This window comes from Aulonocara stuartgranti (genome assembly GCF_965226115.1).
Source record: "Aulonocara stuartgranti genome assembly, chromosome: 6".
Classification (NCBI taxonomy): Eukaryota; Metazoa; Chordata; class Actinopteri; order Cichliformes; family Cichlidae; genus Aulonocara; species Aulonocara stuartgranti.
The window spans coordinates 9177043-9282130 of NC_138944.1; the positions used below are offsets into that span (position 1 = coordinate 9177043).

At 39.7% G+C, this 105088-nt stretch overlaps 12 protein-coding genes across 24 annotated transcripts; 7 read left to right on the forward strand and 5 right to left on the reverse strand.

Annotated features, from left to right (window-relative positions):
- The first annotated feature begins 6073 nt into the window (after positions 1-6073).
- Positions 6074-15495, forward strand: pld5 (phospholipase D family member 5). The gene is made up of 10 exons (XM_082535774.1): positions 6074-6419; positions 8661-8797; positions 9114-9297; positions 9487-9595; positions 10098-10225; positions 11262-11459; positions 12064-12215; positions 12441-12606; positions 12728-12818; positions 14438-15495. Exons 1-10 carry the CDS (start codon positions 6387-6389, stop codon positions 14698-14700), a joined length of 1461 nt encoding a protein of 486 aa, XP_082391900.1. The 5' UTR covers positions 6074-6386; the 3' UTR covers positions 14701-15495.
- A 2696-nt stretch (positions 15496-18191) lies between these two features.
- Positions 18192-38793, forward strand: LOC309708033 (girdin-like). Of its 7 annotated transcripts, none has more exons than XM_082535754.1 (30): positions 18192-18221; positions 19291-19397; positions 19478-19569; positions 20794-20899; positions 23209-23278; positions 23587-23645; positions 23731-23814; positions 23966-24106; positions 24268-24446; positions 25325-25406; positions 26112-26270; positions 26439-26585; positions 26732-26876; positions 28413-29060; positions 29154-29359; positions 29456-29650; positions 30321-30451; positions 30558-30699; positions 30776-30949; positions 31236-31397; positions 31537-31814; positions 31971-32114; positions 32227-32413; positions 32607-32752; positions 32940-33032; positions 34879-35090; positions 35751-35831; positions 36396-36632; positions 36813-36878; positions 37125-38792. In XM_082535754.1, exons 2-30 carry the CDS (start codon positions 19335-19337, stop codon positions 38207-38209), a joined length of 5514 nt encoding a protein of 1837 aa, XP_082391880.1. In that variant the 5' UTR covers positions 18192-18221; positions 19291-19334; the 3' UTR covers positions 38210-38792. The 7 variants fall into 7 exon arrangements, with proteins under 7 accessions (XP_082391880.1, XP_082391879.1, XP_082391882.1 ...); XM_082535753.1 differs by lacking the exon at positions 18192-18221 and adding an exon at positions 18236-18467; XM_082535756.1 differs by lacking the exon at positions 18192-18221 and having other exon boundaries at positions 18474-19397; positions 26801-26876; positions 37125-38793.
- A 100-nt stretch (positions 38794-38893) lies between these two features.
- On the forward strand, positions 38894-43308 carry mettl26 (methyltransferase like 26). Its single transcript, XM_082535778.1, has 6 exons — positions 38894-39229; positions 39635-39797; positions 40986-41045; positions 41151-41218; positions 42853-42931; positions 43037-43308. The coding sequence occupies exons 1-6, from the start codon at positions 39036-39038 to the stop codon at positions 43091-43093; spliced, it is 621 nt and encodes a 206-aa protein (XP_082391904.1). The 5' UTR covers positions 38894-39035; the 3' UTR covers positions 43094-43308.
- A 122-nt stretch (positions 43309-43430) lies between these two features.
- On the reverse strand, positions 43431-46838 carry wfikkn1 (WAP, follistatin/kazal, immunoglobulin, kunitz and netrin domain containing 1). Of its 3 annotated transcripts, XM_082535773.1 has the most exons (3): positions 46302-46838; positions 45520-45645; positions 43431-45419 (listed from the first exon to the last, which is right to left on the reverse strand). In XM_082535773.1, exons 1-3 carry the CDS (start codon positions 46302-46304, stop codon positions 43899-43901), a joined length of 1650 nt encoding a protein of 549 aa, XP_082391899.1. In that variant the 5' UTR covers positions 46305-46838; the 3' UTR covers positions 43431-43898. The 3 variants fall into 3 exon arrangements, with proteins under 3 accessions (XP_082391899.1, XP_082391898.1, XP_082391897.1); XM_082535772.1 differs by lacking the exon at positions 46302-46838 and having other exon boundaries at positions 43431-45317; positions 45520-46293; XM_082535771.1 differs by lacking the exon at positions 46302-46838 and having other exon boundaries at positions 45520-46293.
- Positions 46839-47048: 210 nt separating this feature from the next.
- LOC309708045 (ras-related protein Rab-40C-like) lies at positions 47049-53866 on the reverse strand. Its single transcript, XM_082535777.1, has 6 exons — positions 52876-53866; positions 52714-52774; positions 51355-51415; positions 51164-51241; positions 49938-50160; positions 47049-49037 (listed from the first exon to the last, which is right to left on the reverse strand). Exons 1-6 carry the CDS (start codon positions 53027-53029, stop codon positions 48736-48738), a joined length of 879 nt encoding a protein of 292 aa, XP_082391903.1. The 5' UTR covers positions 53030-53866; the 3' UTR covers positions 47049-48735.
- Positions 53867-54226: 360 nt separating this feature from the next.
- Positions 54227-56984, forward strand: zp3c (zona pellucida glycoprotein 3c). The gene is made up of 8 exons (XM_082535776.1): positions 54227-54882; positions 54955-55061; positions 55175-55278; positions 55774-55957; positions 56035-56158; positions 56234-56322; positions 56407-56480; positions 56676-56984. The coding sequence occupies exons 1-8, from the start codon at positions 54331-54333 to the stop codon at positions 56840-56842; spliced, it is 1401 nt and encodes a 466-aa protein (XP_082391902.1). The 5' UTR covers positions 54227-54330; the 3' UTR covers positions 56843-56984.
- Positions 56985-56989: 5 nt separating this feature from the next.
- On the reverse strand, positions 56990-64061 carry LOC309708039 (inositol 1,4,5-trisphosphate receptor-interacting protein). Of its 3 annotated transcripts, XM_082535767.1 has the most exons (4): positions 63883-64061; positions 63603-63645; positions 59173-59346; positions 56990-58895 (listed from the first exon to the last, which is right to left on the reverse strand). In XM_082535767.1, exon 4 carries the CDS (start codon positions 58881-58883, stop codon positions 56994-56996), a length of 1890 nt encoding a protein of 629 aa, XP_082391893.1. In that variant the 5' UTR covers positions 58884-58895; positions 59173-59346; positions 63603-63645; positions 63883-64061; the 3' UTR covers positions 56990-56993. The 3 variants fall into 3 exon arrangements, with proteins under 3 accessions (XP_082391893.1, XP_082391895.1, XP_082391894.1); XM_082535769.1 differs by lacking the exon at positions 63603-63645; XM_082535768.1 differs by lacking the exons at positions 63603-63645; positions 63883-64061 and adding an exon at positions 59525-59640.
- calhm1b (calcium homeostasis modulator 1b) lies at positions 60860-67410 on the forward strand (the record flags this gene model as incomplete). Its single annotated transcript, XM_082535782.1, has 2 exons — positions 60860-61405; positions 66764-67410. 2 exons carry the CDS (start codon positions 60860-60862, stop codon positions 67271-67273), a joined length of 1056 nt encoding a protein of 351 aa, XP_082391908.1. The 3' UTR covers positions 67274-67410.
- Positions 67411-70115: 2705 nt separating this feature from the next.
- On the forward strand, positions 70116-78155 carry LOC309708047 (RING finger protein 122). Its single transcript, XM_082535779.1, has 7 exons — positions 70116-70479; positions 70670-71035; positions 72612-72765; positions 74198-74240; positions 74733-74774; positions 75402-75484; positions 77266-78155. The coding sequence occupies exons 2-7, from the start codon at positions 71011-71013 to the stop codon at positions 77384-77386; spliced, it is 468 nt and encodes a 155-aa protein (XP_082391905.1). The 5' UTR covers positions 70116-70479; positions 70670-71010; the 3' UTR covers positions 77387-78155.
- Positions 78156-78185: 30 nt separating this feature from the next.
- pdcd11 (programmed cell death 11) lies at positions 78186-92596 on the reverse strand. Of its 2 annotated transcripts, none has more exons than XM_082535761.1 (36): positions 92493-92596; positions 92074-92196; positions 91264-91407; positions 90928-91092; positions 90459-90620; positions 90259-90379; positions 89906-90081; positions 89677-89784; positions 89350-89562; positions 89116-89240; positions 88970-89030; positions 88163-88309; positions 87790-88041; positions 87559-87684; positions 87282-87476; positions 86957-87127; positions 86644-86857; positions 86339-86488; positions 85906-86018; positions 85305-85804; positions 85129-85191; positions 84761-84857; positions 84488-84577; positions 84300-84402; positions 83633-83810; positions 82766-82822; positions 82551-82673; positions 82306-82428; positions 81897-82062; positions 81503-81619; positions 81254-81397; positions 80826-81076; positions 79527-79695; positions 79263-79416; positions 78801-78966; positions 78186-78648 (listed from the first exon to the last, which is right to left on the reverse strand). In XM_082535761.1, the coding sequence occupies exons 2-36, from the start codon at positions 92173-92175 to the stop codon at positions 78477-78479; spliced, it is 5418 nt and encodes a 1805-aa protein (XP_082391887.1). In that variant the 5' UTR covers positions 92176-92196; positions 92493-92596; the 3' UTR covers positions 78186-78476. The 2 variants fall into 2 exon arrangements, with proteins under 2 accessions (XP_082391887.1, XP_082391886.1); XM_082535760.1 differs by having other exon boundaries at positions 81254-81400.
- Positions 92597-92680: 84 nt separating this feature from the next.
- Positions 92681-95158, forward strand: atp5md (ATP synthase membrane subunit k). The gene is made up of 4 exons (XM_082535781.1): positions 92681-92804; positions 93988-94092; positions 94233-94326; positions 95040-95158. Exons 2-3 carry the CDS (start codon positions 94006-94008, stop codon positions 94320-94322), a joined length of 177 nt encoding a protein of 58 aa, XP_082391907.1. The 5' UTR covers positions 92681-92804; positions 93988-94005; the 3' UTR covers positions 94323-94326; positions 95040-95158.
- Positions 95159-95160: 2 nt separating this feature from the next.
- taf5 (TAF5 RNA polymerase II, TATA box binding protein (TBP)-associated factor) lies at positions 95161-102555 on the reverse strand. 2 transcript variants are annotated; one of them, XM_082535766.1, is made up of 11 exons: positions 102103-102555; positions 100395-100620; positions 99985-100300; positions 99597-99760; positions 99307-99442; positions 98820-98940; positions 98614-98743; positions 96442-96606; positions 96118-96295; positions 95781-95958; positions 95161-95657 (listed from the first exon to the last, which is right to left on the reverse strand). In XM_082535766.1, the coding sequence occupies exons 1-11, from the start codon at positions 102521-102523 to the stop codon at positions 95443-95445; spliced, it is 2250 nt and encodes a 749-aa protein (XP_082391892.1). In that variant the 5' UTR covers positions 102524-102555; the 3' UTR covers positions 95161-95442. The 2 variants fall into 2 exon arrangements, with proteins under 2 accessions (XP_082391892.1, XP_082391891.1); XM_082535765.1 differs by having other exon boundaries at positions 100395-100623.
- Positions 102556-105088: the final 2533 nt, after the last annotated feature.

Below are 105088 nucleotides of genomic sequence, written 5' to 3' on the forward strand. Positions count from 1 at the left end.
TTTGTCAGCAAACTGGGTGTTCAAATTAACTATAGAGTGGTACAGATGGCAGAAACCGTGCTCAGAGAGATAATTTAGATTATTGTCAATAAAATGTGAATGTAATGGTCATTGATTATCATATGGCTTTTTAATTGGAAGGAAAGGGAATTGTATATTATAATCTCTATTGAAGAACGGTAACAAGAATGATGCTCTGTGCTTGCCCTGCCTTCCCATTAACCAGACATTAACACTAATGGCCAAAATGCTCCACTTCAGAATGCAGCCTCCAAATGTTAGCCTGACATCATGTAAGCCACCTCCTAAAGACTTAGGAAACAGCTTATTTAATATGACTTCACTGGTGCACATTTTCCACACTTTCCAAATTTTCTGGACTTTTGGATCAAATATACTCAAGTACAATGTGTCAGAAAATACCAAAACAATGCTACACTGAATTGATTGCCTACATGCTAGGTTCATCCTGGCTTTAGTCTTTATGCTAACATAAAGTAACTGGCTGCTAACAATATAATCATTACATTAATGTTAAAAATCATCAGTTTGTAAAACAACACATTCAATGCATTTCCAAAATTCTATTGTTTAAAATAATTTCAGCCATCAATCTTTAATCAATGAGGAGACAAATAATGTAAATATCACTGTGGTACTATGAACACAGTGGTCACAGGGTTACTTGTGTTGTGAAGTAGGTCGGGGCAAAGTCAGTTTTTCTTACACCAGCAGCCTTTTTGTATTCACAACATAAACTGTCGTGGCTATAAAAATCTTTGTGTGTGCGGTGTGTGCTCCCCTGGCATATGGTCCTGTATAAAAGGTTTCTTAAGGTGAAGTTAGAGTACTTCAGGACATTCTGTCTCTGCCAGTATCAGTATCCGCATGTGAAGTGCAAATGGCAGAAATTCGATTTCCTACAATTGTGTGTGTGGGAAAGAGAATGTGTACGTGTCTCACAGCGTACTCACACTTTTCTCAATAAGATTAATCTCTTTCTGATGCTTTCTGTCTTGTTCAGTACATCCATGCAGCTGCTCAAATTGCACCTCCGCCCTGTTCACAAGCTTACAGAAGCCCATTTCTGCCCCTCCCATTATGCCTGGGAGACTGTACTACAAACTGTAGCTCAGGCACCACAGAGAGTAAAAGTGGCTGATTCAGCTTCTGAAAGATAGATTGGAGAAGAAAAAAAAAGGAGGACAGGAGTGGCAGCATCTCTGTGTGTGTGTGTGTGTGTGTGTGTGTGTGTGTACTTCAGAGCATCTCTGCACCCCAGCAGACAGCAGCAGAACACAGGTCATCAATGGAACTGTCAGATGATCCAAGGTCAAGGGAGCAAGACGAGGCTCCCCCAACACCTCTGCCCTATGTGTCCCAACTGAAAACCAGCAGTTACAGTGCAATCCAGCAGCATGGCTACTCTGCATCCATCTACCTGCGAAACAGAGAAAAGCTGGAAAGGGTAAGCAACTTCCTTACAAACATCAGTTACTTTTTTAAAAGTGAAGAGGTAAAGTTAAACCTTGATTATTGTAGATGTGTAAAACTAGCTAGAAGAAAAAAGGTGTCAGCAACTGTCAAATATGCAATGAGCCATTCTGTGAGTTTAGAGGAGCGATTCACTCCATCTGCTGGAAATCCATTCACTTTGCATGCTTGTGATGTATCTGCTTTAACACTGGAGTATGCAGCTGAGGTTTGTTGCCTCCAATGAAAATAAATTACAACTTTCTTTCCAGCTGGTTCACACCCAGCAAATCCACATCAACCCAAAAAGGACAAATGCTCAGGTTTACCTACCAGATTTTGCAGATTTCTTAGAGTTTGAGTCCGTTCTCGTCTTTATAAGCATTCGCGTTTACTTAAGTATTTCTTTAAACATTATGCTTTAAAGCTGTGAAACCTGACTGAAACTCTTCATTCCCCTGCAGATGATCTGTTAGCTGTTTTACAATTGTTCGAGAAATTTTTGAGATAAAATGAAAGTTTAAGACAGCTGGTTCAAGTGATGGCTTTTCAAGTAACAGTTTAACTACTGCTAGCTTTAAGGCCAATGGTAGCCGATAAATAGAGATAGGCTGATTATATTTAAGATTGAAGATTGATGATTTGTTCAGAATGATAAAATCACATGATGAGAGATGAGGTGCAAATAAGGAATTATCCAAAAAGGGAAAAGTAAGCTATGCAATGGCTTCTCCCTTTAGAAGTCACCACACCGAATCATCTGCCTCAATCTTACTTCATCTCTAGCATCATCCTTTGTCACACCAGCCCTCTGCATGTCCCCCTTCACTTTCCACGAATCTTCCTCTTTCCCCTGGTAGTTTCATATCAGTGAACTATGCCAGTATATCCGCTATCCTGCACCATGTTCAAACCATCTCAGTCATGCCTCTCTAACTTTAGCTCTAAATCACTTAACTTAAGCTGATAGCTTCTATAGACTAATTTCTAAACCTGTCCATCATGGTCACTGCCTATGAAAATCTTAAAATCTTCACCTATGCTACCTCCTGCTTGGTGGCTGGATAAATATCAATCTGATATGTATCTCTGACCATTTTATGTGTTAGCATTTTTCACAAAAAGGGAAAAATGTCTAATATTTCTAATTCCTTTTAAAGCATTGCACCATTACTCCCAACACAGTTCTGTTGCACAGAATTTTAACTCAGAATCGAATCTTTCCAGACATGATTTAGATCCAGTTAGGCCAATTAGATCTTCGGAAGCCAGTTAATATACTTAAAATATTGAGCAGAATTGATGAAGCTATGCATTTACGGGGTGTCCTTCCAAGAGATTCACTTACTTTCTTTCCTGTTTATAAGCAGCAGAACGGTATAAAGCCATTTTCTCTACATTCCCTTTCCTATTGCTGCAAATTGTCCATCATAGCATAAAAATCCACTTTATCTGCATTTCAGTAACTTAAATGCCCACTGAGATATTGTTGTTACATTTAAGAGAATTGTCAAGAAAAACTAGCTAACCCTGTTCTCATTCTTGTAGTAATAAAGCCAAAATGTGTGCATGGCAAGGTTTTTAAATCATCATAATTACACATACTAATGTGTTAGCACTGTGTGGCTCTTAAATGTGAGACTATTAATTAGTTCTTTGTGTTGGAGGACTCTACTGCACATAAGAAAATGTCCTGTACAGAGAGACAGGAAGGGACGAAGTGTAAAGTTTGCTGTGACCTCTGAAGCCTCCTGCAGAAAGCATTTCTTCAAAAGAGAGCATGTGAAGCATCACCATTATTAATATAATGTATATTCAATAAATTAGTAAACAAAGCTCCATTACTGGTAAATTGTAAACAGTTTTCTGGAATGACTGCTTACCTTGAGATCTTAATAATTTTGTATCAAGCAAATTCTTGGTCATGAAAAAAAAGTTAAACATTAACTGATTGTCTGTCTTTTAACCATGTGGCCTGTTAGCTGAAGAGAACTAGTAAACCCAGTGCTCTGCTGGGGACAGACAATTACTGATAGAGTGAAACAACCTAACAGGATCATTTTTCATTGCTGGATCCCTATCTGCACCCCATCCACACTCCCTTTGGCATGTTGCCTAGTTGTCTCCTGTGGCGCTGTGCCCAGTCAGCTTTCACTCAGCACATCACCCTGACTATGACGTTAGAAAACACCACGTCCTGTGCGCTCATGGAAAACCTGCTGTTGAGCTTTCGGTGTGAAGGTGAAACACCTATACACAGAAGCGTTCTTCACAGGCAATCACAGGGGGGGTGTTTTAACGGGAGGGGAGGTCACCTTAATTAATGTGGAGCTAGTAAAAGGAGACAAGATGTCATATAGAGTAATTATAAATGTAAGCCTCAAAGGACAGTACAGATGGCCTGTTAAAAAGTAATAAAGCATTTTAAATTGAGTTTAAAAAGCAGGTGCTTTAAATGCATCTTGAAACATTTAATTCTAACAGAAAGGACAAAAAATTTGAAGAAATTTAGGATCCATTTCCTGTTTTGTAAAACAGAAGCAATAAAGCTAGCTGAAACATTTACACCTCAAGATACTTTCACCATCATCATTTTTCACACATACCTCTACTGCTATAGAACCCTTATATTTGGATCATTTGCTCATTGTTGCTTGGTAGGTATTCCATGCCTTACTATTCAAAAGTCTATCAGTGAAATGACTGTGCAGTTACTAAATTGTTTATGTCAACAGTTTTCTGTCATGACCGCCAGTGACCAGAGTCTCACTCACTTTGTTGCTGAGCTATAAATTGCCCTTTATAACTCCGTCTGAGCTTGTGATGGTTGGGAACACTGAAAATCCAATTCGGCATGTCACTTTGTTTCTTTCTCAGTTTGAAAGTGTGATTGTATGACCCCATGTGTGCAGCTTTAGGAACATTCACCTCTCATGGGAAGTAACTCAAATAGTTTTGTTGACCCATCCCTTTCTCTCTTTCTCACTCTCTCTCTCTCTCTCTCTCTCTCTCACTCTGTCACCCACACACACACACATACACACACAAATGCAGTTTGACGTGCAGAGGGCACCTGTCCTAGACAGGCAAAGCAGTTTTCCCTGTTACGTTTTTATTCCACTACTACGAGATCTCGTCTTAATGTGTCTTTTTTTTTAGTTAAAATTCAAACTTTGTACTCTGCATGCATTTTGTGTATTAATGTGTTTGAAACTTTGAAGAAAGAATGTATTCATGAGTATTAGTTGTATTAAAAGAGTCACTCCAAAACTCTACAGCACAAATTGCTTGTTTGACGGGTTAATTTGTGATAAAGTCCACAAAGCTATGGAATACTAGCACTGTTGCAATATTTTGCTGCTAGCCTACAGAGTCTGCTGATAAATGTTACTTCAAGCAGTTCTATCTTACTATATCAGTAGCATAATTTACTGACCTGTCTCTGAGAGTCATTCTTATTTGCTCCCAGCCATGCAAATACATCTGTTTTTGCCTAAGAGAGTGAATGTAGCAAAAACCCCTCCAGCCTCTGTGGCATAGCTAAGTGCTAATGCTTTTTTTGTGGCAAGAATGTTACTAACATGCATCTATATAAATGCTGAGTGAGACAACTGCATCTGCTGATTAGCACAGCTGAGGCACACCCTGATGGAAGTTTTATTTTTGCAGGTATTTGTTCATCAATTAAACAATGTTTAAATTGAAAATTGCACCGGATGATGGCTCTGCATAAGATTTCAGGGAGTCGCTAAAGTTACTACAGTTCAGCATGAAGGAGATATGAAATTTAAAGCAAATTTTTTACTGATGAAATTGTTGGTATGTATAACTTAAAATTAGAAAAATCAACACATTTCTTTAAAGTTTACTTAAATGCAGTAGTGCATACAGATTCCTCCTAACATTTTTCGACCTCACACACAGGTCTCATAAACATAACAGAAGCGTACCTGCAGTTTGGAGCATATGTCGTTTTGCTGCCATTAAGCATATATTCATCTGTGAGGAAAGAGTTGTGGGGGGGGAGGAGGAAGGAAAAAGGATTTTACATATTTCATTTTTTTCCCCACTGAGACCCTTCTGTGCAATAATATGAGGAGCTCTTAAAGCTATAGCAGAATTGAAACATGGTTCATTCCACTGGAATAAAGCAAATCTACTGCAGTGATTTAAACAAAGTGGGAATTAAAGAAGATAATTATGCCAACTTCCATTTATATCAATTATTAATGGGAGCTATAGGGCTTTTGTAGATGCCTCAATATTTTCTGAGTGTAACCGTGAATGCTGAGTGTGGGTGTGCATGCGCCTGCATACAGTATGGTGAGCAGGCATGTGCGATCTACTGAGTCCAAAATATTTTGGGGGAGTTTTGCTGCAGCTGTCACATTTACTAATGGCATGTTTCAGCATCGCTCCCTTCTAAGCACAGACCAACTGCTTGCTGCCAGATGAGTTTTATTCACTTGGCAGATAAAGGAGGGAAATACAGCTGGAAAAGGAAGAGAAGAGGGAAAGTGAGGGAGGGGGAGGAGGGTACTGGAGCTCAAAGCTACGGCTCTTTATTGGCCATTTTGAACAAGAGGGGGTTGGTCTTTCATCTTCTCTCTCACCGCTTCGACTGTAAGGCAGACAGTGAACCGCACACACAGTTCACACACAAGTACACACACACACACACACACACACACAATCAGCTGCTAGAAGAACCATGTCAGGACACATAACAAACCAGAAGCTGATGCCCACACAGACAGACCTTTTGGGACACTGAGGTACCTGCAGGATGAAGACAAGGACCAAGAGTGAAGACATCAGATTTGAACAGGCTGAGGGCTGGGTGGAAAAGAGAGGCAAAGATGTGTGACTGAGCTCCTGTTTCCCACCTTGTAGTTTAAAGGAATGCTGCTCTCATGGCAGGACCAACCCCACAGGAGCCATTAAAGGTGATGTTTTTCAGCTCTTTCTATATTTAATAGGCAATGTTAGTCTCCTTTTGGCCATAGGTGGATTGCAATGCATGTTTTTTCTTGGACTTTTTTCTCTAGGTTTCAGTACACCAGTGTTTCACTGCCTGATTGATTAAACTCTTAAATTCCTTATCTTTTTAAACCATATTAAAACTAAAAGCTCATATGTATATCAAAACTTTAGGTTTTCGTCAAAGTGTTTTTTACTATCCAAGATTTTTTTAATATAAATCAGTCTCTCCTTTAGTCTTTAAATAATGCAAAATGGCAAATAACACAGCCATCCTTATAGCTCGGTGCACAGTAGTTGCAGTTGCCACCAAAAAACATCTGATGTAAAATAATTTTGAGAAAGAGACTATTAGCATATAAGAACTGGAAATGTTGCTGTTTTTTTCAACAATTATGTAAGATAAGTTTATTAATTACAAACACTGTTTTAAATGCAGTAGCAAACATTACAAAAGTTAAGAAAATAACTTAATAAATTACAAAAACAATTGCCCAGAACCCAATCAAATGTGTCCAAACTGGAAGTATTCAGAAGTTGTAACCACTCACATAATATTTGCTTGATAAATAATTATTTTATCAATAATTCAAATTATTTAGGGCAGCACGGTGGCTAGCACTGTTGCCTCACAGCAAGAAGGTCCTGAGTTTAATTCCACCATCAGGCCAGCATCTTTCTGTGTGGAGTTTGCATGTTCTCCCCAAGTTGGTGTGGGTTCTTTCCGGGTACTCTGGCATCCTCCCACAGTCCAAAGGCATGCAGTTAGTGGGGTTAGGTTAAATAGAAACACTAAATTGCTCATAGGTCTGAGTGCAGGAGTGAATGTGAGCGTGAATGGTTGTCTGTGTCTATGTGTTAGCCCTGCGAAAGACTGGTGACCAGGGTGTACCCTTCCTCTCACCCTAAGACAGCTGGGATAGGCTCGAGCGCCACCCACGACCCTAAAATAGATAAACAGAAGCGAATGGATGGATCAAATTATTTAGTAGTTATTGGAACAGCTATCTATTCACTCCTTGCCATATTAGGCTATTTTTTCCTGTATATTAGATGTGTTGTTGTCCTTTTACAGCGACATACTGCATCAGTACCTTCTGTAAGTGGCTGACCTATCTCACACTGTCAGTTCTGTTCATTTCCTCCCAGCCATGTGCACATCCACAAGTTAAGCATGGTCCTTGACTCTGCTAAATGTAATGAAGAGCTCAATGGCCTCAGAGGCCAACAGAAGAGTGTATGGCGCACCCAGCTAGCACCTGTCTTTCAGCCTCACTGCCCGAGGCAATATTTGAGTCCACAAACCTCCTGCTGTTCATATTTCTATATTTTGATGCTGAATTGCTTTTTTTTATTTATTTATTTTTTTTTAATAAAAGCTGTAGAATTTTTAGACGGAAATTTTCTTTTTAAGGAAAAACCCCCTGCTTATGCTGCCAAGATAATCAGTGGGATGCAATTCATTTGACTGATAGAACACAACAAAAGAGAATATGTAATGTGATGTTGACAGCTCACCAACTGACAAAACAAAACAAAAACGCCTAAGTGCACTTTTAAAACTGTGAAAATCAAGACTCCTCAGGCTGGATCAGGGCTCCAACATTACAACCTCTGACCTCATACTGACTGTCACTCTACCTATATTACAAACCCTACAGACATACACTGCACACACATACATGCGCACAAATATTGCCTGCAATATTGCTTAACATAAGTGTAACGTTGGCTGCCACCTTGACACAGAGCTCATAAAACCCCTTTTCAGATGGGAATTGCATGGACAACAAAGCAGTCGGTATGACGAGAAGCAAAAACTTGCACTTTCCAATACACCTTATAGACTGGATTTAGTGTGCATCAATTTGCTGTCAGCTGGAGAATGTTCTACTTCACTTGTCCGGCTCTGTAGCATAAAGTGGGATCGTTGAAGCTGGGGGATTTTTTGCTCCAGAGCATTGAAATCTGCAGTATACTGGTTATCAAAGCAAGGTTTCTGCTGTCAAACGAAGGCCATAGTTGTTATTTTGATCGTCATTATTCACATTGCACAAGTGTTTATGTGCCCACAGTGCACAAAAGGGACACACAAAAAAAGCAGAAAAGTTACTGCAGCACTGTTCACAAAAAAAAAACCCCTCCAGAAATAAAACATTGTGTCTGACATTTGTTAGTGTCGTGTGTGTTTCTAATGTATCTTCCAGACCCAGCAGAAGTGCATTGCCATCTTTGCCCTTGTTTGCTGCTTTGCTGTTCTGGTAGCACTGATCTTCTCATCTGTGGACATTTGGGGGGACGATGAAGATGGAATCACCGAGGAAAACTGCAGCAAAGACTGCCAGTAGGATGTTTCGCAAGATTAAAGGAAATTGTGGAGGTTCCATTCATGTAAAGCACAGTGTATTCACAACGACTGTCTCTACTAACTCAACATAGTCTTAATCTGGACTCAATCATTACCAATTCAGAATTACATATTACTATTTCATTATTTAATTCTGGTAGAGATTTCTGATGTGGATCTGTACCTCACTTTTTATTGTTAAAATCTAGACCCATAAAAGGATTTATGTGTAAAGGCTTTGAGCTGCTGGGTTGTTGTGTTGGTGGTGTTCCTCTTTAAAGCTCCAGACACTGAAGGAATCTTTTATTTTCAGCATTGTACTTGTGGAGAACATTCCAGACGACCTCTCTTTCTCCATGGATGGCAGACCCCACCTTCCTGTCTCCGTTGGCTTTCACACACTGTTGGACCAGGCGAAGCACTCAATTGAAGTGGTGTCATCTGCCTGGGACTTAAACTCCTGGGACCTGGAGACAATCCCAAACCCCGCCAAACAGGTACAAAGTCACAGTAACCAGTCCGGTAGAACAATGAGCCAATTGCATTTCCCATTTGATCTGTAAAACCAAATGCAATTTAATAAGGTTATTCCTGCAACGAAATAAGAGCTGCCCTTCTAAAAGAAATGCAGGAACATTGGTCAGTCGCTGCGCTACAGTAACACAGAACATCATTCTCTTCCTCAGGGTCAGCTTTTGTTCCAGAGACTGCTCAGGCTAAAATCTCGTGGGGTTAAGCTGAAGATTGCCAGTAGTCTGACAAACTCGACTGAGCTGAAGGCCTTGGCAGCACACAGTGAGTGGATGTGGCATTTTTATTTCAGAAAGGCAATTTGTTGTGTCACTTTGGCAAACAACAACGAAGATATACATTTACAATTCATCCGACAACCCTATAGAGTTTTATTAACGAGATTCTCATCCTCCAGGATACATTTAGTTGAGTTTCTTAAGCAACCCACTTTAGGACAGCAGAACCACACTGTAGGTATGGCATGAAATATCAATGACCTGCCTCAAGGAAAACAGATGCATTTACAGCATGCAGCAGCACCCAGGAGCTCTACACCATATGCATCTGCCAGACTTCACAATCAAGGCCAAAAAACCTTGAATGGATGAAAATGTACAGTCTGGTTTCCTGTCAAATACTGCCTTTCAGACTGCCTGCGTTGGCCCCTGTTCTTGTCAGACAGTACAAGGCCAACTGTCAGATTTACACAATTTTCTCTTTCTTTTTCTCTTAAACTTTTCATTTTCTCTCTTTTCTGTCTCTTTTGATCCTTCACACGGATTAGATGCAGAGGTTCATTTTGTTAACATGACACTTTTTACCAGAGGCGGACTCCATTCCTCATTCTGGATAGTGGATCGGAAGCACATTTACATCGGGAGCGCTGATATGGACTGGAGGTCACTCTCCAAGGTAAAAGCGCACATCAGCATCTGGTTTGCTGGGTCTTTAAAGAGTAACACATAATGTAAATTAGCCACGCTTTCCTCTTATACTTCTTTATGCAGGTACTGCAGCACTGCCAACAGAAATCAGGAATGATTTAAGGTTGTTGTCTGAGATGGTCAGAAAGACAAGTAGCATTTCACTTTTCATTTAGTATGTAATTCATAATAGAGCAGGAACCAGAATGCATTAGCATACTGTAACCTGAAGTGATTGCCCAGCCCTTTTTGGTGCTTCAGCACTGGTTGGAGGTAGGACTGCTGTATGAGTGTAAGTCACAATGAGCAAGAAGGAATGAAGGAATAGCACACATACACTGGATGTGTGTAGTAAGCACTGCAAGCCAGACACGTATGTCTGAAATTGACCCTCTGTGGTAACAAACTGAAACCTCTGTGTTCCTCCTTCAGGGGCACACGTTAAAAAAGAAACAGACAAAAAACAGAAACACCAAACACAAAAGAAATTTTCTGCCATCTATTTAATGAGCAGACAAGAATGTATTTAGGACATCTGTCTCTTCTTCTTTCATTTTGTTGTTTTTACCCACACTAGCAGCTCTGTGGATTGCAGTGTTAGCCTGCTTGTGCTCCAGTTATTTAAATTCTTTGGTAGGACTGGAATAATATCCAGCTTATTCGCTTTTAGACAGATTCCTTTGAAATGATTATATATCTATGATGACATCCAGCTTATTGTCTTTGTTATTGTCTTGACTTTTCCTCTTTTTCCTCTTTTAGCATCATTTTATCATATATTATTTTTGGCTAAATACCTTTAAATTAGTGATATTCTATAATAGTACCTTTCGCTCTTCATTTTTATCCTATTTAATCTGAAAATTAATAGAAGATCATCAATCCATGAAACGTTACTATTCTCTCTCTGAACTCAGTCCCTTTCTTTAATTCTTTTATACCCTCTATAACGTCTGCAGAGCACACTCAATATTTTAACTTTTCTGCTGCATCACCTCTTCCTACTTCTTTCTCACACACCACAGAGGAAAGAACTGGGGGTGGTGGTGTATAACTGCAGCTGTCTGGCTCTGGACCTCCACCGAGTCTTTTCATTTTACTGGCAGCTCCACGAAAGGGACTACATCCCCTCCATCTGGTCAAAGAGAGTAACTGCTCTCTATGGAAAGAACAATGCCCTGCAGCTACAACTTAACTCCACCCCCGCCACCGCTTATGTGTCTGTGAGTAACAGCTTTCTTATGTTACAGGACTTAGTGCATACATAAATCAATTCTTCACAAAATGCAGTGGTTCATATACTTCTTGAGGCACCAATTTCCTGCCTCGGGGCTTATAGTGAATGTCTTTATAAGAGTGTTATTACATATTAATAACAAATATAAACAGAAAATGATTAATCATCTTATTATCGCACTAAGGAGCAACTTGAGTCTGAATATCTCACTACGTTAATGAATCTTGTTGCTCTCAAAGCGACAAGACATTTATCAGCTACATTTAAAACATTTATCATCTTATAGGAAACTAATGGAGCCATACTGTCAAGGCTGTTGGCAAACCAACCTTGATCTTTTGCCCCACTTATTCTAGTAATGATAAATGGTCGTTGAAATGTGCTTTCTTGTTTTCTTTCCTTTTTCTCTGCAGAAATGTTACATTGAAATGTATATACCTATTTTTATTAGTGGATTGTGTATTCTTTGTTGAATTGAAACACACACATTTTTGAAAGTTATCCTAAACTTTAACCGTGTGTCTCAGTTGTTTCATTTTTGTGATTTTTACATAATTTTGGGGACCAAACATGCCTTGTCCTTTCTGTAGACCTCTCCTGAACTCTTCTGCTCCAAAGATCGCACCCGAGATGTAGATGCCATCTATCAAGTCATTCAGAGTGCAAAGACATTTATCTTCATATCAGTGACAGACTATCTCCCTCTGGTGAAAAGGAGTTTCAGAGGAACCTCAGTCACAAGGTGTGTGCCGGGGCAAGCTTTGACATTTAAATCCTTTTTACAGGAACATTTATGAGGTCATTTTACATTCATACTGTACATGTGTGTCTGTATCAGAGGACACAATTCATGGCAAACTAGAATATACCCAGAATATAGCAACGTGGAATTTTCGAACTCTATGCCCTTCAGTATCTTTAGACTGAAAAGCATTGTCCACAATAATAACACTAGTTGGATTTTTAGGTATTGGTCGTCTATCGATGAAGTCATCAGAGAAGCTGTGGTATTAAGAGGGGTCAAAGTTCGTCTGCTCATAAGCTTCTGGAAGAAAACTCATCCACTCACCTTTAATTTTGTGACCTCCCTCAAGTCACTCTGCGTTCAGCTTTACAATTGTTCCCTGGAAGTGGTAAGCGAATCACTTACACCTGTAGTTTTAACTACTCATGGACAAGTTTTAATTCATACTGCACTTATGAATTATTATTTCTTATTATACATGCTTTTTGTTAAATTGTTGTTTTTTCTAGCGTTTTTTTAGTCACAAGGAGCAGAACGATGACATTCAGCTTGGGCTCAACCACAACAAGTACATGGTGACCGACAATGCAGTCTACATTGGTAGGAAATATAATGTGTGTTTTGGGGTTTTTATTGAGGTGCAGGTTTCAAAGTATCTTAATATAAAGTTTTTGACAACAAAAATATGCATAGACTAACTGGCCACTTCATTAGGTACACATTGCTAGTATGGAGTTGGACCCCTTTTGCCTTCAAAACTACCTTAATTCTTAATGTTAACATTTCCCAAAGGTTTTTGTCCATAATGACATAAAAGCATCAAACAGTTGATGTAGATTTATCAAGCAGCACGTGATAAGAATGTCCTGTTCCACGACTTCCCAAGAGGTGCACTACTTTATTTAGAATAGTGACTGTAAAGGAGATTTGAGAACAGTGAACTCATTGTCATGTTCAAGAAGATTTGAGCTTTGTGACATAGTGAGTGCTGCTGGAAACTGCTTTAAAAGATGGGTACACTGTGGTCATGAAGGGATGAAGAAGGTCAGCAAGCATACTAAGTTAGGGTTGGCATTTAACAGATGTTCAACTGGAAAATGCTATGAGATACATAAGTATGCTGTTACCACTCTCTTTTTGTTTTTATTACTTATAGCCAGGAGGTATCTATTTTATCATAGCTTTATCCAAAGATTGAAATGGGACAATGAGCCTGTTTGTCCAAAGGGAAATAAAAGATCATCTTACATTGCATTTGTTAATTCAATATAAAACAAAACAGTGGGAAATAAATTTTTTGAGGTACAGATTTTTATTGGCTTTTTTAGTAGCTGGGTTTAGTGAGTCATACCACATACCAAAGCAAAATGTATAAAACTTGAACATTTTAACTTGAGCAATAGCTCAAACATTGCTGTATTGGCTTGCTTTATGAGCATATAGACAAGAAAAGACAAAGAGCAAGATGAGAAGAAAATAAAAGACTGTGAGTTTCAGATAAATACTTTAAGTCAGCGGTCCCCAACCCCCGGGGCCTCGGACCGGTACCGGTCTGTGAGTTGTTTGGTACCGGGCCGCGAGAGTTGAGGCTCAGGTGTGAAATGTATAGTTTTCAGGGTTTTTATCGGTTTTCAGCGTTATTTTGTTATCGTCTTTATCGTTTACTCGGTTTTCCTGGGTCTTTTCACGTGTGTTATGAATAAATTTTCTTTTTTTCGGTACCGGTACTAGTTTTATTTTGTTGTATTTATCCGCGACACCTTAAAGGCCGGTCCATGAAAATATTGTCGGGCATAAACCGGTCCGTGGCGCAAAAAAGGTTGGAGACCGCTGCTTTAAGTCAAAGGACAAGTCACAACCACAAAGTGTCTCACATATGGCTAGTTCAATCCTTACAGCTACAGTACATTTTATGGGAAGTCATATCATCACAGAGGTTTGTGAGAAAATTCCAGAAAGTTACTGTGCTTTTCCAAGAAACAGTTCAGGAGAGGATGTTTTGTGAAACAGGGGACATGTCTTTTAACTAAGACTGCTAAACTAAACTAGCACTGCTATATTTGATTCTTACTCGCTCATCCAAAGACACACAAGCACCAAGTGGTATATACATATGCAGACACATATCAAGATTCAAGATACAGTAATGTAAAGCTATTTCTTTTTAAATAATGACTTTTACGGGCGCTATCTGACACTGTTGTCTTTGTCGCTCACAGGGAACCATGACTGGGTTGGCAGTGATTTTGCTATTAATGCAGGAGTTGGATTGGTGGTCAAAATGAACGGCAGTGCTGAAGACAGAGGAGTGACAATCCTGGAACATGTCAAAGCTACTTTTGAAAGGGACTGGAGGTCCCGCTACGCTCAGAGCCGACATGGAGTCAAGGATCAGCAGGGAAAATACAGAAACTTGCAACAGGGAAAAAAATATATGGAAACTAAGGAGGAAAATGAATGGAACTACCCTTTATATTTATAAGCACAAAATGTCTTTTCCCAGTATGTCTTAAAGCCCCATAAGCCTAAATATGCTAGATCTTACAAATATGTACACAAATAAGAATGTAAACCTACTCTATACTGTATGACTTGCCAAAGTATTGCTTTGACTCAGTATTATAATAATATATGTTTAATTGTTGACTGTTATATAAGCATGTAATACTGCATGCATACCAAAAGCAATATCTCAGTATTAACTCAGTATTAACTATATACTAGCACAAGCAATGTGACAAAAACAAATCTCTCTATGTGTAACCCACCAAAACAGTTTACATACATCCACTATTTTTAAGTCCTTCATTGCATTTTATATGTTTTTAAATCTACAGTTTGGCTGCAACTGTAATCAGGTCAGATCCTGAAATGGCACACACCGGCATATGCAGTAGTTTTATTCTGTTCATCATATCTCTTAAATTATTCATCTGTCTTCATAAAACATAGCTTTTTCCTTGTTGGTGTTGTTTTTATTTCAGTCTGCTGGTATGTTTAATGCCCAAAATGTTTCACTATACAAATTTGTATTGCTGACAGAACAAAAGTATTTATAGGTATGTTTTGCCTTATCCTGTCTTTCCATCCAAGCCAGTAATAAGCTGCAAGTTAAATGCTCAAAAGCCTGCAGACAAAAAATAAGCCTTGAATAGTTTTGGTTTAAAAATGCATAATTTAAATAAAGGATTTGAGAGTTCTCAAGTGACTCATCTTACCAGCACTTCACAGTTAATAACTGGAAAAAGACAAATTTACTAACAAATCCAAGTTTGAGATTTGGGTCAGCACCACAACACCCACACTTTTTTAACATGACAGCAGGAGTATTCAGGACTGGGATTGTTTTGCCCTGAGCTGGACCATTGGCGTAACTTTGTGCTGAACAATTAGGGGTCGGGGGGACCTATATCGACTGAGCAAGAGGAATTTCTGTTCTTCAAACACGTGCTCAGGCCTGTGGTTTACATCTTTAACCTCTTAAGACCCGAACTCTTCCACGGCATGCATTTTTAATTTCTCTTTGATATTTGGGAATATTGGGGCCCGATGAATGTAAAAACAAAAAATTACCAGATTTTTTTTTACCTTATTTTTGTTTTTAAGAAAAATAAGAGCCACATATGAGGATATTCGTTTAAAACTTTGATAGAACAGTAGCAGTATAATGTCCTTTTAAGTGGATATCAGGCCCTTGTAGAGCAAAATTGAGTAATTTGGTCTAAATAACCCAAAATGTGATGTCCACATATGTGGACGCCAGGTCCTTGTAGGTTAAGGAGATGCATTCATGCTGCAGCAGGTTAGTAATTCCCAACACACAGCTCAGAGTGGATCTAGTATGCTCATGCTGTATTTTTTTTTCTGGGAGTCCATTTGATCAACCATGTGGGATTTACAGTTATCTTCTACATGACACTGGTTCAGCCCCACAGTCTTTCACTATCTGAAAAAAATTACTCTTTACCCTTTAATGCCACATTTCCTCTAACTGAAGGCCCCATCACAAACAGGAGGATAGTGCTGCCATGCTCACAGACAGAGCTGTGTGTGATAGCCCTGCTAAAGAGATTCTCTAGCTCAAAGGAATTACTTCTACTATATATTAATGAATATATCTAATATCACAATGGGCATCCAGATATAGATATAGATATATTTAAGACTAATGAACATCAAGGATTGGTACAAAGTAATCTTGTCATTGCCCATGATTTTGCTATTTTGAGTTCTTAGTTCGAGTTTGTTTTTTTGTTTTTTTAATTAGAGTTTATTCGTTTCCTCAGTTCTTTCTCTTTGTTTTCCTTTGGTGTCTTTTCCCTTTATTAAATTTACTTTTGTGTCTGAGGTTCCCAGTTTAGTTATTGTTATTTTCTTTCTGAATTACTTTACTCGTTAATTGTCTTCTGTGTCTCATATTCAGTTCCTTCTTCCTCCCCTGTGATTGTGTTGATTCTGTGCACCAGTGTCTCATTTCCTTGATTAACTTTTACTGTGTGAGTATACATAGTGCTGTCTTCTCTTTGTCTGTGCTTGCAGTTTTTGTTTATTCTCCTAGTTTGTTTGCATGTATCACCTCTGCTGTTGGATTTATGAAACTTATTATTTATTGGGCTTTTATCCACCAATAAAGTTGCATTTTGTTTATCCCACCTGTATCCTGAGTCTATATTTGGGTCCTTAACCTAAAAACTGTGACATATCTGACCTCAAGCTTGAACGGAGGCACTTAAAGACTGACAAAGCCAAGCTTGTTCAAACACTGTCAGACAATGCTTGGATAAGACAGGTTATAAGGCTTAATCTATCCGTCCCATTTACTGCTTGTCCAATTCAGGGTCATGGGGTGACTGGAGCCTATCCCAGCTGTCATACGGTGAGAGGCCACATTTGAGCTATGGCCAAATAAAACATCTATCCTCTGAGATCAAGTCAAGGTTTGTGGAAAAAGGAAAATAAGGAAAATATTTTTCAGAATATTTTTGGCCACTCAAGGGTGGACAGACAAACAGCAAACTTACAAGAAAATACCCAAAAAGGAGAGAGAAAAGTGTTACCTGTACACTAAAAACAGAAGTATTTGTTTCTAGGCAATGTATTAAAGGCCAAGTTGTTTTCATTTCTCCTGCTCATTTGAGCCATTTAAAGATTTCGTCCTTAAGCAAACGTCTGAACCCATGGTACTGTGAGTGATGGGAGACAAGAAGAAAAATTCTTCTGTATAAAAATGTATGATAATGTTTATTTGTAAGTAAATGTGGAGGATCATATGTCATATCGAGTAATTAATTTCTGTATCTTTCTGTAGCAACAATTACTAAAGTCAAGAGTGGTGCAGCCCACTCACAAATCAGAAAATTCAGTGGGGCCTTAAATCTTAACTTTAAACAAAATGAAAGTGATGTATTTCCTTGAACATTTTACTCAAAAAAATATAAGCAACACAGGCTGTTGGCTATAAATTGCTAATGCTACCTAGTGTTAAGGCCAATGTATGACCCACTTTCAGTACAAGAGCAAAAAAATTTAGGTCAGATTAATGAGTCGTACCACAAACTAACCTGCTATTACCAATTTGAATTCTGTCTTATAAATCAAACTGTCTAACTGTACATACTCACTTGAGTGAGTAATTTCAACCACAATTTCTCTTATTTCTGCAGCCAATCTGCAGTACCTTTGATGCCTAGCAGGGTGCCTCAACCCACACTTTAGGAACCACCATTCTACTGTTCTAAAGCAGTAATGTAGACTTGTACACATTTACAGTTATTGTTGGAATCATAAATGAACAAAACATATAGAAAGATCAATTGCACAATTGTTCATGATGTTATCTTAAGAGTAATATTGACCAGATATCAATATCATTCAGGGTTATTGTGACACTCTTAATATAAACACAACTTTACGATTTTAAATGTATAAACTGTAATTTGTAGCAATGGGAATTGCATTTACCCATGTGTTCCGCCCGGAGTCTTGAGAGTGTAACACCGGAAGGTGAGAAGTAGACTCATGACTGTTTATTAAGAGTTTAAAATAAGTTTACATCGGACGAGGGAAAGTTCAACCGAGCATCTTGTGGAGTTTATAGAGAGAACAAGATGAAACATAATTTATCTAGAAATTGTGCACAAAAAATGTATAACTTAAACACGAGGTGGTGCTGTTACACCATTATGGTCTTTTGCGTGCCAAAGTTTTGTACTGTGAGTTTATTTTGGATGTATTCTGATGTATTCAGAGGTAAGAACCTCAACGACGTCTCTGATATGTATCTAGATTAGTCTAGCAACCTTTTGAATTCAGATTAACGCTTTTAGTGATTGCTGTGCTTTCTGGGTTGGACTGTGTATTTCTGTATAAAATTACCGGTGGGCTGCATTTTCTTTTTGGGGGAGTAGGGGGATTTAATAGCTCCACTTAGCATCTACGAGCAATGCTAAGTGGCTACAGCTGAAGTGGATGTATCAGCAGCAGCAGCCTTACTTCTGCTGCCCGGTGGAAAAGAGGCTACTGCTGCTGAAAGGAAGGGGTGGGGGCGCTATCACCATGGTAACAGATTAAAGGCAAAGCTATTTCGGCGTTTCTGCTGCAGTAACTTCAGAATATGAACCCAAGGGGATTTTTTTTTTTAGAGTTAAATTATATTAGGGAGGTGATATTTCTATTTGGCTCAAATGCCACTTTTTCAAACTTCTTTGCTCCTTTAAACATCCCTAATACAGCAGTGCCAACTCTTTCAGTGCGACGAGCAGAGAGCAGGAGGGGGGGGGGGGGGAGGAGGAGGATTGACAGCAGATGCCTTTGCAGCAGAGGACCAGAGAGGATGGATGTCCGTGTGTGCTGTTCCGGGACAAAATCCGCACATGTTTAAACGTTCACTTATCGAAAATTAAACCGCGAGATTTTACGAGTTTGTGAGAGAAAGCAAAGACAATTCAAAGCGCAGTGTCAGAGGGAATTCTTCTCTAAAGAAGATGGACGGGACGACCTGAATAGACGATTGGATCACTTCATTTAAAAGATGTATTTCGTGCTATCATATTTTTTTTCTTGATTAAATCAACTTGGATGTTCTATTGAGACCAGTCACTCAAAGCCTAGCTAACGATGGAGAGTGGAGTTTTTCTGCCCTGTCTGGATCAGTTCATGCTGAGCCCACTTGTCACTTGGGTAAGTGATGTACAATGCTCTGGTCTCCTCACAGATACTGTGATATCGACCTCAAATCCCATATTCTCTTTGCTGTTTAGGTGAGGACATTCGTGCCAAATGATGGGGGCATGCACTTGGATTTTTCTGAACTGCTGGATGGAGTCTTTCTAAACGACATAATGACCCAAATGTAAGTAATTTTATCCCAGTTTGAGCCTCCTGTTCATTTATCTGATTTTCAATCTAAGTTGTGTCAAGATAAATTCAGATTTTTGGCTGACTGTGGTCAATAAAGAATCTTTTTTTTTTTGCTGATTTCTGATCCTCTTGCTTCATGGTGTAGCATCCACTGATACTGTATGAAGCATCTGCTAACATTCTTATCCAGGGATCAACAGTACCAGCTTTGTTACTCTGCAGTAATAAAGGGGATCTTTGTAGTCAGCTGCAGACTTCCTCATTACTGACAGGGTTGGGTGTCTGACATAAATGTTAGAATTAGCATAAAAGTTACCCAGAGATGTCAGACAGACCAGACTGAAGGCAAGAGATTAACCAAAACATGAGAGACCTCATCCATACTGGCAAGATGCTACTTAAGAGATTATGATAGTTTTGCCTTATGTTCTGAGGGAATTACCCTCGTCCTTAGCAAACACTACCAAACCAGTGTGTTAAGCCTTCATGTGCAAGTTAAATGACACTTCAAAGATTGATAGATGACTCCTAACTAAAACTGAAGCACTCCAAAGAAAGAGGAAAAAAACTATGATCGAGTGCACTTGTGGATAATGCTCTTTAGCCATTGCAAATCTATAGTATCCATTCACCCCAATTATCTCCCCAGGGTCACAATAACCAGTTCTACATGAAAAAAAAAAGTTGCACTGAAGGGAGGGGAAGAGGCGGGATAATCTCCTGGATTGGGAAGACCCTTTGGGATTAGGGCCTGGTGTTTAGTGCCACTGGGACACAGATGGGAGGGGGAAAGAGTACAGAACAGGACAAACAGCACACAGAGGGAGACTCGGCAGCTCAGCATTATATTTGTGTCTGTTTCAATAATTATGACTGACTCTTTTTACGCTTTGCCTTCTTCTTTTTATCATCGTATATTAAGCGTATATATATGTTTCACTTTCTCAGTAATGAAATCTTACCTCCATAACAACCTATAACAACATCAAGCTTTAGAAACACAACAAAACAAAACTCCAGTTTGTTGGCAGGAAGGAATGATGTCACACAGGCTAAAGTTGGGAATGAATAGGGATCTTGTGAATGTTTCCGAGTCAAGATTTCTATCAGTTGCAGCTTCTTCTTATCCAAACATGTTAATTATGTTTGACTGCTTGCTGGTTGGTTTGAAAATGGCAGTAATGTCAAGTAAAACACTTTTATGTTACATTTTCAGAAATCCTTCAGCTTCATCTCAGGGTGCAAAGAAAATGAGCAAGGATCCAAGTCAGAGGATCCAGAACCTGAACTTTCTCGTGCAGCAGATCAAGACATTTTACCTGGTGAGTTCCCATTTTTTTTTATAGATACAGCAGCAGCTAAGCTTTCAATCTCCCTTAACATCAGATTATAATATAGTCTGGGTTTACTTTAACTTCAACATACTGGATGACTTAGCAGATCAACTAGTTCTTCTTAAGATGCATGGCCTAAATTTCAGTCATGTGAACATCTGTGTAATCGGCACAGGAGCGGCATTAGAGCACAGCCAGAGCCAGAGTAAAGCTGCAGTCAGAGTCACAGACGGAGCTTTAGACTGACGTATAAAGTTGCAAAATTCATGGGCAGACACCAGTGGTGTTAAAATCTTGGATTTTCTGTCTGTGTCAGAGTAATTAAGCACAATTTAACCCTTGAAATCAGTCAGAATCACCAGAGAAGCGATTTCACTGAGAACAGGACAATGAATTGATTATCTTAAGGAAAGGATAATCCACACAAATGAAACCACAGTAGCAGTATTTCTACTGTAGTTGCTTTTTGAAAACATACATGTATGTCTGCTAGTTATGTTGTTAATAGTACCTCTGCACACCAACACAATGCATTTTAAATCAAAGAGTCAACATTCAATGAAGTTCAGACTTTCATCTTTAATTCAAGAAATCAAAAAAATGCATTAATTGTTTAGGAATTATACACAATTTTATACAGATCGTCTATTTTTATACTAATCTTAGAGGCTGAAAAGTAACAGAACAATTGACAAACTCAGTAATGAGGTCCAAAGGGATGTCCATGCAAGTGAAGATAATCTTTAGACTGAAAAACTAGAATCAATCTGTCAGAAACTTTAACAGTGGACAAATTATTCTTTAAAAAGGGTGCATTCCAACACGTTCTCACTCCCAAAGCGTAACATTTTACGCTAGGTGACAAAACGTCGACATGTTACGCCTCGGGAGTGAGAACGGGCTGTGCATTCTGAACTATACCGGGCTATGATCTCTACTCTGATGTAGCTAAATGCTGCAAAATTGATTGAACAGCAATTCACAGCATAAATAGATGGTGACCCAAACACACTGTAAAAGCAAACCAAGAGTTTATCAAGGCAGAGAAGTGGGATATTCTTCAATGGCCAAATCAGTTATCTTATCTCACCTCAGTAGAACAGGCTTTTCAGTAATTGAGGGCATAACTGACGGAGGAGAGAACCAACAGAAGGCAGGCAGGAGGAAAAGTCTGGTAGAGCATCTCAACGGAGGAAACAGCATTTCGTGATCTTCATGGGTTCTAGACTTAAGACTTGCTGTAAATGATTTTTTTTATCCAAATGTTAGAACAATCCTTATTTCTTTAAAATTATGTCAGTTTGTCCACTTACTTTTGAAACTTTGAAAATGAGGAACTATGTATAAAAACGTCTGCAGTTCAGTTAATGCTATACTTACGTTAAACTCATCGAGTTAAAGCTGAAACTCTGCACTCGACTTCTCTATACAGTAACGTTACACAAACAGCTATATTACACAAACTGTGTCACTATCCAAAGACTTCAGGACCTAACTGTACACATTTTAAGTTGTTTGTCCCCAGTGAATGGAAACAGAGACAGTCTGAGATAAACTGCAGCGTGCCATGTTTATTTTTGCATTAAAATTATTATTAGTAAGGCACTGTAGATCTAGGGCATCTAGAAGTGTTGCAGTCTATTTTTGGTTATTTTCATTCTCTAAGATCAGTTAAAAGACTTGACCGCTGCACTGGTTTAACTGGAACTTTCAGCTAAATGTCAGTGTGTGAACATGGTTCAAAGTTACAAGGCTAACATGTTTAGTATGTATGACGCTGTCTACAATTACAACATGAGTATAGCATCTAGCTTGCTGTCATTTAATAATTTGTGCTAAACAAATAGTGCAGCTGCAGCTGTTTGAATTAGTGTATTTTTGTTTGATTTTGACCTAATGGAGCTAAAGCTTACATTAAGGAGATGCAGTGATTCAATATGAAAGAGACAGAATAATAACAAGTGCAGTTCTATAGAGGAGCTTTCGCATAAGGTTCAAAAAGAAAGGATGATGGGAAACTTAGGCAGGGACAAGGCTGCAGCAGTTTTACAGAATTTCACCACGGCACCAGGGAAACTGGCTCTGTCATTTACCCATTCAGAGCACTCACCATTTGTTGGCAGTGTTTCTATACATGTATTTGAGCAGGTCCTATGTGCTGTACATACATACTTCTCCATCTATTCAAACACTTTGGCTAGAATGCAAGAAGTGTTTTGTCCTTGTTTCACTTTAACCCAAATGTGGGGTTTTTCCTCTAACCATCTCTCTTCTCTTTTCTGTCTCTTCTTTTGTAGGATAATCTGAGACAATTAATCATGACTCCTTTGCCAAATGTGTTGCTGCTTGGCAGGACTCCTTACTGTGGTATGCTCTTTAAAACGATTATACATTCCCAATATGCACCGCTTGATTTTCAGTGGTCAGTGATTTCTGAATAGTTAACAATGAAAACCTTTGAGTCTGTAAAATGAAACAGACTCTTTTCAGCTCCTTTAATTCAACTGCACACCGCTATCAGTCTGATAGCCGCACTAACTTCTGATGGCAATGCTTCGGCAAGTGATGACCCAAATACACCAACCAGCGCTGTGTTCAATTTAAATCCGTGACAGCAGTCCTACTTCGATCCAGTGGGTTTGTTTTCCAATAATTCAATTTCTTTACTCTCATAGAACAAAGCCTGGATGAAATGAGGAAACTTTTGCTATTACTATTGGGATGTGCAGTTCAGGTAAATACTGAGTGATTCATATTTTAAAATGGTGTTTATGTTTTACGTTTCTGGGTCAGATTTGTGCATTTTTGCATTTTTACAGTGTGAGAAGAAAGAGGAGTACATTGAGAGAATCCAGACACTTGACTTTGAGACAAAAGCAGCAATAGCTGCTCATATTCAGGAGGTATTTGACTTTATATGACATATGCTTTGAATGCTACAGCGTTTTTTTTTTACAGGTAATCATTTGTTTTTGTGCAGTTGTTTGTGTAGTTGCTGTGTTTTGTATTATTCTTTCCTCAACTACGCTGATTGTCATGTCCCGTGTTTAACAGTTGACTCACAGTCAAGACAATGTGCTGGATCTGCAGTGGTTGGAGTCTAGTGAGCTGCACCCCGATGATATGGAGGCAGCAGTAAGGAACATGACCACACACCTCCGACACCTGCTGGATCAGAGGGATACCCATCTGGAGGTACTTAATTTTCATATTTACAAACAGTATTAGCTACATATTTTTATAGGTACAATGGATATTATTTTATTAAGATGCTTTTCATTTTAGACTGAGCTCAGATACTGTACACTCATCACTAATGTTCAACCTGTAGTATTAATCCTGCTTCCTATTTGCAGACTATAGCAGAGCTAATGCAGGAGAAAGAGGGTGTGGTAAGTTTGCTCAGTAGCCCCTCCAGCCCACAGTCTGCCAGCTACTCTCCTACAATTCAGCAGCAGCAGGTGGGGACCCAGCAACACCTTGCAGTCGAACTGGCTGACTCTAAGGCAAAGATCAGACGACTTAGACAAGAACTGTAAGTATGTGATAGGTGGGAAAAATAATTGTTTTCTTTGTTTGTTGACTAAAATTAGCTTAAAAAGTTAAGATATATTTTACACTAACTGGAGATCAGAACATTTTCATATGAAAGTTACTACATAGATTGGATCAACGTTAAAAAAAGGCAAACTAATACAAAAGAGGTTGTAGTAAGTTGGAATTTTTGTAGAACTTTTCTGCCCAGATTTATTTCATCTTTTGTCCCCTTCATGTCACCAAAATGTTTGCAGAGTAAAGCGTTTTCTTTTCTCCCACATTAAAAGATTATTAGGTTAAGCTTTGTAGAGTTCCTCCTAACGGTGCTGATTGGTAAATGGGTTTCCTCTGTGTAACTGCCAGTAGGGAATAAATAGGAGGCAGAGAGAGAGAGAGATAGTACAGGATAAGAGATGCCCTGCAGAGTTTGGCCCACATTACTGCCTGCTTGGCAGGTTCAATGCCTATGCACTACCACTGACCCATATTTGCTCTGCATATCTGCAGATACTGCACACACGAACACACGCACGCTAAAGCTGATCCAATCAAGATCTCAGTTCCATCATTGCTGTCCATCCCATCAGCTCACATACTGTTCAGAAACACAATGTCACATAAAGCCATGCTCTGATTTTTTTGAATGGCCTTAGACTATTCTTTTTTATATAAGAAAATGAACACACTTTTTTTGTCATCAGCATGTGGGAAGGAAAGAAATGAAGCTTAACAGCTAATGTTTGATCCATTTTGTCAGAATGGCTTATATTTCTGTTATGCTTACTTATTATTTAAACATTTTCAATTCGTGTTTAAAATGTAGCGCATGCTAACCTCCCAACTTTATGTCTCTCTGTGATCCACACATGACACCAGAGAGGAGAAGAGTGAACAAATGCTGGACTGCAGACATGAGTTGGAGAACATGGAGGCTGAGCTGAAGAGAATCCAGCAGGAGGTCTGAAGTCAAAGAACACGTTGAAAAAAGAAAAAAAAAAATCACAGCTAATGGTGACAAACAGTAACCTCCTGACCTCTCTGCAGCTTATGCAGATTATTGAACGCTGTACTTTGCTGCAGCTCTGTGCTTAATAACTACTAACTTAAACCTCTGAACACTGACTCAGATGTACAGCTAAAGCCCCTGTGGATTTGTCTGCTCGGGAAATCTCAATTTGCATTTGTGGCTTAGATGGTCACACTAGTTAACATGGTTCATATATTTATAACAATTAAATATTTAGTGAAAATAAAAGCAGTATTTAATTTCTTACAGCCATTTTTGTCTAGTGGAATGGAAAAAGTTATTATATCACCTTAAATTTTATATTGTTGTGAAACACTTAATCATGATCTTTGTCTCTAAAGGTTCTTTATTAATAACATTTTACTTACTTATATGTGCCTTGGCTTTCCCTGATAAAGTTATCACATGACAACAGATTGGATGTTCACGTCTTACCATAACAAAAAACACACAAATCTTCCATTCGTGTTTCCAACTAAACTAAGTCAGTGTTCTCTGCTGTTTTAGCTATTTGATGTTGAACTGATGTTTGATGATGAACTTTAGAGTTTATGGCGGAAATTTCTGACTATAAAAAGCTGTATCAAGCTTAAGACTTTTTTGTTATAAAACATTCTTTTCTCTTAACTTTACCAGAATTCCCAGTTGCTTCTGGATGCACGCGCAGCCCGCACTTACCGTGATGAACTGGATGCCCTGAGAGAGCGAGCCATCAAGGCGGACAAGCTGGAGAGTGAAGTGGGACGCTACAGGGAGCAACTGCACAAGATGGAGTTCTACAAAGCCAAAGTGGAGGTTGAGGCAGAATAAATACATGTAGAACATACATACATTACAAACATACAATAGACTTTTAATTAACTAGTGTAGTGAAAGATTCAAATAAAGAGAAATATGATGATTGGGTGGGATTCAGTGTGGTTTACTATTTAAGGTGAATTTAAATATTTTTTCATGTTTCAGGAGCTAAAGGAGGATAATAGGGTACTCCAGGAGACTAAAGAGGTTTTGGAAGATCAACTGGAAGGCTGGAGGGCACGCTCAGATAAAATCCACCAGCTGGAGAAACACAATCTGCTGTTGAAGGCCCAGGTCCATGACATGGAACAGGTCAGACATCTCCACAGAGTTTACCAGAAATATCATTTAAAATATCTGGAAGGTTAGATTTCATCTTTAATGTTCATCTAGCTTGTTCACCAGCTGGACAGGTAGCGCTCTTATACCACCGCTTATAGTTTGGGTTTTCACTTAAGGAGAGGGAGGCAGATCGGAGGCGCATTGAGGAATTGCAAACGGACAACTTGGCTTTGTGTTTGGCACAGAGGAGGAGTATGGAGGAGTCCCAGCACCTAGGCTGGGAGTTAGAGCAACTCTCCAAGACCACAGAAAGCTCCCAGGGTAAGAGTGGGTGTAAAGAAGGAATAATGAGAGCTTAGGCTAATCTACAATATATTGCCAAAAGTATTCACTTACCCATCCAAATCACTGAATTCAGGTAGTGTGCAGAGGTGACCAACTTTCTGCAGAGTCAGTCACTACAGACCTCCAAACTTCACGTGGTCTTCAGATTAGCTCAAGAACTGTGTGTAGATAACTTCATGGAATGGGTTTCCATGGTTGAAGAGCTGTATCCAAGCCTTACATCTCCAAGTGCAATGCAAAGCATTGGATACAGCGGTGTAAAGCATGCCCCCACTGGACTCTGGAGTGATGCATCACACTTCCCCATCTGCCAATCCAATGGATAAATCTAGGTTTTATAGTTTTCCAGGAGAATAATAATTTTATGACTATATTATCCCAAGTGTAACGTTTGGTGGAGGATGGATTATGCCATGGGATTGATTTTCAGTTGGGCTCGGCCCTGTCACGGCTGCATAGCCGGTGTGGCTAACCTCTCACCCTGGGTCAACACACCTGAATCACATGATTAGTTTGTTACCAGGCCTCTGGAGAACTTCAGGACATGTTGAGGAGCTAATTTAGCCATTTAAATCAGCTGTGTTGGTTCAAGGACACATCTAAAACCTGCAGGGACACCGGCCCTCGAGGCCTGGAGTTGCCCACCCCTGTCCTAACTAATAATAGCAACACAAGAACTTAACATATTTCCAATATAACATAAGGCACCAATAATACAAAAACAACCTCAAAATGTCAGGCTACAGACCCAGCCCCTGACAGACCCCTTAGTTCCAGTGAAAAGAATGAAGACATTTTGGACAATTTAATGCTCCTAATGTATAGGAATAGTTTGAAGATAGCCCAGTGCATTCAGATGAGCAGTGCACAAAGTCCTAAAAGAAATGGATCAGCAGGTTTGGCCTGAAAGACCTTGACTGGCCTGCACAGAGTCCTGAGACTACAAGCCAGGCATTCTCGTCCAACATCATGTCCAACCTCTGGATGAATGGTCAAAATGTTCCATAAGCACACGCCTAAACCTGGTGGAAAGGCTTCCCAGAAAAATGTGAAGCTGCTATTTCAGGAAAGGATGGGACGACATCATATTAAACTCTGCGAGTTAAGAATGCTGTGTCATTCAAGTTCATATGCGTGACTACTTTTGGCAATATAGTGTACTTTCCAGTGAGAGTAGATAAGGATAAGTTATGTAAAGGTGTGCATGCATTATTGTGCCATCTCTTAAATAAGTTATTTACTTGAAATACTCAACAATCAGGCTTAAGATGTGACTTTTATTGTCTTTGTTAAATGAATCTCTGTTACAAAAAGTGAATCAGAGGCATGTCTGTACATATGAGTGGCGCTTCTACTGATACCAAACTTATTTTTAATGATATTTTTGCAAATAGCAGCATTGCAGAATGTGAAAGTGACCAGTTAATAACATTCCTAGAAAAGTGAGCCATTTTCACTTGTTTCTCTCAAGCGTCTTGCAAACTAACTGTGTGTTTGTGTGTTTGTCAAAAGGCCAGCAGACCCTGAGTGAGGAGGTCAGTGAGAGGGCCTGCAGTCGATTGCTGAAACTGGAGAAAGAGAACAAACATCTCCTGAAGATTATAGAGGAGCTCAGAGCTTCTGTTAATAACATCACACAAACCAAACATAGCCACCTGGCGATGTGTAGTAACAACTGTACCTCATCAACAGACGAGTCCTCTGTGTTGCAGACCTCCTGCTCGAATGCTAAAAATCACTCTAATGGAGTCTCCCTCAGTATTGTAACAGAGTCGATGCTAAATGGGGATTTAAGCTGCCATCAGCAGCTAGACACCGAGGAGTTGGAGCGAGTCCAGAGTGTGAACCATCTCACAGCTAATCCAGAGCGTAATATCCAGGAGAAAGGACAGCTAGAGGATGGAGATAGTGGAGACCATTTCAAAGAAAGGATGTCTGATTTGGAAGTCTTAGAAAACAATCACAATAGGCGCCATTATTTTGTGAGGTCACATGATCACTCGCCTGGCTCAAAGAACAGCAGTCCCCGCCATGAAAGCATCTTCACAGGTCTGCCAACACGCTCCTCCTATGCCAGCAAGCACACACAGCGGCTAGAGGCCAAATGCAGGGCCCTGGACACAATAAATCAGCATCTACAAACTTCACTTGACAACACTGGTAGGTCCCATAGAAAATAAGTAGTGTTTTTGTACTTATATAGCAAAACATTTTCAGATTAATTTATTTCTTCTATCATTCTCCATGTTCAAGACCGAAAGGTTCAGCGTCTAGAGGCAGAGGTTGAGGAGCTGGAAGCAGAGAATCAGAGCCTGCAGGCCTCTTTAGAGGAACTTCGCATCTCTGCACGACGCCTGGAGCAGTTAGAAACAGAGAAGCAGACCCTGGAGCATGAAACAACTGCCCTGGAGAGAGACAAGAGGCAGCTAGAGAAAGAGAATCGACGACTCCGGCAACAGGTGGACAATTTTTTTTTTAAAAATAAAGATATCAGTTTTCTAGCGTTAGATAATGTTTGGAAACCTTATCGACTGTTCTACTTTCCTGTATTTCAGGCTGAAATCCAAGAAGCCAAATTAGACAGCAGTAATGTCTGTATGGCTAGCTTGGAAAGGGAGATGCGTTTTCTTGTAAAGGAAGTGGACGGATTAAGGGAAACTGCTGAGAGGGTGAAAGGCCTGGAGAGAGACAACAGAGAACTGACCAAGCAGGCTGCTATCGACCAGAGAACCCTGGCAACCCTCAGAGAAGTGAGGACTGACTGGATGCATAACATGACCGACAGCGTTTAATACATTTATTAGACTGTCACCCAATCTAAGGTTTATGCCAAAGCTGGCCTAACCGTACTGGTAATTACTAAAATGATTTTATTTTGTGTTTCTGTAATCATTAATACACCAGAAGCACAAGCTTTTTATATCAACATTACATTTTTAACACTAAAATAAAAATATTGTTGTTATTCATGAATTTTCAAATTTACAGTTTTACTAAAAATACTGAAAAAATAGTAAAGAACATCATTATGTTTTGATTAAGATCCCAAATTTTAATTGTTTACTTGCAGTAAAAATTGTCTACTTTGCTGGCTCAAATTTAGGTATAAACATGAATTCATTTTGTTATTTACCTAATAAATAACAATATAATTTTTAGTTTTACACAAGCTTTTGACAGATTTCTAAAATATTCATATTTTCTTTATTTTTTATGAGTGGTGGTCTAATAAATGTGTTAAGCACCTTAACCTTTAGTGGCAGTCTTCATATAACTACTTCAGGCCAACTAAATGACATTGCCGTCCCTTACATAATTTCCTTAGGGATTAATAAAGTATTCTGATTTTGATTCTGATTAAGCAATACTGCTATTATGGAAACCTGTTTGTTTTATTTGAAATGTATTGTCTATCTTTAGGAGCTAGTTAGCGAGAAGCTGAGAACCCAGCAAAGAGACAATGAACTAGAGAGGCTTTCCCATGAGCTGGAAATGAAGGTCCTGAACCAGGAGAGTGCACATCAGGCTGAACAAGAGAGACCAGATAACAGGTCTGTGCATACTCTTTGGAGCTTTCTGTTCCCATCACGTAACTATTTAAGAGAATGTTATAACAAATGCAAAGTTTTATAACGCAAAATAATTTTCTATACACAGCAGGTTCAAAATGCTCGAGTCTGAGCTGGAGACATCTCTGAAAAAGTCTCTGCAGATAAAAGACGACAAGTTGGCTTCTTTGGAGGCCCGTCTGCAGGAATCCTCCTCTCTGAATCAGCAGCTGCGCCAGGAACTAAAGAGTGTAAGGAATAAAGTTAAGCTTCCCAGACCTGTTAGTTTCTCTGGATCCACTTGAACGACTGTCTTCCATCACACAGGTGAAGCTGAGCTATGAAGCCCTGCAACAGAGGCAGGAGGAAGAGAGGACAACATCAAGTTCCACACCTCCAAGAGAAACTGGCAAGGCCATGAGTGAATGGCTACGTGAAAGTCAGGAAGCTACCAAAGAACTGCTAAAGCTAAAAGATCGCCTCATTGAAGTCGAGAGAAATGTAAGTGACATTGTGTGTGTGAGAGAGATTGGGTGAATGAGACTCGTAGTAAAAAGTGCTTTGAGTGCTCAGTTAAAATAGAAAAGTGTCTAAATAAGTAGCAGTCCATTTACATTTCTGTAAACACATAAAGAGGAACATAGAACACATAAAGCTGTACAATATTAAATTATATCATGGGTTCCTGTACACAGAGATTCCCTATTTTTGATAATGGCACACAAATTATGCTAAAGCTAATACCACGCTACAGTTTGTCATAATATCTTCCTGCTCTCTTATGCAGAATGCGACACTGGAGGCAGAACGCCAGGCTTTACAAGCCCAGCTAAAACAGCTGGAAAGTCAGTCTGACAGCCAGCAGGCTCAGGTCCTTGCCCTGCAGCGGCAGGCTGCCTCACTGCAGGAGAACAACACAGCATTGCAGACACACAATGCAACCCTGCAGGTGTCATTACAATACACACTAGTCTCTGTAACAGAATTCACATAAAAGCTTCTGTAATATCCTCTGGTAAGCTTCTGCTCTTGTAAACAGCATACATAAACTATTTATGTTACATTAATTCCTTGGTGTTTTTCTCCAGGTGGAAAAGTCAACACTGAATTCACAGAGCGCCTCCCTTATGGCCCAAAACACTCAGCTGCAGCAGCAGCAGTCTAAGGCAGAAAGTGAACGGGACAGTGCTATACATGAACGTGAAGAGCTGCGTGGTGCTCAAGAGCAGCTGTTACGAGATCATGAGCGCCTGGCAGTCCTGCATGAGCGACAAGCCATGGAGTATGAGGCCCTGATGGGCAAACACGGCTGTCTGAAAAATGCCCACCGCACACTGGAACTGGAGCATCGCACTCTTCAAGACAGGTAGGTCACAAGAGAGCTGTGGACGATGGTAAAAGTTTGCATACAAGTTCATTTAAACCACTTGTCTTAAGGATCATTCATATCTTTAGTCTGAGCATTGCCAGTTAACCTAAACCCAAACATGAACTTCATATTCATGTTTGGATTGTTATTTAGATACAACAGCCTGTTGCAGCAACGTAGCAAATTAGAAGACCTGGAGAAAGCCCTCAAGGAGGAGCAGATGAGGATGGCTTTGGAGAAAGAACAGCACAGGACAACGGCTGCTGAGTGCTGCAGACTCCGTGATGAGAAAGACTGGTGAGAACGTGCATGCACACAAACCTACACACACACACAAACTCCAGAGCATGTATATATATGTGGATATATCAACAAAGGAAATTTTTCTCATGATACATAATTTTTTAAGGCTGAACCAGACATACCGCCAGCTTCTTAACGATAACGAAGCGCTGACATCAGATCACAAGCAGCTCAAGAGCCAGCTGAATGAGGCCAAGCTGGAGCACACGTGGCTAGAGGCAGACTTTTCGAAGCTCAAAAAGGACTATCAGCAGCTCGACATCACGTGCACAAAACTCACAAACCAGTGTGAGGTATGCTTTCAAATCCTGTGAATAATCTGACGGTTGCATTAAAATAACAACTTTCAACCATTTTTTTCAAATGCTTAACCAATTCAGAATTCCAAAGGGGCTGAAACCTATCAACCCTATTTTCACAATTGCATATCAGTGCGACTTTTGATAGATGTTTATTTATAAGCATGCATGTTCATCTGACGCTTAGCTGCTGAGCCAGTTGAAGGGCAACCTCGAGGAAGAGAACCGCCACCTGCTCGCCCAGATTGAGACCCTGATGCTACAGAACCGGACTTTGCTGGAGCAGACTATGGAGAGCAAAGATCTCTTTCATGTTGAAGAACGCCAGTATATGTAAGTGCACAGGACAATAGTAAGTTTACCATGATCAAATCTTCATGCTATAGTATTTTGCTAATGGACTTAACAATGTTTGGTACCTGCAGACAACAAAACATTTCGCTAATTAGGATATCAAAAATGCCCCTTTAGTGAGACCTAAATTCTACTGATGATTAACCTATAATCTCTCTCTTTTCAGTGACAAGCTTAATCATTTGAGGAGGCAGAAAGAGAAGCTGGAGGAAAAGATAATGGACCAATATAAGTTTTATGAGCCCTCGCCTCCTCGCAGGTAAGGGGACACCTTTATTTTCATGTTTATGTTGATGAAACAAGTTTTATAACTTTTTACATAAACTCCAGTTCATAGAGACAGTTATTTGATCAATTAAGGCAATTTCATAGCATGGAACATGATTCATTTGTATGTAGTCATATTTCTGGCATGTGAATGCATAAGGATAAAGAAAAGTGAAATGTTCAGTGCATCATGGCAAGACCCTCAGCAGCCTGAACCTATAGCTGCATAACTCAGGCTAGCTTCAGGCTCACGTGAGTCACTAAGCCTTATACTTATACTAATTAGAGGATCCTCATACCTGAAGGCTCTGCCTCCTGTTCAACTTTTGGAAACCATTGGAACTAGGGCTGCTCAATTAATCGAATTTTAATCACGATTACGATCTGGGCTTTCAACGATCATTAAAAATGACTGAGCCGATTATTAGCCCCTCCCTCATTTATCCGCGACACCTTAAAGGCCGTCTGTGAAAATATTGTCGGGCATAAACCGGTCCGTGGCGCAAAAAAGGGTGGAGACCGCTGATTAAGAGGACCCGAGGGAAGCTCGGAAAGCTAAGCAGAAGTTATTTGGAGAGGAGAGTGACTGCTGTTGGTTGAAAAGAGAGTTAAAAAAAAAAAAAAAACTTCAGTGGTGTTGCACACTATTTTATATTATTTTTTTAAAGTCATTGTTAACCCTTTAAAGCCAGTCAGAGCAGCATGCTCCATTTTGCGTAACTATTTTTAAATTCCTGTAGAACCTGGACCGTGTAAGCTAGCGCAATAATTTGTTTTGCATATGAAACCGGAGGAGTTGTACTTACATCTTATGCCATCAGCTTGTCCTCGGTCACGGTTTCGTTCCACATATAGCTTTGCAAAAATTGCATAAAAAGCGCTTGCAGGAACAAAAACATAATATTCCAGAAACACGCTTTGCCGATCCGATCAGCTGTTCGTAACACTTCCCACAGTAAAATGATGCACCTTCTGTTTTCTTTGCAAATTTGCATCATAGGATTGTTTTTTGTTTTTCCTGCAGTATATAAAAATTGGTGTATCTCCAAAATAAAACTATGAAGACACTCAAAATAAATTTCCTGTGGTGGGAAACTATTTTTTTGCAACTTTATTGTATTTAAAGTTTTGAGGGATAAACCTCTTAAATTTCTCCAAGTAGAAATATATGTAAACAAAACAAAAGCGATTTTCAATTTTTTTGTAGTTTATTGCACTTTTTTGCAATTTATGTAATTACTATGGACTTAATGCATACATATTATTAAAATATGGGCTATAACAGTTGTATTGATGTATAGCAACTTGAAATGCTCCCACAAATGGCACTACAACATGTAAAAATATATATATATATAAGCTCTGGTGGACTTGGTTCTATGGTAGGTCTTAAAGGGTTAAATAAATATCGTCAAATAATCGTGATCTCAATTTCAGTGAAAATAATCGTGATTATCATTTTTGCCATAATCGAGCAGCCCTAATTGGAACTAGAAGTAAGCCTGCACACTGAGAGTGAAGGTCTCTGTTGGGATACATCACACCAGTGTGTGAATGGGTGGATGACTGGATATGTAAAGCGCTTTGGGGTCCTTAGGGACTAGTAAAGCGCTATATAAATACAGGCCATTTACCATTTACCATTTTTACATCTTTAAGATATTCCTGAATGAACTTCAAGTATTGATTGTTTAATCTGATCACAAGAATTTCAAGCTTAATTCGATGGGTAAGTGGTGATGCTTAACCACATCGATGCCCAGTGCATTTTCTGTGCAGACCATCCTCTGTGTTATATTATTTATTTGATTTCCCTTGAATTATCTGCTCTTCCACAGACGTGGGAACTGGATTACTTTGAAGCTGAAGAAGCTGATGAAATCCAATAGCCGCGAGCATGGGCCTGAACGCCCACCCACACCCACACACTCAGGCGTTCCTGAGCCTCAGCTCTCCTGTCACGACAACAGTTCTTTCATCAGCTCAAATGGCTCTGGAGGCTCAGCCTCCACATCAGCATGTGATGTCATCTCACCCCAACGTAACAGCAGTGAGTATTTCCTTCTCAAATTCAAAAGATCATCATCAGAGCTGAAACATGCAGATCATACAGGTGCGTTCATGTAAGATCCAATTCACAGCCACTGTACAGAGATGCATGAGTGAAGTGACGGACAAATCAGGTCCATGTACATCTACGTGTGAAGGACGCTCATCTTCCCAGAATTTGACAAAAAAGCCATTTTCTGCCTTAAGATTTTCCATCAAGGTGCGAAAGCTTAAATAAATATGTGTATTTTAAACTAAACCTGTTTCCACATCATTTATATGTGCATTTTGGTAACTATACATATACCAATGGCAGTGTGTGAACAAACTAGTAATCAGTAACTCAGAAAGAAAACTTACAGAAGCATACTTAGTGTATTAAAAATCAGAGTATGTTGTGTGTGTTTCATGTTCAAAGCATCATTCTTTCCAGTGCATGAGGTGTGTCAAGTTTCTTGAGGAATCCTCAGTATTTCTCCCCTTTGTCTTTCTCTTGTCTTTCTATTTTTATTCACTCCTCCCAACACCCTCGGCTCTCTTTTCCCCTTGTCTTTGCCCTTCCTACTTCTCCCCTCTCTTTCTTTCCCCTTACTCTCTGCTGGCATCCACACCCTCCCTTCTATCTGTTCTGCGTGTCTCCCATGTGGTCACTCTTAAAAAGCCACTCTGAAAATGTTTCCCCGTATGAGGAACCGGCTGAAGGACAGAGACAAAGTCAAGTCCCTGTTTCGGCGTTCCATATGTAAGAAAGACTGTGGTCCGTTGTCTGGCTTCATCTTGCCCTTTTTACTTACTTCAGTAATTCCAACAGCTTTGTGCTTTATGCTTTTTTAATGCTAGCATACCACTAACTCATATCTGATTTGTCATTGTCCCCAAGTTCTAAAATAACTGGGTAATGTGTTAGCAGTGTGGACATCATTGGCAAACTCATTTCACCAGCCTAATTTAAAGTTATTTGTTATGATATTGCATGTTCTTGCAGATACAGGCTGCTGCAGGACTTATTTTCTAACAGAGTGGCTATATTTGGAACAGTGTGGGGTATTTTATTAGAACCACAGAGGTCAAAGAAATGCTGCATTGCAGGAAGAGACTTTTGTGGCAGTAGCTTTGTAATCCCAGGCTGCAGTGAAAGCGAAACAGATTGAGATTATAATGTAAAAGCTCCATCCTTTACATCTGTTTATATAGTGACCACACTACTGGAAAAAAAAACCCTCATAATCTTCACAGCCATTTCATCTTTCTGTTCCTTTACGTCATCCACATCCCACTTCTTCCATTCTTTCATCCAACAATGAAGCCCTGAGCAGCTTAGTCTGTCCCTCGCCCCCATTAGAGGTAAACTGCTTGCCTGACAGCTCAGTACAGCTGGAAGAGTCAGAAGCTGATGTGGAGGAAAGCAGGAAAGACCCACTGACCTCATCATTTACCGACTCCATCTCGTCCATCCTCCCCCTTCCTCATACCACCACTCTGCCATCTGTCCATCTCGACAGCACCACCACTGACATTGTTCCAGATGTTTCTGAGTTGACAGGTAGAGGCATCCATTAACTAGTGTTTGTTTTGTTTTTGTTTTTTCTTTTGTTAATTTTAATTGATTATATAGTAAAATAAAGTGCAGAGTAATTAAATTAAAACACTGTCACGCGCTGTTCTTGCCTAAGCATAGAAAAGTGTCATTCACACAATAATTGTTTTATTCTTTGCCCCACAGATAAGCATTCAAATGACAGCAATTTGCCATCTGGACTTGAGGACAATGATGAGCTGCAAAATCACGGTAAAACCTTTGGGATACTCATTTAGAGGATTCAACAAACATGCAGGAATTAAGACTAAATCCATCAAATCGCAATCATGACCTTGTTTCATATTAATCTCTATGTTGATCCTTAGTGCCAGCAACTGTTAACTGCTGCTCCCTATTGGTCATTTAGCATATCAAGGTGAAAGAGCAGAGAGATGTTTTTTAAAATGATTTTCATATAAATTTTAGCTCTGAAAAAACATTGTAATCTCTTTTCAGGGCTGAATTGCGCTGAGAGCAGGGCCCAAAGTGAGAGCAGTGTTGAGTTCAACCTGAGCCTGGAGAATGAGCCGTGGTCAAATGGAAGCAGCCCTGTCCAGCACCCTCCGTCACGTCGTTCTTCCTCCTCCTCCTACCAACCACCCAGTGATGCCTCAACCCCCCTGCACACAAAGCAGCAGCACAAAGAGAAAGCCTCTACCATGCCCACTGCTAACAGTAAGATTTCAGATATCCAATGTGAACCAAAACAGAGAGATCCTGTTCTGCCTCAGGACTTCTGGCTTAGAAGGGGCACAAAAAGTATTCGAAGAGGGTCAAGGGGGAAGATGACAAGGCGCGCATCAGATTCAGGAGGTACAGGCAAAATCAATCCAGGACTCAATGGGATGAATCCTAAACTGAGCACAAGCAAAGTTGAAACTACCAAAGCCTCTGCTTTTTCACCAATCACAGTGTTGTATGTTCAGGGCAAGTCATCCTCAATGTCTGGCTGCCTCAACTGCTTCTCTTCCCCGATGGGAAAAGAAGGGCGACTTAAAGGGCCGTGGTCTACCAAAAGTCTCCCTCGCGCAAGCAGTGTCATTTCAACAGCAGAGGGCTCGTCCCGACGATCCAGTGTCAGCAGTGACTACAAGGTGATAGTCAAGACTGACCTGGTCCCTGTCCAGGTTTCAGAGTATTCAGAGAGCAATATTAAGGAAGAAGCAGCAAGCCCGAATCAACAACCAGAGCCAGAGATTAAGAACAGTGAGCCTGCGCCCATTCCTCCTGTCAAACCTCCAAGAGACCCAGCAGCTGTGCAGGAGCCACTTTTTGACTCCTCATTCACTTTCAAATCTGTCTTTTCCAATACAATCTTTGGTGATTCTGTGGTTACCACCACAACTAGTCTAGATGGGCTTGACACCAACCGAACCGTCCTCTGTCAAAATTCACCTCTGGATCAAACCTGTTCACGAGAAATCTCAAAATCTGTCGAAAACACACCGCAAACAGTTCTTAATATGGCAGATGAGCAGAGTCAAAATCCAGAGCATGCAGCTGGGCTGGAAGGGAAAGACGAGCAGCTCACAGTTGCATGAAAGCAGCCGTCACTGTCACATCACTGTACAATTAGTCACTCAAATAAAGCAGGTGGCTATGAAGCAATTATTCATCACAGCACACAAGGATTTTAAGCAATCAGTATGTTTGCACTGTATTACACTGGCTACCTAAGTACATAACTCCTATAAAAGTGTGTTCAATAAAAAGACATTCTGATATTTTTTTTACATTGCTTTAGTAATCAACCTGAGCAGCAGATCAAAAGTGTTACAGTATTATTTACACGTTGGTTATTGTTTTGCACAAATGATGTTTAATTTCATTCAGTGATACGTAGATAGATCTCCTGTTTAACCTCTAATTAATTAGATTTATGCGTGTCATTCAGACCTTAGCCATACTTGTAAATATATTCGTGTTTGCCAAAAATATTGTATTCATTTTTGTAACTTCTATTTATGTTCTGTTCCTCATACACGAGTTATAACTTATTATGCACTGCTTTTAGAGTCTCTTTTATTTTGTATTTGAATCTGAGGTGGGAAGTGTTGCTCATATGTAAGACGTGTGTATATCTTCTACTACGTGAACGCTATTTTCCCTTAAATAAAGAAACCTGTGCAAAATGTGAAAAATTTTTGCTCGTCATTCTTTTGTAACCTGGGCCCGCCCCGTGTTCTTATTGGATGGGAGATCAGTCACGTGAGGACATGCGGAACTAGACCATTTTCGGTCGAAAAGCAAAACATTCGGGGGTGGTGAATTGAGTGACTCAGTCTGCTGTAACGTTACGCCGACCTGCTGGAGTGGTTTCATAAACTACGCCGTATAAGTCGACTGTTATACCCGGGGTTTGGCACGATGCTGAGCGCCGCCGCCGCGGAAAGGAACAAGGAGCCCATCCTGGCGGTGCTCCGGGATAGTGTGCACACCGGGAGACCCCTGCTGGCTCTGGAGATCTCCTCCGGTACTGGGCAGCATGTCACACACTTTGCTCAGGCCCTGCCGAATATAACCTGGCAGCCATCTGAGTATGATCGCCAGTCTATAGTCAGGTAAACAAGAGATGTGTGCATGCGTATAAACTATGAAATACAGATAATATACTGGGACATCTGTGCACCTATATTAGCTGTTAATATCCAAGAAACGTTAGTGTTAATATTTATCTCTTATATTTATATCTGTTTTTTATTCATCTATTTATATCTGTGTTTATAATCGTACTTTTTATATACGATTGTTTTGTTGTATGTTGAATGAGAACTCATATTTCTCCTCGGGTCAATAAAGTTTCTCTGATCTGATCTAATGCAGGAAATTATAATTAATTAATTAATTGTGTTTTCACAGCAGTTCTTATCTGATGGAAAGTTTTATGCTTCGTCTTTCTAATACCACTCTACCTGCTCCAGAATGATGGCCTGGAGGGTTCCCATAATGTCTTTTGTTTCCATTAGTATAGAAGCATATAGAGCCCGCTACCGGCTGAACAATGTGAAGCCTGCCATCCACCTGGATGCTTCTCTGCCCTATCAATACTGGGGAGGAATCCAGCCAGAGAGCCTCGACCTGGTGCTCAACATCAACATGATCCATATTTCTCCTTTGGCTTGTACAGAGGTAGGACTGCTGATTCAGTGGTTCTCTCAAACTGTGTGGCATGGAGCCACTACTATAGGCATGGAGGACTAAGGGGAAAATGGAGTGATATGACTTATGAAGAGAAAAAAACAAAACAAAGAAACGTTTGATAATGCCATCTCGTTTTCCACTGATATTCAACTTGAATATTTTATTATTTCTCTTAATTAAAAAAATAGGGGTCTGGGATTTTGATGATTTTTCAGCCTGTTCACCACTTAAGTGAACTGTTGTCTCTGGGTTTATAAGAAAGCACCTTTCAAAATAACAAAAAATGCTAAAACATTAAAACAAACAGTTACTCAAAATCAAGTTAAAAACTATGAGTTTTTAGCTGTTTTTAATAGAGATCCCTGAGTCCACAGATCTCAGGCTCAGAGGGAGAGTTCCAGAGTCACCGTTACAAAAGCTCTGCTTCCTTTAGTTCTCAGCCTTGTATGATGCACATCCAACAGGTCCTGATGACATGACCTTAGGGACCTGCTGTGGTCATATGGATTTATAATTTAATCCTATGGACCTACAAAAGGATCATAAGTTAAAATGTGGTTGATTCCTTTATTATTAGTAGTAGTAGTAATATCGATGTATTTTGTCCTTTTCAAATGCATATATAAACACATTTCTACTAAAGAAAGTCAGCACAATTCCTGAAAGGAGAAGCCTAAATTGCTAACATAGTCAAGACATTTTTCATATTTGCTTAAACTGCCTCTTTGTAACCTTTGTTGAAAAGAGACCCCTGTGACCACGAGTGGTGTAATAGTAACCTAAATGTAGAAGGCTCTCAATCTCATACATACCAGCCGCACAACACATTGACGTTAGCTGTAACTGGCTACTATGAAGTGAGGTTCAGTTATGATTAAAGCTGTAGCAGCAAAACTGTTTTGCTTCATTTTGTGATTGTTTTAGATCAATAATTTGCTATTTCTACTATAAAATTCACCTCGTTTGGCTTGACATTGTACTCATTGGCCCTGATATTTATGGTGCCATAAGTGTAAATAATACCAACTGAAGTATGCTTGCACCACAACTCTTCAGATAATCACTTTAAGCCTGCTTCTGCACAATATCTGCCTCACTTATTTCAATAAAACAGAAACCAAAAACAAAATGTCCTCCTGCCTGCGATGTGGTTCTTAAGATGTTATCTTCTCTTAGGGTTTATTCAGAGGGGCTGGAGTAATGTTGAAATCTCAGGGCCTTCTACTGACTTATGGGGTGAGTAGCAAAACGTTTGGTGTCACAAAACATGACATAGATCACAAGCCATTATCAAGTCTAAACTTAACGTGTAATAGTGACATGTTTTATTGCTTTTCTCAGCCGTATGCAGTGAATGGTCAGATCGTCCCTCAAAGCAATGTGGACTTTGACTACAGCCTACGGCAGAGGTAATGGCATCTGTATTTTCTGGCTCTTTTACAGTTTTGTTTAAGCCAGTCATCTTACGAGGAGGCTTCGGTCGTGGATTGCCTGTCAGAACTACCAGAACATTTCCTGTTGGCCCACGGTTTTTAGCCTGCTGTGAAAAGTAAACCTGAGCAGTGATATTATAGGTCAACAGGAGTAAAGGCTCAGAATTCATGCATCATTTGCGACTCTGTCACTCTTGCTTAAATACACTGCTTTCATCACAGCATCTGAGATAGGGTGTGATAATTGACAGTCAAAAGAATGGTGGACGAGAGAGGATGAGAGTAAAAGGAGATGCAGCTAAATGTTCAGAAATAAGTGTTTGTTGATGGTCTGACTGCTGATACAAGTAGCAGATGAATTCTGAAGCGTACAGGGCTCTACTCGTCTCAGATTCATCCAAGCGATACAAAACTGATTGGACAGCACTTGACAGTGGAAATGGTTAATGAATTAGATCATACTGCGTTAGACGTTAGATTTTTTTTTCAGTGGGCTAGGCCTTCACTTAATCTCAACCCACTTAAGTATGTTTTTCATCTACTGAGGACAACACAGTAAAGTAAAAGTGTGGCAGACGATGTCCAGGGAAGAAACGCAACATTTGACGATTTCTATGGGTTCTTCAGGTTCTTTCATCAAAACAACAAAAACAACACTTAATATAAAACTGTTTAATATGAAGCTTGTCTAATGACTATACATATATATGTGTGTGCGTGTGACCTGCATTTTTGAATTGTGAACCCTTATTGTACTTACTAGTATTGATATTTGTGATATTTAAAAATCAAATGTTAGATGTCATGTTATTAATATGAATAACTCTTCCATTTGCACAGCTTTTGTAGAGATGTGGATCAGAATTTGTCCACCCTCCCACACTCTTATTTTGAATGTAATTCATTTGCCAGATAGAGACCAAATACACTGCTGACAGCACTGCTGTTCTGTTTAAAATAGTGTAGTGAGCCAGTAACATGCTGCAACAGAAAAATAGGATTCTTGTTTCTTGGTAGTAAGGGGTATATCCAGATTGCTTAGGACTCAAAAGTAGAGAAAATATATATTACCGGTATTCTTTTCAGAATTTGCTTTTGTTACAACCATTAACTTGTAACTGATTTATAAATAAGAAGAATAGATTTTTTCTACCTTTTAAGCATAAGCAATCAGGATTTAACACTTATTACACAGGAAGAAACACTGTGTTATATAGCGTAATATCAGTAAAGGGAATTCTTTGGGGGTTTAGTGTCATAGTGAAGATGACAGTGAAAATTTGGCAGCAGCCCTAAATAACACATGGATAGTCTATTGTTTCTGTGTGAGCAAAGTGTCTTGAGAAGGAGTCGGTTTGACGGCCTGAATTATTGTGTCAGTTTGCTCATAGAAGGCTTTACACAGTATATTTAAAATCAACTAAGATCATCATAGTCTTTTGAAAATGTTTTTCCTTAAGCACACAGTAGAATTAATAAACTTGTATAATTTGTGAAGCCAAACTCACAAAATACATGCAAAGAAAAAATTTTGATTGTTTTTGTAATTACATAATAAAGATAAGCAAAAGTGACCAGGGGATTTTAAAAAATGTTGTTTAATTTTGCAGAAACCCAGAATGGGGACTCAGGGATATCTCGCTCCTCAATTCTCTGGCACAAAGCAATGGTTTGTACCTGGAGAGAATAGTAAGTAATGAACCCATTTAAGCAACCAGCATATCTTAAGTCAGCATGCAAAATATGAGAACAGTTTTGTAGTATACTGATTTACTGATGCCATTTTTTTTTCAGGTGGACATGCCAGCAAACAACAAATGTCTTCTTTTCAGGAAGGAAAGTTTGGTGTGAAGCATCCTGATGCAGGATGGTCAAAATGCCTTAACTTGGAGCTCAGATACATTGCCAAATTTTCAAGAGCCGTAAACGGATCATGTTTTCTCCACATTTTAACACATGCTGGTATTAGATTAACTAAGTTAATGTAAACTGTTGTGCTCAAACCTATAACCTATATTCTTATGTATTGCACATGAGTTAAATTAATAAATCTCACAAACACGTTGCCTTTGTGCTATATATTCTTTAAGACAATGGCCTATTCTTTTTTTTTGTTTTGTAAGCGTGAAACTGACTTGGCAGAAGTGCTTTGAAGAGGGAAAAATTAAGAGAATATACTGTACTTTATATGAAATAAAAGACATTTTTTATGAAACAAAGATGGATAAACTAAAGTGAAGAGCAGAAAAAAATAACATTAGCAAAAGTACGGTAATTATAATACAGATGTCTATTTGTTTAGTATTACAAGCTAGGGATGTTTGCAACATGATCAACATGTGTGTCTGTTATCTTGGCTGCTGTTTTCACAATGCAAAGTTCACAAATAAGAAAATAAATCTTAAACCTATTTGAAAACAGCAATTTAGCATTAGTATTAATACAATGGGAATCAACACATCTGGAATGTTATTATATCTGTGTTGGAATAAAAAAAAAACTCTCATACCTACATCAGCATGCAGTATTTAACTTGTTCTACTCTGTTTTGATAAATAGTTATTAAATATCAGCTTTTCTGTTGCAGTTCTGATGCTTGTCTTCATTTCAAACACATACATCACTAAAACCCATCTGTGGACAGAACGAGTCTAAGTCATAGTAAGGTGTCACAGGCCTTTTTACCCAGAGCATCATGCAGCTTTTTCAGCCTGCGTTCATTTATGGCTCTTACATAGCTGTCTGAGTGGATGATAGCCATGCCGTCCTGCACCATACCCATCACCAGCAAAGGGTTTTCCTCAACAGTGATGTTGGGACAGGGACAGCTCCAGTCTATCTTAGCAATAGTCACCTCCAAATGTTTGGTATTGAAGAAAGTCAAGCCCATCTTCTCATCCCTCAAGACTTCTTCCAAGCTAAAACGGGCTAACCCAGAGTCCAGATCCTCAACAAGCTCTGTCAGTCGGCCCACAATAGCAAAGTCACTGCGGCATAAGCTGGGCACCATTTTCCCCTTCACACGACAGGTCTTGCAAGGCTTCCTTTTTGGTTGCGGGCAGTTGGCCTCACACTCCTTTTTGGTGTGGAAGTTGTTAGCATTCCCATGGCAGCCACCATAGACAAAGGCTTGGCACTGTTTTGTTATGGAATTCCAGGACCAGCGTGCCTCCCAAGCTTTACAGGGACCTTGAACAGCAGGCAGAGAGCAGATCCCCATGTCTTCTCTCTGGCAAGAGGCTTTGCACTCCTCATAAGTCTCAAATCGGTTTCGGCTGTCTTCGCATCCACCACTGCTAAACGTCACACAGGAGCCCAGCTTGCTGTCATAATACCAGTCAACATGACGCTCTCCACTGCACACACTCAGGTCGACTTCCGCCAGGCAATCTGCTGGAGAGAAAGGCCGTCCCATGGGCATCTCAGGATCTTCAGAGAAGTCATCATCTGACCGGCGAATAACAGACAGAGGATAGTCTGCGCGAAGAACTCCTGCAGAATTCCGTGCTATACAGGTGTAGATGCCGGTATCCCAAACCTGGGCGTTATAAATTACTAGCTGTCCAATATTGGTTATAACCACATTGCCATACATCTGATCAGGCCTCATGACAAGGCGTTCACGCCGGTCACTTTGCTTTTCCCATGTTACATCTGGTCTAGGGACTCCAATGACATCGCAGTGGAAGTTGACTGTGCCTCCAACATAGATGGACTGGTGGTGAGGGTTGGAGTACAGCGTGGGAGGCATGGGATCCTCCTGGGAGGATGTTGGGGTTGGGTGAACTGTAGTGTCTTGAGGCAGGGGGCTGGTGGGGGGGCCAGCGAGGTAGAATCGACAGGGGACCACAGTTAGAGTCACCCCCCGGATGCAAGCTTCTGCATCCATATAGCAGCGGTTGAAATAGGTGAGGCCATCCGATGCACAGGTGAAGTTGGGTTCCTTCTCACACCGATCCTGGCACTTACAGATGGGCTGTCCATCCCAGATGTCACAGGTTGCTCCCTGCTGGCTGCAGATAAAGCCCTCACAGGTAGCTGTGGAGGCGGAGGTAGCATCACCGTTCCCTTCACCCTGTTCATGTGGCAGAGCAGGGGTGCCATCAGAGAAACGAGCAGCAACACAACTGTTGAAGCCACACACATTGGTGCAGCATTTCTCAAAGTCAGCACAGTCCTGAACGTACAATATAAAAAACAATAAGCATTTTAACATTTAAATGAACAAATCGCAAAATGCTGTGATGAATAAAATTAAAATTCATAGATTAACTCACCTCATCGATGTCGCATTCCCTCTCACATGTGCTTTGTGCATCAACCCAAAGATTAGCGTTCAGCTTGTTTGGACAAAATCCTTCGTGTTCAACTTTGGTTCCTGCCACACTTTCACACAAAGAGACCTCGAGTAAATCGCAAAAAAGGAGAGTCAACAAATATGCACGTGTCCATCGTACTTTGCTTGAGTTTGGTGCACTATGGCAATTTGCACCCTTTATATGGCTATCCGCGAGGAACTGTAGGGGAAAATTACGCATATTTGACCTTTTGTATGAGTAGACCACCAAGTAATTCCATTCCAACTTTGGGTCTTCACAACAGGAATACGATTATTGTCGATTTTCAAATGCGTCCGCCCTTTTTGTGCGTAAACGTGCGCTGAGTCACTTTTCTTTGCGCAGAGAGAAAAGTTGTATTCCCAATGATCAACACGAGTTCCCGTGCGCTGGACATTAAATTACCCAAATGTTTCAAAGTAATAAATAATAGGCTGTGTAAAATATTCGCCTTGGTAATCAAAACTTGTGCAATACTGAGGAAAAATCGACGTGTGTTTTGTCGAGCAGCTAGACAAACGAGCTGAACTGCACAATGAGCGGACAACGCAATATCAGCTTTTCAGCGTGAGAATGGAGGTGGAAAGGGCAGTCCCTCTATCCGCCCCCATGGTCGTCCAGTGTCTCAAACTTTTATGAAGCAGCACTATGCGCTAAGCAACTGGACAAACATTGTAAAAACATCAAAGAAAACGTGTAGTCGTGGTTTCAAGCTGTCTCACCATGCGTGCACAGACATACACATTCCGGTGAGAAATCCAATGTTAAATGTGTCCAGACAGAATTTATAGAGATGGCAATTGTAAAAGAAAAAGGTTAACTTGCTGTTTAATTTCACGAGAGCCGGTGGTTATTGTTCTTCTTCTTTGCTTTTTTGTAAGTTACATTCAGATGTTATACACGTTATATTTAAGCAGGTTCCGTGCACAAATGAAAAGGAGAAAAATGTAATAAGTCGTCGGTGGCGCAAGGCGGAAAGCGTGAAAACCAAACACGGGGCGTGTCGCATCATGTCTCGCAAAACATGTTGTTCACGTCCTCCTTGTCTAGACTTGGGTCAGTTTACTACCATCCCTCATTCACGCGGAGTTCAGAGATGCCACGGTCAGGTGGGAAGACATAAAGCGCCACATTTTCATCTGTGTGCGAATCATCTTTGTCTCGCTCCAGCTCAGGGGCAATGAGAAGCAGCTCCCCTCGTCTTTTCATTGGAAATGACCCTGCAACCTTTGGGTGACATTTGACCGCTGTGCATTCATGCGCTCCTAGCCATGTTAGACCAATATCCAAAGCTGGCCAATACCAAGAGAGCAGCTAATCAATTCAACCCCCCCACGGGATTTAATGCCTCTGACCTGACAAAGAGGACAAAAATACTCCCACAATTCCCACAGTGAACTTGATAAATGTCTGAATGAAAAATTTCCCCCCAATCTAAAGCACACAATAAATGAAAATAGAAATGCAACTTAGTTTTACTCTTTATTTTGACTGTTTTTGATGGAGATAAAATAAGAATTAAGGCTTCATCCCAATACACAGCGCTGATAGCAACAATCATTATCAAACATTTACATATAGTGCTTTAGATGTTCACCCAACAGTTGTTAATCCATTGTTCTGGTCTCAATAAATCACATAGAACAGGAGCCAATAGCAAACATGCACCAATTTTTGTAGGCCCCCCATTAGCCGAATACATGTATTTAACCATGAAAATGCTGAAGTGGGAATTCACCAATGTTCTTTGAACGTGGAACAAAAATAAGAGTACAGATCAAAATTAAAATATTTGTTTAGATTGTTCAATTAATAAAAGAAAATATCAGTAGCCATGGTTAAAATACTTAACATCCTTTCTGAAATCTTTATCCAACCTTACATTGTGCTCGCATTATATCCACAGCACATCTGTAAAGAACGACTGTAAGTTCTTCTAGTATTCACACACATTTAACAATGCTGGGAAACTGCAGAAGTGCAACCAAATGTATGAAACTACTAAAGAATATTCCAACCACCAATTATTACAATCTCAAATATAACCACATGGCCATAGAAATGTAGGTGAATACTGTTTTACATTCAGAAATACATATCATGTATATAAAATATCTGCAAAGCAACCAAATTAAAAGATTCTTCTCACCAACGCCCGTTACAAGTTATGAAATATTAAGAACCAAGACACAAATGTTTAATGTTTTTTAAGATTAAACCCCCAAAATGAGCAAACAATCTGTACATGTTTTTGTACAAGGTTTCCTAATGAGCACAGAGCAATTGTTTAATAAGTTAACAGATTAAAACTGATCACGCTCTGGAAGGTTTAATCCAGTTAAGCAGTGATCCAAGAAAGAAAACAAGCTTTAGAGGTGTAAAATGTCAGAGCAAGTAAACAGTTGTCTGAAAAAATGAGTGATGGAGATACAGGATTATTTCAATGGGCTGAAATTTAAGTCTTGCCAACAAGCCAACTTGGCTTGAATTTTTTCAGACAGTTTTACAGATTAAGTAATGCCTCGACTAACATCATCTCTCAGTTAATAAATCCTAAATTCTCTTTAAGCCCTTGGCTGCTTGTAAAAAGATTTTCTCATGACATTCAATCTTATTTTAAAAACTATGTGAATTTTGAATAAGTTATGACAACTGAGGCTGGAAAAAAATGTCAATGATAGACAACACTGAAGCAGGTCTCCCCAAAACATTCAAAACAAAACAAGCATAAGAAATTCCTTCCCAAGACAATCACCACAGAACAAAACAAGAGCACGTAATGTATTTACAGTTTCAAGTCAGATTTTAAATACCAATAAACCTTAAAAAAGAAGCCCCTCTATTTGTTTGTAGTGTTAACCGGTGAGTTGTAATCCTCGATTCACATGTGTTGGTCCCAGGGGAATCTTATTCTACTTGATCACAGTGAGTTGCTGTAGTAGAGTACAGGTAAACGAACATCCACAAGATGGCACCAGCACGCGGAAAGAGATAACAGAAACCAACCATCCAAGTCAGTTCCCAAAAGGTCAAGGAAAGTTCACAGCTATATCCATTGCTGGCAGGCCTCCGTACTTTTCTCTGGCCTCATGACCTCTTGGAGCAACAACACTTTTAACACTGGCTCTATGGAGGAACCATCAGTCTGCTCTTTCACTATGATATCTTACAGTTTCCTTTAGGGGACAACGACGAGCTCTTTGGAGGACTCTGTGGAGGCCTGAAGGACTTTGAGCGCTTCAGGCTGTTAGCTTTGCTTCCACCACCGCTACCACCTGAGGCGGCACTGTTAGCCACAGAGTAAGAGCGTCCATGCATCATGACTGCATTCATGCCATTGGCCATGGAGAAAGACTTGAGGTGGGACTTGATGGCCACAGGGAGGGGAAGTTTGTCAATGAGGTGCACCGGTGTGCAGGAGACGATAGAACGGCAGCACAGATCTTGCAGACTGAAGACTGTGGAAACACAGGAATATGGATGAGCACGTGTCAGAGATCTGCAGTACTTATTAAGGTTTTTCATTGTATCCATCAAATTTACTAAGCAAGAGAATATTCTGCGTAACAAGAGATAGAATTAAAGATTTTTACTCCTGCAAACTTCAGTGTAAACTGTGAACATACATAAACCAGACAATTCTGAGTAGTTTACCCAGAATTAGTATCTTAACTAAGAATACTTTTAAAATAATAATCTTATATTTTCTCCATTTGCAAAAAAACACACTTGTGTTGTCATGACATTCAAAAAAACAAACAAACAACTACATAAAATTTAATTATGTAAATGAGAGTATATTTAATAAAACAAAAACTGTACAATAGAGAGCGTTTTAAATACAACATAAATAAAAATCTTAGTTTTCTTATCACAGAGCGAGCTTGATTTATGTAGGGGCACAGTAGAGACTACCCCGCAGTAAATGCTATGAAAACTATTGGCAGAAATGCAGACTGCAGATGACAATATAGAGATCACTTCTTAAGTCTTATCTCTTCTGCCTTTGAGGAAAATTAATGGCTACCTAATATTTATTAGGTCCAAGTCCCTACGATAAGCAGAGTTTCACCTTTGATCAAAAAAGTAATCCAGACACAAGTATAAATGCAAACAATGATGATGTCCACTACAGTGTATGATGTTCTGGGATTCAACACAGGATTCAGTACTGAAACTGATTTATTCACATCTGAGTAACAGAAGAAGAAATCTTGCAGCAATGCATCTACATGATCCCCTTTCTGGAAGGATTTGTGTAACTATTACACAAAGAAAAACAAAACAAAATATGTTTTCTCCCAAGTCTGGTTAGAAAAAAATAAATAAATAAAAATATAGTAACGTAACCAGCTCACCTCTATTGGGCCTCCAGAATTTCTCCATCCCATGCCTCATCAGCACGATGCGTGAAAGCTCTGTGAAGGACTCGATGACGTTGAAGTTGCAGAGCGGACTGACCTCGAAGAATGTCATGCTGTTCTTTTCTGCGTAAGCTCGTGCCTGCTCCGTTGGAACCTGCCGCTTGAAAGCCAAGTGAAGCCGGTTTCCCACAAGAATCCGGGGCACACCTGGGGCATGCTGAAGGAAACAATATAATGTCACTGTAAAACTCGACCTGTAATGTGATACATGTGGACCAACATTAATAGTGGGTGCTGCAGTGATAGGCTAACTGTTGCTTGCATGCTTGGATAAAACACTGTCTGGAAGTTCCACAGATTTACAAACCAATGAGACAGATGGTTTGTTACACAGAACCATCGAGGAGACATCCATCTATTGTAAAACCTAAAGACGTTATTATCTAGGTCCTCATAATTAACTCAACTGCCCACATCAACTGTGATTTGGCAACAAGTACATGGTTTTCAACAAGGGTTCTCTCTGGACCACCCTTACAAGGTAATAATTTAAAAATCTACACACAAATTCAAAAGTATTTTCAAACCAGGTTTCTTTTAATTGCTTGAAATGCAAGTCACTTTCTCTCCAGTCCAGTTGAGTTGTGAAATATCGGTCCCATTACCACAGGGTTTTGCTGAAAATCATGTAATGATGTCGTTGCTGTATCATCAGTCAAGTTGGGTTGTGAAACGTCCGCTATATTACCACATGGTTTTGCTGAAATACTGGTTTGTTTAAGCTTGAGCTACATTAAAGTTTTCTTCAATTGAAAAACTTAATAAATAAATACGTTACGCTGTCATACCCGTCATCAATGCAGAGACTGAGATAGATGGCCTTGTCAGTGCTGCTCGTTTTCCTAAAATTCATTTTTAAATTTGCCTCTCTTTTTTTTTTTAAATTACCAATATATGTGAAGTTAATTTTGGCGCCTAGTTGCCTGAGGTTAAGGTTTGTTGCTGGCACTTGCATAACAGACAGTACATAAAGTACACACTATTAAAAGAGGTTGTAACAATTTGCCTACATAACTGAAACTGAAATGTTTATAAACAGCGCTCTGATACACACTCTGTACCAGAGATTAAAAAAAGATTTTCTCACACAGGGGACATCATGCATCTATATGTGCTTCCAGTATTTCTTTGTACTCCAGAGATTAGCTGAAGGAAATTACCTCATCAATTTCTCTGATCCAACGGTCAATGCCATCAAATGACCAGCCATTCGTGATGTCATACACCAGCAGGATGCCCTGTAGAAGAAAAACATTTATTGATTAACATAAATATTGAATTCCACAATAAGGAATATATATATATATATATATATATATATATATATATTTCTAATGGCTTTTCCAGTCACCTGTGCTCCGCGAGAGTAAGACCTGAAGATGGTGCAGAATCTGCCTTGACCTGATGTGTCCCTGTTGAAGAGGCACATAAGCACAAGCTAGAAAAATAGGCCTACTCCAGGTTTGTTCATTTCTACAGCCATTACCAGCTTAAAACACTCTGCAGAACTCTTGAAATGCCTCTTATTTCCAAGAGAGATGGGAAATGGATGCAGTGATTTTTTGTAAAGTGCATACATGGAAATACAGTGTATAATATAATGAGTTTGAAAGTCAACGTTTGGCATAACCACCTTTACTCTTAAACATAGCCTGAACTCTCTTAGGGAGTATTCTTGTAATTCCTTTAGTTCAGGTATAGTTCTCCAGGCTTTTTAGGAACATCCCAAAGCTCGTCTTTGGACGCTGGCTGCCTTTTGTTCATTTCTATGTCAACATGATCCCACACTGGTGATGACAATTTGAACAAAACATCTACATTAATCCCTCCATGAGTCTTGTTGGCATTGATTTTTAGTGCAGTTCTTGTGTAATTTGGCACACACCAGCTTTATCTCCCTGTTTTCCTGACAGCCACTCTTCCACTAAGCCCATTTCAGAAGAGGTTTTGGTGTAAAATAAATGGATCAACTGAAAGGCCAAATGCATATATCATGTGATGTGTCAGGTCTTTGCTTTCTACTTATTTCTTAAAGACATAACTTTCAGATATTGTTCATCAGGTGAAAATACTTTTTAGGCCTGCTACTCCTTGTTTTGTCCTGCACTGGTTTAACTTCCTGAATTTTTTAAAGAAGTACTACACAACATGCTCCGATATGCAAGGTTTTTTCATCTAATCACTTTTGGAACCACCTTGTTGGTGAGAAAAATACTACTGTATGCTTGTCAAAATGTATTCTCTTTGGCATTTTTGGTAGATTACTAAAGAAATTGATTAAATTCTGTGTGTTTTGCAACAGGCTGCTAGTTTTAAAACGTGTTAAAGATACAATTTAAAATCACTTCTTTAGCAAGTTGTCTGTTGTGGAGACAACATTAGTCCAACCATTTAGTTAAAAGTCTTTTTAATGCTTGGATGATTCATAAATCAGTTTTAAATGGCTTGACATACAAAACAACAACAACAACAAACACAAAACAAAACAAAGAACAACATTCCTCTAAAAATGTGCAGGCACAAGGAGTGGAATAAACACGAGTGAAAAAGCAGCCAGTGTTTAAAGAAAACTTTGAAAGACCCTCTGAAAGCCTAGAGAACTACTGCCAGAACTGAGGGGTTGCTCAATAATTTTTCCTCATTAATATTCTTAATATTATATATTTATGTTAAAATAGTAATAATAAAAATAAAGAAATTAAAAACTTACCATAGCTCAAGTTTCACTCTCCTCCCATCCAAAAGAATTGTGGTGGTCTTGTAATCAATTCCTAATATCACACATAATCCAACACAAATCACATTACCGTTGGTCATATTTGGCTTTAAAGTCATCTCAAAATAATAAAGAAAAATCGATATTGATATTTACCACTGCTATACGCATAGGGAGACTCTACTGATCCGTCTTGCAAGCTGTCCAAGATTTCCCCCTTTCCAACATCGCTGTCTCCAACCAATAGAAATTTCAGGAGATAATCGTAGCTCTTGACAGGACTACTCTGAGTCCCCATCATCCCACGCATTGGTTCCGCTTTACAGAGAGCCTTTTAAGCTCACCAGGCATCCACTGGAGAAACCAAGCAGTCCCCGAGTGTGGTACCGAAGGGAAGACGACCGCGGCTGGGCTTAGCTAATGAGTTAGCTTGTGCACTACTTACGATTTAAGTTAACTATTACCTTTTACTTCGCACACACTTTGAAAAATGCAGCTATTTCGTTATTCCACTGAATGCAATGGAAAAACAACCCCGCGATTTAGCACTAGAACCCCAATTTAGTTCCTGTTGATGTAACGTCAATATTAACTGATCTAAACAACCACGGGTGCTAGCTGGCTTGTTAGCTAGCCAGTTAACAAAAACGACAGTAACGCATTCTACTACAAACTACAAGTACAAAATAAAAACGACTCTGTTTTGTCCTACATATAAATGTACTCTAATAAAATCAAAAGGCGATTTCTTCCCTTTGTTTATAAAGAAAATACCTACGAGGAGTATTCCACTTTGAAGCAAAACGTACATCCACAGTGTACTGTACTATGTACTATGTTGGAACTTCCTGGTAAGGAACTGCGTCAGCATCATCAACTGCGTCACATCCTAGCACGATTTAAAGTTATAAAATTACAACAACAACAACAAAAATTATACTTTAAATCACCATTTCCTAAATACGATACGGTTATGAATTATCCAAACATGTGGACTCGTAAAAAGTACGATATGCATCTGTATGAATACTATGAATTAACCGAACATGGGCAACTCCTGCTAAGTTGTAGCCTGTGTTGATTTAGCCAGAAGCTAAATAGAAGCCAGAAGTTAAATGAACACCGTTTCCCTGTATGTAACAATTTGGTTGTGGGTATAATTTAGCTTTCAATTTGGGGAACCACCAACAGACCAACATTAAAAACATAATAAAGAAAAATGGTGTCAAACTGTCAACCAGAAAGAAAATGTGAGAAATGTAATTGAATGTGTCGCTTTATTTTGACCATGTTTAAATAATAATAAAAAAGAAATAAACAAAAAACACAAGCAAACAAAACAAACCATATGAAAAAAATTATCATCATAAAAAACATCAAAAAGGATTAGGAAGAAGCATAATTTAACACCACCCACTTTCCACTAAAAAAAGCTGATTATTGCTGGCCACCACTCATTGGTTGGCACTGATTGTCATTTCTAGCAGGTGTGTGAATTCTTTCTGAACTGAAGAATACAAAAGCTGGCTGAAACACTGCTTTATTAGTTGAAGGACCAGCAGTGTGAGGCAGCCACTGGAATTTAAAATTGTAATAGTAATAGTAATAGTAATGGGGCTGATGCAGGCTGGGTTTTTATTTCTGCTGTTTTGGTCTGCCTGTTTTCAGTTTATAGATAAAGCTGAGTATGGTGTGTTTGGGCAAGATCCTGAATTAGACCAGGAAAAAATGGAGACAGTGGCAGATGAAGATGAAACGGAAGATTCTGCACCTCAACTCAAGAGGAGTGCATCACATGGAGATCTTTCAACACCTGAAGCAATGAAGTTACCCAAGTATCTCAATGTCCCAGCCTCCTATGACCAAAAGCAGCTTTTCAAGCCAGAAAGAGGAGTCAGGCCCCTTCCTGAATGGGCCAGGAAAATATTGCTTGCTAGTGCTCCTGCTGCTCCTGTAACTGGAGGAGCAGAAATGGGCAGAGACAATGTGGTTGAAATTTTGTGCCATGTGGATAAAATGTACGTAAGAATCAGGAAAAGGGTCTTCAAATCCAGAGATGCATACAAATATTTGAAACTAGGTACATGCCCCGTTAACCAAGAAAATGAGCACTATTACTACTTTCTCTACTCTTTTGTAACTGGCTGTGGATTCAAGAAAGAGGTTGGTGAATGTCCTAATGTATTTGTTTCATATTTTACTGTGACAAACCAAATGGAAATGTTTATGTTCCAGAGTCATGCAGATTACTTGTCCATCAGCAATGTTCTCCGCTTCAGACAAACCACTCCAGTTTTAAGGGAAATGCCATTTGAAATTCCTCTGCAGTGTCGGTTTCCCAGGTAAGACTTTTTTTTTTTTTTGTAAAAAAAAAAAAAAGATTGAAAGCCTTTCAATCAGCCAAGTGTCCTTAATTTTAAAATTGTCTCCAATTAATTCATTTTAACTATTGCAGGTTCTTTCACTCATACAAAGTTGGCTTCCACCCCAAACTGCGAGGAGGAACAGTTTTCAGAGCACTGAAACAAAAAAGAATGTTCAGCCTCACCCTTGTAGATGGTAAACATTCTAGACTAAATTTCATTGCTGTCCAAAATTTGAATTCTTCAAATGGTAGGCCTTAAGTATGTTTTAAAGTAAAGACTTTCAAATATGGCTGGTAATATTAAACTCCCAAAGTCTTCTATCAAAGTGGAAAGTAGCATCCAAACCTTTTTAATTCTAGGTATGAATGAGGAAATAGAAATTTGACAAACCTTTCTGTGCAAGGACTTTTTTAAAAAAAATTTTATAGAAAGTACACCACAGACAAGCTTAAGTTCAAGCAAATGTTTATTTCATATACCATAACAGCTGCCTGTCTTTTATTTTGGCATGCAAATGTACACTATGGAGCTACAACAGCATCCATACTGGTGAAAGCTTAGGGAAGGATAAAATGTTCCACAAACATTTTTCAGAACTCATCACAATGCACTCAGTTAGCCAAACATATGCAGCAGCCTGATTTATTTTTGCCTTTTATTGTGCTTTGCCACTTTCACCCTACTAAAGCGTCTGGAAATAATGTCACTGGGACCAAAATCTACACCTTGGGACAGTCGATGTACTTTGAGGCCAGTGTACTTTACACCACAGCAAGCTCTAGAAATAAAAGGCTCTACATCAACAAGTGCTTCATGACCCCTTCCAGCAACCCAGACTCAAATCCTAAATATACAGTCGTTGACAACAATGGGTAATAATTTTACAGTATCATAATTAAAACTGGGGTGACTTGCTGCGAGTGGATAAACCTGTGATCTCCAATTCTAGCTGTATGATTGATGGCAAGGTGATGCTACAGTCAAAGTTCCTTACTGGTAGCTCGAAGATGGTGCAGAGATTGACTGTGGGAGCTGTCATCTTCAAGGACTCTGCTTCCATGATCTCATCACAGGTAGCCTCAATAGGTTGTATAGAAATGGATGCCATGAAATGCATTATGTAAACACTAAATGCAATGTCTCTTTAGGAACAGTACTTGCACTGTGAGATCTTTATGGGGTCACCTACTCCAACTCGTAATTCGAAGGCTTGTAACTATGATCCAGTGACTGGAAGGTGAGTTGGCTAAACTGAAATTCTACGAGGTGTTACTTTTGTGCTTGCTATCATCAAATCTTTTGACCCCGCTTTGTGTTTTAGCTGGAAAGAGCTCTACGGGTATGACACTGTGTGCGCTTGTTGTGAATCAACTTGCTCGCCACCACAGCAAAGGGGTAATTTTTAAATTTACATGAGATGCAATAGCTTTTCACTCAGCTAAGCTTAGCTCATTGCAAGTTGAATGAAGTCTTTTTGATGCAAACTGACAACCAGACAGTCTTGCAGAACACTGAAGGCATGAAAGTGGTCTCACATGTGAGCAAATAAAATTTTAAACTTTTTTTTTTTTTTTCTCCCCCCTCCACCAGCTTCTAGGAAGATAATCTCAAGTCACTCTTGGATGGTTGACTTGACCAGTGAAGATGAACATGTAAAGTCTGAGCCCAAGATGAAGTCCCGTGATGCTGGCATGTTCAACTTGGATGACTCAGATACAGAAAAACATAAGGACTTCCTAAACAATTGGGACCAATAATTTAATGTTTAAATGATCAGAATTGTTTTAAAAATAGCGGCTTTATTTCTTGAACTCTGCACAGTATGCCATTTATGAATGTACAACAACTTGTTTACTGTCAATGGTTCAATTGAAAATTAAAACTCTAAATTGCACTGTCGTCAAATGTTCAGTTTGCTCTTTCAGTATATTTTGCGTAATCATCAACCATCATGTATGCGTTTCTAAGCATCTCCTGGAAATGCATCATAGCGTTCCTGTACATGCAGTTATGTACCACAAGAGGATAGAAGAGATTCACTGGCTTTGCTCTGATTAATTCAGCAGGAAGTTCAATAACCTCAGTTAAAGAACTGCCAATGAGAATGTGTTTCAGTACCTTTTTCTCAAGGCTTCTTTCTATAAAGGATAGCAAGTCTCGTAACCTCGAATCAACACAGTTTGCGTTCCAGTGTCTTGGGTCTGTGGTGAGAAGCAGATGCATTAGGGCAGTTTTGAAATGAAAATCTTTCAGCGCACTACTTCCTGTCATTGCAGTCTGCCTCTTGTGAAGGAAACGTGCAATTTCAAGTGCTTGAATATGACAAGCATTTTCAGGCAGGCGTTTCGAGAGATGTTCTAGGAGATGGTCTTCGTAGCTGGTTAAGGATAGTCTCCAGAAAGTATCTGCATCACTTGAGGACCAAGGTGTGATGAAAAAATAAGCATCATCATTAAATGTAACCACGGGATTCATACTAAAGGTGATCTTCTTGCCTGACTTGAACCTGATCACTAGAGCACCAGGAGCATCAATATAGTGAATATTGAGCTCAAACTCATACTTGTGTGAAATCAGTCTCCATGCTTGTTTTATAGTGCTCTGAAACCATCTGGAGACCAGTGATTTTGACAAGAAAGGAGTGTTCTTTGAGCACAGAAAACCATCACAAACCTCAGTAATTTCTGTCCTTACGTTCTCATTGTGGTCAGAATGCAGCAGGCAAACCATATCCTCATCTGCATCAGAGGTCTGACAGGGGCAATCTTGGGTTTTCTTATTTTCCAAAAGTTTTATTTGACCGCACACTGGCATATTTGAAAAATCCCTCCCTTTGTGGTTACAGAGCTGAATGTGAAAACTAAATGGCTTAGGTGGGGTCAAAGGGACAATGATGTTACAGGCACTGAGCATCTGAAAGTCCTCAATCACCATACTGCCATTTTTACCACATATGGTCCTCATAGCATCTAGTAGGTCATTTGCAAATCCTTCCAGAAACTCATCCTTCCTCCACTTCTTTTGAGATGATTCTTGAACGTATTTAGCATAAAAATCGTTAAGTGTGCCGATGTCTGGTAGCTGCACTTCATCAGCAGCGCACGTCACAGGGGAGGCTGCTATTTGTGTCATTTGGGAATTCCTATTCAGGTATTTCCAACAGAAACGGATCATGGAAATCACTGAGAATGTGTTCCAAATGTACCAGAGGTAATCTCTTTCCCATTCTGCAATTGATTTCTCTGAGGTTTCATTTTCTGATGTCTTGACATTTTTAAAAGGTGTGTCTTGTCCTTTGGAACTAGATATTTCCTTCTCAGGTCTTGCATGCTGCCCCTGTGGTTTGCCAGGGTCTCCAAAAGAGCTGTCAGTATGGATATCTTTTCCCTTTAGCTCATTAGCATCTTGTGATGTCTTTAAAGCAGCCTCTGGTTCAGCATTATCATTTTTAGGCACACTTGGATCTGATTTAGCTGTGGATCGGCCCCGTAGTAATTCATGATTGCTGCCATGTCCTTCTGACTCTAAAAGTTTGTCTTTTTCAGTGACGTTTTGATCAGACTTCTGTTCATCATGAAAGTTTCTGTCATGTTCAGTCTCATTTTTGTCTGTGTGTATTTTCTCACTGACAGGTGGCATTTCCTGGTCGAGTTTCTCTTCCTCTCTCAGCAGCTTCTCTTCATGCCTTTGCATGTCCTTGTTGACAATACCGTCCCATTCCTCAACTCCAGGGTCATCCTTTGGACACATTAGGAGACCGAGACCCACCACAAACACTCTCAGCAGAGTTTCTTGCATCGTCAGTATTGTCTATGAGTGAATTAAATGGCAGCATTCAGTCAATTATAAAAGTGCATGTGATTAATTAGTGATTAATAAAACAAAACACGACTGAATCTAAAACCTTGCAATTATCCATTAAAATAATTCAAAAACAATGTTCCTGCTAGCAAATTTTACAGTGATGCAAGAAAACAGAGAACGAAGCAACTTCCTCTCTTTACTTATTTCTTTCTGTTGTTACTTTATATGCTAAATACTAGATTACTTTTTGCACATGACATTAAAAGAGAAGAAGAATACGCACCAGAAAGTATGTTTATCTCAATAATGCAACGCACTGAATAGGTATACAGACGGAACTAAGAGATCAACCTTGCACAGCCGCAGGTTCTGTGATCTCTTCCTATTTTAGATGTAGGTTGCCTTCTGTGACTTATTTCCTGCACACCCTGCCCATGTGCTCTGCTGTGACATTTTCCTGTGCAATAGACAGAAGAAAAGATAGCACAGACTTCCTGTAAATTCAACTGCAATTTCAAAATGTCAGAATTGAGCAATTACTTTGAATCGGTTAGACAGTTTTTACCAGTAAGCAGTATGAGGTTGTTTAGATCATTTCATAGTATACTATGAAATGAACGCATTTAGCCACCTACCTTTGTTCAAATAAAAACAATGGTGTTTTATATGCATGAATAGCAGAGAGTGCCTCTGTCTTTTATCTTCTTGTGGGTTTCTAACTGGTTTGTCAAGCTCTATTACAGTCAGTGGGTCCAGGTGCTCTAAAAGAGTTATGTGAAATAAAGTAATCAATATGTGATAACATTAGTAGTTATATTTTAAAAGTGAAGCCTTCGATTTGATTCTTCTGGTTTTGATTACGCAAGTGAGAACAGGCTGAACCCTCACCTCTTAGACAATTACATTTTCCAGCCAAAGCCACAGATATTTGAATGGGTTGAAAGTGTTTTTGCATGTCTTCGTTGTTACGACTACACATTAACACAACTACACCCTCGAAGTTCGGGTTTCTCGAATAAACCTCACCACACACTGCATGCATATTAGCAAATAAAGGCATTCCCAGAAACGATGGAAACTATATGTTCCCTTTAACAGGTGTACTTTTGAGAATGCGGGGTGAATCAGAATTTGTTTTGGCATCACACTAAAGACAGGTGCCTATGAAGGGAGGGGCATGATGACAGATGATGCTGCTCGCTTTGGACAGAGAGTTCGAGAAGCACCTTTCAGTTGGTCAGGGGTATGATGATTGCTAAGTACAACAGCAAAACTTCTATTATGGACACTGTCCTTATATGGTTTTTTTAAACCTTTGATCTATTCATTGACTCTTGTTTAAAGAGGTAAGTGTATTTTATGTATTTCTTGTATTTATTCCTCTATATTAAACCGATAGCCCAGTCCACATTAAAGCTGTTTTAAAGTAGAAGTCATAGTTTACAGAGATTATAATATCACTATTTAACATGGTGCCTTTAATAAATTATGTTTTATGGCCTAATTAATGAATATGCAGTAAGTTCCAAATGCTTTAAAGATAAGTAATAATCACTTTTAATAAATTTTGACAGTCCAGTGTTGTGATATTTCTCTACCTACTAAGCCTCTAATTCAATAGAAAAAGGAATGCAGAACCAAAAGTCTATTTATCACTTACTTGACTGCTTAATAACACATATAGCATTTGGCCTGATGGTTTATTTTCCCTTAAAATTCAACATTCAAATAGTTGTTTCACAGTATGGCACTCCAAAAGTTGATCTTTGCCATCTTTTATAGATTTCTATATCACATGTAAAATATTTGCAATTATTTTTTAACCTTTAATAAAGACTTTACTAGAACCTATAATCATTTCTCGTAAAAATCTGATTTTATGCCTTTTTTGCCTTATCTTAAACATGTTACTGTCCTTTTTTTAACAGGTTTAAGTATTTGTGAACTAAAGACCCGACACATTTCTCAAGATGGATAAGTTTCGTATGATGTTCCAGTTTCTCCAATCCAACCAGGAGTCTTTTATGAATGGAATCTGTGGTATCATGGCACTAGCTAGTGCTCAAATGTACTCAGCGTTTGAGTTCAGCTGTCCCTGTATGCCAGAGTATAACTACACCTATGGGATCGGACTGCTTCTTATTCCTCCCATATGGTTCTTTTTGTTAGGTTTTGTATTGAACAATAATGTGTCAGTGTTGGCAGAGGAGTGGAAAAGACCCACTGGGAAAAGAATCAAGGATCCAACAATCCTGCGCTACATGTTTTGCTCAATCACACAGAGATCTTTGATTGCCCCTGCAGTGTGGGTGTCTGTCACTCTCATGGATGGGAAGAGCTTCCTCTGCGCTTTCAGCATCAGCTTGGATATTGACAGGTTTGCGAATTCCAGTGTCATTCAAGGAATGTCAGAGACGGAGAAGTTAAAATTCCTGGCACGTATCCCTTGTAAAGACCTGTTTGAGGATAAGGAATTAAGAGAGGCAGCATCGAGATACATCAAGTGTATATCTCAGGTATCCCATTGTTTATTTGCAACCCTGTGTGAGTGGTTTCTAAGTATGACTTTCTGACAAAATCAAGCAAGGTGTGCAATTTCTCTCACCACATTTATGAAAAATATTAATAGTAGCTAAGCTGGTGGCTATATGCCATGATGGTTGTTTGATAAGCCACTTCGATAGCAAACAAAAAACTTAACTTGTATAGCACTTTTCCAAACACATAGTTACAAAGTGTTTACCCGTTTGAAAAAAAAAAAAAAAAGGCAGACACCACATGATCCAACATTCAGGCATTCATTCCAACATACACACTTCCATACAGGCAAATAGATGCAAACTATGGCCCAAATAATGGGAGAAAGATTAGGGAAAGCTACCCTCAATCAAGACTTTTTGGCAGTGGTTGAAAAGAAATCACTGAATCGGCTGAACTCGTAGGCTGACAAAGGCTGTTCCAAGGTTATAAGCTAGATAGACTCTGGTTTTAATGTAAAGCACACGGAACAAATAGGAGACCTTCATCAAATGATTTGAGTGATAAGGTCTCACCAGCTTTGATATACAGTGCAACCATAAAGTATCCTTTACTTGTTCCACAATTTTTTATGGTACAGTCTTATTCCAAAATGGATTAAGTTTATTTTTCTCTTCAATATTCTACACACGATATCCCATAATGACAAAGTGGAAAATTGCTTCAAATGTTTAGCAAATTTATTTAAAAAAACAAAACAAAAAGCATAACATGCACATAAGCATTCGCAGCCTTTCCCATGTCACTCAAAATTCAGCTCAGGTGTATCCTATTTCCACTGATCCTTTGTTAGAAGTTTCTACAAGTTGATTGAAGGCCACCTGTTGTAAATTCAGTTGATTGGACATGAATTGGAAAGGCACACACCTGTTAAGCCAATGAAGAGAAGCCACTGTGGGAGAAATATTGACTTCTCTTCATTGGCTCCCTGTTAAATCCGGAATGAAATTAAAAATCCTTCAACTCACATACAAGGTCTTGATTAATCAGGGCCAATCTCATCTTAAAGATCTCAGAGTACCAAACACCCCCAGTAAAGCACTTTGCTTTCAGACTGCTGGACTACTTTTGTTACGTAGTGTTTTTAAAAGTAGAATGGGAGCCGGAGAATTCAGCTTGGTTCTTCTGTGAAATCAGCTCCCAGTTTGGATTCAGGAGACAGACACCCTCTCTACTTTTAATATTAGGCTTAAAACTACTCTTTTATACAAAGCATATAGTTAGGGTTGGATCAGGTGACCCTGAATCCTCCCTTAGTTATGCTGCAATAGGCCGCGGTTACTGAAGTCATGATGCATTGAGTGTTATTTTATTGTAGGGTCTTTATCTTACAATATAAAAAATGCCTTGTGGTGACTCTCATTGTGATTTGGTGCTATATTAATACCCTCAGAGAGAGGATTCTGTCGAGGTCCAAATGGGCACACTAGATCCCATCATCCATACATTTAAGTAGTTTGGAACCACCAGGACTCTTTGTGGAGATGGCCGCATGGTCAATCTGAGCAATCAAGGTAGAAGGGCCTTAGTCATGGAGGTGACCGAGAACCCAATAGCCATTCCACAGAAATCCAGCCTTGCTCTTTCTCTCGACCCTGACGAGATTAAACAAATATGAAATAAATATTAACTCTTTGGCCTGAATGCCAAGCAATATGTCTGGCAGAAACTGGGCCAATACCATGCCTACGGTGAAGCAAAGGCTGTAAAATCTATGTACATTTTCTATTTTTATGTATTTATTCATTTTGATAAATTCGTAAGAATTTCAAGCTTTTTTTTTTTTACTTAGGAAAACTTATCATTAAGGGGTGGGCAGAATTTTGTGTTGAAAATAAATTTAACGAAATGTGGAAGAAGTAAAAAGCTATAAATACTTTCCTGATGCACTGCATAAGCAGGGGCCTGCTCATGTAGAGCTTTACGTGTTAATAATAGGACTTGCTATGAAGAACTGAGAGATACAAGTGAAAAGTGAGTTAAAATAATCAAGGCGAGAGAAAATTGAAGTGTCGACTAAAAGTTCCAGATAGTTAAGGTCTGACTTTTGAAATAGACTGGACTGGATGAGTTTAGACATTCTTAGAGATTAAGATATTAGACAGCTTAGAGATTCAAACTTTAGATGTTGTTCAAAGATGATACCAAAAGCTTCTTAGAAAATGATCTAATTACCGCCGATGTGGGGCCGATGTGCTGACTGACCTCCTTAGTGAAACTGTCAGGGCCAAATACAAGAATGTTACTTTTAGTAGAATTGAGAAAAAAAGATAACATTAAATATACAAGTGTGAAATAAACAGTGAAAACACTGCATTTAGAGGATACACCAATATATCTTCATCCAAAAAGCATATTAATAGCCAAAATGGGAAACATACACCGATCAACCGTAACATTATGACCAACTAATATTGTGTTGATTCCTCTTTTGCTGGCAAAAAAAAGTCCTGACCTGTGGATACATGGACTCCATTAGACCCCTGAAGTTCTGCTTTGGTATATGGCACCAAGATGTTAGCAACGGATCCTTTAAATCCTGTAAGATGAGAGGTGTGGCCTCCGTGGATCAGATATGTTTGTCTAACACAGGGGTCCCCAATCCCAGTCCAGGAGGGCCGGTGTCCCTGCAGGTTTTAGATCTCACAATGGGTCAACACACCTGAATCACATGATTAGTTCATTACCAGGCCTCTGGAGAATTTCAATACATGTTGAGAAGGTAATTTATCCATTAAAATCAGCTGTGATGGATCAAGGACACATCTAAAACCTGCAGGGACACCGGCCCTCGTGGACTGGGATTGGGGACCCCTGGTCTAACACATCCCACAGATGCTTGATTGGTCAACACCTCAAACTCTTTGTTGTCCTTCTCAATCTATCCCTGAACCATTTTTGCTTGTTAGTAGGCCTCATTATCCTGCTGAAAGAGGCCACAGACATCAGGGAATACTGTTCTCATGACAGGGTGTAAATGGTCTGCATCAATGCTTAGGTTGGTAATATCAAGGTAACACCCACGTGGATGGCAGGGCCCAAGGTTTCCCAGCAGAGCATTATCAAAGCATTACACTGCCTCTGCCAGCTATCCTTCTTCATAGTGAATCCTGGTGCCAAGTGTTCCCCAGGTAAGCAATTCACATGCACCTGACCATCCCAGTGATGTCAAAGAAAATGGGACTCATCACACCAGGCTAGCTTCTTCCACTGCTCTACGGTCCAGTTCTGATGCACACATTTTTGGTGGTTGACAGGGCTCAGCAATAATAATAATAATAATAATAATAATAATAATAATAATGTGAGGCACTGTGTTTTCTGACACCTTTCTGTCAGAACCAGCATTAGGTTTTTTGAGCTACAGCAGCTCATCTGTGGGATTGGCCCACATGGACCAGCCTCCCCACCCTAAACTCGTCAGTGAGCCTTGGTTGCCCGTGACCCTTGTTCACAACTCTTCTTTCCTTGAACTTTTAATAGATACTGACCACTGCAGACCAAGAACACCACACAGCTGCAATTTTGGAGATGCTCTGACCCAGTGGCCTACCCATTACAATTCGGCCCTTGTCAAACTTGCTCAAATACTAACACTTGCCCATTTTTCCTGCTTCTAAAACTCAGCTTTGAGAACACTAATATATCTCACCCACTAAAGGGTGAGATGATAAGGAGATAAATGTTATGTCTGATCGGTGTATGAGCCAATCATGTTGTTCCATTGACACAAGTGCACAATAGATGCTCCTGAAAGTTTTAACATATTATTTTTTCTCTGTCTACTGTAACCACAACATGAATTTTATTCTGTGCTCTAGAGCCATAATAAAGCAGCTTTAGTTGTTAGTGGGTTTTTTCAGGTTTGTCCCTATGATCATAAAGAAAATAACTTTTATGGCCTTCTCTCCATTCATTTAGCCGTTTAAAAATAAACCCCCACATACCTGCCTAAAGATTTTGCTAAGATGGGAGCAAAGCGGTGAGCTTTGCTTCTTGAAGGACTTTGGTGTCATCCTTGCTGATTTACACCAACGGTAAAAAAAAAGACATTTATCATTGTGAGTGGCCAATGTTTGTGCTGACTACATCTTCAAACACAGCAGAATGAAGAGCTGAAAGATTTCAAGCTGTTTTAAGGGATCTTTCGAGGCTCTTTTGAGGGAAGTCTGGCTCATGTGATCCAATTTTTAATTATGCAGATTTCTTTTGTTTCCCTGGCAGAAACAATGTGGATAAACAGGCCAAAACCAAAATAAATAGAACACAAAATGTCGGTATTGTCCAGCTGCTGGTATCAGTCAATAATTTCTCCATTAAAAAGTAATGGTAGCTGAATTCCACAGTCTTGGTATTGTTCGTGCTGACTCATTGTCACTCGAGTAGCTGAATAGAAAAGACGTATTGTTACTGTTATTAGTACCACCTGCAGTTTTTCTCCATGGCGAGTCAAAATGACTGACAACAAAATGACAACACTGCCCTTAGCTGACAATATTTAATTTAAAAAAAAATAAATTGGTGAGTTTGTATTTGGCTGTTTCAAGTATTGTTCGGCTGAACAGATTTAGATTTGACTCTTAAGCTAACTAAATGAATAGCTAAATAAGGAACCAAAGATTCACCATCTTTCTAAACTGTAGAGAGTTGTCCTTTAAAAGGCATTTACGCAATCAAATTTAATTCACAAAAAAATAATAATAATATGAATAATCTAATTAAATAAAACCATCAAAAGAGTACCAATGTGGGCCCTCGTGACCTCAGTGTCTCTAAAATCCTGGCTTCAGCCCTGGCTGTCATTTCACTGAACTATTTTAACTTCAAAACAAGGAAAACTAATTTTAGTTTCTTCGCTTTATTCCTCAAAGACTGCTCTTAACTTAAATCTCCCTGCCAGACTATAATTCACTTTACAGTTTGAGCTCACTGAAGCTTTCCTGCTGGCTTATTAGAGCAATAGATAAGCCTTGAAATTTATTATTCATGGAACTGGGACCTCTTCCACTTCTTCCAAAAACACCCACACTGTTATTTAGGTCTTTGATCAGCTGAAGGGCAATTATACAGGCTTAAAAGTAAGATATCTCTAAAAAGTCAGTTGATATACAGATTCTGTTAATGAGCTATGACGCTGTCAAGAAGCTGCTAAATATGCCTTCTTCACCACATCTGATTTTCAGTAGCTGCACAAGCACAGATAAATCAGAAGGAGTGAAGATTAGCAGGATGTCTATGTGTGATCCTTCTAACATCTATAGTTTGTTTATAGTGCATCATTAGAGAGCTCAAAATAGTGGTCATTTTGCTGGATTTATCATTTCTGCATTTCACAGGCATGCGGATGGATGGTTTTGCTCATGATGACCTTCGCTGCCTTCCTGATCCGAGCTATTCGGCCATGCTTCACCCAGGCCGCCTTCCTCAAAACCAAATACTGGTCCCATTATATTGACATTGAACGCAAGATGTTCGATGAAACCTGTAAGGAGCACGCCAAGAGCTTTGCCAAGGTTTGCATCCAGCAATACTTTGAGAACATCAGCGGAGAGATGAGAAGCTTCCACCGCCATCACAGCAAACACGACAGCGACAACGAAGATGAAGACACGTGGAAGAGTGATGAGGAAAAGCTGTTGGGTATCAGAGCCCAGGATGATATGAACAAAGTTTTGTGGAACTGGCACACCTGTAAGCCACCTCTGGCTCTGAGAAAAGAACATGAAGATGGTGAAAAAAAGGGGGAAATGAATGGAAACATTAACGGGGAAATAAATGGGTTTGTAAAGAGCCACACTCACGATGTGGAGAAAAAAGAGTGGGCGGTGTATTACAGTAAGGTCTAAAGAGTTCAAAGAGAAACTATTTTTTTCCAGAGTATTTTATTTGCGAAAGATAGAATATATATTATTGCATTCTGCACTGCAGTTTAAGCTTTATTTAAACGCACACTATTTTAACTGACTGGTTGACTGATGGTATAATCTATATGTATGTAGCTATGTATAATAGATTTTAAGAAAACAAAAACTGTCGACATATTTCTGGTTCACATACAGTTCAGTTTACAGAGAACATGTCTGGCACTGGGTGTAATCCAAAGTCTGTTGTTTTCATTTCTGTGTTTTATCTGTTTGTCATGAATTATTGTCGAAAACACGCTCTCATCGTTCCCCAAGGGACTGAGCTTGTGCGGAAATCTGAAGTCTGTAAATTCTAGGCTGCTAATAAGTGCTGCTTTATCAGGCTGATAGTAAAGCATTATTAGAGCACACTGGAGAGTTCTCATTGATAACACTAATGAATGTTTGTATTGCTCTCAAGTGCAAGGCCACCATAAATATTCCCAGAGCAGAACTAAACAGAAATGAAAACATCGCTTAGAAGAGCTCCGTTTACGTCAAGCACCCACTGTGTCTCGTGCAACCTATATCTTAAAAAAACGATGAAAAGTTGATCTTGTTAGCGATAAAGGACACTTATTTCTGTATGCACAGAGATTTTTCTGAAACGGCTTCTTGCCTTTTCTGCTGTGGCCTGTAGATGAATAATGGCAGCTAACTGAGGCTGCTGCGCACCTGAGATTACTACGTGGATTGTCTCTGAATATAACGCTACAGAAATACTGCATTTGCAATAAAGCAAACCTAAGATTTATGCAAAAACTAAAGGTTGCCGCAGTCAAAACAATTTACATGCCACTGCGAAAACAAGGTCTACATTTGCATCTTCTTTATTTGCTTGCTCAGCCCCAATTCTGTCACTCACTCCCTGGTAAACCCTATTTTACAATCACCGAGCAAACACTTTGCTTCTGTTCTATTTGAAAAGGCTTTTAAATATTTATTTCAGAAAAATGTAATTAAAGCTGAATGTGTAACCTTTTTGATATACCTATATAAAGATGGGTAATAAAAAGCGTCTTATTACAGTGTTTGGCTATCATATGCCTCTAAGACAGCATCAGTGGAGCGTCCAATGCTGCTGGAAAGCTGGGGTAACTTTCTTTCAAAATATATTGTTGTCCTGATGGCGGTGGTAGAAATGGTATCTACAACACTGGTCCAACATCTCCAAAATGGTTTAATTGCATTGTGATCCGGTAACTATGATTTTCACATAGGGTAAGGGTTAGGGTTAGTGACCCCTCGTGCTCTGTGCGGGTACTGTCATCCCTGAAGAGCCCATTCTCTTAGAACAACAGAAATTTCCATAATTTCAGAAAATCTGTCAAATGGAATGACCTTTCTCCCTAAAGGGATAAGCAGGTCAACGCAAGAGCAGCAAAATGCTCCAAACAGCCTAACAGAGCTGCTGGACTCCCTCACTATAGAGGTGAAGAGTTCACGTTTTTCCTTTAATTTGTCTCCTGTCCACGTCATCAGCAAGCTGTCAACACAATGGTGTTTTTCCCATATTTCACAAGAGGGCGTCCTGTTACCAAAAGCATCACCTTTCACATGCCTACAGTGGCAACACAACCTTTGGCTACAACACATCGGGTCAGTCAAACTTGTAAGAACCCAACAATGCACGCACTGTGTTAAAGAGAGTATTTAGGCTCGTGCTTCTGTGCAGCCAATCCAGCTGTTCCCCCGTACTCAGGAGTAATGCCATTTCTAGAGCATGGTGGAGGAAGGAGGAGAGGAGGGGTAAATGAAAATGGCATGTATCCTATTGAACTCTCTCCCTCCCTCTTTCCCTGCCCTTAGGGATTAGAGGAGCAGCACTCCCCTTGACCGCTTCGCAGCTTGCCCAGTAGCCCAGCAGCTGTTCTCTCCCTCAGCGAATTGGCAGCCAGGGCTCCTGGTGTGGGGGTGGCATGAACACAACGTCTTTGTCTGTCATTTTTCTCTTCCCACTTTTTATCTTATCTATACAATCTCATATGCAGACGTACTTCCTGATTCATGTTCTTTCTATTGGTTCTCTTGTCACAAAGCAGTGACATCATCATTTACATATATATATATATATATAATATTAGATCAAACAAAGCAAATATTCAAAACAAAAGCGAGTATCACACTATTACAAAAATACCGTTTGGTTATGTGTGAAGTGAGGAATGACGATGAATCATTTATTCTTTTTCTGACCTCCATTTCACACAAATGGCTTTGTTTTGGTTGTCAGGACATCAGCCATGCGCATATCACTGACCGGGGCCTCCCTTGACTTTGCTGCAAGTGTCTCTTTTCTCTCCCTCTCACATATACAGGGACAGGGGTGTGCGCATACAGACACATACACATCAGCATGCTTGCAGGAGCCCTATTCGTCAGTGTCTGGCTCATTCTGCCTTCCTTCTGCCTACAGATTGGAGGACAGAGGTAGCAAGGGAGGGCTGAGGGAGAGGAGAGTTGCGAGGCAAAACGGCTGGTCACATGAGCAGAGATCTGTTTACAAACCCAAGGCAGAGCAGAGCAAGAGGAGGAAGGGAAAGGCGAATCGCAGGCTCTCTCTCTGAGCACCATTATAGATTGAAAGAGGAAGAAGGGAAGCCTGCCATGACAAAGCCAGCTGGAGGTGCAAGAGGCTGAATGCGACACACGCAGACACACTCTTGCGCACACACCGCCTTTGTCTCAGATTTTTTTTTCTTCTCAATTGAAGCAGCAGATGGTTAGAGGGAGAGTAGGATCCCCCCCTACGCGCACACACATCCACTGACTGAAACACAAACACACACTCGCAAGCAAAACACCAAACCCAGCAAGAGGACTGTTGTTGACTGCATGGAGCTGTCCTCACTTTGTTTGGGCTTTGAAGGAAGCATATCTTTGCCTTCTGTGCTGAGGAGAAATATCAACTGCAAGATCAGAAGACTGGAGGAGGAGACAACAGAGGAGACAAGAGGGGGATGAGACTTGTGAAAATCCCCTGTTAAAAAAAGCAGCTTTTCGAGGAAGACAAAGCACAGATTAATGTCAGATAATTGCCTTCACTGGGTGAGGACTGTCATTTTGAAAGCTAGCTGTTACTGAGTTTCGTGAAGGGACGACACTGCAGACACAAAGTGAAGTCAAAGAGGCCCCTTTCTGGTGGAAATGTAAGTATTTCCTGTTACAAAGCAGCCCGTGTTGTTTACCACACTGCGATCAAGCGAGAATCAGTTTCTCACAGTAACAACTGCTGAGCTGCACCTGGTGTGAGATATATGAGAAACAATCATCTCATCTAAACAGGTTTTCTTTGTCTCTTTTCTCTTCTGTGATGACATCATTCTCACTGGGATCCAGGAGCACATGAGGTCTCCAGTCCTGGTCCAAACCTCAGTCCCAAATCTCCCAATCTTAACACAGAGCGGTTAATCCAGATTTGGGAATGTTGGGCAGCACAGATTGCTGAGCCAACAAAACCACACCTCCAGAGGATTTGTGGAATCTGAGCAAATCTTGATGGTTGTTGTTTGCGGGAGCTAGCACAACCCAAGAAAAAGAGCAATCCAGCTCAGTGTAACTGAATCTAGACTCCAAAACAGATTTCAGTGTCCGAAGCTCCAGCCCACGAGTTTGGCTTGTCTCCAGCCTTTTCCTGACAGGGCCTGAATTTACTGCGGCTGCCTTGGGAGTCACATTTCATGCAACCATTCCAATGGTGTAACGGTAAGTGAGTGGATTCCTTGGCACTTCTCTAAATATATGAGAGATGGAAGCACATGTACTTACTTCATAAACTAAGTTACTTAGTTGCTGGCTGTTGGCTAATGGGATTCAGATAATGGATGTGCTTGTGAATGGGCAAATTGCAGGGAGTGGAGGCCTTAGATAGTGTTTTGAAGAGTGAGCTGAGAGCACTTAAAATAAGCTGCTTTCCAGAACATGTTGTTTCGTTTGGGTTTTTTTGTTGTTGTTGACAACTGTGACATTTTATTCTGTTACCTTGCTCCATATTTTTATTTTTCTTCTTTGGGGTGATTCCTAATTGTATCTTTCATTATGCTACAATAGGTCTTTCCTATGAAACCCTCCACCCGGTTCTTGTAAATCCCCCAACCCCCAGCCATGTCAAATTACCCTTCCCATACCCCCCACAGTGTGCAAGCTGTACCCATTCATTCACTCTAAAGAGAGACACATGGACATTTAGAGGCTGGCAAAGAGCATCCTCGCTACAAATTAATAGGAACACATGTGGCCTGTGGAAGTGGGGCTTCCTCTGCTATTGTTTTACCAAATGGCCCTTGTCCCCCAAGTTCATTCTGTTTAATGCATCACACCCCCCGCCACCTGCAACGCACACATATTTCGATTGTACCACACAGACACCACGCAGCTTTGCTTTTCCATCCCCGAGCGCACACACACGAGCTCACACTCTACCAGTCATCTCTGTAGTCTGTGGAACAGATGGTGGTGTGGCGGAAGTGATGTCTGCCCTTCATGTTTGTCTTGTTCACAGCAAATTAACGCACAGTCCTATGAGCGTCTCAGTTGCCACCACAGTGCCAGTCACAGTTCCCCAGACACACCTGCAACTAAGCACTTACTAAATTTGAACCCTTAACAAATGCTGTAAGTAAAGCTTGTGATTTTTGTGGAGTTTACCTAGAGTGTCACATGCGTTTGCAATTTATAGTTCCACATCAGCAGACACACTCAGTTTTACTGGCACTAGAAGCTTGTCCATGTTCTTGTTAATGATCAACGTTTGTGTACTTGTCTTCAATGATTAATCTTTCTTTTCATTTTATATTGGAAATAAAGTGTTTATGATTTGCCAATAAGAGTTTGGGCGTTCCCCTTATTCCTTAGAAAGGAAAATTACCTTCAGCTGTCTACCAGAGTAATTGCTCAAACAAACGGCACAGTCTAATGTTTATGCTATCAGTTTCACTTTAAACTGTCGGTGCTAACGGCTGCATACTTTAAATCTTTGTAGATAGCTGGATATAGTGGGAGATTAAACAATGCTGCAGTCTCTTTTTCAGCATCTCTCTGTTTAAAGCTGAAGAAATGCAGCTTTAAAAAGACAGCCACCCTAAACCAATTTCAAATTCATGACCTATAAAAGAAAACAGGATTTTATTATGTTTTTCTCTCTCATGGGCATCCCATCAAAGAGTTGAAATGAGAAAGTCTTCTAATTCCTCAAACTTGATTTTACATGTTGGACTTTTACCTTAGAAGGTGGCAAACAAGTTAAGTATGTAATCTGTTATTTCAAAACTTTTCCTGGTAGGATGCCAGTGTGGTTTGGGTTCTCAGCGTTCTGAACACTACTGCAGCATGGGGTCTGACATCTATCACCTGCCGCTCAATGTCTATGTCATTGTTCTGGGCATCGGCCTCTTCGTCTTCATGCTCAGCCTCATCTTCTGCTGCTACCTTTTCAGGTAGGTCGGGCGAGTCTGAGATAAACAAACCAGTAGTTCGAGATTTTCGGGCAAGTTTGAGCAAGCTTTGGAACACGCTGCCACGGCAGCTTCAAATTAATTCCTAACCACCTTGGCAGTCAGCTATCTTCACGTATTGATGTGTTAATGTTAGCAGCGAATGTCATGCAAGTTTACCAAGCAAGTGTTGAGCTGCCAAAGGTGTGACATGTTGTTTAGAACTGTTAAAACACAATTTATGCTTGGATTTCTTGTGTAGAACAACAAATATTCTCTATATAAGGCAAAAGCAAAGCACTCAGGAAAAAAGGTTGCTGCTATTCATGAACTCCAATCATTTTTACTGACTCTGCAGTTCACCACAGAGTATTTTAGCACATTCTACTTCATGTCTTTCATTTTTGACTATATCTTAGTCATTTTGTTTCACTCTTCTTGCATACATGGGTGTTGGGTTTCTTTTGGGTTTTTTATTTTTTGGGGGGGAGGGGGGGGGTTTAGTGGAGGTGGGGGAAATAATAATACAGCAAAATGCTGCATTGATCTCTTTTGTTTATTGATACATTTTACCCATATATTAATTGGTTTATTAAATCAATGTCGGAATGTTTTACAATGTGTTGAGAGTTGTAGAATCTTTGTATTATGATAGTAAGATAATTGTGGGCAACATACTCTAACAGCATTATATCATTACTTACCCTGTGATTCCCTAGATTTCAGCGAAAGGCTGTTAAGGCCACTATATGCCACGTGTACAGCACCAGTGCAGGAAAATTAGTGACCACTGGCCATCTAAAGCAAAACAGAGAAACAAAGTTACTGGAGTTTCATTTACAACATTCCAAATCAATATGAATGCTGCGTGTTGTATAAAGTTCATGTGTTTGTTAAAGCAAAGTGTATTTCCTTATGCTTAGTGTATTACGTTCATGAAATGATATTGTCAGGATGTCAGCACTGTATTTTTGGACCATTGTGCTACACCCAATAAATGAGGTTAGTGCAATTAGTGTAAAGAACTCATAAAAAATGTCTGATTTAAAAAATAAACAAATCATTTTTTAAAAAAGACATAAATATTACAACTAATACTGTTATCAGATTTTCTTCAGATAGTAATGAACATCCTGCCAGGCTCAACATGATTATAAGTAACGTTTTGAAATATTAGTCGAGAATAAAATTGCAAACAAGTTTCTATAAATGTTGCTAATTTAACCACAGTAATGGACTGGAGGAACAGGAAATGTGAGCAGTTCTGTGAAATTAAGTTAGGATTGTGTGTGTGTGTGTGTGTGTGTGTGTGTGTGTGTGTGTGTGTGTGTGTGTGTGTGTGTGTGTGTGTGTTTTATCTTGCAATCACAGGTCAGGATCCACAGAACTTAAGTCACAGTTGTTACAGATGTTGTTTTCTTTGTGTCTCTCCCAGGTTGAAGCAACAAGGAACTAGGGAGCAGTTCAGTTACAATGAGGTATGTCAATGCAGTATCTGGCACTGTGGGTGCACATGTAACACCAGCTTCTTAGGCCTGTTATAAATACAAGTGTAACATCTTAGGCTGATATCGCCAACTGTGAAATCTAACACCCCCTCTTTTAGATGACCTTGAATCCATCTATGTGTCGCTACGTTCTGGTTTTAAAATGGTAATCCGTGTGATGAGGCCCCATACACTAAACTGGTAGCAGAGTGTTAACAGTGTAGCGTGTTGACAGTTGGTAATAATGCTTTCGAGACAGGGAAGGTTGAACAGGAACTGCAGGTTTTTTTGTTTTCTCTGCATTTATAATGTATTTTTTCACCATGTAGGAGTAAATCAACACATATCAGTTATGTTTTCACAAAAATGCCCGTTTTACACTGTATCTTTTCTGCCGTGTAACACCCCAGTTGACCCATGATGCTGACGCATAGATCACATGACCCAACACATTTCTTCTTTCTCTCCCCTTTTATTCTGCAGGTGGTGCTGAAGGGGGCAAGCAAAAAATTAAGCCTTCTTGGAGTAAGTCATAGTTTCTTATAAAATGTGAACCAGACCTATGTTAAACAATGTCAGCTGTTTGTTGCCCACATTGTTTATGTGCCAGTTTAGATGAGATCATTATGTGCTGGGAATGTTTGGTTGGTTCATTCAATCAGTTCATTCAGACGTTATTAGCATGCTGCACATACTCAGGGTGGAGATGTGCTGAAAATATCTTAAATACTGTCAGTGTGAGAGTGCCTGCAGAATGTAGGGCTCCAGGAATAACTGCACTCATTCAAAATGCATTATAAAAAACATCTCTGTCCTGCCTCTTGTGATTTTGTTTAAAAAAAAAACAACAACTTCTAAGTATTTTGTTTAAAACCAAGGCTTAGGGCTAATTTTGGTATAAATTCAATATCCAATTTCTCTTTTTAGTTTGAAATAGCCCTGCTGCCTGAAAACACAGTTAAGATAAAAGCACATTTTCACAACACTGACATACTTGCACTTTAAAGCAAAACGGTAAATTAATTTACCACTTAAATTTAGCTACAAAAAGGCAAGTGTATTAGGTTTGTAAGGATATATATATACATATATGATGTCTATAACCAGAAAAAAGCCAACCGAACTAACCTATGTGTCGTTTGTGCTCTGCAGCAAACCTGTGCAGTGTGTCTGGAAGAATTCAGGACCCGAGATGAGCTGGGAGTGTGTCCGTGCTCACATGCATTTCACAAGAAGTGAGTGTTAATAAAACAGTGATGTGAAAAGCTCAGTAGAAATAGTAGCTGCAATTATATGCCGTTCTCTTCGGTTAAGTTAAATTAATGTCATTCTCATTAGGCGTGGCGAGATCACAACAAACTAAATGCTTTGTGTGGGACACACTGAGAGGCAGCCTTTACTTTAATCTTAGCGAAAAGAATAAACACAAACGGGTTGCAATGTCACAGTGATCCTGTGAGGACAAATCTACTTAATTTGAATTTAATTTACCCACTAGATTAATAAAACAGGCGTCAGTGAAAGCTACAGGTTGTTTTGCAATAGCATTTACACAACTGTTTATTTCCCCTTTTTATTCCAATGACTGCAAAACTGTTTTTAACTGTTAGCTTGGCTGCTTGTCTGTATGGTTGCAAATATAACTATAATCAAATATTGATACTATCGATTGATATTAGTGTGATTGGATCAATGCTTTGTTTCTATTCTCTCAGTTCAATATGCAGCACTCTGAATTGTGCTAAATAAATTATTCATTTATAGATTTTTGGGAAATAAAATTTTTTATCTCAAACCAAACCTTACTTCACAACCCTGCTTTAGAGACGGGCACATTTACAGTTTCAAAAAATCCAGTTTCGTAACACATGAGAATCTACAAGGTGTGTTTTGTTATGTTGTTCTGTTAGCTAATTATTGTGGAAAGTAAAAAGCCAAGTGATTTAGTTGTCATTAAAATGAGCCCAAAATTAGCAGATTGTGAAATTCTACTTAGAGGGTGCTCATAAGGTTGATTATAAAGTCAGTGGCCATAAATGGTTAAAAAATATTTTTCTTATTCTTCTAGAAACACACAAAGAAAAAAAAAGGTTAAACCAAATGCTGGATGTAAAATTTTAATTGGGGGAATTTTAGTGTTACTTAATATTCTCACCTGAGGACAGAGCCAACCTAGTGGACTGGTTTTCCCAGCTTCTTGTTTTTGTGTAACACCGGTTAAGCTGTTTTTTTAGGTTAACCAGTGTTACACTAAAGCAGTGGTTCTTTAACTTGCACCACACTGCCCATTCTGTCATCAATAATTAACTCTAAAAAGGATCCAGTTAGAATTTTTGTAAAGTAAGTGTGAGTGTTGTTTCACCACTCTTAGAACTTCTACTTTATTATAATAGGTGGCACAAACAAAACGCTGTTTCGTAGTATTTAGACATGGTCACAAAATTTGGTAGCAGTGATGTTATTTTACATAATCCAACAGCTTCATATAATCTGGTAGAAAATTTGACAAATTACAGATTATATTTGCGATCATATCTAAATACTTTAGTATTGATGTGTGCAAATGCAAAAATGATGTGAAAAACATTTGCAGCAGTTGAAAATCCCAAGGAAGTAGAGCAAGAGAGTCCTGTGTGACCTCTGCTGGTGGCACTTTTAAATGACAAAAGTTACTTTACTTTCTCCAAAAAGTGCAGAGGCGTCAGTCTAGCTCAGTGGGTGAACAGGTTACAACATGACGCATGGCTGAGATGCAGCAGCCTGCGCCCCTTTTCTGCATGTCGTACCCCTCTCGCTCCACCCATGCTCCACCGCAGCAGTACTGCTGTGGGAGATGTTTTCATTTCAACAGGAAACAAAGTTCTTTCCTGCTATTTTAAGCTTTAAAAGTTGACTTAAAAAAAAAAATCCCCCAAAACTAAAGCAACAATAATAGTGTCCCGATAATAAATCCTGAGTAATAAAAAAAACAGCTATGCAGTATTATTTCAAGCTGTTATTTTTCTTGTCCTGTCAGGTGCCTGCTTAAGTGGCTAGAGATCCGCAGCGTGTGCCCCATGTGTAACAAGCCCATCCTGCGGCTACACTCGGACGCTCCCCAGGGTGCCGAGGGGCCTATGGACCCAGAGGAGGTGTGAACGAGCCATCGGAAGAAGAGAAAAGACTCCCTTTACAGAAAACACACCCATTAAATACACTAGAGAAGATGAACAAAAGGGTCATCTTGAAGAAATGTTAAAGAGCCCCAAGTAGCAGCTTTGCTGCTGACCTTTGAGCAGTTATGCTTTCGTGGGAACTGAATATTGATAGCACCAACATGATTTGGTCAAATCAGTCAGAAAGGGTGAATGAATAGGATCTTTCATTAAAATGCTCCTAGTTCTACTTCCATGTTGCACTGTTCACCAAAAAAAGAAAAAAAAAGACAGGAAAAGGAGCAGCAATAGAAAGTTGGATCATTGCCACTGTCACTGGACGACTGGTGCAACACTGCCGGAGAGAAATGACTCTACTGGCATTGAGCAGGACATCAAATTACAGGATCAGTATGGATACCTCTAATATCTCAGGGGTGTTACCAATACAGCCAGCACAAACCACGTCAATCACCCTATAACCCTGTGCCATACATGCATCTTCAATACTGCCAATTTAGGTGAAATGCTCCAGGAGCCAGAGGCAGCTACACCCTCTGGCTGAAACAGACCAGCCGGATTACAACTGCGACGATTTAAGTAGATGATGTTGTTACCGATTGTGTCCCAGGCCCTTTTCCCTTTAAAAAAAAAAAAAAAAAAAAAAAAGACTGATAGAAAACTAGTCTTGCCTGTATCTATTGTATGTAATGTCTCCCTATATATATTGTCCTTTTGTATTTTAAATAAAGCGTCATGTAATGTATTGTAACAGCCTTGGATTTATTGAAAGGTCAACGAGTCAACTGACAAAGGTTTTATTGAAGCTTTTATAAATCTGTTCAAACAGTCAGCAATCATCATGACATGATTTACTCATTATCATACAAAACTGTTGTTTTATAGACCCACAGTATTGTAGCATACAAGTTCAACACTCAAGAGTCCACAACTATTACAAAAAACTTAATTACAAGCTAAAATATTGGTCATTTTGAGGAAAATGCTCCTCCTCATCTGAGGATACAAATACACAGCAAGTCACGTGTGTCCACCTGCATTTATAAGGTGTTTGCCTGCATATATCTGGACTTTACTTGGTACCCTCTGTGCCTTTAGCCTCCACAAACTCAATGGCCTTTTCTTTTACTGCTTGGATGCTCTGAGGGGTGCCATGTGTCTTCTCATATTCCAGGTAACGCTTGAAGAAGAACTTGATCTTCTTCACAGAAACACTCAGGTGGATCACTCGATCAAAGAGCGCTCTGAAAGAGGCAGAAGTTGTAATACAATATTACACACTTATCCATCTCACATGTCAGTTCTTATGAGTGTGTAACTGTTTAGGAACACAGACGCTATAGCATATGGAATAACGTATGGTAACCATGACGATGAAAAGAAAGTTTCTGTTCACCTGATTTCCTTCTGCGATCCATGTTTGACCATGAGGTCGATGAAAACAGACCACAGGTCGGTACGTTTTGGGTATGTGCTCAGGACTTTGTCAAACATGTTGCGACCTCTCTCTACATCACCGTAACGAAACTCCAGCTGAGCGAACTTGGCGATCACATCCACACCTGAGAGAAGAGGATGAGAACACAGAAAAGGTTACGTCCTGTAGAAAAACACAGCTTTGACAGGTGAAAAGAATGGGAATTGTTAAAAATATTGCATCAGTTTCAGTGCTAGTGGTGGTGTTGGGTGGTGGGATGCAACTGTATAAACAGCCACCCTAATATTTAAGAATAACTGCAAAAACCATGAGCGCTAAGTTATTGGTGGACAGCATACATTAAATGTACATAGGAGGTATTGTACATACAGACGCTATGATCACTTTAGTATGACAAGATGTTTAAACAGGCCCTCTTACTTTCTTTTGGAGGGAGACTCTTCAACGCCCTCTGCAGGAGATTACTGGCAGCATCACTCTGACCCTGCTGAAGCAGGAAGGTCCCATAGCTAAACCATACTTCCTTATTCTGACGGAAGCGCTTCACCATCGTCTTATACAGGCCCTCTGCCTCCTGGGTACAAAAAACCCCCACAATGAGTCAACAACACACAGATCGTGCATATATCAGATGCTTATTTAAATATGCATACCTAAATATTTTGGTATTTTCTGAGAAAGTACCTTGATTTTGTTGGACTTGGCGTAGATCTCAGACAGCTTCTGGTATACAGGCATGGGCTCACAGAACTGCACTGCCCGCTCAAACACCTTCTTGAGACTCTCCTCTGTGCCATACATGTTCTCCAGGTTCAGCAGGGCCACCCACACATTCAGCTTCTCCTGCTCCTCCCTGAACCACAACAGGCACAATTTTACACATCTAACCATCTTTAGTTAAATTGTGCACAAACTTTCTTGCAACTGGATGCAGAGATCGCTTTATCAGTTAAACAAATTCAACTACTCATTGCTGTAGCTGACTGGTTGACTAAACTACGATTATTTAGTCAACCATTTTTAGAACAGACTTGCAGCATTTGGGCGTGTAAATATAGTTCAAAAGCTGCTGCAGTTAAAAGTGAACATCAAAGTGCAGAAAAAAGGTGATCTGAATGCAGAAAGGCATTCATGTGAGAAAGGCTGGTTTGACTATTTTAGAAAGCACATTATTAAATGCCTAACACAAAGCAGTGAGTAAAGAGAGGACTTGCGACCAGAGAGAGGAAAGCCCCTGTGCAACAGAGCCATTGTTCTGACAGCATGTCTTTGTTGCCACTTCATCCTCGTGCATATGAGTGTGCTTGATAACTTCTGTTTAACTTGTTTTTGTGACTAGTTCCTCTCTGTTTAGGTGGTGGCAGCAGGGGTTAAAGTCAAAAAGATAGCTAAAGCTTTAACAAAACCTTCACTTGTTCCTGATTCTGCCTCCCTACTTCCACACATCTCCTTGACTTCCTTGAACCTTGCTAGGAGTAAAGTTTTTGAAGCTCTTTTTTGAACTGAGGAATTCCTGCCATATTTCAGGCCTGCTTATTGAACAAAATGACTGGGTGTGCATCAGATGTTAGTGAGATGGTCTCTGCCTATACACATGCCCCTTGGGAAAAAAACCTTAAACTGTTCTAAAGCGTGCCAAACCACATGTTTACTGTTATATACTAAGGTGTCAAAACTCATCAGGGGAGGTCGTCAAATATCTCCTTTATCAGAGAAAGCATTAGCATGAACTGACTCAAAACTCAAACTGCTTCTAAATCCAACAGAAAGCCTTTGGGATGAGGTGGAATAAAAGAACTGCACCACAATAAAAGAACTTCTTATAAATAAGCAGCACCTGTGTAACACTATGATGTCAGTACCGCAATGTTTCCAGCACCTTGCTGAATCTCTATCATACAGACTTAAGCCAGCAGTACTGTGTGCCACGTGTAACTAATAAAGTTGCTAAGTGCGTGTATTCATCTACAAGTCTACCATTACCTGAAGGAGATCGTTTTCAGGGCTCTTTCAGCGACAGTGCGGGCCTGCTCGATCTGTGTAGCCTGCAGATGATGAGCCATGAACTGGAGCCACAGCAGCGAGCTGTTGGGTGATGCTAGGAGCAGACGCTCGAAGGCAGCTGCATCCTGGGGCCGCAGGTTTGGATCCATCAGCTCAGCCTCTCTCTGTATCAAAGCCTTCTCTGCTTCCTTTTTCTCCTGCTCTTGCTCATGACGAGACTTCTTCTGGGGCTGGGAGGCGGAAAGAGCACATTTAAGGTAAAACACAGGAAGGAAAAGGAGATGGGATAGAGCCGAGAAAGGTTGAGAATGGATAAATTATGAATGAGGTCTTTTAAGGGGTAAACTGATGTGCTGAAAGTTCTGTTTCTCCACTAACTAAGAATGTACATCTTTTTCTTTTTTCACCTTAGTGCTTCCCTCTTGGTCTTCTCCATCACTCGAGTCCTCCTCCTGCGCTGCAGAGGCAGGCTTCAGGGAGCTAAGACCCACATCCCAGGAGAAACCTGCTGTCACCTGCAGTCTAGATGGACACGATGCACTGGATGTAACCTGCTGAGGGAGAGAACGTATTCATAAGATTCTGGTTAAGTGTATTCAAATCACCCAATCTATGGAGATTTACAAGACTGTAAAGGTTTATAAGCAGTTGCTTACTTTTGCAGGTTTTCCTTCATCTTCCTTATCCTCCTCTTCTCTGAAGTACACCTCTACTCCACTATCATTATCATCAGTTCTTGCCTTCTTTGATTCCTTCTTCTTTTTCTTTGAGATCTGCCAATGAAGAACCATTAAGACCCACGTAAACCACAATTCAATACATATATAAAGTCACCTAGGCAAAGATCAGTGCAGGATTTATTATTGTCAGACCCAAAGATGATAAATGGAAGATGAAAAAACAATGGCCTTGTTTTTGTCAAAAATGCAAAGTGATGATTCAAAAATATCAGAGCATAAAATGAAAGAGTTAACAATGTAATAAAAAACACAAGGAAATGAAATAAATTTACATGTGAAAGTAAAAAAGAAACTGAATGTGTCTTTTCACCTCTTCGCTCTCAGATGCTGGGCGTTTCTTGCTCTTCTTATCTTGTTTCTTCTTCTCCTCTCTGACGAGACGCAGCGGCAGACCGAGCGATTCTGGAAGGACGTCTGGCTTCCCGGTGTCCTCAGGGAGAAGCGAGAGGTTGATAAACTCCTCCTCCTTGTCAATACTGAAGACAAGAATAGCAAAAACTAAAATGGTAGGATGGCAGTTTGGAGTCTGAAAATAGTCCCTACCTAAAGCCGTCCCAGAGAACTTCTGAAACTTGGTATGATAATGAACTTTTTCCCTTTTATTTTTAAATGCTACATTAATGGCAGTTAAGATATAATTCTAAGCTGGATCGGTGTAGAAAATTGGTAACAAAGCATAAATTCTGAAGAGTGATTTCTGAACTCTGAGCTGACTTTACCTGAGAATTTTGGTGGTGAGCAGGGCGTTGGGAGGCAGGTGCTCAGAGACGATTTTGTGATTTTTAACAAAGTATTTGGTGGTTTGCTGGAGCTCAGCTCTTCCAATGATGCTTCTTGACAACCTGAAAGACAATTATATAGAACAGTAAGAAGATATAACAAGTAAGAGCAGAAATGTTAGAATAAATGTTGAAATGTTTCTAAAAACAATCATTAGTTTGCTGTGAATGGATCTCTTAGTTACCTGATGAAGACTCCCTGCTCTCCAACAGACTTCACATAGCCTCTGATGATCTGACCTGCCTTCAGTTTGTTTACAGACAACACTTCTGGGTCTTTTTCTGGCTTGGCCTTGTCTGGGTTCAGCCTGGAGGAACACATTATAACACGATACATTTTTATTGCTTTATTAACAAAAATCATCACAAATCAAACTTTTACAACGATGCCTTCTCATACCTTGATGGTCGCAGAGACAACTGCCACTTGTCATTTTCATTATCGAGAAGGTAACACCTGAAAAAATATTTTAAAAATATAAATATAATATAAATATAAAAAATAATCAATATTTACTTCACAGTCACTAAACATGTTTAATCAGAAAGTCTTGAGATTAAAGTTGTGATGATATTTTAATATTTTCATGTCAGTGACACATAACTGAATTCTGCAGACTGAATTTTGACTCCACTTCAAATAACAAATGTACTTGTATTGACTAAACCACTGAAAAAGGTCTTTTCTATTTAAGCTGGCACAGCAATATTACAGCTAATAAAAAAGAGAAATCCACAAGGTAAAGTGTGGGTTGACATATTGAATTAAAAAAAAAGCTGAAGGGAAAACAGAACTTCCAGGTGCTGCTCCAAAAGAAAAGTTCTAAAAAAAAATAATTTTTTTTTAGATCTAACTTTAGCTTTTCAGATTTTTGCTCCACAGATGTGGGCCAACGAGTGTCACATTACTGTAACAGCTGGACAGAGAGAACTGAACACTGCAGCAGACATCACAGCTATGATGAAAAATCGGTTTTTATAAGAGAAGAAAACAGGTTACAGTTAAATCTACTGCTGCTGCAACACTTGCATTGTTTTATCATGCAAGCTGATGGGAGCTGTAGTGTTTCAGTAGCCACTAAATAAATATAGTTTAACGTTGTTACACTCAAAAAGTTTTAACTCTTAATTTGCTTACTGGTAATTTAGAAAAACAATGAAATAAATGCAAAAGTAAAGTTTGCACTGGATAACAGAAGCTAGTGCAGATTAGCTTAAAACTATTCTTTTCTGCACACGGTCTATAACAGAGATCATCCACACTGACCTGAGAAACTGATCCTTGTTGTAAACAGCCAGTGGGTTTGGCCTGTAGGCATCAGCAAGGTCTGTGACAGCAACAGTCCCCATGCCCCCAAAGGGAAGTTTGACCAGCAGGCCAGTTTGTGGCTGAATATTTGTTACTATCCCCAAAGTAATGCTGCCTTTCTCCAGTTTATGGACACCTGGAGAAAAAAAAAAGGAATCCAGAAATTAAATTAACCCGATTTTATGTGATACAGATTTCAAAACTAGAAGATCCAACAACAATAACATAACACAAAAACTTTAGTAGCTAAAAATGGAGCTAAATCAACAATGAAGTTAAGTTACTTCAGTTACTGCTAACTAAAATGTTAACCTGTTATGTTACACTTTCACTAAAACACCTAGCTAGGCTACTTTAGTGCTTATATTGAACTTATGCTGTGTCACTACTACTATAATGTTGCTGCTGCTGCCACCTTGTGGCAATAGATTCAAACTGTAACTTCAGTAGTCTGATAGCAGCTTAATGGAACAGGAGGATGCAAAATGCCCTTATTTTGGTTTGCAGATATTTTTTTAAATAAAATAACATTTTTTCTTTATCATTATAAATGTCATTATTGCACATTTCCTAGAAACATCTTAATCTATATGTTGAGGCTATATCGTCCTCATGTAGCTCTTACCTGTGAGTGACAGCACAAAGCGATGAGGAGGGAAGCTCGCTTCTACCACTCTGGCACGGACTGCTTGGCCCAGCTTGTACAGTTTCTCGGGGTGGCCGATATCCTCAAATAAGCACAAAGTGTAAGACGATTGACCTTTTACAAATAACATTTGCTCTTCCTATACATTTGCAAAGACACAAACTTACTTTAGGATCAGTGGTCATTGCCAGCAGTTCAACCGTTCCAGAAACACTGGGATCAGTTGTGACTTCCAAAGACTTTCTGTCTGAGTTAAACTGGCGAGAGAAACATGAAGACATTGAAGAAAAAAGAAAGAGGACATAAATTCCAAGCTTGCTTTTTGGCTTTCTTTTTCCTTTGAAATTGTTTTTGGATTTTTTAAATGTACAATCACTTCAAGTTTGGGGCAAAACTTGTAAAATAATATAAAGCCAGCCATCTCGATCTTCAAAGCTTACCTTTGATACAAAGCATGTAATTTCCTCCCCAGTTGTATAGCTGCTCAGTTTTTCTTTTGCTGTAACTGGTTTGAAATGGACACTCTCATTCAGTTTTCTACAGAGAGGGAAAAAAGACCAAAAAGATGAAAAACAGAAAAAGCACAAAATATGCAAGAGTTTGGGGAGGGTGAAATTCCCAATGAAAATTATAGTGCAACAAATTTTACTCATTTTAAACACATGTGCAATATTTTAGTAACAGAAAAGGCTGGAGATGTTAATGTGTGAATGATGGTTGTTTGGATATTTTAGGATTAAATAATGATCAGGCTCAGGTGACGCAATATAAAAACCAGAATGCAAGTTTATTTGTGTTGTACATTTACCTGGGTATCAGCGTAAGCTCGGAAATGGTGTATGTGAACTTTGGATGGGAGAATGGCAAGAATCTGAAACAGAAACGGTTGCGATTACATCTACATTACTACATAACACAAAGAAAGTGAATACATATCATATGTCTACTCCAACAGGTAAAATGAGGCACAACAGCCATCATTACCTGTGACTGGAAGCCTCTCGTCCTCCGATAACCCTGGCGGTGACCACGCTGCCCACTTTCACTGATGACGTGGGGAAAGATCCCAGGCGCACTTCTGCAGGCTCCACCACTTCAGACACATGCACGCTACCTGAGCTTCCATCCTCTAAGGTAACCTGGATGCAGGAAGGTTTTACTGTCCGCACCGTGCCCTGCAGGATTTCACCAAAGCAGTGGCCCTTGCGGCCAGTCTGGTTTTCTGAAGCTGTGCGCTTTCGCTCTGGCATACTGCGCTCCCACGACACCAAAGGGAGCCCTTGCAGCTCTTGACAGCTGGGTTCAATAACTTCAGCTGACAAAGTCATGCCCGCCTTCAGCTTCTCTGACTCAGACAGGAATATCTCATTCAGGTGGCTGCAAGTCTGGATCACAGTCAGCTGTGCCGTGTCACCCAATGAGATGACGGCAAAGTCTTTGTCTATGTGCTGCACCATTGCTGTGTATTTCAACCCTTCAGCCAGCTATAAAAAAATTAAAAACATTACAATCAAATGGTGGATTTATATTTTTATAGATCTAATTTTAAAAAAAATAAAAAATATATATATATATAAACACTCACAGATTTCTTCTTCCCCATCACCTTGGAAAGGATAGAGACATGGACACAAGCAGAAAGCATGTCAACATGAAGGACAACTGCACCGACTTTCTGTCCGTTGGTCAGTTTAACACCTGCAAAAAATACAGTTTTTGGTTACATATGAGCTCATCTTTCATACAAAATACCTTCTCTGTAACCTCCTGATGTTATGAATCGGTAAACTTCATACTTCATCTGTTATTAGATATAATATAATATTGTTTTGAATATTGTGAAAACAACATACACACTAAATAGCTCACCCGTCTATTTGACCTTGTGCTTTTGATCCACAAGTTCCAACCAATTTAATATTTTCTTCAAAATTAAAGCTTCACTGACCAAAGCAAAGCAAAAAAAAATAATAATAATAATATGAGAAATATTTAGTTTTTTCCTGTTCAGTACATACCCATCATGTGGTGCTTATTGGCCAGAATGGTAGCACCAATCAAGGCATCAGACTTAAACGTGGCACCGGTGTCATTCACAGTATCCACAGTCAGCTTCAGTTTCTGTCCAACAGACAGAGCAGCCAGCTGCTGCTGAAGTTCACTGTTATCTAGAAAAAACAAAAACAGGAACTTAAGTCTCACTAAATGTCTGGAATTCTGCAACTCAAATCTTATTTGGCCTTTCGTGGGTCTATAGCTCCCAGCGTTTATTGACACACTTAGCAAAAGGCAACTATTTATATCTAATTGACTTCACACATACCTTTCATAACCAACATTTCAGTGACTGCTCTTCTCTCCTGAAGACCATTAATGAGTCTTGTCTGGGCATCCCCCTGTGGTGATATGACCTCTGAAATCTTCAGTGTGACCAGGAATCGCCGCTTCTCCTCATCGAGGTTTGTCACTTTAGCAATGACCGTCTGGCCAACCTGGAAGGTGTTCATCGTATCTCTGATGAACTTGTCAGTCATGGCCTGGAAAAGCAGAAACATTTGAAAATTTAACCAGGAAAATATATAACTGTTATACAAGTATGAGCCTTTCAGTTTACAAATTAAAAGTTCTTTACTTACTGATTTGGGTGCAAGTCCACAAAGGCCGTATGGAAACTCCACAAAGACACCATAGGGCATGATATTTTTGATCCAGCCAACCAGCTGAAGTCCAACAGTGATCTCAGAGAAATCTTTGGCAACCACTCCTTCCTCCAGTGACCATCTCACTGTTGGTTTCTTGGTGAGAGTCTTTAAATGAGAAGCAGCTAAGGAAACACACATTTTTCAAAATAGATGATGTATGAATTTCCCAAGAGGACATAGTGAATCAATCAAAGCTGAGTAAAGGTCATCGGGTGGTCAGATCTGCAAAATATCTGCAGGCTACTGAAAAAAAGGATACAATATTCTGCTTGTTCTTGCTTGGACAGATGAGTTTTGAGATGATATCTCCTTCCTGCAGGCTCTCCCACAGCAGAGGGCAGTTGGACATGTGATCAGACAGGTGGCTCATAGGCAGTACAGCATGGATCTCATCCGGGAGGATGGCCACTTCCAAACCGTTGAGTGACTTTTTCAGCACCTTTGCATCCAGCCTCTACAATAAATAAGACAAATTAATAAAAATAAGACAAAAGATTATATTTTCAATTGAACACGCCACAGAGACGACTTCTTACCTTCCCCACTTCACAGTCAAACTCAGGTTTTTCAGTCTCCTCATTTTCTTTTTTGACCACTGCCTTAAATGAAAGCACCATCTTTCCCTTTTCAGGATCACACTGAAGAACTTTAGCCTTTACCACCTGGATTATCAATCGAGACCAGCAAACTTGTGAGATACATCACAGAAACAACACAAATCAAGACCATACAGGAATCTCAGTGTACATGACATTCGATCACCTTACCTGCCCAACGTAGAAGATGTCCTCGGGACGAACGATGGGCTCAGAGCTCAGCTCACTGAGCGGCACCAGACCCTTAACCCCATTGTAAAAACGGACAATGCAGCCAAAGTTTTTTACGCTCACGATATAGCCGTGGGACACACGACCAGGACGAGTGTCATTATAGCTCAGGAACAACGGCAAGGAGCTTTCAACCAGAGTCTTTTTTCTGGTCAGGTACAGCTTCTTATTCTCTGCATCTACTGACAGCACCTGAAGACAAAGTGTGCAGACACAAATATTCAGTGGAACAATAAACAGCAAATCAGCGCTCACAGCTGAAACTTCACATCAGAAGTTTTATAGTTGTTTGTTAGGGCAGAAGTGCACTTACCCGACATTTGACCTTCATGCCCTCCATGTACTTTTTCTCCGGATTCTGCAGGACAATGTCAGACAGATGGGTTCGAGGCACCAAACCTTTAATGTGGTCAGACAGATGCACCACCATCCCATGACTCAGCAGGACTGACACTGTCCCCTTGGAGAAAGAGAAACATTGAGAGAAAAGAATGTAACACAGACAACAGGGAACAATAAAGAGAGGTGAGGATTTAACTGTGCACAGTTTAAACCTTCCGTTTCAGGCTCATTTACAGCAATTCTAACTAATGTGCGTCATCTCTCCATTCAGCATCACTATTTTAAATTATTAAACTGGAGTTCCTAAGTCAAAGATATTTTTAACATATCTGCCAAGGAGAATTTCCATTTCTGGTTTGACGCAATAAAAAATTAAACTGAGTAGACGGATTTTTTTAAAAGGGATATTTTGGGAAATACACTTAGTTGCTTTCTTGCAAAGACAAGTTCCAAAGTAACCTCACAGCAACACCGCAGGTGTGGTCAAGAAATAGAAACAAGTGATATTTGTACCATTTGCTTCTGTATAGAAACAAACTTATTGTGTAAGACTTAATACGTTACTTAATGAGTTCATTTGAGTGAGTGTTAATTTAAGTTTTCTCCAAAAACAAACTAAAATTTGTCCCAATAAGTAACAGACCATGAGTTTGCTTTTTGCCTAATAAAGTCGATGTTATCCTCTTAATGCATTGAAAGACTTCATTGACTCAAACTTTCATAATCAAAAGTTACATGTAAGCCAAGTTTCCAACAAAAGATGATTCTCTGTTCCTACCTCCACAACCTGACCGGCCTGAACATCATGGTATCTGTAAAAAGGCTTCCCAATCACACTCCTAAAATCAAAAGAAGAGAGGCATGCAAAGATCAGAACAGTGAAGCCTACATTTACTGTGGACACTCAAATGAAGTGTAACATACCTGCGTAAAGTAGCAAAATGAATTTGCTCCATGGGGCTGAAGTCCAGGATCCTGCAGATGTGCTCAGGCTGGGCAAACACTCTGTTTTCATTAGTTTGCTCATTAGACTCCTTCAGGTGGTTCCGCTGTCAACGCAGACAACAAAATGATCTCAATCTCATCTTATGAAGAAAAAATATATAAATACAAGATTTATAAAAGTTAAAGTTTGTCCAAAGCATCACGCTGACTTACATGTACAAAGGCCAACGTTTTGTCCGGAAGTTCCAACACTCCTCCAGACAGGTGGTGCATAGCGGTCATCTTGCACTCCTTCACCACCTCTCCAATCCGTTCCCTACCTGCAGGAACGGGCTCAATCCCAGTCTCAAGATGAATAAGGTGGCTGCGCAGGCTCATTCCCACCAGACGAGTCTGTGGCTCGATGTACAGCACGCGCGCATTCACCTGAATGGATGGATGCAAAAAGAGGTTTGTACTCTCAAATTATCACATGGCATCAAAATTTCTAAACACCCATTTATCATAAGCGCTGTGTTAAACATGCCAGGTCTACTTTACCTGAAGTCCCTTAGTGTAGCTGGAAGCCCGTTCTGGCTCCATGTGGAGAAAATCCACCTGGCCATTAAACGAGGACAGGAAGTCCAGGATCAGGCCGTGTTTGGTCACCTGCAATACCAACATACTGGCTTTTACATGCAGTTCAGAGGTTATATTTCACTGGTGATTGTTTCATGTTGTTTTAGTAGCAGAACACATATAGCGGATAACATAAAAACACTGTCTTTACCTCCTTGATGGCAGCTTTGACCAGAAGGCCAGGAAGAAGTGTTGTGAGGTTCCAGCCCTGCTTGGGTTCAGCACAAGTCTGAGCAATCGTAGTCAGGTTAGCAGAAAGCTGGACCACGCGACCATCATTCTTCACCTCTTCTACTTGGGAAGTCAAATACTGACCCACTTTCAGCTCTGTACATGTGGAGAAACCACAAATGCTTGAGAGATCCTTTTAAAAAAAAAACAACTGATTACATTTGTTTTATAAAAACTGAAAACATCTGCAATGTCCTAATGAAACACAACCAAATCATGCATGAAAAACAAAACAACTGTTTCCCAAAATGAGCAACAAGTTATTTTCCATACCTTGAGCATTGTTGTGTTTGAATTTCAGGGATTCCTTAGACAGAAAGGCCTTGGTTCCACTGACACCAATGTCAATGATGTAGCCGTAATCCTCCACGCTCTCCACACACGCACTCAAGACCTACACAAAAGATACAACAATTTCTGTAAATGCAGGTTTGATGGATGTTTTTAAACAGTTACTCTCACTAACAGCTCACCATGCCAGTTTTCAGTCCACTCGGGGTCAGACTTTTGTTGACCAGTTTTGGATTGATTGACAGCTGGATGCTAAGCGAGCCTCTCTTCGTTACATCCAACTTGGCAACCACACACCTGAGCACCATGCCGGGGTAGAAAAGGTGTGGCAAAGAGCAGATTTCCTACAAAGTATAAAGTAATTAATATGGCACTTTTACAGACCTAAAAGTCACAAAACGCTGCACAACAATTAAAACACAGTTAATACAGAGTTACTATGTATGAGGGTCAGCTAACACATTTTGAGTATGTGAGCGAAGACGGTGTTATAGAATATACAAATATAGAAATGTTGTCTTGATTTTTTAAAAGATTTTATGAATATTGTGGACTGAATTACACTGTTGCACACTCACAAGCAGAAATGTCCTCAACACCAAGACAATTCAAATCTCCTACAACATTCTGTTCATTACTATATAGGCCAACCTCTGTGTCAGCTGAGTCCAGCTGCTCACTCAGCAGCTTGGTGTATGAATCGCAGATGTTCTTGATGCTGAGAAAGCCTTGCAGGCCACTAGGCAGGCTGACGGTCACCTCAAAGTCTGTCACCTCTTTCACACAGCCTAGCATCAGCATGCCCTCCTTCACATCCTGGGAAAAAACACACACAAGCCGTTACTGAGACGAGCATCCTGCAAGAGCTTAAAAAATTGCTTAAGAGTGTTATTTTTTTTAGATGCAGAAAACACAGAAGAAATGAAACGTAAAAAACCCATTCAAATACTGTATATGTACTGTAGAGGTTATTGGGAGATTGATTACCTTAACATGCAGAATTTCCACACATTTGACTGGAGCGTTAAGTGTCAGGCCAACTTTCTTTTCCTCTGCCTTTTGCTTCTTGAGCTTTTTGCTGTCATCTTTGGCTCCTGCCTTTCTTTTCTTGGTTTCAGCTTGCTCATTAGACTGCAAGAGAAAAGCAAATTATTGCCAAATGTGAAATATGTTTTAATAATACACTCTAGTGTTGTAGTATACAATAGCCTATTTAAGACCAGGTGACATCAAGGGATTTTTTTTTTTTTTAAACAATATTGGCCTAACCTCATAGCTAAGGAGCTCGGGTGTGGCAAAGAGCAGATCTCTTTGCCAGGTCTGTCCTGTGCTAGATGCATCAGGGGCAGTAACAATCAATTCTGCCTCACTGATGTCTGTTTCATTTATAATTTGATTTGCAGTGGAAGCCACAGAGTTTCTGAGCCAAAACAGAGCCAACTTTGAGTTGAGAAGTACTTCTGTGCAGAAGTGATTCCAGATGCAGAGTAGCAGAAGGGCTGGGTTAGTGATATGGACGGCTTCACTGTACATCTGGCAATGCCTCTCCACAAGATGTAGGCAGCAACACATTCGGGTCAACAAAAGATAAATTCCAATTTAATTTTCATTTGTACATGCTATTGTCACATTACAAAAAAGGAACTCCGAGTTGAAACTGAATAACTAAAAAGGATTTCTTGTGAAAAACATACCTGTGGTTATTAATTTTGATCACTTTTGTCTGCACTCTGAACCCAGATCAATTCTTTTTACACTCAGTAAGACAGACAAAAACAGATGGAAGTTAAAATCTACCTGAAACAGATTGTCCGCTTCTGTTCGATGAACCACTGTTTTACTCCCAGTAGACTTCTTTGCTGTCCCTCCTCGAGGGAAGTCCTCCACCGCCGATGCCATCTATGAAGTTCTTTAAGACGTCTAAGAAAAATAATGTCGCCATTATAAAAGACATCTAATTGTTATTAGTTCACATGTGCACAAGTTTCAAATCACTGAGACTGCGAGAGCCAGATTATTTTATTTAGTGATAAAAGTCCATCTGTATTCGTCGATCTAATCACTCCAAATGCACGACATTACGAGCTAAATAATACCGGGTATAAAACGAACAAATACTAGCAAAAAACCTCCACTGGACTGAAGATTTAAATATATGATGTATTGCTGTAAACGTACATTTAAATATACAATCAGAATCATGAAAGGTTTCTTACATTAAATCTCCGGTTTGTGGCTATCCAAACTCACATGCTGTTCAGCAACACGCCATGACCTTAGCCCGGAAGAAAAACTCCGGTGGGCGTTTCAAATTTTGTCCAATGACCGCGAAGAACGAATAATTGGCACCGACTTTAGCTATTCAGTGAACGCTCTCGGCCTTAAATTTGAGTGACAGTATTTTTAACAAATAATGGCGCAGTCCTAGATCGCTGACCATGGGCGGGACTTCCTAGCGAGTTTAGCATTGCGGCCTCTGCTGAAGGGCACCTGTCTCATTCTGGTTGTACTGTGCTCGAGTGTTTAAGGTAAGCCTCAAGACCTTGAGAAAGAAGTTGGACCACTTACTTTGCTTTGAGCAGTTATAAGTAGAGTCAAGTTGTCTTTACAATGCATCTGTGATGTTGTACTGCTTAAGCCATGGATCTGAAACTAATAAACTACCTAGCAAGCTAACCTAGCAAGCTAACGTTAACTGACTACAGAGTGTGCATTACTCGCTAAAATGTCTTGTATTAATGCATTTGAATTGCAGCGTTGTTTAACCAGAAGCAAAACCTGGCATTTTAGGTGTTCATGCGAAGACATGTCCTTCACGTCGGTCATATTTTAATGACGTACCATGTTGGGCTAGCAACTATAAAGGCTGTAACTTCTCTTATGTAACTATGCTGGTACTAATTTTAAGTAGCTAATTTACCGATAGGTTTTTTGTTGTGCATCAGAGTAGTAGTTGCAAACGTGCTCGAGCTCCCCCTTCTCAAATAACACCCATAAAGTCTACCCAGTACTAGGAATTAATTTATTTTAGCTATAGTCTCTGTTAGGACCTTGATGATTTCTGAATTCACCTCTCTCTACATTTACAGAAAATGATAATATGTCGTGTCATGCCTTCTCTGATCAATAGCTCCCAACCAAATCACTACCATTAAATAGAGACATGATTTACTTACAAAGTGTAATAATCATTTGGGAGAACTTGTTCTTTCAGCAAGAGTGAAAATGGAGTTTTAGACGATGGTAGTGAGATGGTTGCGTTAACAGAAAGACAGGTGGGCAACCTGGAAGTGGGAGTGTTAAAGATGTTAAAATTTCCATTGGGCGTAACCAGGATGGACAGAATTAGAAATTATTATATATCTGAGGGACAGCTCAGGTTGAACGCTTTGAATACAAAGTTCAAGAGGGGAGGATAGGATGGTTTGAGTGTAGAGAAGAGGGTGGTTAAATTGAGAATAAGATGCTGGAGCTGCCAGACAGGAGGATAAGAGGAAGATCACAGAGAAGATTCACAAATGTAGCGAAGGAGGCTATGCAGAGGTTTGGTGTGACAGTCGAGGATGTTAGGGATAGGGTGAGACGGAGGCAGGTGATGCACAGTGGCAACCCCTAAAGGGAGCATCTGGAAGACGTTATTTTTCTGTACAGTCAATATATCTGCTTATCATATAGTATACTAATTATTTATTTGCCATTTTTCTTGTGTAGGACCATCTGATATCCATCATGGCAGGACATGACGCTGGAACCCAGCACCAGTTCACTGGAATTGCCAAGTACTTCAATTCATACACAATCACAGGAAGGAGGAATGTGAGTTGTGTATATAAACTGCTTAATTGTATAATTGTTTAAAAGCAAGAAGCTCTATGTCCCTGCTGCTGTCATACTTTGTCATACTGCATTGCTCACAGCATTTATATACCCCCCCCCCCCTTTTTTTTTTTTTTTAGTGTGTTTTGGCCACATATGCTAGCCTTGCAGCCATCGCCCTTTTCTTCAAATTGAAGCCTAAGAAAAAGCCTGCTGTCACAGAAAAGTGATTATGTAAGTATGTTAGTCTTTCTGCTTTTCAGTGTTAACAGTCTGTAGGCAAGCAACCAGCCACCAGCTTTCCAAGTACTATGGTCAAGTCAAATTTTAGCAGAACGTTACTGTTGTCATTAGGTGATTTATTTCTTTTAAATATATCTGATTTTCAAACTGCGATAGTAACTCTTCACTACTCCCTGCTAAACCAAAACATTGATGAAATTCTGATTGTTAGCTTGAATTATATTTTATTACACAGAATTTTATTCTGCTCTTAATGGTAGAATTTATGACCCATATTTATATGGTAATATGGAGCTGTAGTGAAGGAGGATATGCAGGGGGTTGGTGTGACAGAGGATGCTAGGGTGGGGAGAGATGGAGGCTGATAATCCACTGTGGTGACTCCTGAAGGGAGCAGCTGAAAGAAGAGTTATGATCCATATTTATCACCCATGCTTATTCTGCTTATCTATTACTACACTTGCATATTTGCACTAAATGTGTATTTTGTCTGTGGTATGCAAACAATGTTTTTTGCTGTGCATAAAAACGATAAATTGCTAACGAATAGAAACTCATATCTTGCTCGTTTTGAAAAGTATTGGGGAAGCAACTGTGGCTTGCATGGCAAAGCAGGTCGTTTACTCTGCCACATGTGAAAGTGTTCTTTGGCACCATGTTGTAGTTATTCAGTTGAATTGATTGACTCTCTTTTGTCCTTACAGGCTTCCATTTGCCCATCATTTCAAACAGCTTGGAATGGAAAGAGCAGCTGGACATGCTTGTAATGAAATTTGAGTGTTTGGTTTTCCAATGTTAACAATAAAAACATCTATGCCCAAAACATAGAAAACACTTTTCTTTATTTACAGTGTGCACCAGTATAAAAGACTATAATACAGAAATGTCAGCCATGTATTCAGTAAGGCTGTACTCAACACAACGACTTAAACATACAGTCCTCTGTTTGGCTCTCATAGTTGGCTAACCTAATTTGTTATGCTAGCCAAATGTAAACTGATAAATAGTTATTTTCACTGTGCCATAACCTTCCTCAGTTACTTCTGGCAGTCAGAGTTTTGCATAATTTCTAGCTTCCATTGATTATGTTCTCAGAGGGAAATAGTCTCAAGGATTGAAGGCTCCAGCAGCCAGAAGCAGGTTCCTCCGGGTGAAGTGAAGGTGTATAACAGGTGTTGATTTAGTCGTGTAGGTGCCTAGCAGAAGCTCCTGGGAGTTATCTTGTAAATGGATGTGTCCCGTAGCTGCCGTGAAGTCATCTGTTTCCAAGTCATCGAATGCTTTCATTACATCCCACAGGCGAACCGTGTTGTCCATAGAACCTGGAAAACATTACACTTTGTCACTCTGGCTATAGTGCATTTTTGAGCCGTGACCATGTCATATCATTTTTGTTTGAGGTTAATCGCTTGATGGAAAAGTATAAAGAAACTTGCAACACTCACCGGAAGCAAGGATTTCACCATCCCTGCTGAACCTGAGGGAATAGATGGTATCTGTGTGGCCCTTGAGCTCTCCCACCATCAATCCATGGCCAATGTCCCACAGGAGGACTCTGCCATCAGTGGCCCCTGATGCCAAAAACTTCCCATTGGGGGAAAAAGCGAGTGAATGGATGGGACCCTGGAAGATGACATTAAAATATTAGATTCACAGATGTTTAAACAGCATTTACTATTTCTAGCTGTGCTGCACTATACATCATTACATGAATAATTATGCACATTTCAATATAATGTGACTAAAATGACATTTTCTAAATGATGTCTGTTGAACTCTAACCTTATGACCAGTGAAGATGCGCACACAGTTTCCACTTAGGACATCCCACACACGGATGGTACGGTCAGATGATCCTGTGGCAACATAATTGGAGTTTGGGTGAAAACGAGTGCAAGTGATGTCAGCCAGGTGACCAGAAAATATCCGCAGAGGCTGGTAGTGATCTGTCGCCCAGAGTCTGTTAAGAAAGAAGAAAAAAAAAAAAAAAGAGCAGAAGGTGGACCAATGAAAAGCACCTGTAGAAGGAGCCAATGTGGATCAACAACAACATGATGTTCCAATATGCTATCAAATAATTACAAAACAAGGTCTGAAGTTTCTTACCGGGCTACCCTGTCATGTCCTCCAGACACAAAATAGTAGCCATAGGGGGAAAACTGCGTGTCCCACACTGGGTAGTTGTGCCCTTTGTAGGCCACCAAACAAGTAAACGTTAGGAGACTCCATAACCTTACTGTACCATCTTCTGAACTGGACAACAAGTAGTTTCTGAAAAGAGAGAAACATTTTCATGACATATACAGCTTGATCTGTTGTATAAATAAATAAATAGTAGGGGTGCAACGATATTCGTATCGATATTGAACCGTTCGATACAGTGCTTTCGGTTCAGTACGCATATGTATCGAACAATACAACATTTTTAATTTATTTGATCAACTTTCCTTCTGACGATGCTGTCTGTGTTGAGCGCTCAGTGGATCTGCGCTCGACAGTGCAGCCTAGGCGGAGTAGTCGAACGCAGATTCACTGAGCGCAGGGCAAGCTAGCGAGACGAAAGCTAAGCTCTCCTTGCAACATGGCAAATTTAACCTCCTCCACCCTCATTCAGATCTGGCGTTTGGAACTATTTTGGTTTTCATGTGACGTATGACCCTGAAGGTAAGCGCGTCATGGACTAAAGTAAAACAGTATGTTGGATGTGCCACGCAATGCTCAATTACATGGGTGGGAGCTAGTGTGTTAGCGCAGTTAGCTCGTTAACGTGCTGGCCGTCCAGCCCCATGCACGGGGCGATCGGCGGTAGCTCGTTAACGGAGATTTGCCGTGTTGTGGCGTTAACGTCATTTCAACGAGATTAACACTGACAGCACTAGTGGGAACACAACGAATATGACTGCACATTTACGCCGACATCATCCTAGTGCAAAGACAAGTGGAAGCAGACAAAAACAACAAGCACGCATGCTACAAACTTTACCCGAGTCATTTAGACAGCTGTTAGCACATGATCCTCCTTATGGGGACCTGATATGTTTAATATGCTGCTGAGAATATAGCCCAGAAGATAGTATAGCTTTTATTTTGGAAAGAGCCATTTCTCTGTAATAAACTCTCTTTTCCAAAGATGAGTGATTCCTCAATCAGATACAGGGCTCGCAAAATCGCTAGCCCGACATCCTGGGGCTAGCGATTTTTCCAGTCGGGCTACCAAAATCTATCTCTTCCCTGCCCGTCGGGCTATCGTAGGAAGGAAAAATATATGTCAATGCTTTTGCATTCTTTCAGAAATGTAGCTGGGTAATTATGTCATTGGCATCGGTGAGCCACTGTCAATATGTGACATATTGAAATCGCGTTTGAATTTGCGCTTGTTTTTTGCTTTCACTTTGCAATCGCGCGAACTGTGTATAGAGAGCGACAGCACTGATTGGTGAGTGATGATAATTTGCGCACCAATTCCTCTGACATCGTCTTATCAATCGTTAGCTTACTATGCAAACATGACAAGTGAAATCTCCCGCAGCTTAAACATGTGAGAGGTTGATCGCGCAGAGAATCGCTGAGCGTTATGTGAGTGCGTGTGTAAAAGCATTTCAGTTCTGCTGAGCCAAATAAGACAGGTCAGGGTGAAGAAGTGACAGCCAAAGAAAAGCTTACCACAAAACGGAGAAGTTATGACAAATCAGACTATAAGGCAAAAAGAAAGTGCAGCTTTATGGTTTCATGGACAAAATAATTTCTGTGGCTGCAATATGACGAGCTATATAACCAGGGCTGCACATAAGTGGTCTGCAGGTGCCCATTCGCTGTCAAAATAAAAAACGCGCACAAGATAAGAAGTTGCAACGCGTGTTTGCGTACATAAGATTTTCAGGAGGACAGACATTTGTTTAGAACTCTTAAAGATGTCGAAGAAGCTCCTTTAAGCAATTACTGTGATGTTCCTCCACCTCCAAAGAAATGTCAGGAGTCCGAACCACAAAAGAAGCACGTATTCTCGAAAAACTAGTTGCAGGAGGTGAGCTGGCTTCAAACAAATGATGAACGCACAGAGATGTGGTGCGGAATGTGCCGTGAAAATTTAATAAATGACAAATTAAAAAGGCATGAACATTTTTTTTGTATCGAAAAAATATCGAACCGTGACACCAAAGTATATAACCGAACCGTGAATTTTGTGTATCGTTGCACCCTAATAAATAGTGTAATTTTTAAAGGATTTAACAAAAAACATGTAATCTCCATTATCGTCAGGTGGACGAGTGGCTCTACCTGTCCGGGCTGAAGCTGATGCCATACACTGGTCCACTGTGTCCATACATTATCTTTGATTCGCTGGCCGTCTTCTCATCCATGATCCTTTCCAGCACATCGTCTGACTCTTTGTCAATCAAGTTCAAGTCTTGAAAGAAAATAGGAAAAAATTCAAGGGCAATGTTTTAGAAAAGTAAAGATGTTGTCAGTATAAAATAGTGTACCTGCTGCAGACTTGACTTTGCGGAGCTTTTTCGGTGTGACACTCCACACTCGTACTGTGGAGTCAGCAAAGCCTCCTGCGATCAGGCTGGAGTCATCAGTGAAGTCCACTGCAGTCAGACCCTTAAGAAAATAAATACAATTAATTTATGTCATAGTTTTCACTGCTTCAATGCACAATCATTAGAGGTATGACAATTCTGAAACTACGACCGATATCATATCCAAACACCCACAATCAGAACGCAATCCTACATATTTCCCTACACCGGAAACATAATGAGGTTTTTTTGTTTTTTAAATTCATCACTCATGAACAAGTCTCCAGGTGTGGGATAAAATTATTTTTTCCCCATTTTTATTTGTCCCCTCTATAGGAAAACATAAGTCAACTGAAACTATGGCCAAAAAAATAGGTATTGACTAACCATCATTTTGGAGAACTGCTGCTCCTCTGGCAAACAAATTAAATGCATCATAAAGCTTTACCTGGTATGCATTGAGAAAAGTGTAGAAGCAGACAGAGGGGAGGTTATCTGATCCTAGACGAATCCTTTTCGTGGCCTCCTTCATGTACATGATCTTGTCCAGCTTGTCTGAGTCTTTGAGTTCTGGCAGGGGTATCCTAAATAAGACACATTTTATCAGACCTCTTTCTGTGTTGATTCAAAAAGCATGACTTTGACATTCAAAATATATCTGACCAAGAAGATTAGATTAGCCTCTACAACAGCCTCTGCAACAAACACACAGCACAGTACTGTGTAAACAATCCCTACCTATTCTGTGAAGGAGCATTTGGATCCTGCTTTTTGCTCTTGGAGCCCATGCTGTCCTTTTTTGGCTTCTTCTTCTTGGGTTTACCCTCCTCATTCTCTGCCTCCTCATCCTCATCATCAAGGGGCAGCTCAATTTCTGGTTCCTTCAGCAATCCATAGTAAACCTTCACATGGTGAGTGACAAAGGAACAAGGACATGTCATTTCAAAGGTTTTGGTATATAAGTGTAAAGAAACATGAAAAGAAGACAGAAGTAATTGCTCAAACTGGTGGCAGATACATGTGAGGCTATCTTAATTTTAAAAAGCTACTGGATGCCCTCAGTATAGGGTCATGGGTTCAAAATTCAAGTTGTCAAACGTCCAAATGTGTGGCGTAAAAATCCAACCTTAGTTTTATTGGCTTCACGCTTGGCCTCTCCTGCCAAGCTGCCAGACATTGCATCTATCTGGCTCTTGCTGCGTGGCATGCCATCAAAGATATCAATGTAGAGGTGCTCTTGGATAATATTCCAGATCTGGTTGTTCTGACGCTCCTGCAAGTGTCTCTTCAGCAACTGATAGGAGTCGCGGGAGATACGCAGGACAAACTTGCTGGTGCGGAAGTCCAACAAAGTCTCGTTGCCTCTCATGTGCTCCTTCTTTGTCAAGCCAGATAAAACACGCAAGTCCTCTTCATAGTAGCACTCCTGGTCCCCACTGAACCTGAGAGGGAGGTGAACATAAAGAAATAAAGTTATTAAGGTGCACGGAAAATGGAGTGTGGTTGATATTTGGAATAATGTACAATTAGACTCACTTTTCAAAGAAGGCCTTAGCCTCACTTTCATGGTTGTTGTACACCAGCTCCAGATACATGTGGACAAAAAGTGGGTAGAAGACCTGGGACAGTTCAGCTCTGTGACAGTCCAATACTGTTTCTATGAACTTTTTGAGGTCACTGTAGTAGACCTCATAAAGAGTTGGATCTCCCTGCTGGCTGTAAGCTGACAGTACCACACGGACATCTGGCTGGTCCTCTGCAACTGCTGATGAAAAAGTCCCAATGAGATGGGTTGTATTAGTAGTGTGTTGGTTGTATCCACGTGGGAAAAATCCTTTTTAAGATTACCTAAACTGTCAATGTAACTACAAAGTAAATACAACTTTGCCTTTTTTAAGACTTATTTTTTACCAACAATGCACCACCAATGCTCCGAGGTCAATGATCCCACTTTATACTGGTGATTGCTTTTTAACTGACTGATAATATTAAAAACATTTAAAAATATCCATCCTCCTTTTGTCCTGTGTCATCTGACTAGTCGCCCAAATAGAATGTCTTGCATGATTTTTGCATTCCATATCCTAAAGCTTTGCACATTTTATTCCACAACCCCTTTATTTTTTGGCACGACCAAAATACATGTGCACAATTCTACATCAATTTGTCCACACAGTCTCCAGCATGCAGCATTCCTCCAAGTTTTTGAAGCTTAAGAAAACAACAACAACAAAACAGATCATGTTAAATTCTCTCTGTATCCTGGAGTTAGTGGCCATGCACTGTGTTTTAAAAATTAAAGTTCCTTCTTAAATTTGTTCCTTCTTTTCTTTTATCCTATTTGTCTTTAATATACAGAAAGGACGTCTTTCTGCATGACCTTAAATCTCTGTACAAAGCAGAGATTTCTCTGCGTTTTCTTCTGAAATACCTCAATAATCTCATTTTATTTGATCAGTTTTATCCTCCTCCTCACAATAATACCTTACTTATCTTAGGTATCAAAATTGTTCATCTTCACCTAATTCTAATTTTTCCTTCAGTCTTTCAAAACCCAACATATTTTTCCCCCTTAAACATTGTGCATATTGCTGCGATGCCTTTATTTGCCCAGTGCTTGAACTTTCTATCATGCATGCCAGGTATAAATCTCGAGTTTGATGCGAACCACCATAAAAATTCCGTTTCCAAACTTTTCGATTTTGCAGTGTATCCCTCCCATCACCAATATATCAAAAGTCTGATTGATACACTTTGATGCTTGGTAAAGCTAAACCTTCTTTTTCTTTAAAAAAAAACTGCAGAGTTTGTATCTGACCCTGGGTTTCTTTCCACCGCATATAAACTGAAGTTTGCCTCCTTTTTTTTTTTTTAATTTTAAAGGGTATGATCAGTTAATAACAATATATTTAGCTGTTTCACTTTCTATTTGCAATTAGACTTTCACATCATACACGGCATATTATTACTGGTATCATCACATTAAAAACACATTATCACTGCAATCGCTTCACTGAATGAACACGAAGTAACCCTGCCGTAAAACTTAAAGCTATATAAACTTCGAATATGTTAGTACTCGAAGTTAACACACCCTGTAGTAAAGAAGTGCTTAACTCTTAGCGCTCTGAGCATTATCCCTAACTGATACCACTACATTAGGCTGTTGTGTCAGACTCGTGGTTGATCAGGAGATGTTTGTTAAGTGTTTCATACATAAAAGCGGCAGCTAACTGTACTGTACCTTTCGTTGGCGCCTGGGCTCCGGCGGAGGATGATCCGGTAACTCGGCTGAGAAGAGAGCTCACATCCCCGCCTTCTAAGTCCACAATACCGGCAGCACCTCCCGATCCTGCCCCGGCCGATTCAGTTGCCTTCGGGTCCAGTGAATTTTCCGGTAATCCCGCCTCACGACGCAAAATCTCGACGGACTCGATGAGTTTGTTCTTTTTGAGGAATTGCAGGACTGCCAGCAATGTCTGCTGGTCCTCCGGGGTAACCGCGGCTGTTTGTTTGTTGCTTCCAGTCGAAGAGCCGGAGCCGGGAGACGCAGAGAGCACTCTACCATCGTTAGCATTGTTATTTCCAAAGCCATCGGTTGATGGTTCTGTTTTAATGTCCGTTTCTATGTCAGCGTCGCTCATACCACCTTGTACGGCCGCCATTTTCAGAATGAATTGCGCATGTGCGACGTAAATCAACGGAAAACACTAACCGTACAAGACCAAGACATATGATTGGTTCTTACCAGTGAGCGTGGTGTTGCAGAAGTCCCGCCCTTCGAGTGAGTGTAGTGTAGCGGTTTACGCATTAGGGAGCGGAAGGTCGCCGGTTCGATTTCAGCTCGAGATGAAAAACTGATTTGAGGTTTGCGTTTGGAAGGGCAGCTGATGTCAAAAGTCTGCCGAATCAAACATATGGAATTACCTGCTGTGGCAACGCCCACTTCATAACTTGATGCTATAATGCTATAATAATATAAATATAAGTATAAATATCTAATTGTACCCCAGCATAAAGACTGCATTCACAAGTGCATAGGTTTCACCAGAGAATTGTTATGTGTATAGAGTGACAAAATAATCAGTACTTTGTTTTGCCAAAGACGTATCTATCTTAATAATAATAATAATAATAATTATACAATCCAATTTATATCATTTTTTACCAGTTGGTGGCACTTTGTTCCCACACAACAGCTGGCCAGCGTCCCAGCCACCTCCTTGGACAATGTGTTGCTGCTATGAATACAATCTGGTATTCTTTTTAATCTATAAAACATTGGTGAATGAAAACAAAGTGAAAATTACTTTGCAAATTTCTACGTCATCTCCTCAGTTACACTGTTATTAATATAGATGTTTGTTGATACATCAATCTTCTGCACCTTTACATTATCTTATGATCCATCTGCCTCTTTTATTGACATACAATATGAGTCTTCAGAAAATGTGTGACACAGTAAGATGAGGTATAAGTAGCATTTTCATAATAAGTGACAGCTTGTATCACTGAGGAAACACAAGAAGGACAGTAACTGTGTATGAGTATGAGTGGTGTTTTCTTTGCATTCTGCTGAGTCCGAATTTTTGTCCGAACAAGACAGCACACCTTGCTTGAGCGAACAGTCTGTCAATGCATTCATGTACAGCTGACTGTGCATCTTTTGAGGCAGTTAATTTGTTTTTATTTCAAGGAGCCTGTCAGTAAAAAATTAGAACTTGATCTTGTTTCATTGTGTCTCTGCTGGAAATAGTGCAAAAATCTGGATTTGTTTGTTTTTTTATTTGACTCCACCCTCAAGTATAATACATGTACTGTAAATACAATAATACTGAGTTCTAACAAAAAATGAACACAAACATGTACTTGCAGTCTATTATTGAGTATAGCTCTGGTTGTAACTGATCTCCACCTTATAAACCTGTGTAATGCATTCTCGACATTAAGACTTTGATAACTCAGCAGCAGGTTCAGCACGCAGGCTACAGTCGATTTTAAAGACTGGGACAAAAGAAGGGTTCACGGCACAAGAAGCGTTGTATAACACTGCGGCTATGTTGCTCCTTGTGGAGGAGAGATGGGGGTGGGGTTGGCTGGTGAAAGTGGGAGACATACATGTGAACACCAGCAGCTCAGGGTGTGGTCATCAGCACAGGGCCATTGTAAAGCTGCTAATTAGAGAGAAAATCCATTCCTTTCTGTGGTGTAAAGATAACAACATTACTTTGTAGGCTGACATATTTTTGTTTTCATTTTCACTTTAAAACACATCAGACTGAAGGTTTTTGATCTGTAAGTGACTCCTTCATATAGCAAGTTACAAAGCGCCTGATTACTCATGCGCAGCCATATGGCTTAAATTTCCAGTGCCTGCGTATCTATAAAGGAAACAGCGGCATCTGCTTTTGTACTTGCATTGAATCCCTACAGTTTGTGGTTGTGCTTTTTTCCTTTTTTGTTTGTTTGTTTTTTGAAATGACAGAATAATAGTTCTACTAGGATTAATGTGATCTGAATGAAAATCAAATTAGGATGTGTAAAAAGTAATAACGAGAGAAATCTCCTCTAGCTGTTTTGATGCTTCATGATTCTTTACAGATGTCGACACCGATACGATTACTTGAGGTTTATTCGTCTAAAAGTGGCTATTATGGTAAACTGTCTCTGAAATAGGTACAATATATCACCTAACATTACTTTTATGCTCACACAATGAAGCATAACAGAATTTTTCTTCACTATGACAACAGTTTTACTGCAAAATAAATGCATTTATATTGCCTTTGTCTACCTCTTGTGTTATTTAGCGAAACATAATATGAGTAAAAAAGGTTTAGTAGTGTTTATCAGTCTGTGTTTACTCATTAAAAAATTTTTCATGCTCATTTCCAGTTTATTTTTTATAAGTTTCAGTGTTATTTTTATTTTCTGTTGTTTTAATAATGGCGTTATTTGTCAGATTGTAATATTTAAGAAATTCAGAACACTACTATCGTACAACACAGCAATACTATCCCTGTCTCAGTAAATAAGCGTACCAAAGCCTACCAGTTGTCAAAAATGTCCCATAAGTTGTCAGTTTAGTATAAATTTTTAAGTGCAAAATATCAACTAACGCTTTTTCACATCTAGTTCTAGTTTTTACCTCATAAAAATCACCCTGGTGAGGATATCTGAAACAGTTTAAACAAAGAAGCTTCTTGTGTTTCCATTATTTTCCACGTGTC

Bases quoted from the DNA above. Each gene is read 5' to 3' on its own strand.
- pld5 (XM_082535774.1), top strand. From the start codon at position 6,387: ATGGCAGGACCAACCCCACAGGAGCCATTAAAG. The intron at 9,298-9,486 runs GTACAAAGTCAC...TCTCTTCCTCAG, and splicing joins TCCCAAACCCCGCCAAACAG to GGTCAGCTTTTGTTCCAGAG. The intron at 12,607-12,727 runs GTAAGCGAATCA...TGTTTTTTCTAG, and splicing joins ACAATTGTTCCCTGGAAGTG to CGTTTTTTTAGTCACAAGGA.
- LOC309708033 (XM_082535754.1), top strand. From the start codon at position 19,335: ATGGAGAGTGGAGTTTTTCTGCCCTGTCTGGATCAGTTCATGCTGAGC. The intron at 29,061-29,153 runs GTAGGTCCCATA...TCCATGTTCAAG, and splicing joins AACTTCACTTGACAACACTG to ACCGAAAGGTTCAGCGTCTA. The intron at 32,414-32,606 runs GTATGCTTTCAA...TCTGACGCTTAG, and splicing joins AACTCACAAACCAGTGTGAG to CTGCTGAGCCAGTTGAAGGG.
- mettl26 (XM_082535778.1), top strand. From the start codon at position 39,036: ATGCTGAGCGCCGCCGCCGCGGAAAGGAACAAGGAGCCCATCCTGGCG. The intron at 39,798-40,985 runs GTAGGACTGCTG...ATCTTCTCTTAG, and splicing joins CTCCTTTGGCTTGTACAGAG to GGTTTATTCAGAGGGGCTGG. The intron at 42,932-43,036 runs GTAAGTAATGAA...TTTTTTTTTCAG, and splicing joins GTTTGTACCTGGAGAGAATA to GTGGACATGCCAGCAAACAA.
- wfikkn1 (XM_082535771.1), bottom strand. From the start codon at position 45,780: ATGCGTAATTTTCCCCTACAGTTCCTCGCGGATAGCCATATAAAGGGT. The intron at 45,420-45,519 runs GTGAGTTAATCT...TTGTACGTTCAG, and splicing joins GGGAATGCGACATCGATGAG to GACTGTGCTGACTTTGAGAA.
- LOC309708045 (XM_082535777.1), bottom strand. From the start codon at position 53,029: ATGCGTGGGATGATGGGGACTCAGAGTAGTCCTGTCAAGAGCTACGAT. The intron at 51,416-52,713 runs GTAAGTTTTTAA...CCTCTTCAACAG, and splicing joins AGAGTGAAACTTGAGCTATG to GGACACATCAGGTCAAGGCA. The intron at 49,038-49,937 runs GTGAGCTGGTTA...GTGTTTCCACAG, and splicing joins ATTCTGGAGGCCCAATAGAG to TCTTCAGTCTGCAAGATCTG.
- zp3c (XM_082535776.1), top strand. From the start codon at position 54,331: ATGGGGCTGATGCAGGCTGGGTTTTTATTTCTGCTGTTTTGGTCTGCC. The intron at 55,062-55,174 runs GTAAGACTTTTT...TAACTATTGCAG, and splicing joins CTGCAGTGTCGGTTTCCCAG to GTTCTTTCACTCATACAAAG. The intron at 56,323-56,406 runs GTGAGTTGGCTA...TTTGTGTTTTAG, and splicing joins TATGATCCAGTGACTGGAAG to CTGGAAAGAGCTCTACGGGT.
- LOC309708039 (XM_082535769.1), bottom strand. From the start codon at position 58,883: ATGCAAGAAACTCTGCTGAGAGTGTTTGTGGTGGGTCTCGGTCTCCTA.
- LOC309708047 (XM_082535779.1), top strand. From the start codon at position 71,011: ATGCAACCATTCCAATGGTGTAACG. The intron at 74,241-74,732 runs GTATGTCAATGC...TTTATTCTGCAG, and splicing joins AGCAGTTCAGTTACAATGAG to GTGGTGCTGAAGGGGGCAAG. The intron at 74,775-75,401 runs GTAAGTCATAGT...TGTGCTCTGCAG, and splicing joins AAAAATTAAGCCTTCTTGGA to CAAACCTGTGCAGTGTGTCT.
- pdcd11 (XM_082535760.1), bottom strand. From the start codon at position 92,175: ATGGCATCGGCGGTGGAGGACTTCCCTCGAGGAGGGACAGCAAAGAAG. The intron at 87,128-87,281 runs GTATCCTTTTTT...TCTCATTTAAAG, and splicing joins GCAAGAACAAGCAGAATATT to ACTCTCACCAAGAAACCAAC. The intron at 82,823-83,632 runs GTCAGTGTGGAT...ATATTTTTTCAG, and splicing joins AACAAGGATCAGTTTCTCAG to GTGTTACCTTCTCGATAATG.
- atp5md (XM_082535781.1), top strand. From the start codon at position 94,006: ATGGCAGGACATGACGCTGGAACCCAGCACCAGTTCACTGGAATTGCC. The intron at 94,093-94,232 runs GTGAGTTGTGTA...TTTTTTTTTTAG, and splicing joins CAATCACAGGAAGGAGGAAT to TGTGTTTTGGCCACATATGC.
- taf5 (XM_082535765.1), bottom strand. From the start codon at position 102,523: ATGGCGGCCGTACAAGGTGGTATGAGCGACGCTGACATAGAAACGGAC. The intron at 99,761-99,984 runs GTTGGATTTTTA...CACCATGTGAAG, and splicing joins GTGAAGCCAATAAAACTAAG to GTTTACTATGGATTGCTGAA. The intron at 95,658-95,780 runs GTGAGTGTTGCA...AATGTTTTCCAG, and splicing joins TGGTGAAATCCTTGCTTCCG to GTTCTATGGACAACACGGTT.